At 41.7% G+C, this 144,179-nt stretch overlaps 6 protein-coding genes and 1 pseudogene across 6 annotated transcripts; 6 read left to right on the top strand and 1 right to left on the bottom strand.

Annotated features, from left to right (window-relative positions):
- Positions 1 to 47,568: 47,568 nt before the first annotated feature.
- On the bottom strand, positions 47,569 to 88,137 carry LOC120019707 (protein broad-minded-like). Its single transcript, XM_038963109.1, has 34 exons — positions 88,113 to 88,137; positions 87,507 to 87,703; positions 87,244 to 87,405; positions 86,853 to 87,030; positions 86,327 to 86,398; positions 86,077 to 86,202; positions 85,513 to 85,591; positions 85,312 to 85,415; positions 85,158 to 85,219; positions 84,922 to 85,072; positions 84,750 to 84,809; positions 84,273 to 84,375; positions 81,426 to 81,563; positions 81,183 to 81,272; positions 77,933 to 78,075; positions 76,960 to 77,087; positions 76,526 to 76,727; positions 72,896 to 72,975; positions 72,594 to 72,732; positions 70,405 to 70,492; positions 70,205 to 70,323; positions 69,260 to 69,379; positions 68,541 to 68,629; positions 65,604 to 65,726; positions 65,187 to 65,295; positions 64,532 to 64,625; positions 63,971 to 64,096; positions 61,464 to 61,547; positions 55,709 to 55,778; positions 55,196 to 55,311; positions 54,483 to 54,637; positions 53,329 to 53,469; positions 50,831 to 51,019; positions 47,569 to 48,601 (listed from the first exon to the last, which is right to left on the bottom strand). The coding sequence occupies exons 2-34, from the start codon at positions 87,659 to 87,661 to the stop codon at positions 48,482 to 48,484; spliced, it is 3,915 nt and encodes a 1,304-aa protein (XP_038819037.1). The 5' UTR covers positions 87,662 to 87,703; positions 88,113 to 88,137; the 3' UTR covers positions 47,569 to 48,481.
- A 293-nt stretch (positions 88,138 to 88,430) lies between these two features.
- Positions 88,431 to 90,580, top strand: LOC120019435 (inactive hydroxysteroid dehydrogenase-like protein 1). The gene is made up of 4 exons (XM_038962724.1): positions 88,431 to 88,885; positions 88,989 to 89,434; positions 89,628 to 89,837; positions 89,961 to 90,580. Exons 1-4 carry the CDS (start codon positions 88,666 to 88,668, stop codon positions 90,030 to 90,032), a joined length of 948 nt encoding a protein of 315 aa, XP_038818652.1. The 5' UTR covers positions 88,431 to 88,665; the 3' UTR covers positions 90,033 to 90,580.
- Positions 90,581 to 92,108: 1,528 nt separating this feature from the next.
- LOC120019522 (gap junction Cx32.7 protein-like) lies at positions 92,109 to 93,008 on the top strand. Its single transcript, XM_038962817.1, has one exon. It carries the CDS (start codon positions 92,109 to 92,111, stop codon positions 93,003 to 93,005), a length of 897 nt encoding a protein of 298 aa, XP_038818745.1. The 3' UTR covers positions 93,006 to 93,008.
- A 590-nt stretch (positions 93,009 to 93,598) lies between these two features.
- On the top strand, positions 93,599 to 95,802 carry LOC120019706 (gap junction Cx32.2 protein-like). The gene is made up of 2 exons (XM_038963108.1): positions 93,599 to 93,703; positions 94,272 to 95,802. The coding sequence occupies exon 2, from the start codon at positions 94,295 to 94,297 to the stop codon at positions 95,168 to 95,170; it is 876 nt and encodes a 291-aa protein (XP_038819036.1). The 5' UTR covers positions 93,599 to 93,703; positions 94,272 to 94,294; the 3' UTR covers positions 95,171 to 95,802.
- Positions 95,803 to 96,724: 922 nt separating this feature from the next.
- LOC120019705 (gap junction Cx32.2 protein-like) lies at positions 96,725 to 99,598 on the top strand. Its single transcript, XM_038963107.1, has 2 exons — positions 96,725 to 96,867; positions 98,344 to 99,598. Exon 2 carries the CDS (start codon positions 98,362 to 98,364, stop codon positions 99,103 to 99,105), a length of 744 nt encoding a protein of 247 aa, XP_038819035.1. The 5' UTR covers positions 96,725 to 96,867; positions 98,344 to 98,361; the 3' UTR covers positions 99,106 to 99,598.
- A 5,659-nt stretch (positions 99,599 to 105,257) lies between these two features.
- LOC120019283 lies at positions 105,258 to 106,069 on the top strand (annotated as a pseudogene).
- A 1,106-nt stretch (positions 106,070 to 107,175) lies between these two features.
- LOC120019704 (gap junction alpha-1 protein-like) lies at positions 107,176 to 112,446 on the top strand. The gene is made up of 2 exons (XM_038963106.1): positions 107,176 to 107,301; positions 109,627 to 112,446. The coding sequence occupies exon 2, from the start codon at positions 109,640 to 109,642 to the stop codon at positions 110,789 to 110,791; it is 1,152 nt and encodes a 383-aa protein (XP_038819034.1). The 5' UTR covers positions 107,176 to 107,301; positions 109,627 to 109,639; the 3' UTR covers positions 110,792 to 112,446.
- Positions 112,447 to 144,179: the final 31,733 nt, after the last annotated feature.

Genomic DNA, 144,179 nt, shown 5'->3' with positions numbered 1-144,179 from the left:
ACTATTTGATGAGCTCCCATCAGAATCTTGGGCAAGGTGTCCTTTGTCCAAAAGAATCGTTGCTCGGTTGTAGATTGTCCTCTTCAACGTTCGAATTAGCAGTAAACATTAGCCATGTGGGCGAGACGTGCCCAAGTCCCTAGAAGGCAGCACAAATAAATATCCGAAAATCGCAATAAACTGATATAAACTGATATAACTCGGTTTAATATAACAACATTATGATGTCTTAAATACCTATATTGAATAAAAACAGAGCCGGATATATCTAAGGGCTATAACGGGAGCATTCTAGAACGACAGCCAGAGCTCCTTTCTGCGTCAGAGCGAAGAGGACAAAGGACGGACCCCACGTTGCCAGCCCATTTATAAGCTCTCAGATCTGCCTAGAAACATCATTTCAATTCTCACTATTCGCTGACATCCAGGGGAAGGCGTATGCAGTGCATCTCAACCAATAGAAGACAGGCAGATTTATAAACGGATCTCAGAACAGCCAGCAGAATTCAGCATTCTCACATCCTCATAGGAAAATTGCTCTAGCTCCAGTTCTGTTTTACTCACAGATATAATTCAAACGGTTTTAGAAACTAGAGAGTGTTTTCTATCTAATAGTAATAATAATATGCATATTGTACGAGCAAGAATTGAGTACGAGGCAGTTTAATTTGGGAACGAAATTATTACAAAGTGCCAACAGCACCCCCTATTGAGAAAAGGTTTTAACTTGGGTCAAACGTTTCAGGTAGCCTTTCACAAGCTTCCCACAATAATTTGGTGAATTTTGGCACATTCCTCCTGACAGAGCTGGTGTAACTGAGTCAGGTTTGTAGTTCTTAGTTTGATAAATAGAAGAATGGATTCAAATCACGCTGCGCCTTGGTCACCTCCTTTAAACGGCCGAGACAGAACTACCCACCAAAAAAGGACCAAGCAGCGTGGGAAGCAGGAGCAGTGCAATCTGGACTCATGGACATGGGAGGAGATTCTAGACGGAGAAGGACCCTGGACACAGGCTGGGGAATATCGCCGCCCCCGGGAAGAGCTGGAGGCAGCCAAAGCCGAGAGGCGGTGGTATGAGGAGGCAGCACGGCAGCACGGCTGGGACGAGAGGCAGCCCCAAAAATGTCTTGGGGGGGTACACGGGGAGTGTGGCTAAGTCAGGTGGGAGACCTGAGCCAACTCCCCGTGCTTACCGTGGAGAGAGGTGGACCGGGCAGGCACCGTGTTATGCCGTGAGGCGCACTGTGTCCCCGGTGTGCAGGCAGAGTGGGCATCGAGTCAGGTGCTATGAAGCCGGCTCAGCGCATCTGGTCTCCAGTGCGTCTCCTCAGCCCGGGGTATATGGCACCAGCCCTATGCACGGTGTCCCCGGTTCGCCAGCACAGCCCAGCGCGGTCTGTTCCACCTCGCCGCACTGGCCGGGCTACGGGGAGTATCCAGCCAGGAAAGGTTGTGCAGGCTCGGTGCTCGAGACCTCCAGTGCGCCTCCACGGTCTGGTCTATCCGGTGCCTCCTCCACGTACCAGGCCTCCGGTGGCAGCCCCACGCACCAGGCTGTCTCTTCATCTCCTCCCTCCAGGTTCGCCCGTCTGTCCGGAGCTGCCAGAGTCTCCCTCCTGTCCGGAGCTGCCAGAGTCTCCCTCCTGTCCAGAGCTGCCAGAGTCGCCCTCCTGTCCGGGGTCGGTGGCGAGGGTCCCCGCTCCAGAGGTGCTACCTAAGTGGGCCAAGCCTAAGGTGGAGCGGGGTCCACGTCCCACACCAGAGCCCCACCCAGACCCTCCCATATAGGTTTAGATTTGCGGCCCGGGAGTCCGCACCTTTGGGGGGGGTACTGTCACGCCCTGACTTTAGTTATATTTGCTTTCTTTATTATTTGGTTAGGTCAGGGTGTGACAAGGGGTGGTTTGTTTAGTTTTGTCTTGTCTAGGGTTTTTTGTTATCTATGGGGATTTTGTATTGTCTAGGGGTATGTAGGTTGATGGTGGCCTGGATGGGTTCCCAATCAGAGACAGCTGTTTATCGTTGTCTCTGATTGGGGAGCCTATTCAGGTTGCCATTTTCCAGGTTGGTTTTGTTGGTACTTGTCCTTGTTTAGTTGCCTGTGAGCACTACGTTGGCTTCACGTTGCGTTTTGTTGTTTTTGTGAGTTTGTTAAGTGTTCTTCGTTTAATAAATAGAAGAATGGATTCAAATCACGTTGCGCCTTGGTCACCTCCTTTAAACGGCCGTGACATGGAGCTGATTTCCTGCTTTTTTTAACAGTATTTTATGTCCCCCCCTGCATAAATTATGTAATATGCAAGGCAGATATGTATACTGTAGCTATGAAAGTAATACTAAGTGTATGTTGTTAGTAGCCCATAAGCTGTTAGTAGCCCATGTGCCTCACCCTAATAATTTGGTGCTGTTTCCCCTCCTAATTCCCCTTCTAATTTCACGTACTGTTCTGACTTGATGGTGCACATGTAGCCAATAGCCTGTTAGAGAAATGTAATCATTGAATATTGTAGGAGCTTTCATTGTCTGCTCATATACCCCCTTTATTTATCCTATGGTTCTGACTTGGTGTACAGGGAGAATACTGTGAGACCGGCCCATGTCTTGAAATCTGTCGCTCTACATTTCAAAAGTGCTGAACAAATAGTTATATTGACTTCGTCCATCCTAGCTCGCTCATTGTCTTAATCGAAATTATGTATTGCCTCTTATCCTCTCATTGTCCCCTTGTGCCATAGTTTGTACACCTCAATTGTCAGTAGAAACCACATTTTGTTTAAGCAAGTCAGTCATTTCAGCTATGTTTATTTTAAAAGGTAGTAAATGAGGCTGAATTAACTGTTTCGCTGTCAGGTGTAGCCAGGTGTAGCAGTGGTAAGGTGTTGGGACTGCTGTTGGGACTATGTTATGTAGGCACAAACAGTGTGTGGGCACCGTTTGTCACCGTTATAGTGCAATTAATGTATTATTTAGTGTTGTGTTATATAGTGGGTTTGCTGGCACGCCCCACCAAGATTTACATGTTAAAATCGCCACTGAGAAAGAGAGAGGAGAAAGAGTTAAAATTATTCTATGTATGTCTTTGAGAGACAATCCACCTATTTGTGACTCCGAATGTAAAATCGGATTTCTTTACTGCAGTAAGGGTCAAGAGCTACAGTGTTTCCATTTGGGTTACTGTCACCATGGTATTCCATAGCTTTAGTTGTGCTGTTGAGGGATTCTGGTAGAGAGCACAGGGGGAGGGAGAGGACTAATAACAGTCATGTTACAGGACCTGATAGGCTGTTATTAGCTGCTAGAGACCTTTTAATGCTTTTAACAGATTTCAATAATTATCTCACCAAAGCCAAAAGTTTCCCTCCCATCCAAATGTCATTGACTTTAATCACTTATGCCTTTTACTGATTTATAGTTGTCCTGGCCACACACAGGGGGCCTAAGAGCATCAATTTATGAGCTCATGAGGAGAGAAATCTATGGAAAGTTTTTGGATGGCTGAACTGCATTGTATGATTATGAAATCATTCTTATAAACAGGAATATTCATTATAATATTTCCCTAGTGACTAGTTCAACAACTCAGACCTATTTTTCTTTAAATATAGTTTAATAATAATATGTCCTCCTCCCCTTCTAGGTGAGAGGGTATCAGTTCCCCATAGATTAAGGTGAACCAATACCAGTCTGACCATAGTGAACCTTATGTTGGATTAGGCCTTGGAAATAGTTAATTTTATTTTTATGCAACTCAATTGTAAATGTTGATTAATATAGCAAAGAAGAGCTGTGGCCTTGCCGTGTCTGTGTATCTGAATTCAATAAAGAGACTGCTAATTTCCCTCTGGAAACAAACACTGCTCAAAGGCTAGAAAATGAAATAACTGTTCTCCATTGTAATTTGCATCTCTTCAAAACTACCAAATTTGGACTTGTCTTAGTTTCACCCCTCTCTTCTCTTCTCCTTTAGCTCTCCCCAAAGACAGATGCAAAGGAATAGAAAACAGAAAAATAAACATGTGGTCAGAGACACTAGCATGTTATTCGCTATGGCTATGAGTAATAACAGATACTAAGCATTGTCATCTATGCCAGGTGTGGTTTGATAAATTGTTGAACTTTGAAAGCCAAAGGCTTGATTGACTGAGTTATTCATAAATTAATACATGTGCACCACTGCTCTCTGCATTAGTGTTTAGCGCCTCCCAGAAATGCAATGGATGCACAAGCACATACATCAATCTCCCACCAATCATATACGTTGGCCCGGGAGGTGTCAATCAAACAAGAAGCAAACACCTGCACATTGCAGAGGCTGTAAATGAGCATGCGAGAGCTGGGGAGTAAATCTCAATGAAAAAAATATCATATCCTGAGTGTAAAGCAAGAGTGGCCAAGGTCAGCCTGACAGCTAATGTAGAGGAAGCACTCTGCTTCCAATCTCCACCTCTGATTTAGATCTGAAGATGGGAACGTGTCTCCATTTTAAATTTCATTTCAGCCGGCATCTTCTCTTCCTGCCTCAATCACGACCACTGTAATTCACACGCTGATGGCTTCTGAAGCCGACCGACGTCTCTCTGTTCGTATGTGAAGAGACCGTTTCTGTGGAAAATTGGAGGGAAGAGACTTGTTTTTTTTACAAAAAAATATCTGAAATACGGTTTATCTCAGTTCAACACATTTGAGTTTAAGTAGAAATAAAAATCAAGTATGAGGGATCAAGGGATGATATGTTTGTAATGTAATATTTTTGCCATAGCCCAGGCTGATTTTGTGTTTCAGTCCTGTTCACAGTAGAATAGGCTGGCTATGTGATTATTGATTACAATTTCTTGAAGTTTCAATATTAAAAGGGCCATACTATACTGTATATAACGTACACCTCAGAGTGAGAGGAATTCTGTAACAGAGTGGAGTCATAACCCCAAACAACTCTCTGAACTGGAAAGAGGGTATGTTTAATCACAAGATTTATACCATGCACTTATACTTAGAGGACTTTGGGTAGAAAACTGGCAGCCACAACAGAGTATAAATCTAGATCTAATGAATAGCTTTCAAAAAGGAGTACTTCATGAAATATTTTCCTCCAGAGATCTGCACAAGGGAAGGTATATTTCGTTTTCCAGCTGACGGATTTCGAAATAACTCTTCATTCAGTGAGGAGACAGACGCTGAAAGATAAAGATACATAAGACTGAAAGAAATGTGAATCTATATGTTACACCCCCTTGAGTATTGACACTGATATCAGTCCAGTGTCTCCCATACAAGAGGATATAAAAGGCCTTATCTGCTCGGCCCTGTAATAGATAGAAACATTATTAACATAGCTCCCTCAATTAGGATAAGTGCTGGGGGCTCCAATGGTGTGTTTAGTAATGCACCGCTTAGCAGAGATAGAAAACAATGTTCATTTGCTTCACCACTGGCCTCTAGGATCCTCAGCGGAGATGCTGTTGTAAATTTATATGAAAACGTAATCCTCTTCTCTGCCATACAGGTTTGGAGCCCCACTGAGACCTATGCTGAGTGAGCCATAATTGCTATGGCTGAGATGATGCATCATTTTTGCTGCTACAGAGAGGCACCAAATACAGCGGAACAGAGATACAAGAAATGATGAGACTGCAGGTTTCCGAGAGATGTCAACACAGTAAGTGTTTGACTAATAATGAGTATGTGTGCTCTGCACTGTCCCGTAACCTTTCAAAGACCTGAAAACTTCCTTTTGTTTATCCCCCAAAAAGTATCCATCATGAATGTGTATGAGAGAGGGGGCAGAGTGAGCCTTTTGGCCAATTAGGAGTACGTAAAGCAGCTCAATTGAAATGCATGGTTCTCTTATAACTGCCGGAGCCAGTTAAGTGTGACTGGATTTAAGCAGAGCTTGCAACTCTATCCCAGAGCAACCCCAGTTCTATTAAAACCATTTTCGATACCAAATAGGTCTAAATTTGCAGCTTTTGCCCGTTTCTGCGCCGTAATCGCAGATTTGAATTAAAAACTGAGAATGTGCATCAACGAACACAATCTGCAGTTGAAAAGCTATTTACAAAATCCTAATGGAATTCATTATTTACTTCATTTGCAAATTCATCGCACAAGAGCTGAGCAACTTAGCATGAACAGTTCATCACTTTCTGGGTCTGACAGCTGGCTTCTGTGAGCTGATGCACAAACAGTCTGCGTTGCCAATAACACAGACAGCCCCGCTCCCAAAGTTTTATTTCCCCAGAAATGGGATGGAAGAAGGAAAATATCCCAATTATAATACAGGAGTCATCTCTGGGGAATGCATGGAACTGAGTTACTGTGATTATGTCATGCTGTAAAAGAAGGCTTAATGTCAGGGGGTTTACATTTTTTTATGACCCCCTCCATCACTCACATGACCCCCTATCTCACTCCACACAGTATACCATGGGAGTATCTTTGCTCTACATGCTAATGCACACACATTTGGGAGCATCTGTATTTGTGAGAGGACAGGGGAAGTGCACAGGAAATTGCACTTTACATAAAGGCAAACCTCTCCAATTAGGATATGGCTTTCGAAACGGTAAGTGCACCAGAGAACACAGCAAAGAGCATCCTAGATCTCCAAAACACTGTGACTGACTCACCAATGGACTTACCATTATGTTTCATTTGGGCCTGTCCAGAATGCTTTCATCCTTAGCACATGGACAGCTTTTGTTATGCCGAGATTGTATCTGTCTGACAACAAGAGAGGAGGCTGAGAGGATGCAGAAGAACGCGTCAGTGACTCCAGCACTCCGATAAGGCACTCTAAGATGTTTGAACCATTCACACAAATTGCACGCCATTCTCCAAACCTCTCACCACATTTAGTGGCCCCAGGTTATGGGTGCAGTCAAAGGTGACTGCAAAAACATTGTCAACCTGAGGGATAGTCACTGGGAGACGAGATTACTGTTTACTCAAAATAGATCAGGACGACGTGGTTGTGTAGATTACACTGTTAAGAACCTCTTGAACATGGACTGTGAAGGATGCCTTGGCATGATGAGTACTTAGGAATTACTGTGATTAGTCGACACTGAAATATTTGACTTGGCATCTAGTTGCCTGCTCTCGCTGGTAAATAGTGGGAACTGACTTCCTCTTGCTCTTTAATAGGCCGACTTTGAGTTGAACAATGTGAACTTTCAATTGAATTGTTTACCAAGTGTACATACCCACTGGGCACACCAGGTCATTTCGGCGTGGATAATTGGGTAATATTTGGTTGAGTTGTTGATCAATGAGATCACAACCTATATTCACCCACTCAAAAAGACAGCCAAAACTTATCACTATGCTTTAACCCTCCAAAACCTTCAAATAATGCAGTATTGTAATTTTGGGGGAGAATGTCTGACTAATACGTCCCTCGTGTGGCAACATTATCGAAAGGGTATTAGATATGATGGTGATGAATACTTTGGGCTAGAGCCGGGCTTCCATTACGGCACTGAGGCATAGGAGTACACGGCCCGGGCCTTTTAGCAGACTTCAATTCATCGCACTCAGCCACCTTCATTTAATTGTTCCAACTGTAGCCAATAATCCATCTAATGACCCATAAGGCGTTCTTCCTCTCCTTCCTTTAACATCTGTTTTGGAGTCATTATTACATTATTATTAAAAAGCACAACCAAATTCCAATGGAAAAACAATGTCGGATTTTTGTTGAGTTTAGTTTAATGTCCATCACTGTGCTTTCAACCATTTAAAAGCACACTAAAGTTCAAATGGGAATAAAATGTCAGATATTTTGTTTATTTATACAATAGATAAATGTGTTATTGCTGTGCTTCATCTAATAGCAGAACCAAATGGCCTAGATTGCAGTTAAGATTACATTAAAAGAACATGGCCTAGATTGCAGTTAAGATTACATTAAAAGAACATGGTGATCAATGCCGTTTCGAGATTCTGCGCAGTTTATTACAGCAATTGTGAAGATCTCCACAGACCTGTGATGACCTATGCATGCTATCTTGAACGTGCATGCTTAATATGATTACCGTTGACTTTTTCCACATTTTGTTGTGTTACAGCTTGAATTTTAAATGGATAAAATGTAGATTTTGTGTGTCTAGTCTACACACAATACCCCATAATGTCAAAGTGGAATTACAAATTAATAAAAAATGAAAATCTGAAATGTCTCGAGTCAATAAGTATTCAACCCCTTTGTCATGGCAAATCTAAATAAATTCAGTAGTTAAAAATTTGGTTAACAAGTCACATAATAAATTGCATGCAATAATAGTGTTTAACATGATTTTTGAATGACTACCTCATCTCTGTACCCCACACATGCAATTATCTGTAAGGTCCCTCAGTCGAGCAGGGAATTTCAAACACATATTCAACCACAAAGACCACAGAGGTTGTCCAATACCTCGCAGAGAAGGGTACCTATTGGTAGATCGGTAAAAAAAGCAGACATTGAATATCCCTTTGAGCATGGCAAAGTTATTAATTACACTTTGGATGGTGTATCAATACACCCAGTCACTACAAAGATACAGGCATCCTTCCTAACTCAGTTGCCGGAGCAGAAGGAAACTGCTCAGGACTTTCACCATGAGGCTAATATGGACTTTAATTAAAACAGTTACAGAGTTTAATGGTTGTGATAGGAGAAAACTGAGGACAGATCAACAACATTGTAGTTACTCCACAATACTAACCTAATTGTCAGATTGAAAAGAAGGACAAATGAACAGAATATTCCAAAACATGCATCCTGTGCAATAAGGCACTAAAGTAAAACTGCAAAAGATGTAACAAAGAAATGAACTGTATATCCTGAATACAAAGGATTATGTTTGGGGCAAATCCAAAACAACACATCACTGAGTACCACTCTTCATATTTTCACGCGTGGTGGTGGCTGCATCATGTTATGGGTATGCTTGTCATCAGCAAGGACTAGGGAGTTTTTTGGGGGGGATAAAATAAACTGAACAGAGTTAAGCACAGGCAAAATCCTAGAGCGAAAACCTAGTTCAGTCTGCTTTCCAACAGACACTGGGAGACCTTTTCACCTTTCAGCAGGACAATGCCCTAAAACACAAGGCCAAATATACACTGGAGTTGCTTACCAAGATGACATTGAATGTTCCTGAGTAGCATAGTTTTGACTTAAATCAGCTTGAAAATATATGGCAAGAATTTAAAATAGTTGTCTAGCAATGATCAACAACCAACTTGACAGAGCTGGAAGAATATAAAAAATAATAATTTGGAAATATTGTTCAATCCAGGTGAGCAAAGGTCTTAGAGGCTTACCCAGAAAGACTCACAGCTGTAATCAGCTCAGCATTCAACACCATAGTGCCCTCAAAGCTCATCAATAAGCTAAGGACCCTGGGACTAAACACCTCCCTCTGCAACTGGATCCTGGACTTCCTGACGGGCCGCCCCCAGGTGGTAAGGGTAGGTAATAACACATCCGCCACGCTGATCCCCAACACAGGGGCCCCTCAGGGGTACGTGCTCAGCCCCCTCCTGTACTCCCTGTTCACTCATGACTGCACGGCCAGGCACGACTCCAACACCATCATTAAATTTGCAGATGACACAACAGAGGTAGGTAGGCCTGATCACCGACAACAACGAGACAGCCTATAGGGAGGAGGTCAGAGACCTGGCCGTGTGGTGCCAGGACAACAACCTCTCCCTCAATGTGATCAAGACAAAGGAGATGATTGTGGACTACAGGAAAAAGAGGACCGAGCACGCCCCCATTCTCATTGACAGGGATGTAGTGGAGCAGGATGAGGGCTTCAAGTTCCTTGGTCTCCACATCACCAACAAACTAACATGGTCCAAGCACACCATGACAGTTGTGAAGCGGGCACGACAAAACCTATTCCCCCTCAGGAGACTGTAAAGATTTGGCATGTGTCCTCAGATCCTCAAAAGGTTCTACAGCTGCACCATCGAGAGCATCCTGACTGGTTGCATCACAGCCTGGTATGGCAACTGCTCGGCCTCCGACCACAAGGCACTACAGAGGGTAGTGCGTACGGCTCAGTACATCACTGGGGCCAAGCTTCCTGCCATCCAGGACCTCTATACCAGGCGGTGTCATAGGAAGGCCCTAAAAATCGTCCGATTCCAGCCACCCTAGTCATAGACTGTTCTCTCTGCTTGATTATGTACCGCGTATTCGGAAAGTATTCAGAACCCTTGACTTTTTCCACATTTTGTTAAGTTACAGCCTTATTCTAAAATGTATTAAATTGTTTTTCCCCCTCATCAACTACACACAGGTAAAAAAATATATTAAAAAAAATTAAATATAACATTTACATAAGTATTCAGACCATTTACTCAGTACTTTGTTGACGTGCCTTTGGCAGCGATTACAGTCTTGAGTCTTCTTGGGTATGACGCTACAAGCTTGGCACACCTGTATTTGCGGAGTTTCTCCCATTCTTCTCTGCGGATCCTCTCAAGCTCTGTAAGGTTGGATTGGGAGCGTCGCTGCACAGCTATTTACAGGTCTCTCCAGAGATGTTCGATCGGGTTCATGTCCGGGCTCTGGCTGGGCCACTCAATGACATTCAGAGATTTGTCCCCAAGCTACTCCTGCATTGTCTTGGCTGTGTGCTTAGGGTCATTGTCCTTTTGGAAGGTGAACCTTCACCCCAGTCTGATGTCCTGAGTGCTCTGGAGCAGGTTTTCATCAAAGATCTCTCTTTACTTTGTTCGTTCATCTTTCCCTCAAGCCTGAGTAGTCTCCCAGTCCCTGCAGCTGAAAACCACCCCCTCAGCATGATCCTGCCACCACCATGCTTCACCGTAGGGATGGTGCCTAGTTTCCTCCAGACGTGACGCTTGGCATTCAGGCCAAAAGACCAGAGAATCTTGTTTCTCATGGTCTGAGAGTCCTTTAGGTGCCTTTTGGCAAACTCCAAGCAGGCTGTCATGTGCCTTTTACTGAGGAGTGGCTTCCATCTGGCCACTCTACCATAAAGGCCTGATTGGTGGAGTGCTGCAGAGATGGTTGTCCTTCTGGAAGGTTCTCCCATCTCCACAGAGTAACTCTGTCAGAGTGACCATCGTGTTCTTGGTCAACTCACTGACCAAAGGCCCTTCTCCCCCGATTGCTCAGTTTGGCCGGGCGGCCAGGTCTTGGTGGTTCCAAACTTCTTCAATTTAAGAATGATTGAGGCCACTGTGTTCTTGGGGACCTTCAATGCTGCAGAAATGTTTTGGTAGCCTTCCCCAGATCTGTGCTTCGACACAATCCTGTCTCAGTGCTCTACGGACAATTACTTTCGACCTCATGGCTTGGTTTTTGCTTTGATATGCACTGTCAAATGTGGGGCCTTATATAGACAGGTGTGTGCCTTTCCAAATCATCTACAATCAATTGAATTTACCACAGGTGGACTCCAATCAAGTTGTAGAAACATCTCAAGGATGATCAATGGGAACAGGATGCACCTGAGCTCAATTTTGAGTCTCATAGCAAAGGGTCTGAATACATATGAGATATTTCTGTTTTTTATTTTTAACACATTTGCAAACATTTCTAAAAGCCTGTTTTCACTTTGTCATTATGGGGTATTGTGTGTTTTTTAAAAAGTTAATCAATTTTAGATAAGGCTGTAACGTAACAAAATATGGAAAAGGGAAGGGGTCCGAATGCACTTTCCGAATGCACCATCAGTGCATTTACCTGAAATGTGTATTCTCAGTGGGCACAGCTATGACTGAAGTCATGCATGGAGAACAATCCACAAATTGTTCATGGTAAAACAGCATTCTCAATAATTTGTGCGTTACTTCCCAGAGGCAGTGTGGCTACTCTTCTCGTCTATCCATGTAACACAAGAACGTCTACTGTACCCCTGCACTGTGTACTGGCCTCTCCCAGTTGTTCTGTTCACTCACTACGAGAGAGAGACAGAGAGAGAGAGAGAGAGAGAGAGAGAGAGAGAGAGAGAGACAGAGAGACAGAGAGACAGAGAGACAGAGAGAGAGAGAGAGAGAGACAGAGAGAGAGAGAGAGAGAGAGAGGGAGAGGGAGAGAGAGAGAACCTCGAAATAGATGCACATCCTTTCTCTAATGTCAGCAAATCTATTGTAACCAATACCACCAAATTGATAACACAGTGAGATTAATCTGTTAATTTCAAAGCGGTATGATTAATTTAACTACTTTCCAGTCCTACAGTAGCTTTCTCTCTCTGTCTTTTGACTGTTTCCGCTGAGTACTGCAAAGGCTTTGTCTGTTTTTTTTGGCCAAGGCTGAATGACATTTACCGGGAATGCTTTATCTTCTGCTGTAATTATAGAACAATGTCGTTTTTGTGTAGCATTTGTAAAAGCAGCCTTTTCCAAGCAAGTTGTTGAGACAAAGGAGGTTTTGGACGGCCGGTTCGGAGCTACTCTGTGAGATAGGCAGGCAGGCAGGCAGGCAGGCAGGCAGGCAGGCAGGCAGGCAGGCAGGCAGGCAGGCAGGCAGGCAGGCAGGCAGGCAGGCAGGCAGGCAGGCAGGCAGGCAGGCAGGCAGGCAGGCAGGCAGGCAGGCAGGCAGGCAGGCAGGCAGGCAGACCAAAGGGGTTTGATGTTATTAGTCTGTGTGCTTAGAGAGAGGAAGTCTGATTCTCAGGCATAGACAGTTATCTGTCTGCTCAGTGGACCCTCTGGCTCCATCCAAACTTCAGGCCGATCAATACAGCTGGCCACAGAGACACTAACTCCATAACACCCTGCAGCTACTAGCCACGACTTTGCAACGGAAAACAAGAAGGAAAGAGTTTTTGTGTGCTGTGCTGGCTGCAACAAAGAAATCAAAATTGGTTTTCTAGAACATTACTGTGTACCTCTAGATGTCCACCATCAGTGGCCAGGGTATATAGGATCTTAATCACGTGTAAAGCTTAGTGCCTCTCCCATAGCTCAAAGCAGAATGGAGTGATGAAGGAGCCCATGGAGAATGGCTGCAAATTTTTTTTTAATACAGGGGCCTATTTAAAGCTGAGGTTCCAGGAATTCATCTGGGTTCTGTCAGCAACATGCTGTTCCTCCACATCAGTAGGACCTCAGGGAGACACGGAGGAGCCACACTGGGAGAATGATGCAGGCCTGTCAGGGAGGAACACACTCTGTACCCAGCTTTAAAAATGCTGCAGTTTGTCAGCCAATGCTGTGCGTGTGCGTGTGCATGTGCGTGTGTGTATGTGTGTGTGTGTGTGGGTGTGTGTGTGTGTATGCTGAGGGGAGAAAACACATTTCTCTAAGCTATATCATGTCATTGCTGGTTTTTCATCAAGCAGTCCTATCTAAATGATCTTAGCATGACCTTTAATGCTCATCCACTATAGCCCTGTCCCCCTGTCTTGGAAATTCATCCAAGATGATCGCTACAACTATTAACAAAGACCTACACTAGGACATTTAGGTCTAGGTTCAACATCGTGTTTCATATATTATTTATATCGATGTCCTCTACACCTTTGTGGTGAGCGGAGTGTATGAAATAGGCACCTGGCATGTGCTATTTTTAATCTCACTTAAGTGTCCTTATCGGATATTTTATATGTAGCCCTATGTATGGTCAACTCGTTTATGATAAATTGCACTGCATGAAAGTATGAAACATCTCATGGTAGATGAATTTACTGCATGGCAAACGTGTGTATCTGTGTCTTCTGAATAAGGCATCCCATGTTGTACACTCAGAGCAGATATTCCTCCTTCGTTTTCCTCCCACATCCATGCTGCAGTATTCAGCCCTTCAGTACATAAAGCCACTTCAGTGTGATCATGTGTATTGTTTTGATTGGATCAAACTTTCAAAAGGTACCAATCAAGTGCTATAAACTGGGTGGTTCAATACCACGTGGTATATCACGGGTATGACAAAACGTGTATTTTTACTCGTCTAATTACGTTGGTAACCAGTTTAAAGTAGCAATAAGGCACCTAAGGGGGCTGTGATATATGGGCAATTTTCCGCAACCCCCCCCACCCCCGGGCCTTTTTTGCTTCAGTCATCCTTCATTCATCCCTGAAGTGCAACCTTTTCACATGATCTCTGTCCAGACCCTACTTCAGCCCTGAGCACGGGCTGGAAATAAAAGGTTTATTATGTCTTAATAGGGACATGCACCGGTGGCAGGAGAATGAGACTGGTGGAGTGTTCACATGCATATCATCAGCCTCATATTGATCGAAGCATTGCTAAGGATCTGAGCAGATTAAGTCATTTAATCACGGTGAGATACACGTTTATGTTATTTTAGAGCTCCGAAAACAGCTTACGGTGCTCATAACTTCAATAAATGTAGAGTCCATCAAAGCAGTGCTGCAAAAATGATTTGCTCAATACGGTACTGTACTTCCTCAATATTCTACAGGGGAAAGCAGAAAAGAGTTGTCAGACAATTCTCTGACTTATTCATGTTAATGTTGATTCATTTGCTGACCAGTGGGTCTACTTGACTGTTAGTTCCTTCATACAAGATCTCTTAATCAAGGCTAGAGTAAGAGAACAGTGAAAATACCAGTGGTGTAAAGTACTTAAGTAAAAAGACTTGAAAGTACTACTTAAATCGTTTTTTTTGGTATCTGTACTTTACTTTAGTATTTATATTTTGGACCATTTTTACTTCACTACATTCCTCGAGAAAAGTATGTACTTTTTACTCCATACATTTTCCCCGACACCCAAAAGTACCCGTTAGATTTTGAATGCTTAGCAGGACAGGAAAATGGTCTAATTCACACACGTATCAAGAGAACATCTCTGGTCATCCCTACTGCCTCTGATCTGGCGGACTCACTAAACACATGCTTTGTTTGTAAATTATGTCTGAGTGTTGAAGCATGCCCCTTGCTATCCGTAAATTTAAAAAACAAGAAAAAGGTGCTGTATGGTTTGCTTAATATGAGTAATTTGAAATGATGTATACTTGAACTTCTACTTCGATACTTAAGTACATTTGAGCAATTACATTTACTTTTGATACTTAAGTATATTCCAATCAAATACTTTTGGGACTTTTACTCAAGTAGAATTGTACTGGGATACTTCCACTTTTACTTGAGTCATTTTCTATTAAGGTATCTTTACTTTTACTCAAGTATGACAAATTGGGTACTTTTTCCACCACTGGAAAATACCTAATACTCAAAATGAATCAGGGGAGATAACAACACCTTTACAAACACCCCAGACCAATTATTCCTCTCTCTAATGAACATCAGACTTTCTGTGGCCGGTAGCTGTATTAGCCGTGGATTAATGGACTAAGGATTGGACTGGAGAGGCTCTGGTGTGAGAGTGGGTTGAATTGTTCAGGAACAGATGGCACTTAGTTTGTGGTAGTGAGTGTGGTAGTGTTTTGTGAGATTGGGTTGGGAGGTGTAGTGCTAATGAGGAAGTGAGTGGGGTGTTGGGGACCTGTGGACCCTGTAGCGTTTCTCCTCAGTGTTGTGGCTGCCTGCAGTAATTACTTCTGACTGATCCGTGTAGCGACTCCCATGACACCGCATCCCCCGCCCTACGCCCGGCGTTGGCTCATACGGTTGACAATTATTTCACCGCTCTGAGCACTGCCTGCCTTCCCTCGTCAGTCATCACCCAATGAAAGAAAATAAGTTATGAAGTAGAGGAGAGTGAAAACAACTCTGATTGAACATGAGGCTGAATACATTTGACTTATCTAAAAACTGAAGGAGTCTATTTAAAGTTTGTAAAACGTGTGGCTCAAGGTCTAGCTAGAGTTGTGCAAGCACCTGTTGAGAGTAGCGCACATCACTCTGAAGGAGACTGACTGTTTCACAGTGTCTGTAAGATGTAAAAAGCTTGTTACACAGGCCTTGCCAGTAACAAAACAATAATCCTAGCCTGGTTCTAATTTCGATGCGGTAGCACAGAATTGCTCGTAAATTCCCCAAAGAAGCAGGCAAACATTCAATAAATCTGTCTCCTTATCGGCCTGCAGGCTGTAAAGCAGGCGAGCAGCAGTAGCCAGAAGCACAGTCTGATTTACAGCACACAAAATCAGGAACCTTGAGGATAAATCACCAGGAGATGCATTCCTATTGTGATGATTACAAGCACGTAAAACACTTTTCCGCCTAATTTTGCACACGGGCACATTGTGATTTCGCGTTAAGTATGTTCACTGAGTGATTCACAGGAGGTTGACCTCAATTGATGAGGACTACAGTATCTGTTCTCACTTGGCTGGCTGCACTGAAGTTCTTCTACTTCTTCTTCTCTCCTTGCTGAGTGTCTTTTCCCAAGTTGCTTCAGCGTTGGTACTGAGCTGAAGTCTGACTCCCCCTGCCTTTTGAGCTTTTAGCTTTTTTGTAGCTGCAAGGAAAACCAGTGTTTCAGAGATTAGTGAGCATACTAATGACTTCTGCCTGGTACATCAAACCGTTCCCTGTTTTGGTTTACTGCATGGAAAATATGCTCCTCCGTCCCATTTATAATTAATCACTTTATGCAAGCTGGTTGGCTAGCACCTCATACATCATATTAGATGTGCTAGGACTTGCTGTGGTCATGTGTGACTATGGAAACTCAGCGTTCTGATGTTGATTACCCTAGCTATTGAAGGGGATTAAGTAAAGTTTGTTTTGAGCTATACTCATTAATAAGTAAAACTTGTTCGGTACTTACTGTACATTTATCCTTCATAAACAGATGTAACATAGGGGTATGTACGGTTGAATGCTAGGAGGAAAGAGTAGAAATAACAATAAGTACAACTCGACGACAAGATTATGTAACGGCAATGGCTTGAATAAAGTCACTAAAGGTATCTCAGGAAAGTATTTAAATATTTGTATCGACAGGCTTGCCAATCATTCTCTCTTCAACATCAACGATACTGTCATTAAATATGTAATCACTTCTCCCAGGAGACAGCTTGTTTTCCCTCATTTTCATCACCTCTCACTTCTAATTAACAACAAATCTTAATGGCAAGTAAAGTCTGTGACTTCACCATTCAGAGCTGGTACAAAAAAACAAGTACAACTAACAGCAAAACTGCTACAATTTATCAGCAGTCTCCAATATAATTTTTTGAACATACTTATTATTTGTGGAGAATGAAAATAAATGTTGGCCTGTAATACTGAATGCAAGACATGATGACAGGACAACCTGTATACATTTTTTCTAAACTATGGATTTTAATTTGTCTATAATTTTGGACTATACAAAACTATAGATTTCAGATGTAAACATCAGTACATAATCAAACGTCTAGCCAGGAGTGATGATTGCCAGTCTGTCGTTATTCTATCTCCAACATGTATACAGAGATGGGTTGCTGTGCAGGTTAACTTTCATGATGGGTTGCAGAGTGGCTAGCTAGCTAGGTGAACAACACATCCTGATTGACAAACCGGTCTCCTCTCTCTCTCTCTCTTTCATTGAGGGGTACTGTAACTAATCCACCCCCCACGACTGTGATTTCACGCAGCAGCTCCACGCAGATTTAGAGTATTAACGGCAATGGGATTTTATGGAGATGCACACTGCGACTCCTCCTTGAGTTCTCCCCAACTAATGAGAAATGAAAATAAAACTTGATGAAGTAGGAGAGGGTGTACGGGCTGATTTCTCCTTTGAATGTAGATGCATTAATACAATTAGTCGCTACTTTCATCTTGAGAGCAAGAGATGCTGTCCCGTAGAATACTAGACAAACTACTGGGGATACTAGACTAACTACTGGGGATACTAGACTAACTACTGGGGATACTAGACTGACTACTGGGGATACTATACTAACTCCTGGGGATACTAGACTAACTACTGGGGATACTAGACTAAGTACTGGGGATACTAGACTAACTACTAGGGATACTAGACTAACTACTGGTGATACTAGACTAACTACTAGGGATACTAGACTGACTACTGGGGATACTAGACTGACTACTGGGGATACTAGACGAAGTACTGGGGATACTAGACTAACTACTGGGGATACTAGACTGACTACTGGGGATACTAGACTGACTACTGGGGATACTAGACGAAGTATTGGGGATACTAGACTAACTACTAGGGATACTATCCTAACTACTGGGGATACTAGACGAAGTACTGGGGATACTAGACTGACTACTGGGGATACTAAACTAACTACTGGGGATACTAGACTGACTACTGGGGATACTAGACTAAGTACTGGGGATACTAGACTGACTACTGGGGATACTAGACTAACTACTAGGGATACTAGACTAACTACTGGGGATACTAGACTGACTACTGGGGATACTATACTAACTCCTGGGGATACTAGACTAACTACTGGGGATACTAGACTAACTACTGGGGATACTAGACGAAGTACTGGGGATACTAGACTGACTACTGGGGATACTAGACTAACTACTGGGGATACTAGACTGACTACTGGGGATACTAGACTAAGTACTGGGGATACTAGACTAACTACTGGGGATACTAGACTGACTACTGGGGATACTAGACTAACTACTGGGGATACTAGACTAACTACTGGGGATACTAGACTAACTACTGGGGATACTAGACTGACTACTGGGGATACTATACTAACTCCTGGGGATACTAGACTAACTACTGGGGATACTAGACTGACTACTGGGGATACTATACTAACTACTGGGGATACTAGACTAACTACTGGGGATACTAGACTAACTACTGGGGATACTACACTAACTCCTGGGGATACTAGACTAACTACTGGGGATACTAGACTAACTACTGGGGATACTAGACTAACTACTGGGGATACTATACTAACTACTGGGGATACTAGACTGACTACTGGGGATACTATACTAACTACTGGGGATACTAGACTAACTACTGGGGATACTAGACTAACTACTGGGGATACTAGACTAACTACTGGGGATACTATACTAACTACTGGGGATACTAGACTGACTACTGGGGATACTAGACTAACTACCGGGGATACTAGACTAACTACTGGGGATACTATACTAACTACTGGGGATACTATACTAACTACTGGGGATACTAGACTAACTACTGGGGATACTAGACTAACTACTGGGGATACTAGACTAACTACTGGGGATACTAGACTAACTACTGGGGATACTAGACTAACTACTGGGGATACTAGACTAACTACTGGGGATACTATACGAACTACTGGGGATACTAGACTAACTACTGGGGATACTATACTAACTACTGGGGATACTAGACTGACTACTGGGGATACTAGACTAAGTACTGGGGATACTAGACTAACTACTGGGGATACTAGACTGACTACTGGGGATACTAGACTGACTACCGGGGATACTAGACTAACTACTGGGGATACTAGACGAAGTACTGGGGATACTAGACTAACTACTGGGGATACTAGACTAACTACTAGGGATACTATCCTAACTACTGGGGATACTAGACAAAGTACTGGGGATACTAGACTGACTACTGGGGATACTAGACTAACTACTGGGGATACTAGACTGACTACTGGGGATACTAGACTAACTACTGGGGATACTAGACTGACTACTGGGGATACTAGACTAAGTACTGGGGATACTAGACTAACTACTGGGGATACTAGACTGACTACTGGGGATACTAGACTAACTACTGGGGATACTAGACTAACAACTGGGGATACTAGACTGACTACTGGGGATACTATACTAACTCCTGGGGATACTAGACTAACTACTGGGGATACTACACTAACTCCTGGGGATACTAGACTAACTACTGGGGATACTAGACTAACTACTGGGGATACTAGACTGACTACTGGGGATACTATACTAACTCCTGGGGATACTAGACTAACTACTGGGGATACTAGACTAACTACTGGGGATACTAGACTGACTACTGGGGATACTATACTAACTCCTGGGGATACTAGACTAACTACTGGGGATACTAGACTGACTACTGGGGATACTATACTAACTACTGGGGATACTATACTAACTCCTGGGGATACTAGACTAACTACTGGGGATACTAGACTAATTACTGGGGATACTATACTAACTACTGGGGATACTAGACTGACTACTGGGGATACTATACTAACTACTGGGGATACTAGACTAACTACTGGGGATACTATACTAACTACTGGGGATACTAGACTAACTACTGGGGATACTAGACTAACTACTGGGGATACTAGACTGACTACTGGGGATACTATACTAACTCCTGGGGATACTAGACTAACTACTGGGGATACTAGACTAACTACTGGGGATACTAGACTGACTACTGGGGATACTATACTAACTCCTGGGGATACTAGACTAACTACTGGGGATACTAGACTGACTACTGGGGATACTATACTAACTACTGGGGATACTATACTAACTCCTGGGGATACTAGACTAACTACTGGGGATACTAGACTAATTACTGGGGATACTATACTAACTACTGGGGATACTAGACTGACTACTGGGGATACTATACTAACTACTGGGGATACTAGACTAACTACTGGGGATACTAGACTAAGTACTGGGGATACTAGACTAACTACTGGGGATACTAGACTGACTACTGGGGATACTAGACTGACTACTGGGGATACTAGACTAACTACTGGGGATACTAGACGAAGTACTGGGGATACTAGACTAACTACTGGGGATACCAGACTAACTACTGGGGATACTATCCTAACTACTGGGGATACTAGACAAAGTACTGGGGATACTAGACTGACTACTGGGGATACTAGACTAACTACTGGAGATACTAGACTAACTACTAGGGATACTAGACTGACTACAGTTGTCCTGGAAGTACCCTTTCAATCAATCAGCAATTAAAATTGGCCTTTGGTTGCATTACATATTCATTTTGTACATACACTGAGTGTTATGAACCACTATTCTTTCCATGACACAGACTGACCAGGTGAATCCAGGTGAAAGATATGATCCCTTATTGATGTCACCTGATATATCCACTTCAATCAGTGTAGATGAAGGAGAGGAGACAGGTTAAAGAAGGATTTTTAAACCTTGAGACAATTGAGACATGGATTGTGTATGTGTGCCATTCAGAGGGTGAATTGGCAAGACAACATATTTAAGTGCCTTTTAACGGGGAATGGTAGTAGGTGCCAGGAGCACCGGTTTGTGACAAGAACTGCAACGCTGCTTGGTTTGTCACGCTCAACAGTTTCCCGTGTGTATCAAGAATGGTCCACCAAAGGAGATCCAGCCAACTTGACACAACTGTGGGAAGCATTGGAGTCAACATGGACCAGCATCCCTGTGGGACACTTTCGGAACATGTAGAGTCCATGGCCTGATGAATTAAGGCTGTTCTGAGGGCAAAAGGGGGTGCAACTCAATTTTAGGCAGGTGTTCTTAATGTTTTGTACATTCAGTGTATATTAGTATCTAAATATACTGCAAATCAGGACACATTTGAAAAATGTCACCAGGTTCAGTCACTGGCTGTTTTGGGGAATAGGCTAGCTGCTTAAATACTTACTGAACAAAGGGAAAGGGCGGGTCAACCACTATAGCACATGGATTTGTCGGAGACATACAGTGTACAGCAACAGAAGTGAGCACACCCTGTTTGAAATTCTGAGTGCGGCACATATAGCTAGAATCTCCGTGACCTGTATTGTCAGTGTCAATGTTTATCCTGGTTAACTATGTAACCAGGGCAGACGGATCCACACTGTTTCCACATAAGAGACCTCTTATGAGTCATGAACCTGAAAAATATTTATCTATGTGATGAGAGTCGGGGGGGGGGGGGCTGAGACATATCAGCATGTGCTCTCCTTTCCCCAGGAGAATAAAAGTGGGTCCCCTCTCTCTACCATTCAGCCATTCTGGCAGCCATGTACTGATGAATAGCTACATGATGGGAATTCTCAGATCTGAAAGGTGCTTGCAAATGGAACAGTCGGAGTGTGACTTCCTCTCCTGTCTCTGGATACCAGTGGTACCCTGAGGGATGCTGTAACACGGCCACCTTATAATCACTGGCAGATGAACGCTGTATAGAACTGGGGCTCTGATACCGGTCTTTCACCTGCTGATTTCAGACCTTAAAATGTCCAGATCATCATATCTGTAATGCTAATGTCCTCACTGTCATTTTACATTACTTCTACCATAGCAGGCTACTCCACTGGGCACACACTGTATGAATCAACCTTGTTTTCACGTCATTTCAATTAAATTAACTTGAACCAATGTGGAATAGACATAGAATGGACGTCTGTGCACAGTGGGACATATTTCACCATAGTCACATTTCAGAACAGAGCAGAGAATTATGTTAGAAATTATGAAGCCTTTCAGCAGTTACCTTGGAGATGATGTTGCCTTACAGTTACCTGGCTACCCAAACTCCTTGGCCGGCCAAACGATGCGCCACGCCCAAGGATGTTCGTTTCTTCTCCGAGTCTGAGTCTGGATCTGAGTACCTCTTAGACGATTTCTAGAACGGAAAAAGATTCTAGCCTTTCTGATTGGTCCCAGAAACCGATGGGTTGAGCTAGATCCAGAACACGCGTGGGTAAAGCGGCGGTTAGAAAATGTGTCATTGGCTTTGATACTCTGATTGGTTAGAGATGATCCAATCGCTGATGACTTTGTTTTGTACAACACCCCTCATTTTGACATTTACTCAAATGACTTCAATGATGGCAATCTCAGACTGAAGTATGTAGCGAACAATAAAGCAGCGGAAAAATTCAGTTTGAGTCGTCAGGCAAGCCTTATGGTGGATATTCCTTTATTTGTCAACAGTAAACGGATGCAACAATGAAAATAACAGACAGTGGGCATATGACTGACAGCTTTTGGCCCTCAGATTCTTTCAGACACTGCACAGTGTGTATATCAAGCATGTCTGGGAACCCTAAGCAGATCCTGAATCCCTTGCAAATCTACCTGTGGCCATGCTGCTTTGCTGAGCCTTTTTCAAATGATGCAGCCCGGTGGGGAGAGAGATCTTAGACAGGCCCACCCCGATGAGAGGCTGCTCGGATATGGCCCATGGCTTACATCCGGCTCAGAGGAAGCGTGACAGATTCCCTGGACTTACTGATAGAAGGCAGCAGACACCAGTGCACACAGCGACATGGAGCCTAAATGAAAACCATTCAATTATAAAATTAATTCAGATAACTGCACATCCCCAGTGCATGGCTGATTATTGCAATGACTCCATCAGTGGGTTGAAATCATCAGTCTCACCACGTCAAACGCTGAATTATTAATTGATGATATAATGAGGAAAATGGAATACATAAATTCAAGGACTGAAAGATTTGCTTTCCCTCTCTGATTTATTTCTGTAGAATCGCTATAAATAATGTGCCTGAATGACAGAATCAGTGATTTTTCACACAGATCACTGAATATGCCTTTCAATCCCAGAAGCTTTGGTATATGTTACATGTATCCAGAGATACACACATTTAATAAGATACATTTTGTGTCATTCAGATGCAGTACTACAAGGTCTGCCACATTTGAATGTATCTCAGGGCTAATAGAGTAGGTTATGCTTGTAACAATTACCATGTTTTTCTTACTATATTTTTAAATGTTCAAGTCTTCAAATCCCTGCAGTAAACAATGTCTTTCTCTCTGTTGTCTTTGAAATAAAATGTAACTCTTACAGTGATGTTAAATTTGTGCATTTACTTTTTACACAACTGTTGATTCAAATGTACTTTAATCAAGTGACGTGGAATGTCGTTCTTTAATCATCAGCGCTATGCTTCCTGTTTGTACACGGCCATTACTATAGCTCTCCAGGAGCGTGTAGTGGTATTCTATTGTTCTGGTCAGCTTTTGTGATAAATATTATTTGAAAAAAGAAACACACCTCATTAGCTTTGAAGGATACAGACTTGTAAAACCGTAATGCAGTGTCAAAAATGAGCCCCTCTCCCCCATGTATGCCAGGGTATTGACCCCCTCTCCCCCATGTATGCCAGGATTGAGGCCCATGTTTACTGTAAGTAATTAGTGATCGGGGATGCAGGTCCAATACACAAGAAGTGGGTCTGAGTTAAGTGGGAGCAGAGCAGGAGACTGGACCTGAATACCCAATGAGCTGGGTTATCTCTCTGAGGGGTAGCCTCAGTAATGAAGGAGAACTATCTGGCTGACATGGACCTGTTCTTTCACCTGACGACAGCAATGTGTATGCTCCTCACATAATTCTGCTGCAGGCAGAATGATGCTACAGGCAACAGACAGGTTTTGAAAGCATGCTGTGCTGTATGATTTGCTGAAGTTGATTTTAGTAAATTGAAGTATGAACACATTTCATAGAGATTGCATCATTTATATGAATATTATGTTCGAACTAAAAAATCATAAAAAAATCATGATTGACCGCTGCGGTGGAATACTTTTTCCCGGAGGTGCATGTAATTACCTTGAAAAATTGGTAATTAAATGAAGTGGAGCCCATTTAACAAGCAGCAGCTCAGTTCATTCAGATGCAGCCTGACACCACGATGACTCTGTGATCATGATGCACAACAGGGCTGTATAGCTACCTGTCAATCTCTTCAGCCACGTTAAAACACACATACTGGCTGGCCAATTAGCAGTAGACTCAAACAGAAAGAAAGAAATCTCCATTTATAACAACTAAGACAAACCTAAAGTATCTTTCACATCAAAATAATATTGGGAAACTATTAGTATTTAGTTGGGGTTTTAATGTTTCTGAAGATTTGTTATTTGTTCAGTTTAGGATGGGAATGAGTGATCCCACATACTGCATATAAACAAGGGACTTAACAAATAAGGGTTTATGTTTAAATATCACTATGTGGGGAGGTTGTTAAAAAATCTAAGACTAATTTAACACACCTGAATCAAAAATACGTTTATTCTACCCTAGTAGAGCTATTATAGGGGGAAATAAACAGAATAAATAATTTAAAAAAAACACTACTGCCCCATCTCCTCCTCCTCCTATGCTATTAATGGCAAATGATGAGTTGCATCACTCACTTTTTGCTACCACCAGGCATAGGCGGCGTGTCCAATAGGCTAAACTACACTTCCTCTAAAGTAAATTAAAATACATTTACCAAAATTATATAATTACCCCAGTCTATACATAAATAAATATTATTCTAAATACTACACCAGAGAGCATGACTTAGCCACAGAGGATCATTTGCTTCTTTTAAAAATAGCTGTGGACTGTTTCAAATCTCAAGCACATATAGTCTACAGTTGGGAAGGCCGCAACTTGGGCAGGGAGCACGTCGATAGGCCTAGCTGATTAGATTGCCTATAGTCCAATGCAGAAGGTCCTGCCCGAAGCTGTTGCTAGTGAACTTGCAACTTAATATAAAGTGAGTCAGTCCCGAAGCTGTGGCTAGCGAACTTGCAACATTGTATCAATTCTATTCTGGGCCCTCAGAGTTTTCCATGCCAGTGAGCTCGGGACAGACACAGCTGTATTTGTAAGGGAATCTGCAAGAATTGGTGGGGGACAGCTGAGAGTATTCTGGAGAGACACACCTACTGTACATGTTTGCCACACACCTCTCTCCTTCTTCTTGTCTCAACATTTTTTATTATACTCAAGACACGTTATCTTCAGGCATATTTCAGATGCTTTTCACTGACAGCCACAACTCAATAATCAGCTCGGCCTATTGACGTCAGGACCTTGTTGATTGATTTGATACAATGTTGCACATTCACCAGCGATAGCTCAAGTCAACACAGACAGAAAGGGAGGCAGACAGGCGGAATGGAGAGATGAATGTGATTGAAAGAATCTGAACCAACTGCCATGCGTAGTCAATGTGATTTATAGAGGATATGTTTTCATCAGGATATTTTGGAATGTTTTTATTTGTCGGCTTTATGTATTTTTACTTAGTTGACAATGGAAGTTATAGGCATGCTGCATTGGACTATAGGCAATCTCTGAGTTCCATAAACTAATTTCTTAAGCCGACAATGGCTCACGGTGTATCAATGTGTCCATATGGCACAGGCTGTTGCTCTCGCATTAGTTCATTTTAACTTTTTGATTTTTTATCATTTCAATTCTGATTTATATAATTAACCACCTGATCATGATTTTGAGAAACAAATTATTAAAATGAAACCATTCCACAAGAATGTGCATATGAAAATCACTGATCGGTAAGCTTACCAAAACTCACGCACAACCTATGCCACCAGGTGCCCATGATTGAGAAGATATATATGGTTGATAGTACTGCTCAGTGGGAGCTGTGAGTTGTTTTCTTCCCAACAAGGTTATTCAGTGGAGGCATGTTAAAGATGTACTTCAGCCTGCAGATTAAAGTGAATTCATGTGTTTTATTATTATTATTCCTGCATGTGAACTGCTTTTCCAAGTTGTGTGCCACAGCCTGGAGTTATAAATCCATCTACTACACCTTCATGTCCCATCAGCCCCCTGTTGTGTGATTCAGATGGAGATGCTATATAAACCCACTACAAGATCACTCCCATAGGGAGACACACAGCACTAATAATGAAGCTGGCTAGCACTTACTTACTGGAATGAGTAGATATCAAAGACAGTAGCTTCTCTGATATTTACATGATATCCCCACTTGTAAGACACACCAGAGGAGGTGTTTTCTACTTCACACAACCAGGGTGTTAAAAGAGGCTCTCAGCACCAGTTCTTGTTTCCCTGCCCACCTGCAGATACTGTCACTCAGCTCTCTCTTGTTCTCATTAAATTCGAAAAGGCTGATGCATCATATGGATGTTCAAGGATATTCTTCCAACCACTGCCTTAGGCTTAAATGGCTGGGGGTTATTGACACTGTAAAATTGGATGGGAAAGATGAAATCAGAAAGAAAAATACAGTGTTCCGCATTGAAAATGTAAAGCAGCTCGTCCAAATGAGTATGTCTGTAGTTAAAATAGAGAGGGTGACTAGAGGGGACGGCAGCATCTTAAACAGTAAAGAGTAAAGCTGTGAAAAGCAATAGTCCTCACAGGGGGCACCAGTTATGTAGAGTACCTTCTTTTCAATTGTTAATTTAGATTGGTGCATCCGTTGTGAGGATGCTCTTTACAGCAGTATATACAGAACTATCCCCACGTCAGGCACTGGAATGGTGGGAACAAAGTGTACAGACTGCTTTGTGGATGTTTTTTAACCGAAATGTGTTTCAGAAATGAAATATAGTGAGTTCCACAAGTATTGGGACAGTGACACGTTTGGTGTTGTTTTGGCTCTGTACTCCAGCACTTTGGATTTGAAATGATACAATGACAATGAGGTTAAAGTGCAGACTGTCAGATTTAATTTGAGGGTATTTTCAATCATATTGGGTGAACCGTTTAAAAATTATAGCACTTTTTGTACATAGTCCCCCCATTTTAGTGAAGCAAAAGTATTGGGACAAATTCATTTATACGTGTATTAATGTAGTAAAAAGTTACATCAAGCTTGTGACTTTACAAACTTGTTGGATGCATTTGCTGTTTGTTTCTAAACACTTTTACATTCAACGTGGATGCTACCATGATTACGGATACTCCTGAATGAATCGTGAATAATGACGAGTGAGAAAGTGAGATGCACAAATATCATAAGACATGCTAACCTCTGACCATTACAATAACAGGGCAGGTTAGCATTTTTTGGGGGGTATGATATTTATGCCTTTAACTTTCTCACTCATCATTATTCACGCTTCATTCAGGATTATCCGTAATCATGGTAGCATCCACATTAATGTAGAAGTGTTTAGAAACATACACTATATATACAAAAGTATGTGGACAACCCTTCAAATTAGTAGATTCAGCTATTTCAGCCACACCCGTTGCTGACAGGTGTATAAAATCGAGCACAAAGCCATGCAATCTCCATAGACAACCATTGCCAGTAGAATGGCCCGTGCTGAAGAGCTCAGTGACTTTCAACGTGGCACTGTCATAGAATGCCACCTTTCCAACAAGCCAGTTCGTCAAATTTCTGCCCTGCTAGAGCTGCCCCGGTCAACTGTAAGTGCTGTTATTGTGAAGTGGAATCGTCTAAAGCAACAACAGCATAAAAATCGTCTGTCCTTGGTTGCAGCACTCACTATCGAGTTCCAAACTGCCTCTGGAAGCAACGTCAGCACAATAACTTTTCGTTGGGAGCTTCATGAAATAGATTTCCACAAGCCTAAGATCACCATGCACAATGCCAAGCATCAGCTGGAGTGGTGTAAAGCTCGCCACCATTGGACTCTGGAGCAGTGGAAACACAGTCTCTGGGGTGATGAATTAAGCTTCAATCAATCAATCAAATGTATTTTTAAAGCTCTTTTTACATCAGCCGATGTCACAAAGTGCTGTACAGAAACCCAGCCTAAATCCCCAAACAGCAAGCAATGCAGATGTAGAAGCATGGTGGCTAGGAAAAACTCCCTAGAAAGACCGGAACCTAGGAAGAAATCTAGTAGGAACCAGGCTCTGAGGGGTGGCCAGTCCTCTTCTGGCTGTGCCGGGTGGAGATTATAACAGTACATGGCCAAGATGTTCGAACATTCATAGATGACCAGCAGGGTCAGATAATAATAATCACAGTGGTTGTAGAGGGTGTAACAGGTCAGCACCTCAGGAGTAAATGTCGGTTAGCTTTTCATAGCCGATCATTCAGAGTTAGAGACAGCAGGTGCGGTAGAGAGAGAGTCCAAAACAACAGGTCCGGGACAAGGTAGCACGTCCAGTGAACAGGTCAGGGTTCCATAGCCGCGGGCAGAACAGTTGAAACTGGAGCAGCAGCATGACCAGGTGGACTGGGGACAGCAAGGAGTCATCAGGCCAGGTAGTCCTGAGGCATGGTCCTAGGGCTCAGGTCCTCCGAGAGAAGAGAAATAGAAAGAAAGCGAGAGAATTAGAGGAAGCATACTTAAATTCACACAGGACACCGGATAAGACAGGAGAAATACTCCAGATATAACAGACTGACCCTAGCCCCCTGACACATAAACTATTGCAGCAAAAATACTGGAGGCTGAGATAGAAGGGGTCGGGAGACACTGTGGCCCTTTCCGACAATACCCCCAGGACAGGGCCAAACATGCAGGATATAACCCCACCCACTTTGCCAAAGCACAGCCCCCACACCACTAGAGGGATATCTTCAACCACCAACCTACTACCCTGAGACAAGACCGAATATACGTAGCCCACGAAGATCTCCCCCACAGCACGAACCCGAGGGGGCGCCAACCCGGACAGGAAGATCACGTCAGTGACTCAACCCACTCAAGTGACGCACCACTCCTAGGGACGGCATGGAAGAGCACCAGTAAGCCAGTGACTCAGCCCCCGTAATAGGGTTAGAGGCAGAGAATCCCAGTGGAGAGAGGGGAACCGACCAGGCAGAGACAGCAAGGGCTGTTCGTCGCTCCAGTGCTTTTCCGTTCACCTTCACACCCCTGGGCCAGACTACACTCAACCATAGGACCTACTGAAGAGATGAGTCTTCAATAAATACATAAAAGTCGAGATCGAGTCTGCGTCTCTCACATGGATAGGCAGACCATTCCATAAAAATTGATCTCTATAGGAAACCTTAACAGAAAGCCAGTGTAGAGAGGCTAGCACTGGAGTAATATGATACATTTTGGGGTTCTAGTCAAGATTCTAGCAGCCGTGTTTAGCACTAACTGAAGTTTATTTAGTGCTTTATCTGGGTAGCCGGAAAGTAGGGCATTGCAGAAGTCTAATCTAGAAGTGACAGAAGCATGGATACATTTTTCTGCATAATTTTTGGACAGAAAGTTTTTGAATTTCACAATGTTACAAAGATGGAAAAAAGTTGTCCTTGAAGTATTCTTGATATGTTCATCAAAAGAGAGTACAGGGTCCAGAGTAACACTGGGGTCCTTCATAGTTTTATGATGACTGTATAACCATCAAGATCAATTGTCAAATCCAACAGAAGTTCTCTTTGTTTCTTGGGACCTAGAACTAGCATCTCTGTTTGTCTGAGTTTAAAAGTAAAACATTTGCCGCCATCCACTTCCTTATGTCTGAAACACAGGCTTCCAGGGAGGGCAATTTTGGGGCTTCACCATGTTTCATCGAAATGTACAGCTGTGTATCGTCCGCATAGCAGTGAAAGTTAACATTATGTTTCCAAATGGCATCACCTAGAGGTAAAATATATCGTGAAAACAATAGTGGTCCTAAAACGGAACCTTGAGGAACACCAAAATGTACAGTTGATTTGTCAGAAGACAAACCATCCACAGAGACAAACTGATATCTTTCCGACTGATAAGATCTAAAACCAGGCCAGAAGTTGTCCGTGTAGACCAATTTGGGTTTCCAATCTCTCCAAAAGAATGTGGTGATCGATGGTATCAAATGCATCACTAAGGTCTAGGAGGTGATGGACGAATCTGGGTCTGGCGGATGCCAGGAGAACGCTACCTGCCAAAATGGATGGTGCCAACTGTAAATTTTAGTGGAGAAGGAATAATGGCCTGGGGCTGTTTTTCATGGTTCGGGCTAGGCCCCTTAGTTCCAGTGAAGGGAAATCTTATCGCTACAGCATACAATGACATTCTAGACAATTCTTAAGCGAGGTCCACAGAAATGGTTTGTCGAGATCGGTGTGGAAGAATTTGACTGGCCTGCACAGAGCCCTGACCTCAACCCCATTGAACACCTTTGGTATGAATTGCGAGTTTATTTCCTTCTTAATGCGTTTGAGCCAATCAGTTGTGTTGTGACAAGGTAGGGGTGGTATACAGACGATAGCCCTATTTGGTAAAAGACCAAGTCCATATTATGGCAAGAACAGCTCAAATAAGCAGAGAAATACCAGTCCATCGTTACTTTAAGACATGAAAGTCAGTCAATGTGGAAAATTTCAAGAACTTTGAAGATTTCTTCAAGTGCAGTCGCAAAAACCATCAAGCGCTTTGATGAAACTGGCTCTTATGAGGACCGCCACAAGAGAGGAAGACGCAGAGTTATCGCTGCTACAGAGGATAAGTTCGTTAGAGTTACCAGCCTCAGAAATTGCAGCCCAAATAAATGCTTCATAGAGTTCAAGTAACAGACACATCTCAACATCAACTGTTCAGAGGAGACTGCGTAAATCAGGACTTCATGGTTGAATTGATGCAAAGAAACCACTACTAAATGACACCAATAAGAAGAAAAGACTTGGGCCAATAAATACGAGCAATGGACGTTAGACCGGTGGAAATCTGTCCTTTGGTCTGATGAGTCCAAATTTGAGATTTTTGGTTCCAACCGCCGTGTCTTTGTAAGATGCAGAGTAGGTGAACGGATGATCTCCGCATGTGTGGTTCCCACCGTAAAGCATGGAGGAGGAGGTGTGATGATGTGGGGTTTCTTTGCTGGTGACACTATCTCTGATTGATTTAGAATTCAAGGCACACTCAACCAGCATGTCTACCACAGCATTCTGCAACGATACGCCATCCAAACTGGTGTGCACTAAGTGGGACTATCGTTTGTTTTTCAACAGGACAATGACCCAACACACCTCCAGGCTGTGTGAGGGCTATTTGACCAAGAAGGAGAGTGATGGAGTGCTGCTTCAGATAACCTGGCCTCCACAATCACCCTACCTCAACGCAATTCAGATGGTTTGGGATGAGTTGGACCACAGAATGAAGGAAAAGCAGCCAGCAGATGCTCATGTGGGATGTCCTTCAAGCCTGTTGGAAAAGCATTCCAGGTGAAGCTAGTTGAGAGAATGCCAAGAATGTGTAAAGCTGTCATCAAGGCAAAGGATGGCTACTTTGAAGAATCTAAAATCTAAAATATATTTTGAATTGTTTAACAGTTTTTTGGTTACTACATGATCCCATATGTTTTATTTAATTGTTTTGATGTCTTCACTATTATTCTACAATGTAGAAAATAGTAAAAATTAAGAAAAACCCTTGAATGAGTCAGTGTGTCCAAACTTTTGACTGGTACTATAGGTGAATTTGTCCCAATACTTTTTGTCCCCTAAAATGGGGGTACTATTTACAAAAAGTGCTGTAATTTCAAAACGGTTCCCCAGATACAGATAAGAATACCCTCAAGTTATAGCTGACAGTCTGCACTTTCACTTCATAGTCATTGTATCATTTCAAATCCAAAGTGCTGGAGTACAGAGCCAAAACAACAGAAAATGTGTCACTGTCCCAATATTGTGAAAATGTGTCACTGTCCCTTTTGGAGCTCACTGTAGATAGAGGGTTCCACTTTTTTCCTTGAGTGCATATATTTGAGAAACCTTTAAAACTCTGACCATTATTCTGTCTTTCATAACTGTTTTGTCCCCTACTGACTATATAACACAGTTTTATTGGGGCATATATTTTCCAGAATGATTGACTGAAGTTGAGAGCTGCTCACAGTGCTGAGATGGAAATATAATAGAAATCATCACCATTTTCCATCTCAATAAAGATGAATAATCAAGAAGTTGACAGCTTATTTTGTATGCATTTCCCTCGACTATCAGTTCATGTTTACAAGAAATATGAATACGCTGTTGCTCTTGGCAACAGATCACATCCGGCGTTCCACTTGAGAATATATTGAAATTACTTCAACCATCTTGGATTAATATTTCATTTGTGAGCAGATGCTTCAAAGGGTAAAAACAGATTAAACTGCGTACCCCTGGGAGGACTTTCAAAGGAATCCCATAATGTATCTGCTCCAACAGGGCGCCCTTCTCCACTGATCTGGGATCAGAACCTTCCACTTTTAGGGTGCTGGTATAATCTCCGGGGATCACAGCAGGGTTACTCTGGATCAGTGTGGTAGAGATCATAGGTAGAACCCTGTTGCTGGGTGAAACTCCCTATCCATGTTTTATGCTATGTTCTTCATCTCTTTCGTATTGCTTTTCTTGTGGTTATTTTCTCCAATGACCAAAGCAAAATTACTATATTCTGTACAGTATTTGTCTTCACTGCTTCCAAAAGTCCATAATCCACAAAGATCTTGGATCTGACGCTTGTAGGAGTGAGCAAACTGTGGGTCTTGGGCCTTTTCATTCTTAGCTGTAGTCCATATCGCTGTCACTGACAGTAAGGTCTCCATTGTCTCCGAGAGTTTTGAAACTGAGTAAGTGACTGGATGAGGGTGAGTAAGTGCACTCAGGAGTGTAGTGTTGGAGTGGATGAGGCTCTTCTTCTATGGCTGTGGTTTTGCCTTAATCTGGCCTGACGTTTGTCTCTTCTTACCCTTCCCGGGAGAGCTCTCCTTAAATCAGACACACCGTTGTGAAAATGATCCAAGGGAACCCAGGGAAGGGGAACAGACGGCCACATCTTCACTAATAGATACTGTGCCCTGCATCCTCTGACTGCAGAACAATACAGTACTGGATCTATGAGATGCACTATTTGACATTCCTTGCATATTTTGTTGCAGGTGATGAGTGTCATGGTTATTTCACTTACTTGCTACCGGAATATGAATTCAAATGAGTTGGGAATCTTTTGATATATAATTTTTATTGACAAACACAGTAACCAATTTTTTTATATTTTCAGATGAATTGATGGAGCTTGGAAAACATAAACGTGTCAATGAACCAAAGCACAGAACATATATATATTTTTTATCTACTGAGATGTGGGTGAATACACAGGAGATGCAAAAAAATCTAATGTGCTGTAGAGCAATTAATACTGCATTACATGAATTTACTGAGGATTAATGACTCAAGGTCACACAAGGTACCTAGAATGAATACGCTTTGGCACTACCTGTGTATGATTCTAAAATCAAAATCATTGCAGGATATCACAAACGGATTGTTATAAAGGCATTGGGATATTACATTCATTGACAATATAATATTGACAACAATCTTACCCAGCATACACATCTGTATCATAAGGCATTCATCATTTATATTTTATTTCAACAATTCCCACAGCTTCATATATAAAACTTGACATTAAAGCCTGTTGGGCTGCAATGATTTTTTTAAAATATTTTTTTATCTCTGGTACTTTTGTATACTTTTTAGCCAGTAGTTCTGAAAGTAGTGCTCAAGAGCCGAAAGTGGTCCCTGAAAATTGTGTACTACGTCACATATGTGCAGATATGGGCACCACTTCACTGCTCTCTCTCTCTCTCTCGCTCCGCTGTGTGTGCATCTTGCTAACTGTCACTCAAATGGCAAGGGGCTCAAGCTCATTGGCTGAAATTGCTAGGGGGCTAGCAATGTGGGGAAAATGGCACTGTACACCTTCCAGAAAACAGTCGCTTTTAAACTAGGGGATTGCGTGGCTAATTGAGGTAAAACAGCAATTCTGCTCATAGATTATGCATGTATGAACTACACATTGACACATCCAGCCCAAAGCGGGAGGTTTAAAAACTACTTAGTAGTCGTTAAAGTTCCGGAGCATGTCTTTAATACAGTCCCTTTGATGCCTACATAAGCAGCTATTGGGAAAAATGCTCCTTTGAAGTTGTTTCCCAAGTATTGGTCGTCTTAGAGATCCCGGGAGAATTGTCTTACTTTCTAGAGAGTCTGTTACAAGAAATCCATTTCTGTATGCAGATAAAAAAATTGGGTCGGTGTCTTTGAGCAAGTTGGTTAGATTGGGGTCAGCATGAAGTATAGATAAAGATTGACATACCGTATGTAGCTAGCTATATGTATTCTACATGATTTTTTATTGCATACCTCTGCAGTTTTATACTATGCAGAGGATGGGATTTCCCCATGGAGAGCAAAGAGTCAGAGAGGCTGACTTCAGTGAAACTCTCTCCCTCTTTGCTCCCCCCCTCTCTCCCTCTCTCTCTCCGTCCCTGCAGGATATGGCTCACTGAGATTTACATGTTTGAGATGGAGGTCTCAGAGTGTGTATGCTTTGTGATGCGTTCAGGCCAAGAAGCTCCTCTGTCTCATCTCAATTCTGCTCTCAAACACTCCCTATGCTTTGTGCTCACTAAGGTTTCTTTATAAGCATGTTGCTATGGCCTCACCACAAACTACTGCATTCCTTAGTAGTTACCCTCCAGTGTTTACTACTTTTGGATTGTGATATCACACCGGACATGAGTATTACAAAATATTGCAGTATTAGTGGTAATTCCCTGATTTATCTAGCATAGTCTTTTTAAAATACATTTTCATACTAGTTCAGTATAGACATACTGTAAAAGCTGTATGCTTCAAGAGGCAATTCAAAAGCCTAAAAAAACTGACTTTCAGTACTGCTTGATAAACTTGTCACACCAGCAAATGTGCACTCCACTGCTAATCTAGAACTTTATTGTGAAAGTATTGACTAAGACGGTTCTCTACTGTGAGAGTAGAACGATCTCTTTATTCAAAAACAATGTTCTCCAAAAACGTAGCTTCTCAAAGTTTCTGAAGATGGGATTTCTAAAATGTCCTCCCCTTCTCCTTTATGAGCAGGATTATTTGACAGATTCCAGCACTTAATTGCAAGTCACAATCCTGCTGTTTAACTGCCGGTTATTAAACACGTGGTTATCACTTCATTGATGCTGTCTGCTTCCTCTCCTCTAGTCCTAATCTTTGTCTTTTGAGTGAAAATGCTTAAAAAACAATCACAGCGTTTCTAGCAAATCAGTGAAAGCAGCAATCCCTCTGCTGTCTGTTGTTGATATTTTCTATGGCATGGCGTTCTGAGGTGCCAGAATTTCATCTTGTTTAGTGAGGAGTGGATATATGTTGCATGCGTCCCTAAGCTGAACGAGTAGCGGGCACCGGCCGATCGGACTGTTTGAAGGAATCCATTAAAACAGGACAGACATCCCCTCCTGGGAGTGTATTGTTTCAACAACCTTCCACCATCATTCTCCCCCTCTGACATAGAGAAATGAAAGAGACAACAGCAAAAACAAAACTGGAACACGTTTTTCAAATGGCCTCTTGTCGCTGGAAAGTTCTGATTTATTTAGAACCGTTATCATTTATCAGTCAAATATGACCATTGTATAATAAATGGAGTGTCAGTTTTCATGCTGAATATGGTTTGCGGGAACACTGGCTATGTGTGAGTGACATCGGGATATGAACAAGAGGGGAGAGGAGAACTGAACAACAGTAACCAACAGTTAGTTTACTGTCACATTTCTCTGTTAATTCTTGATTGAGTGAATGAAATGTTAACCTTTTACATCGCTGATCAGTGAATTAACCCTATCACTCCCGAGACCACAGCAAAAAAATCTGCTTTTCATTTATCTGACTTTAATTTATCTGCATGACCTGCCCTTATATTTAGCCTCACAATGAAGTGTTTTTACCATTTTATTTTCAAGACAACCTGGGCTACAAGTAGAACACAAATTAATTTGACATAAACAGTTGCATTCATGAGTTTTATTGACAAATGTCCAGAAATAAAAGGTCAGCCAAAGCTGTAAAAATGTATAGAAAAGTACAGAAATAGGTTGCTCAGTGAGAAATTAATATTCAACTTGTCAGTGACAACTGTGTGGAGTTTGGAGTTTGTGACAGCAACTATGTGAGCTTATTACAGTACTATAGACACTATGTCCTTGGATTTCCTATGATCTATGTAGAAGAACCCCTTACCTTCTAACGACTCGTGTGGCTTGTGAGCATCATAGAGCAAAACATGTCTCAGCTTTTCATAGATAGCGTTTAATGGTTTGTAGCTCAAACCATTCAGACTCTACAGGCATTTTTGTAAAAAGACCCGGCCCCTTTGGGATCCTTCCTTGTTTCACAAGCACGCTTGAGCTCAGCCCCTGTTAATTATTATTAATATTTGTCTTTTTTAAAATAATTTAGCAGACGTTCTTATACGGAGCGATTTACTGGACTCATTGGGCAAATCCACTCACTGACTGTTTATGTTGAAAAAAACACTGAAGTATTTTGTGAAGGTGTTAGTCAGAAAATAATATTTCTCTGAAAATAACAAGGCAGAGATTGCTTCCATCTGATAATTTGACATGACATTTCTATGAATGATGAATCCAATTGAGCCCACAAATCCCCTCCTTATGTTTTCTGCTTTACCTGGCGAGCAACAAGAGAACAGAAGAATACTTAACTGCTCAAGACAGGAAGGTTGAATAGCAAACACCCGGCCTCTCATTATTACATTTTGTCTCCAATTCTGTTTGACAGCTAAAAAACAAAGCATAAGCCATGTCTAGACATGATGACTAATTGTTCTACTTGTACATTTTCAAAATTCGCCTTATTATCTGTAATTTATGCCTTACAATTTAAATTTGTGAGAGTAGGCACCTTTTCATGCCACACCATACACAGCGCCTAATATGAAGACCCTTTTGTGTTTGAGCAAGGCGGCATTTTGATGTCTAGACTGCCATCCTTAGCTGACAAATCCACAACCTATTCATTTGAATACACAGATCACTGCTCTGAGCTTTCATTTTTGCATTTCAGAGAAGACTGCGCAAAACGTCTCGCACCAATGGAAATAATGGCATCTGTTATGCTTCCTGTGGATACTGAAATAGCTCTTGTGTTTGTGATTATTGCTCTGTATTTTAGAACGGTGAAGTGACAAGTTCAAGCGGGGCCGTCTGCATCACAGAAAAGCTGTCGGAATTACGCCAGTGCAAATGCCTCAAACGCGCACACACCTCCCCTCTCAAAGTACCAGACTCAAATCATATTAGGCTACGTCAGAGGAGACAGAGTGGGGCTGCTAGGGGCCCGAGGTCCTCCACTGACTATTTTAGCCTGGGCTGGCTGGGACCTTGTCTTTTGCCTGTCACTGGACTCTGGTCTTAGGCACTTGTATTGGTCCATTACTGTCAACCAGAAATATGGCAGTAATGGAGGTATTCTACTCTGCCACAATAACCAGGAAATAGGGGACACTGTGCCCCCATAACTGTCACTAGGGATATACAGTATTTTCTATTCCGCCCAGATACACCATCACTGGGAAAGGGCAAAACTTTCCAAACAGTGGTTTGAGTGTCACTCACAACAGCTATGTCAGAAACAAAATGTATTTGACTCCTGCTCTAACCCTATAAAATGACACCCTTTCAAATGACAACCATTGTTCAGATATAAAAACAGGTGTTAAAGAACACTTCCACCCAAGTCCAATACTGGGCCTGCTCATCAGATATGACTGTTTTACTGCTGAGCAGGAAGACCCTGGGCACAGTAGGCTAAATCAGAGCCTCCAAGGTGATATAAATGTGCCCGTCAGCCACATACAAACCACTCATTTAATCCGAATGGACAGGCATGACTACCCAAGCCCCCTCTTCATCTATGAAGACGAAGACCACTGTCAGAGCAGGTGATGAGGTGATCTCTCTCCTACAGAACCTCCAAATAAGAAAGATAGAGAGACAGGAGAGAGAGAGAGAATATCATCTGCGGTGTTGATAACGACACCACGTGATGGAGTCAAGGCAGATCAATTTGTGGGTGTGTAAAAAAAACAATCACCTCCTTAACTGTCCCCATCAACCACAGACATAAACCACGGTCCTTTCTCAGGACGATGATAATGTCATCATGAGCATTGCACTGTGTGCCCAGCCACCATGGAGACCATCTGTGCCTGTCCGCTTTTTATACATTTCAATTCAAGGCTTTCTGAAGTGCCATTAGGAAGATTTCCATCCAACCTTTTCAATGCGGATGAATTACCTGACACATAAAAAGAAAGTCACTACAGTGCTGATGGAAACCCGGAAATGTCGGTTCAAATTCATAGATGTCGACTGACAATTTGTTCGTTCGACATGGCAAAATGTATTATGAGAGAAATTGCCGTGGAAATGCCTTTATTCGCAAATATTGCTCAAATAACCATAATATCAACAACAACAAAAATGTGGAGTCACGCAATGATATGTTAAGTTGTAGGCCTACCTCCATGAGGTGGAAAGGCATGAAGAGTTTCAAGGCAGACTAAACATGTTATGATGAAAGAACAGTTGCTTTGTGATCATGCTCATTTCCAAAAGGCTAAATAGCGAGGGTAGGCAATTTTTTTAATGCTGGTGACATGATGATCGGTGCTTGGCTGCCATAAAATAATCTTGCTCTTATCCACATCTCATCATATAAGCTGTCCACTTTATCAACAAACAGTTGTCTAGAGAGCAGAGTGAGCACATTTTTATTAATCCCAACAGTTTTTGTGACAACCATCGGTAAAGTTGAAAATGTTTTTATGCAGTATTTGCATTCAAATCTGTCCCCAAATGGATGGAAACCTAGCTAATGACAGTTCAAGAAGACGATGGGTTGATGAAAAGGTAAATGAGATAAATAGACACGGTATCCTTGACTACTGCTTACAACATTATTAATGTTAACCATAAACAGACATCTACCATGACTCAGGGTAATTCACTAGCTAGGTGTGCTTGGACATAACCTCTGCTCTTGTATATTCTAAAGAGCAACACTGTAGGTCTATGAATGTGCTGAAAGGAGGCTGGGATGGAAGTGATAATTCCTCCCTCTCCGACTGTGTGTCTCATTCAGTGTGAGAAAGGCTGAAATTATTACCGACTTGCCTCGCTAGCTCTCTCTTTAATTACTGATATTGTGCAGATGCAAATTTTGGATGATGGAATGTGTAATTTAAATCAGATGAACTGCAAAGTTCTCGACAGGATGCTTGTTAGTAAGATGAGGAATTCTCTTAAGGCGCTCCCTTTGTCTGGGAGGAAAATGTGTTGCAATCAATCCATAGTATGGAGACAAGCCCTCTTGAAAGCCTAGGCAACTTTTTATTATTTTCTTCTCCAGTATCTATTTACTGTGATATAGTATGTCTGGAAGGTGGGAATCATATTCTAATTGTAGTGGCTATGGTTATGAAAATTCGTAATCTACAAAAAGCTCAGGTGGTAGGATCTTTAAAATCGTTGATGAGTTTGTTTGATTTGCCCTCACTAATGAGCACTCATCCAAATGTATATGGGGGTAATGAGGGCATACTATGTGTGTGTGCATACAGGGTGTGTGTGTGTGTGCGTGCTCTGTCGATTGATATGTGAGCTCATTGCCACTCTGATCACTGGTTGACGAGGCTCCAGGGCCACATCATTAATTAGAGCTGGTATAATCTGTGCCCCATGCTGAACTTTGCAGGGATTTCAGGGCTAGTGCAGCTGCCACCAAATTAATGTCAATGTATTTGGATGTAAATGAGCGTCTCCTATTTTTGTACTGCCCTCACAGACATCAGTGGCTCTAATGCTCATTTCACTGCCATTCAAGAAGTGAAGCTACACTGATTGCATAATCACTGACACAACTGTTTTTGGTAAATACATAAGTAGAAACTGTATACAAAACATTGATTTAGCATGATACGAATATGGTTAAGGTTATTGATTGGCACAAGGACAGACTTTGACCATGACAACAAATGGTTTACAAGTCTACCTACTGCTAATGAATCCATCCAGATAATGTAGCTTGACGGTAGCTCTCGATGTGAGGGCCACCCCTCCCCTTCTCCTCTCCTCTCCTCTCCTCTGCTGGTCATGCCAGTGGGATCAATAGCAGCATGACGAATGTGAACATTCCAGGGTTAATGAAACTGGAGGAATATTTCAAATGGTAATACGAGGAAAGGGACAGGCTGCATTTACCATGCATGTCAGCGTCCCCACTGAATAATCACTCTCCATCTCCTCTTCTCTATTTCTTCCCTCACTCACTCCATCCTGACCGGGACACCTCTGCACACAACAGCATTGGACGTTTTAGTTATGTCATATTATTGTATTTAAATATTAGTTCAAATGCATTGCCTGCAGTATGGTGCTAGGGGGTGATTCCAGGACTTGCTTTTACAGGTGCAGTGTGATCTGTTTTTGTTATCTCTTTTTTTTTAATCAGCAGATGAGATGCTGTTGGCCGTCCGTCGCTGGTGAAAAAATATAGATGACAGAGGTCATGTTTATTGCATGGCTGAGCTCACCGGCCCATCTGATCTGATTACTCAGCCCATCTCGCTTACTGACCTTTCATCTCCTCTGTACAGGGAGAACTCCTGCACCTCATCAGGCCAAACTCATTTACTGTTGCACTTTTATCACACCCTCTCTCTCAAACTGCCAAACTGCTCCGCTGCTCATATCCAAAGGGGAATATCAAGACAGCCAACAAGACGCCATGGGAAAACGCCCCCGGTTAGTCATCGTAGCTATTAATATTAATACATTATTATTAGCTTTTGTTTAGCTTTATAGATTTCCTGGCTAAGAGCTAAATTCAGACTTTTAGTGAGTCTGCAAAGCCTTGTCATTATCAATCTAATCTCTTTGCATGACTTGCAGAGTGGACCACTTTTCCATGACTGGGAGCTTGTAGAGTGCACTCATACTCTGTGACATTATGATTAATATTTGACTGGAACTGTCCCTGGACTCTTGTCTCTCCTTCCCCCTGAGGGGCCTGTATTGATGCATGAAGAGCACGAAGTTCAGCTTGTTTGATCTGCCCAGTCAAGGCTATACAATAGAGAACAGTTGCATCCCAATTCATCGGTCTCATCTATCTTTCGCCCGATGTTGTTTGTCACATCCCCAGCAAAGCAGTCCAGTGATAATTTTTACTGCCTTATGTCACTGTAATAAATCATGGTGATCAGTAAGAAAAAGTGTCTCTGTAATCACATTGCTTTTGTATGGACACCTTTATACGGGTATCACTATGGACAGTATACACAAACTGTATTCATGTCAATAAATAAAGCACCTTATCACTGGCATCGCCAACCCTGGATAAAATATGTTTTAAGCATGTTAGAGTGGTACACTCAACAAATAATGTCACTTTTAGACCGACAGGTTTCTTTCTCTACGTACACTACTAAACCCCTGTAAAAAATGAGTGACATTCAGCTCTGACCTTTAAAGGGAGCCATTGTTACCGTAAAGTTTAGCATCAGCTGTTGACCGGGCGTGCTCCGCTCCAAACAATGTCTCTGGAGTTGTGACATTCAACAGTACAGAGCAGCTAACGCAGCTATGAACACTCTGACACTAGCCTGACATTTCCTCACACCAATACAAGCTGTCAGAAATAGCCCTCGTCTGCACACTAATGCCCATGGACAGCATTTGAACTCAAAACGCTTGAGCCGCAGGTGCATAATACTATGACAGAGAGTTAAACGCATGCATTGTGAAGAGTTAAAGATATTAACTACCTGTAAGGCCTACACTAATCCATCACGACTGGACTACCGACGTAATCTGTTCGAGGGTTCTTTTTCCAACAGGACCCTTCGTCGCAACGTCCCCTGAATGCCCATCTGCTAGCCTGTTTGCCACGGCCCGCTAGCTGTCTAGAGCATATCGGACTGTTAGCTGAATAGGTCCATCGGCCAATTTCTTGGGCCACTATACATATTTTGCCAATTGGACTGGGCACCTTTACTACAAGGAACCCTACTAATCCATCAAGGCTGGTCTGCGAGGAGGCTTCAACAAACTTCTTCCGTCACGACGTCCCTCAAAGGCCCTTCTGCTAGCTTGCTAGCCCCGGCCCGCTAGCTGTCTGAATTGCCGTGTCTCCAGCCAGCTTAACATCCTGTGGCGTACTGCGTTAGCATCAAATAGCCCCCGTGTTATGCAACTTTTCAGGGAAGTTAAAAACCAATATACACAAGCAGTTAGGAAAGCTAAGGCTAGCTTTTTCAAACAGAAATTTGTATCCTGTAGCACAAACTTCAAAAAGTTCTGGGACACTGGAAAGTCCATGGAGAAGAAGAGCACCTCCTCCCAGCTGCCCACTGCACTGAGGCTAGGAAACACTGTCACCACCAATAAATCCACGATAATTGAACATTTCAATAAGCATTTTTCTACGGCTGGCCATGCTTTCCACCTGGCTACCCCTACCCCGGGCAACTGCCCTGCACCCCCCACAGCAACTCGCCCAAGCCTACCCCATTTCTCCTTCACCCATATCCAGATAGCTGATGTTCTGAAAGAGCTGCAAAATCTGGACCCCTACAAATCAGCCGGACCCCCCTAATCTGGACCCTCTCTTTCTAAAATGATCTGCCGAAATTGCTGCAACCCCTATTACTAGCCTATTCAACCTCTCTTTCATATCATCTGAGATCCCCAAAGATTGGAAAGCTGCCGTGGTCATTCCCCTCTTCAAAAAGGGAGACACTCAAGACCCAAACTGCTACAGACCTATATCTATCCTACCCTGCCTTTCTAAGGTCTTCGAAAGCCAAGTTAACAAACAGATCACCGACCATTTCGAATCCCACCGTACCTTCTCCGCTATACAATCTGGCTTCCGAGCTGGTCATGGATGCACCTCAGCCACGCACAAGGTCCTAAATGATATCATAACTGCCATCGATAAGAGACAATACTGTGCAGCCGTATTCATCGACCTGGCCAAGGCTTTCGACTCTGTCAATCACCACATTCTTATCGGCAGACTCAACAGCCTTGGTTTCTCAAATGACTAACTCGCCTGGTTCACCAACTACTTCTCTGATAGAGTTCAGTGTGTCAAATCGGAGGGCCTGTTGTCCGGACCTCTGGCAGTCTCTATGGGGGTGCTACAGGGTTAAATTCTCGGGCCGACTCTCTTCTCTGTATACATCAATGATGTCGCTCTTGCTGCTGGTGATTCTCTGATCCACCTCTACGCAGACGACACCATTCTGTATACTCTGGCCTTTCTTTGGACACTGTGCTAACTAACCTCCAGACGAGCTTCAATGCCATACAACTCTCCTTCCGTGGCCTCCAACTGCTCTTAAATGCAAGTAAAACTGAATGCATGCTCTTCAACCGATCGCTGCCCACACCTGCCCGCCCGTCCAGCATCACTACTCTGGACGGTTCTGACTTAGAATATGTGGACAACTACAAATACCTAGGTGTCTGGTTAGACTGTAAACTCTCCTTCCAGACCCACATTAAGCATCTCAAATCTAAATCTAGAATCGGCTTCCTATTTCGCAACAAAGCATCCTTCACTCATGCTGCCAAACATACCCTCGTAAAACTGACTATTCTACCGATCCTCGACTTCGGCGATGTCATTTACAAAATAACACTCTACTCAACAAATTGGATGCAGTCTATCACAGTGCCATCCTTTTTGTCACCAAAGCCCCATATACTACCCTCCACTGCAACCTGTACGCTCTCGTTGGCTGGCCCTCGCTTCATACTCATCGCCAAACCCACTGGCTCCAGGTCATCTACAAGTCTTTGCTAGGTAAAGCTCTGCCTTATCTCAATTCACTGGTCACCATAGCAGCACCCACCCGTCACATGCGCTCCAGCAGGTATATTTCACTGGTCACCCCCAAAGCCAATTCCTCCTTTGGCCGCCTTTCCTTCCAGTTCTCTGCTGCCAATGACTGGAACGAACTGCAAAAATCGCTGAAACTGGAGACTCTTATCTCTCTCACTAACTTCAAGCACCAGCTGTCAGAGCAGCTCACAGATCATTGCACCTGTACATAGCCCATCTGTAAATAGCTCATCCAACTACCTCATCCCCATACTGTATTTATTTATTTATTTTGCTCCTTTGCACCCCAGTATCTCTACTTGCACAGTCATCTTCTGCACATCTTTCACTCCCGTGTTTAATTGCTATATCGTAATTACCTCGCCACTATGGCCTATTTTATTGCCTCTCCTCCCTTATCTTACCTCATTTGCACACACTATATATATACTTTTTTTCTACTGTATTATTGACTGTATGTTTGTTTATTCCATGTGTAACTCTGTGTTGTTGTATGTGTCGAACTGCTTTGCTTTATCTTGGCCAGGTCGCAGTTGTAAATGAGAACTTGTTCTCAACTAGCCTACCTGGTTAAATTAAGGTGAAATAAACAAATAAAAAAACACTATACGTTTTTGTCTGACATGCTGCTTTGTTGCTAGTACGGAGCATGGTCCCAAAACATGACTGTTATTGGTTAGCCATAATCATCTGTCATTCATTACAGCCTGCGCAACGTGTGAATCCCAATGAAGCACAGCTGAGACGAATACAACACAACACGACTAAATCATGTTTCAATGCTGACCATTACGAGGGCTGAGGTGATGAGAGCACTTGAGTCAGAATGAGAGGATCTATCCATTAGTTGCGTAGCGGTCAGGCCCTTCTAATGATGTCTCCAGCTAGTGACCTTTCTCCGCGGGTGTCTGAGACGTGAGGAAGTGTCCCTGCTATCATGTTGCTGTGATGTATGGTGAGGAGCTGCTCTGACTTATTGCCCTTCACGCGCGTTACACAGTGCCTATTCAGGTACTGCCCCTTCATTTAACGGATGTATCCGAGTGACACTGGTACAATCCGGGCTCTCTAGCATCTCTTATTCTGCAACTGCCAGCCTATTAATTATGACTGGTTTGCAGCTTGATTTCCAGTTTCATTGTTTTGGATGGATAGGTGCTACTTGAGTGTTGGTTGGAAACCTAATGTTTGCGGGTGAGTGTGTGTGTTTATGTGTGCGTGCAGGAGAGGTGAGAGTGTGTGCGCTGTTATCAGTTTGTGTTCCTCTCTGTATTGCAGTTCAGGTCTGGGTTTCTTTGCCATTTCTCATTTATTTTCTTTCAGGGCTCTTGTTCAGTATTCTAACAGGACACATGGACCAGTGCATGTTGTGTGTTCTTTGGAAAGATGTCCTTCAACTGCAGAAGTTGAAGCAGACGTTGAAAACCATATATTTTGTATAAATAGAAAGCAAAAGAGACCAGAGTTTTGACTAATTAAATGAGTGTTAACCTTTATCACTCACCTCTCAGTTGTACACCACCAAACATGTCTTGTTGGAAGCTCTTCATTACTACACTTCTGCCTGTGTCACCAAGCCCTGACAGATACAGACAGACCATCTGGAATATTTTGTAAAGAGGTAAAGAATATGAGGGTGCTGTGGCAGAGTGTTATTTGTGTGAAAGGGGAGTAATAAGAGCAAGTTGACCAGGGTGATTAATGCGCTATCGATCCACTCACCTCTCCTCTCTAAAGCGAGGAGTCTCCAAGCAATCTACAGGTCAATTTACAGTTCTCCTTCACAAGGTCTCCCAAAGGGTCAGAGTGCAACGGCTTGGATGACACAGAATGAAAACATACAAAGCTGATTTCTTTGCCAGCCAGGTGCCACAGTCGCGCCTCTGCACCTTTCTAGTCCAGTCCTTCTCCACTGACCTGGGACCAGTGAGTGGAATAAACACTTGGGGAGTGTGGCCAATTCAGCGATTACAACTGATAGACACTTAGAGGGAGTTTGTACGGCCGGGTTATCATTTACAGTTCACTCATTGCCTTTGGTTCTCAAACCATTCTACTCTCTCATGGGCTCTATACAAATCTCTGTACAAACGCCTACAACTGCTTTTCAAACGGCAACAAACAATAATGCGGATCAATGATGAAGTCGAAGTGTGACTGTGGACTAATACAATTATAAAATGTTAGATCATGGAGGCATTAGATTAGATGTGGAGAAATGGATAGGGCATATATAGCCACCCACTTAGCCACTATGTTGGGGACAGCAAAGCCATTACAATCTTAAAAGACCAAGCAAAATGTTGCCTCGTGAATATCTACCAATTCAGAACCTGTGCCCATGACAAAGAATCTTTCTTCAAGAGTTGTTTCAAGTTTCCTGATTGGTCTCCCTATTATCTTGTCCTTTCCATCCAATTCCTTCTTCCACCTCTATCCAACGAAGAGAACGGAATGTATTATTGTCTCTCCGTCGTTCTGTTCTCTCTCAGACGGGACAAACTGTCAATCTAGGGGTAGACGTAAGCAGGGTTTAGGCAGAGGGACTATGAGAGTCTACCTCTTGCATTTTAATCAACACCAGCCCATTTCAAATTAAAGGGGAGGCAGCAATGGAATGGAGACTCCAGTTATGGAGTTTCTACCGCTGTTTAATGCACTTTTGGATCAATAAACAATTGCAAATTGTTATAGTCAGCAAAGACGTGGTTGTAAAATACTAAGTTCAGATGGCATCCAATGACCTATACTATTCTGTGAGTTGGTTGCCCATCAATATGTCTGGTGTGAGGTATTGAGTTGTTATTCCCAAACCACCCTGCTCCACACGCATGCAAGGTGAACAGTATACCGCACCAACATAGGCATTAGTAACCACTGAAATGCTAGTAAAAAATAAATAAATAAATAAATAATAATATCGGGAATCTGCTAAGAAAAGGCTTGTAGTGTCGCACAGCAGCTGAGGGTGTGCCTTAATTACCACAATCAGTGTAATGATAACTAATTAGCCAATTCAAATTAGTTCCTGTAATTTAAAGTCTATCATTGAGATGAACTATTAGAGTCATCATTACTGTAAAGGTTGCTGTTGTCATTTCTAAAATGTAATCTAAGCGCCATCTCCAGCAGATGCAGCAGTGTTGGCCGATGAGATTTTTCACATAATTTAAATAAACAGCTCATTACACTGAAATTAATTGATTTAGCACAACGGAATTATGGGACGTACAAACAGGGGACAAAGGACACTGACAGACAATCAAACCTAGACTGAATGTTCAATTTTATTTAACACATGGGAGATCAAAGATAAAGAAATAAAAGTCAAACTCATTTTAAACCTCACTTCAAGTGCTTATCGGGTAAACATTTTGTGGCACTGGTTTCTATCTCTTCTATCGACCTCTGCCCTACGTAGATGGTAAACAGTATATAATATTTAACAGTTGTGTTGGAGTAACCAAGGGCTTTAATGATCTCATTCATTATTCAGAGGCGCTCGTATCAGATGGTTCAGCCTGAAGAGAGAGATGGGCTGTTTACTAAGACTTGTAACAACAACACGCTGCCTCTCCACGGTCACCATCAAGCCTCTCAATGAGGAGAATGGACCCACAACATAGATACACTTGGTAAGCTACACTTGTGGCACGTACACAGCTCATACACCTCCCATTACGGTTAGGAGCTTACGATCTGTAATGCATTGACGAGTAGAAGTAGAATTAAAAGGTGGGAAACAAACAGTCGTCATATTGTCTAGTGGAGGTATTCGTAGTGGCTGTATCGGATAGGAGAGGTCAGTAGGTTTACAGGTAAATATCATTATGCCCTTAAGGTTGGATTAATATAGAGAATGATCATAACATTTCAAGACGATCCATGAAGACGTAAATAGACAAGAAAGTACATCAAGCAAGAAGTTAATTACCATGTATTTCATAACATTATCTCAATCCGTTAAATAATATGGCATACATACATTATATGCCACTGTACATCTTTAAATATGGCGAGAAATATTGACAGATCTTAGAGGTAAAAAAAAACATTTTTTTTACAGAGAGCATACGCAATATCAAATGTTAAACCCGTCTTGAGAATCCTTTACCTTGTTACAACCAGTCCCAGTGCAGCCTGGTGAGTGGAGACTATTGTGTGTCGTAGCACTGCTAGCTGACTCTCTGGGAGATATTGTTCATGTCTGTCAGTACCATTGTTCTGTAACTGCGCTCCAGACCCTCCATGTACTCAAGGTAATTACTCACTCTGAAGCCAAGGATGGGTTCCTCCTGATGGGAATCAAGGGGAGAGAAGAGAACACAACAACTCTGGTTAGGCTCCTAGTCCAGAGCTTTATGGGCTGTGTGTGTGTGTGTGTGTGTGTGTGTGTGTGTGTGTGTGTGTGTGTGTGTGTGTGTGTGTGTGCGTGCGGTAAGGGGGGTGGCATAGCAATATACAACCAACAACAACGTGGACTTAACAACCTGTAATAGTGCAGCCAGTATGTGGTATGACCTAATTTGCAAGGACAACTTATCAACCCCAATTGGATCAAGACAAAATGCTAGGGATAAGAAGATAACATTTAATTTGGTCATTTGTACTGTCAGCAATTTACTTTAAGGTATTATAATTACTCTCAGTGACACATCTTTTATGGTGATTCTCAAGTTCACAGACAATGAAAATGAAAAACACTCAGTGTGCAGTGCAAGTGTATTCTGTTTGCTACCTACAGAACACAGCACCCAAAGGGCAGGTTGGCATTTATTGTCATGAATCTTGCCCTGGAGGTAGCTATGCAGAGTGGTCACTAGCTAGCACAGTCACAAAATCATAAAATCTGATTTAAACTGAACCTTAACCATACTGCTAAGCCTAATCTGAATGCCTAACCCTAACCTTCAATTAAGATCAAAAAGCACATTTCATTTTCATGACTTTTTTATGAACAACCCTGATCAAACAAGTGCAAAGCTAATTTCACATCCTTAAATTCACGCTTTAAATGATGTAGAGAGGTACAGGTACGAGGTCTTTGTGTCTGAGTACATTGCCAGACATAAGGTAGACCTGTTATCTACAGTATGTTCAGGAGTACATTCACTTAATCACCCTGTCAAAACATGAGAGTGCCGTCATGATAAATGTGAGATTAGCATGAAGAACATCCTACATCCTGTTTCTTTCTCTGTAGACGCCAATCTTTGTATGAAAATCCATCAAAATGACCAATGCAATTTCCCTTTATCACTTGTCACCCAGAAAAGAGCTGTAAACACCGTCAAACAAGTGGAAATAGTGAACAGATAAGAATTCATACAGCAAGAAGGTATACCAACTGTACTGCAGCCTCGATCTTATTGTTACCGTGAGAGAGAAGTAAGTAAGGGAAGAAGTGGACATGTTGGAAGGCACTTTAGAAAATGTTTCGGAGCACTTCTTTGGGTGATAAAACCTATGGCAGCATTGTGTAATGACAGACATTTCCTTTAGAATTTTCACAAAGAAAGGATTTATTTTCAGTTTTTCATGTAACATCTGAGTCACTGACGATGCTTTTTCACTTTGTGTCTTCCACCGCATCAAGCTGCAGACTGACATCAAGAACAATTGTACCGGGGGCCTCCCGGGTGGCGCAGTGGTCTAGGGCACTGCATCGCAGTGCTAACTGCGCCACCAGAGTCTCTGGGTTCGCCCCCAGGCTCTGTCGCAGCCGGCCGCGACCGGGAGGTCCGTGGGGCGACGCACAATTGGGCTAGCGTCGTCCGGGTTAGGGAGGGTTTGGCCGGTAGGGATTCCCTTGTCTCATCGCGCTCCAGCGACTCCTGTGGCGGGCTGGGCGCAGTGCGCGCTAACCAAGGGGGCCAGGTGCACGGTGTTTCCTCCGACACATTGGTGCGGCTGGCTTCCGGGTTGGAGGCGCGCTGTGTTAAAGAAGCAGTGCGGCTTGGTTGGGTTGTGCCTCGGAGGACGCATGGCTTTCGACCTTCGTCTCTCCCGAGCCCGTACGGGAGTTGTAGCGATGAGACAAGATAGTAATTACTAGCGATTGGATACCACGAAAATTGGGGAGAAAAGGGGATAAAATTTAAAAAAAAAATAAAAAAAAAAAAAGAACAATTGTACCAAGTCATTTCCATTTCAATGTTTTATTTACATGAAATATAGACTCAAGAAGGTGTAGATATGTAAAAACCCAACAAACCCATCCGAAGTCCGGCTTAAACCCTTCTCATATTATTCAAAGTGTGAACCTCAATGAGCATATACAAGATGGCATGTTTCAAACTTTCCAAGTTGAACCGAGGACAGTGAAGAGGCTGCTTAAGTGTGTTTCTGTCAAGCTGTATTTGCTACAAAAATGCATGCTACAATTCATCACAAGAATATCTCCAGATACAGCCATAACATGATCTTTTATTCAAACTACTGTCAGAGTCTGTTGATGGAGCGTGGACTCTGCTGTTATCTGCTGAAGACCGATTCACTAACTCCAGGTAGACAAACAGACTCACCTTGAGGAAGACCTGCAGGTCCTGGGTCTGTGTGTGCTGCAGGATGTCCTGCTGCAGGTGTTTCAGCACAGCCACACACATGTACACCTGGTAGTCCGGCCCCATCACCACACAGGTGGACACGTAGTGGCAGATCTCAGACCAGTCCAGGTAGTTCCAGAAACACTGGCCTAGCCACTGCACACACATCTGGAAAAACACCCGCCCACACATTTAATAAATTATATAAAGAATGTAAACCATAAAATTAGATGGTTGAAGTGATGAAAATAAAGGGTTATGCTTTTTATTTATTTTTTATCTAATGACTTGGAGAAAAGACTATTAAGACTTTGAGGCAGTAGCTTTATGGAGTATGCAGAGTGGTTGTAAGTCTACCATGTGCTTTAATAACTGGGGTTACATGAAAAATAACTGGACAGCCTGACTGACCATAATAGACTTAACACTCTACCTAGGATACTGAAGCACACAGAGGACAATAGGTAAAAAAAAAAAAAAAAAGTCCCTTTTTTAGGACCCTGTCTTTCAAAGATAATTCGTAAAAATCCAAATAACTTCACAGGTCTTCATTGTAAAGGGCTTAAACACTGTTTCCCATGCTTGTTCAATGAACCATAACCAATTAATGAACATGCACCTGTGGAACAGTCGTTAAGACACTAACAGCTTACAGACGGTAGGCAATTAAGGTCACAGTTATGAAAACTTGGGACACTAAAGAGGCCTTTCTACTGACTCTGAAAAACACCAAAAGAAAGATGTCCCTGCTCATCTGTGTGAACGTGCCTTAGGCATGCTGCAAGGAGGCATGAGGACTGCAGATGTGGCCAGGGCAATAAATTGCAATGTCCGTACTGTGAGACGCCCAAGACAGCGCTGGAGGTTCTGTCATGGTCTGGGGCTGTCATGGTCTGGAACTACCTGGACTGGCTCATCCTGACATGACCCTCCAGCATGACAATGCCACCAGCCATACTGCTCGTTCTGTGCGTGATTTCCTACAAGACAGGAATGTCAGTGTTCTGCCATGGCCAGCGAAGAGCCCGGATCTCAATCCCATTGAGCACATCTGGGACCTGTTGGATCGGAGGGTGAGGGATAGGGCCAATCCCCTCAGAAATGTCCGGGAACTTGCAGGTGCCTTGGTGGAAGAGTGGGGTAACATCTCACAGCAAGAACTGGCAAATCTGGTGCAGTCCATGAGGAGGAGATGATCTGCAGTACTTATTGCAGCTGGTGGCTAAACCAGATACTGACTGTTACTTTTGATTTTCACCCCCCCTTTGTTCAGGGACACATTATTCCATTTCTGTTAGTCACATGTCTGTGGAACTTGTTCAGATTATGTTTCAGTTGTTGAATCTTATGTTCATACAAATATTTACACATGTTAAGTTTACTGAAAATAAACGCAGTTGACAGTGAGAGGACGTTTTGTTTTTTGCTGAGTTTATTTTCAATGCATAATGGATTACTATCAAGTTCATATAATGCAGCAATAAAAACAATGACAAATCCTAATTGGTTTTCCTGTCAGAATCACCAGTGCACTGAACACCCTTTACAGTTCTTTCTAACTGGGCCTCCAAGAGCATGTTGAGAATGCATTGTATTTTCAAGTTATTTTCAATTACAGTATTTTGAAGGGAAAGAAGTGAATTCAACTTGAACTATTCAGTCAGACAGAGCTAACCCAAGTCCCAGCCTGTTCTGCTAGGCCCTCCACCTCTGCCCACCAACTCCACACTGCAATTTACTCTGTATGTTTACGTTCTCTGAATATCTTTCCTAGCAACTCCAAAGGATGTGGCGTAGCTGCAGCTGGAATTTCAACGAGGCACCCAGGAGCACAATAATATCTTGCCATTCCTGATGGAGGAATGAATCTGACCTTCATCCGATGGTCAGATTCATGACGTGATTCCTGATTTGTCATGTTTTCAAAACTCAACTTATTAGGGTATATTTTCATTTATGGCAAAGAATATACTGGATTTCTATATAGAGCTGTGATTGGGAAACTGGGAGGAAGTGCATTCAATAGTTTGCACCCAATGACTTTGACTTAAAAGCTATATTATAAACTTTTTTTATTGTGAGAGACTCTTTGGCTTATAGTCCCTGTTGACACACATTACGTCTGAGATGACAGTCCGCCTGAAACACTGAGCCAAAAGGAGATGAGATCAAAAGGAAGATTTTTCAAGGTGAACTTTTTGTTTGAGGATGAAAGTTTACGTCAAGGGAATCAACTGTGGCAAGCCGAACAACAGAGGGATTCCGCAGCCTCAGTTCTGAACTTTTATATGGAGAATAAGTACTACTGTCACCTTGAGGGAAACGTATTATGCCGGTTCATGAAAACTAATTTTCTATCCCATTTTAATGGTCATAAGCATGGTCAAAATAGTCCCTTAGCGTGTCCATTTCATTATAATACCATCCTGATGAGTGAAACATTTGGACAAGTGAAAGGACGAAGGGTGATATTATACCTGGGAGGGGGTAAAACCGGACATCCTGAAGGCAGAGAAAACTAGAGGCACTTCAGTCTTCAGCAGCATCTCTACATAGTGTGTTGTGCATGAGTAGACCGGATGGATGCTAGACTGAGCTATCTCCATGGGTAGGTGAACCTAAAAGGTGAAGAGAAGTTCAGATTTACAAAGCATAGTAACTAACTACAAAAGCCAAGCTCTGTAGGTTAATAGCTAAACTTGCCAAATATGAACGCCAAATGCCAAACAGACAGCTGATTGGTCTGATTTTCACTCCTCAATTTCCTCCAAACAGAATTGTCAGAGCCCAATGCTTTCGGAGAACGCAGTGTGTGTGCGTGCGTGTATGTGTTTCACTGGGTACACTGTGTGAATTTGCTACTATCACTTAATCACTTGTCCCTCTGTTCTTCTAGGTATTGACAGCATCGACCGCATAAAATTTACAGAGGATTGTGCCGCCACTGTTTAGTAATTCTCCCTCATCTGCGACATGGTGTGCTTACTCCCATCTGCCTGCATACATCCTGATTTGCATGCACTGCTGTTTGGATGGCAGAGCCATGAAGATTTGTAATCAGTTGTGCAAGCGCTTCCACCATTTCCAAGACATATTCTTACTGCTGAAACGCTATTAACGGCTGAGTATTCAACGTCATCAGCAGCCAGAGATGGCTGTTTCCAAATGTAAGTGGGGACATTGATAATGACTATTCCAGCATAATCGTATCATATTCACCAAGAAAACACGCAGTATTAAGAATCCCTAGTCTACACAGATACAAACGATAACATAACTCAAACGTGTATGATTTGGCTTGTGGTGCATAAATTGGGTGAGAATATTTAGCATTAAAATGCAACTCATCTTTCCAATGTATGGCCATACAAATGACAGTATTTCATAAGAATCCAATTTTGCAGGAGGATTCATTACACGCTCCCACCAAATGAAAGACGTGTTTATCTCCTTACATACTTTTAACCGTCTTCTTCCTTGACTACTTCCAAAGCTGCATGAAAATAGAAGGCAGGGAGAAACAGAGGGAGAGAGCAGGGGGAGAAAAGAGCTACGCTCTATCTGTCAGACTGGAGGCAACTTAGTATTCAGTCCCTTCCTGGAAGAACGAGGGGTGGGCTGCTGGACTCACCGATCCGTGGAGCCTGGCGGGCCAGAGGAAGGCTGATGTGAGCAGGGTGGAAAGGTGGAGGAGGAGGCGGAGGGCTCTCTCCATGTCTCCAGCCATGATGAGGAACACGGTGGAGGCGAACCAGTCATGACCTGGGTAGGCTCCCTGCAGAGTGTCTGGTGGAGGGGAGTTATGGAGAGGCTTTGACAGAGTGCAACATCTGGGCCTGTCTGACTGGACATCACCATGGCCCCCCAGCAGAACAACCAGACCAGGGGTAATGTCAGGGCCACTATAAAAAACCCACCCAGAGCACCACAGGCCAGTCTCAGCAGGCAGGAGAGGGGTTAAAGATTGAGGGGACTGAGGCTGGATGCAGTGGGCCTCCTCAATTTGATTGACAGACACATACTGTAGGGGAGTGGACGATGATGATAAACATAGACGTATGAATCTGAATTTAAAATAGAGCATAGTCATGAGAGGCTCTTATCAGGTAATAAAGAGAGGAATCTCAGCAGAACTTCAAGTATCATTCAATTGAGAAAAATGTAAGTTTCTGAAAGCCTCTTGAGGGTTCATGTTGCGTCCTTGAAAAAAGCAGGTGTAAAATATATTTTCTTCCTCTGAGAGAAAATAATAGATATCACTTTACTGACTCTGGAATAGTCAGCAGATGCTTAGTCAGTCCCATTGTGATTCGTATGGTTGTCAAACATAGCTGATAAGGATACAAAGCTCCGACGTGAGTTTGGCTCTCTGTTGAGATAGGAGCTCTTGGCAATGCTTCATCAAAAGACAGAGGTCCTGCTCAGAGTTATCCCTCAGTAAGTTCAGATGTCTCCCATACCTACAAACAAACAGACACAAATTCAAACATTCAGGATTCTACTGTAGATCACACTTTGACTCATCTATTTAACAAATTATGTGGTGTTCAATCAGAACAATTAGGGTTAATAGAAGGATATAATTAGCCTAAATGAGCCTTGTCTTAATGCTCATCTCTCATTAGCATATCGCCCAAAGAGTACGCAATATCTTATTTGAGTTCATAGAAAGTTTACCTATTGTTCTAGAATGTCTCTGCAATAGTGCTGATCACTATATCATTCTGTAATAATCATTTTTTTGTTATCTTTATTGGCCGTTGAGTACCTGCTCTCTCTGAGAAAATGGCTGGTGCTTACTGGGGGGATTGGAACAAAGCTGGGAGGTTCAGACTTTGAGGATGCAGACGGCGTTACCTGAGAGAGGCCTGAATCCCCAGCTGGTCCACAGACGACAGGCTGCCAGTCTTTATGCCGCTCCCCGACGCTATAAAACACGCAATAAAGGAACTGGAAATTACCAGGGGTTTACTCACTAGCGCTCCCCAGCCATCAATAAAAATGTTAATTCAATGACTGTGGCAAAGCAAAGCGACTGTGCCTTTGGCAATGCTCGCTCATTTGGCGAAATGACTCAAACCCTAATCTCGCATCAAGTGATACACTGCAGAGATGATCAGACGAGCGTTCTGTATTCATCATAGAAACCAATGCATGCTTTAATTGAGAAAATGGCCTTGATGAGAGTGAAGTAAACCTGCAGCTCTGTGGAAACTACTCTTCCCTCCTTATTAATATCAGTGCCACTCCCTGATTGAAATGACTATCTAATGGAGATGAATGGCTTCTCTCTCCCGTCTGCCATTGTTTCTTCTTGATAGATGAGCCCCTGAGAAAGGCCTGGGAGTGAGGTGAAGGAACTCCAGCAAATGACTCTCCACCACATAATGGCAGCCCCTCGACATGAGCAAATCTGTGAGCCTGTTGTTAATGTCAATCACAAGCCATGACAGGAGAGGGGAAGAGAGCTAAACCACACAGGCTATGACAACTGCTCCCCTGATGGACCATTTGGTGAAAGGAATAACTTCACGGAGGAAAGGACAAAAGGGGAAAACAGGGCATGGGAGTGTGTGTGTGCATGTATGTCTGAGGGGGAGATGGGAGAGTGTGAGAGAGAAATGGTTTTCTTGACTTTTCAAGTTTCTTTAGACTTTTTCTACAATTCTCCCTCCTTTGTGAGCTACAGTACAGCCCAAGAGTACAGCTCAGCTCTAATGAGCATGTCTCGCACAAAGAGACTCCAGTGTTTGTTTGAGTTAAGCAAGCGAAGCGAAGAAAGAACACTTCAAATCAAAATCAAATGTAATTTGTCACATGCTCCAAATACAACACGAGTAGACTTTACAGTGAAATGCTTACTTTGCAGTGTAGAGTTAAAAAGTAAGACACATATTTGCTGAATAAAAAAGGAAATAGTAACACAATAAAAACAATAACGAGGCTATATACAAGAAGTACCAGTACCGAGTTAATGTGCAGGGGTACGAGGTAGTTGAGGTAATACAGTATGTACATTTGGGTAGGGGTAAAAGTGACTAGGCAATCAGGACATATCATAAACAGAGTAGCAGCAGAGTGTGTGAAAGTGTCAATCTGTGAGTGTGTGTGTATGGAGTCAATATGCATGTGTGTATGTGTGTTTTGTGTGTGTGAGCGTATGTAGTGTGAGTGTGTGGGTAGAGTCTAGTGAGTGTGCATACAGCCAGTGCAAGGGAGTCAGTGCAAAACAACTAAGATAAATAAATAATAATAAAGGGTCAATGTAAATAGTCCTGGTAGCCATGTGATTAACTGTTCATCAGTCTTATGGCTAGAAGCTGTTCAGGTGCCTTTTGGTCACAGACTTGGCGCTCTGGTACCACTTGCCATGTGGAAGCAGAGAGAAGAGTCTATGACTTGGGTGGCTGGAGTATTTTTAGGGCCTTCCTCTGACACCGCCTGGTATAAAAGTCCTGAATAGCAGGGAGTTTGGCCCCAAACTGGGCTGTACTCACTACCTTCTGTAGCCCCTTGCGGTCGGATGCCGAGCAGTTGCCATACCAAGCGGTGATGCAGCCAGTCAAGATGCTCTCAGTGGTGCAGCTGTAGAACTTTCTGAGGATCTGTGGGCCCATGCCAAATCTTTTCAGCCTCCTGAGGGGGGGGGGGGGGGGGGGGGATGTCGTGCCCTCTTCACGATTGTGTTGGTGTGTTTGGACCATGATAGGTCCTTAGTGATGTGGACACTGAAGAACTTGAAGGTCTCGACCCGCTCTACTACTGCCCCGTCGACGTGAATGGGGGTGTATCGGCACTCCGTTTCCTGTAGTCCACGATAAGCTCCTTTATCTTGCTGACGTTGAGGGAGAGGTTGTTGTCCTGGCACTACACTGCCAAGTCTCTGACCTCGTCCCTATAGGCTGTCTCATTGTCGTCGGTGATCAAGCCTATCACCGTCGCGTTGTCGGCAAACTTAATGATGGTGTTGGAGTCGTGTGCGGCCACGCAGTCCTGGGTGAACAGGGATTACAGGAGGGGACTGACCCATGAGGGGCCCCTGTGTTGAGGGTCAGCGTGGCAGATGTGTTGTTGCCTACCCTAACCATCTGGTGGCGGCCCGTCAGGAAGTCCAGGATCCAGTTGCAGAGGGAGGTGTTCAGTCCCAGGTTCCTGAGCTTAGTGATGAGCTTGGAGGGCACTATGGTGTTAAACGCTGAGCTGTAGTCAATGAACAGCATTCTCACATAGGTATTTCTTTTGTCCAGGTGGGAAAGGGCAGTGTGGAGTGCAATAGAGATTGTGTCATCTGTGGATCTGTTGGGGCAGTATGCGAATTGGAGTGGGTCTGCAATGATGGTGTTGATGTGAGCCATGACCAGCCTTTCAAAGCATTTCATGGCTACAGATGTGAGTGCTATGAGATGGTAGTCATTTAGACAGGTTACCTTGGCATTCTTAGGCACAGGGACTATGGTGGTTTGCTTTCCTACTGTCCTGTAGGTTATCAGTCCAACCCTCTTCCTGGAGATCTACTGTCCTGTAGGTTTTCAGTCCAACCCTCTTCCTGGAGATCTACTGTCCTGTAGGTTTTCAGTCCAACCCTCTTCCTGGAGATCTACTGTCCTGTAGGTTTTCAGTCCAACCCTCTTCCTGGAGATCTACTGTCCTGTAGGTTTTCAGTCCAACCCTCTTCCTGGAGATCTACTGTCCTGTAGGTTTTCAGTCCAACCCTCTTCCTGGAGATCTCCTGTCCTGTAGGTTTTCAGTCCAACCCTAATTTAGCATATCTGTTACAGCTAGTTAAGGTCCTGTTGAGCAGCTAATTAGTAGAATCCGGTGTGTTAATTTAGGGTTGGACTGAAAACCCACAGGACGGTAGATCTCCAGGAAGAGGGTTGGGCAGCCCTGATGTAGGTATTACAGACTGGGTCAGAGAGATGTTGAAAATGTCAGTGAAGACACTTTCCAGCAGGTCAGCGCATGCTTTGAGTACTCGCCCTGGTAATCCCTCTGGGCCTGCGGCCTTGTGAATGTTAACCTGTTGAAAGCACTTAAAATTCTCTCACATCGGCGGAGAGTGTGATCATACAGTCGTCAGGGGACAGCATGGTTCAGTGTTGCTTGCCTTGAAGCGAGCATAGAAGGAATTTAGCTTATCTGGTAGGCTCACATCACTGGGCATCTCTCAGCTCGGTTTCCCTTTGTAATCTGTGATAGTTTGCAAGCCCTGCCACATTCATGGTATTGATCAGGACTAAAGCACATAGAGGGCTCAATGAGAAACACTGACGCACCTCTGCATGTTACCAAGTCAACCATATACGATTAGACATTTATTAACAGAATTCTACAGGAACACATGACGGAACATATATAAAGGAAGGGGTCTCAAACAGTGATAAAGGTATATTAGCCTAGGTTTGAGGAAACACTAAAACTAAGCTCCAAGAAAACATGAAAATAAAGATTCAAATCAGCACCAATGCTTTAGAAATGACAGACTGGTCTAAAGTTACTAGCTAGCTCCCGTTAATAGATAATGGGCAGTGAGGTCTCATTGGACCCTGAAAACGTTGATGTGTGTTGATAGCATAATGAGGCTAAAAGAACACCAAAGCACTGAGGATCCTTTGAACTTCAAGGGAAAGTTAGTTAAATAACTACTGATGAGATGGAGAGAATGTTCTCACTGAACAGTAAATAACCTGCCTTTGGATTTCTGGACAAAGAGCCAGATGTCATGATGGAGCACATTGTACGAGATAAATAATACATGGAAAATGATTGTAACACTAGGGAAAAAAACTATATTTGAGTTGGATTTAAAATGTTCTATTCTATATGAGTGGCGGATGGATGCTGATTTGTCCTGACATTAGATATCCACATACAGTTGAAGTCGGAAGTTTACATACACCTTAGCCAAATACATTTAAACTCAGTTTTTCACAATTCCTGACATTTAATCCTAATAAGAATTCCCTGTTTTAGGTCAGTTAGGATCACCACTTTATTTTAAGAATGTGAAATGTCAGAATAATAGTAGAGAGAATGATTTATTTCAGCTTTTATTTCTTTCATCACATTCCCAGTGGGTCAGAAGTTTACATACACTCAATTAGTATTTGGTAGCATTGCCTTTAAATTGTTTAACTTGGGTCAAATGTTTCGGGTAGCCTTCCACAAGCTTCCCACAATAAGTTTGGTGAATTTTGGCCCATTTCTCCTGACAGAGCTGGTGGAACTGAGTCAGGTTTGTAGGCCTCCTTGCTCGCACACGCCTTTTCAGTTCTTTCCACAAATGTTCTATGGGATTGAGGTCAGGACTTTGTGATGGCCACTCCAATACTTTGACTTTGTTGTCCTTAAGCTATTTTGCCACAACTTTGGAAGTATGCTTGGGGTCATTGTCCATTTGGAAGACCCATTTGCGACCAAGCTTTAACTTCCTGACTGATATCTTGAGATGTTGCTTCAATATATCCACATAATTTTCCTACCTCATGATGCCATCTATTTTGTGAAGTGCACCAGTCCCTCCTGCAGCAATGCACCCCCACAACATGATGCTGCCACCCCCGTGCTTCACGGTTGCGATGGTGTTCTTCGGCTTGCAAGCCTCCCCCTTTTTCCTCCAAACATAACGATGGTCATTATGGTCAAACAGTTCTATTTTTGTTTCATCAGACCAGAGGACATGTCTCCAAAAAGTACGATATTTGTCCCCATGTGCAGTTGCAAACCGTAGTCTGGCTTTTTTATGGCAGTTTTGGAGCAGTGGCCTCTTCCTTGCTGAGAGTCCTTTCAGGTTATGTCGATATAGAACTCGTTTTACCATGGATATAGATACTTTTGTACCTGTTTCCTCCCGCATCTTCACAAGGTCCTTTGCTGTTGTTCTGGGATTGATTTTCACTTTTCGCACCAAAGTACGTTCATCTCTAGGAGACAGAACGCGTCCCCTTCCTGAGCGGTATGACGGCTGCGTGGTCCCATGGTGTTTATACTTGCGTACTATTGTTTGTACAGATGAACGTGGTATCTTCAGGCATTTGGAAATTGCTCCCAAGGATGAACCCTGTGTGGAGGTCTACATTTGTTTTTCTGAGGTCTTAGCTGATTTTTTTTGATTTTCCCATGATGTCAAGCAAAGAGGCACTGAGTTTGAAGGTAGGCCTTGAAATACATCCACAGGTACACCTCCAATTGACTAAAATTATGTCAATTAGCCTATCAGAAGCTTCTAAAGCCATTACATCATTTTCTGGAATTTTCCAAGCTGTTTAAAGGCACAGTCAACTTAGTGTGTCATGCACAAAGTAGATGTCCTAACCGACTTGGCAAAACCATAGTTTGTTAACAAGACATTTGTGGAGTGGTTGAAAAACGAGTTTTAATGACTCCAACCTAAGTGTATGTAAACATCCGACTTCAACTGTAGATGAGAGACTCATCACTAATTAAAACAGTTCATTATAGATTAAAAAAAAACTGTGAATGTGACACCGATGGCAGCATTTTATCCTTTGCTCTTTATTTTTGATTGATAAATGTGTCACCACTGGGAAAGCTTCAAGCCAAAATCCACAAAAATGCAAGATGAATCACTCACTCACTAGGCCACACTGACCTATGTAGTCCGCAGGTGGGAAGAAACGTTCTGACGGCAAAGCAGAAAGGTGCGACACAGCCTTCTCCAGTAGATCAGCCAGGACTGTGGGCGGATACAGGAAACACATAGTGGGTTTTAGGAACATCACAGATGCCTTTGAAAAGCCATCTCTCTTCAATGATACATCATGCAAGTACAAATTGAGCTGCTTTTACTGTACACACAGCCGGGAAAATAGGAAGGTAATCAAGCATCTTGTTTATCTAATATATGAAGAAAGGAAGCTCTGTGTAGACAATTTTTATAATTTAAGCTACATCAAAGGCCCTCGTCCTGGGCGCTTCTTTGTCTCTGAATTAAATAAGAAATCAAGAAGTCTCTTACTCTGCACTCCGTGATCCCTTCACAAGCAATAATTCAAAATGTAACTATTTTAGATTGACATTCAGAGGAAGCAATTGAACACACAATGAATCATGACGGTTTCGATGATTAGCAACCAATAAATTACATGAACACCCTCAGAGACCGCAACAGCTGACACATGACAAGTATAGTCAATTACAAGTAAAGTAAATTAAAATCTTACGTGGGAAAGATAGTAATCTTAACAAATTGGTCATTGATACACTTGCAGTTACAGTGGGGCAAAAAAGCATTTAGTCAGCCACCAATTGTGCAAGTTCTCCCACTTAAAAAGATGAGAGAGGCCTGTAATTTTCATCATAGGTACACTTCAACTATGACAGACAAAATGAGAAAAAAAAATCCAGAAAATCACATTGTAGGATTTTAATTTATTTATTTGCAAATTATGGTGGAAAATAAGTATTTGGTCACCTACAAACAAGCAAGATTTCTGGCTCTCACAGACCTGTTGCTGGGCAACACGGACTTTCAACTCCCTCCAAAGATTTTCTATGGGGGTGAGATCTGGAGACTGGCTAGGCCACTCCAGGACCTTGAAATGCTTCTTACGCAGCCACTCCTTCGTTGCCCGGGCGGTGTGTTTGGGATCATTGTCATGCTGAAAGACCCAGCCACGTTTCATCTTCAATGCCCTTGCTGATGGAAGGAGGTTTTCACTCAAAATCTCACGATACATGGCCCCATTCATTCTGTCCTTTACACGGATCAGTCGTCCTGGTCCCTTTGCAGAAAAACAGCCCCAAAGCATGATGTTTCCACCCCCATGCTTCACAGTAGGTATGGTGTTCTTTGGATGCAACTCAGCATTCTTTGTCCTCCAAACACGACGAGTTGAGTTTTTACCAAAAAAGTTCTATTTTGGTTTCATCTGACCATATGACATTCTCCCAATCTTCTTCTGGATTATCCAAATGCTCTCTAGCAAACTTCAGACGGGCCTGGACATGTACTGGCTTAAGCAGGGGGACACGTCTGGCACTGCAGGATTTGAGTCCCTGGCGGCGTAGTGTGTTACTGATGGTAGGCTTTGTTACTTTGGTCCCAGCTCTCTGCAGGTCATTCACTATGTGAGATCTTGCGTGGAGCCCCAGATCGAGGGAGATTATCAGTGGTCTTGTATGTCTTCCATTTCCTAATAATTGCTCCCACAGTTGATTTCTTCAAACCAAGCTGCTTACCTATTGCAGATTCAGTCTTCCCAGCCTGGTGCAGGTCTACAATTTTGTTTCTGGTGTCCTTTGACAGCTCTTTGGTCTTGGCCATAGTGGAGTTTGGAGTGTGACTGTTTGAGGTTGTGGACAGGTGTCTTTTAAACTGATAACAAGTTCAAACAGGTGCCATTAATACAGGTAACGAGTGGAGGACAGAGGAGCCTCTTAAAGAAGAAGTTACAGGTCTGTGAGAGCCAGAAATCTTGCTTGTTTGTAGGTGACCAAATACTTATTTTCCACCATAATTTGCAAATAAATTCATTAAAAATCCTACAATGTGATTTTCTGGATTTTTTTTCTCATTTTGTCTGTCATAGTTGAAGTGTACCTATGATGAAAATTACAGGCCTCTCTCATCTTTTTAAGTGGGAGAACTTGCACAATTGGTGGCTGACTAAATACTTCTTTGCCCCACTGTATATGCAGAGAGCTATTGGTTCTTCATTATCTAGTACTCAGGACACTCAATATGGGTCTATCATTTCATCCACTGACAAATTGATCATCCACTGACAAATTGATCGTCCATTTATTCGTGGGAACTTAACGGACTATCAAATGTTAACATACTGTGTCCTCCGTCTGTGGTTTGAATATAAAACAGATGAGTTATAACCCAACAGAACTATTGTTCTCAAATACAGTGTGTAACGTATTGATTGTAGTATATCATGTAATGGCAAGAACTTTGAAATGTTGATTCAGGGTTTTTATTGATAAACTATTCAAGGTCAGAAGTCTAGGTCTGGGTTTTTCCCTTCTGACCATGTGACCTGACCAGGAATATCTCTGTATCGTATCTAGGACCCAGAGTTGTTCCTGGTTAGACCATGTGGTCTAGAAAAACGTATTGCCCTACACATAACATCATTGTATATCACCCACCGTTCCCTGAGACAATGTTGGACTTGGTGGTCATGGCTTTGCAGTACTGTCTCCTACAGGTATCCATCCAGCTCCCATCCTTCTCTGTGTTCTTGGTGGAGGCCAGGAAGGCACTTATCTCACAGTCTACAGACAAAACAAAAATACATTGTTCACTCCGACTACCAAATGCATTTATTCACATTCTCATCAACTTCCAGTAGAGTCTTTTGCCTCCATTATGCAATCAGAGATATCTTTTCTTTCGTGACCCTGACCTTTTAAACAACATTGACATACAGTTGAAGTCAGAAGTTTACATACACCTTAGCCAAATACATTTAAACTCAGTTTTTCACAATTCCTGATAATGTATAAGGTAATATTTGCCCTATTTTCCCTGGGTTATCTTTGGTAGATTCAGTATGTAATGCTTACCCTGCTTACCCCAGGTAGTCTTTGGAAGATTCAGTATGTAATGCTTACCCTGTTTACCCCGGGTTGTCTTTGGAAGATGCAGTATGTAATTCTTACCCTGTTTACCCCGGGTTGTCTTTGGAAGATTCAGTATGTAACACTTACCCTGTTTACCTCGGGTTGTCTTTGGAAGATTCAGTATATAATACTTGGGCAGAGGGTATGATGAAAACATCGGCCATGGATAAGGGTCAGTGCCCTAAAAAAGATTAATAATCATTATGTTAAAATATATGTGATCTCTGTTTACAAACTCCTACAAGCGTACGTATCTCATATTATTGACACACCTAATAAAAATATGGTGTATTACTGATTGTCTGTAGATGCTGTGTAATAAGTGAAATCTGAGCTATTCCACATGTAAATATTTAGAATATAAATCACATATTTATATTGTGATTTACTTTATTTATTTATTTATTTATTTATATGATTTATTGTGGTTTACTTTTCAGATTCAGAGTACTCTAAATGTCAATGGAGTTTCTTTTGCTAATCCTTATCATCTTGTCTGTGCTATTTACATTCATTGAAGACATGGTGTTATTGAAAGCATGTCTTTCCAGGTCACTAGTTTCTGTGTCACGGAAGCCACGGAATATCACAGCATCCCTGGAACAGGTTACCATGATGAACCTTTTGTATGCAGATGATAGCATTTAAATGTAACACACAGTTCTGGAAAACAATTCCTTCAGTCATCAGGACTTCCTCGACTTGATGTAAGGCCAAGGGGTGTGAGTAGAAAGGCACTGACCTTCTGGAGGACCCTAAGGGGAAGTCTCCTCTCCGATGGTCCTCCAATCACACTCATACGCACCAGGATGTGGTTCCTCTCCACAGATAGACCATCAATGATGAAATCTCTGAGAGAGGAGAGGGGGGAAGGAAAGATGGGAGGAGAAATCTCCACTTCACAAATAAAACTAGCGTGCATGCAGATATATTTATTTTGTGACCGGACAATATGGAGCATTTCAATTCATGAACAGTTGCAATATCCATTAAGGAGGCATTCAAAACACCCTTTTGGAAATTGCCTTTTGTTTACGCTTTATTTCCATGACAAGGCAAATGATCCATTTCTTATTTTGTTGTGATTAACCTCTAACGGTGGAACCAAAGCCTGCCATAGCATTATGAGGCACAGGAAATCAAAACCCTTTTCAAATACCCTTCACCGGACGATGGATCGGTGATGTTGTCCTTCTGACATTGCAGCAACATGTCGGAAATGTTGTACTGTGACTCCAGAAGAAGGAGGGAGTCTAGGTTGCAGCACATCACACTAAGTAATCTGAAAGTACACCAAAATACATAGATAAACACATTTTTACTTCTCAAGAACATAGAATTACAGATCGTACAGACGTAATCGTTATAAAATGACTCAGCCACTTGATTTCGAGTGCTTGCTCTGACAACCCATTGGGTCTAGCTGCCTACTGCTTACACACCTACAACAGACAGCATGTTGTCTTTTTCCCAGGTCTTATGAAAGCTATCATTTGTTTCTGCTAGCCTGCCTTATTGCCTTGTGTATTAACAGACTCCACAGAGGACCAAGCCAGAGTGCTTTGCATAATAGGGAGAAAGAATCCCTAACTAAGTTGTGGAAATAGATTTCAACATTAATGGAGCAGTTGTGAGAGTAATAAACCCTGAAAGCGGATGCAGGAGCGATGTGACGGAGACATTGTGTATTTTTGGAGAACATAGCTGCGACATAAAACAGGCAGGTGGAAGTGAGCAGTAAAATATGACAACCTTGGGTTATATTGTTAAGTGACAGAGATGTCCCTCTCTAATGGCTATAATGAAGGGATTTCCTACCGAGCAGTCAGTTCATATCAGCCTGGTCCTTTTACAGTGACAGTGACACAAGCCTACTAAACAGGATTTGGGCAGCAACACAACATACTGTACTGAAGCTGTACTCAACCAAAATGGTTATTCCATTGCAGCCTGCTCTTTAACTCAAGACCAAAACAATCTTGGGACCCTTGGAGCAATTCTAGACATAATTGTTTCGACACAGACACCAAACTGCAGGAATGCAAGTTCTTGTAAACAGGAAAAAAGATCCAGTCCTTGAGCAGAAATAATCCCACCAGTCAAATCATTAACTACAAGTGAAAGATTGTGTAGAAGCCAGCCAGGAGGCAGTAAACATTATAAATGCTTGTTCTGCATTCAGGGAGTAAGGAGCTCCATCTTTGTTCATACCATTACAGGCTCTGATAAGGAGTGCAGCGTGAGGGCAATTCATTATCATTATTTTAAGCATGAAAAATGGGAGCCAACGTGCTGCTGAGACACTTGTGAAATGAACACTGAATAAAACCGTTCAAGCAAATTACACAGCCACAGCGTTTTGTCAACAGGAAGCCTTCCTCTTCAAAAACAAGAGTCTCCTAATTGATTCATTTTGCATATTTGGTGGAGCTGAGTGGGGCCCTCCTAAGAGAATGTAGCTCAGGCTCTTTCATCTGCAGTTTCCGCCACGCTCCCTGAAACACCAACACTGACTTGCCCTCCTTCTGACTGGGGCGGCCATCGCTAAGGATTCACTTTGACTTCAAAACCAGTGTGTCCCTCTGGCAGAGAAGTACAGAACATTCAAAACAGCAGAGAGAAAATAGTCTAAAGTAGTGAAAAATTCAGGGGCAATGTGTTAAAAAACAATAGGGTGTCTGTAAGAGAACAATCTAGAGACAGCCCTTTGCGATGCGGTACACAGAGATGTGATCTGGTTAAGCAAGGAGAGGTGTGAGTTGTTGCTGTGATGGAGCATTCTGTCAAAGCAAGATGATTCATTTCTGTGATGCTGTCAACTGTCATCACGCCCTCAGTGTGATGGGCACCTTCAGTCATTCAGTTTGACGTCCATTGGAAGACAGAATGGCTTTGTGAGTTCTGAAGGCTGTCCGTTTCCCAACTCATCCTTCATTATTTAACATGCAGGTCAACATCTAACCTATATCTACAGTTCTTTTTCAAGATGTAGATGTTGTGTTCAGTTCCAAGGACAATTAGCGTGGAGAAACCCTAACAAACAGTGAGTGAGCTAACACCCAGTCAAGCCTGAGTAAGGCAGCTTGGAAGTGGAACAAAAAATACTTTCCTCATTTCCAAGAGCTACTTCCATGCCAGAGAAGAAATACAGCCCCCCAGCATTGAGAAATGGTTACCAGGTGGTCCGTACTCACAGTGCTGTGCATTATTTATCCACTCTTCCTCCACTAGGAAACTGGTTTACTCACCCATAAACACACAGCAGCTGCTACATCTACACTGTGCTGTGCTGTCAGAGACTAGACATGTCTAGACTGTCCTATGGACACCGTACACGTCACTCTGATAGGTCCTCCCTGTGATATCATGCCAGCCAGTCCAGCGACACACAGACGGCTGTGACAGTTGTTGGGTGAAATTAGGACGTGAGGAGGGACAGTGGCTCAGTAATGATGACCTCTCCCCAGAGAGACAGAGAGTGAGGCAGAGGTCATCCAGTGACAAGTCTATAACCACTACAAGTGTGTAAAAGTGAAAGAACCAGCCAGCCGTGTTAACACTGAGGCAGCCTGGTGTTTGTTTGAAGTCGATGTGGAATACATTGCCCTTTCCAATCCATATACATCACTAGGTTGATGGAAGATTATTTTCCGGAGAGTTCACAAAAGATGTGAGCGATATAAACAAAACAAAACACTCACATCAAATCATGTTTAGAATGAAAAAAATGACTTATCAAAAATAAGAATATCCTTTGTGGTAGCTTTAACAGTCGTGGGGTCTAATCTGTAGCAAATTATTTAGTGTTATATTAATTTGCTTTCTCTGTGTCTAAAATAGTGACTCAGTAACACAGCCTTAATTCAACTAAGAAAACATAAGAGTCAATTCTGAGAAAAGCTCTTTTTATACAGTGGAATTATTCAGACAGTCGATGTCGCATAAAAATAGCATAAAGCAAAGAGTCAATCTCATATTGATCAGGCTAATCAGGCCAATCAGATGATAAACCACACAATGCATGCACTGCTGTGCCTTTGTGCTCCCGCCCCCCATTCATTATGAAAGAAAGATCGGAGAACAGTATTGATCTTACCTCAGGCCAAACGTGTGAGATTGCTCGTAGTTGAACAGTGAATGAATTTTCACATTTGAGTTCACAGCAATCAGCCTATCAATCAAATCCTGTGGCAAAGAGGTACAACACAGAGTGAAAATGCTGAAAAGATTGTGATGATGTGAAAGGTAGATAATTACATTTCTACCTACATCCTGATCGTGTGCAGTAGTTATTGATTAGGCTATGTCTGTAGAAGTACACATGTAGGACCATGTTACAATAGCCACGTTTGCACACAACCAATGTAAGTGTGGCCTCCTATGGCAAAACCTGGAACTGCAACCACATTAAAAAGTACTACCAGAGACAGAAGATGAAGCGACACACCCCACTCCCTCATTTTTTTCTGGTTACATTACATTCAATAAACTAAGCAGACCAGACCCAGCTGCTATTGCATTGGTGTCTATGAGAGAACCACCCCGTTAAGCAGACCGGAACTGACCATTGTTTTCCAATGGTAAATGGCCCGAGTGAACTATCTTAATTTATTCACCTTTTGGTACTACCTTATCTTTGACATTGTCTGCATAATCTTATATTTCACATTTTCACATATCTGAAGCAATACATTTTATTTATGGGTAGCATAATCCGAACAAACTGATGTTAAAACCATATCCAACATAGGAAACAGATACAAGTGTATGTCAAGTCCAGCATTCTCCTGGTAGGGTGTGAGGGTCGGGACTGACTGTAATGGATGTGGGCATCTCCCTTAGGTTGTACTCAGCCTTGTTGGGCAGAGGCTGCTGTCCCAGGAGCTCCCACACAGCATGGGGGGAGGACAGCAGGTTGACCAAGGACAGGAACGACTGGGGGGAAGGGGAGGGGTGGGGTCAAAACAGTCATACATCAAACAGTCATACATAATTTGGTTGTTCTGAAAAGCTAAGGTCAAGATGAAATGAGTTTGGGTTTATGACAAGGTTGGGGTGCAGCAATTTTTTTTGTTTCTTTCCTACATTCTATTTATTCAAAGAGCTTTTTTTTTTGCTGAAAAAGGAACGTTATAGGTCTAATGATCTATACTGCATTTCAATAAAAAAGGATCAAAGGGATGACAATTACATTCACATGTGCTCCAGACAGTGTGTATTGCTGAGGCGTATCAGAGGACTGACATATTGCTAGATCATCTTAAACTGATGAACACCAACTCTGAATACCTGAGTAGATTACTTCCTGTAGATTGGTGAATATAAAAGACCGTATTGAAATAAAACATCCGAAAACAAGAGCTAGGCTATTATCTGTTAGATACCGTTATTTAATTTAGGGGATAAATGGCAGCAAAACAAAAACATTATTGTCATTCTTGTCATTCCGGTTCCTATCCTGTCTGAATATGGTATAGACCTACCACTCAACCTTTGACCCACCCACCATGAATAGCTAACAGAACAGGGCCCACAGTCATAACACCAATGTCAATCAGAGCACTGCTCACTGAAATAAACCATCCATCCCGTTCATGAGCACTTTCTGTAGTAAGTCCTCTCTCTGACCTGATGACCAAGAAAGGCTGACTGTGAATACCAAGGCTGAGTTGTCCTGCTGATTATCCTCAGGAGGCTGCATGAGAAAACCATGGACGTTGAAGCACACGGCACTGTAAAGATCTGAGCAAAATAATTTACCTTCAGACAGCTCCTGTCAATGGGGTCCATGGGGGTGGACTTGGGGTAAACGACCCTCACATCCTCTCTCCCACACTCCAGGACCGACCATATCTCCACCACTAAGGCCTGCACAAAACCTGCCAGGACATACTGAGGGGTAACTCATGTGTTAACACTGTATAACAATATGCTCTGTTTTACTAGTAGTATTACTGTACCAGAACTGTGTAAAGCCACCACACCGGGGGCTGTTGCTGCTACCTGTGTTACCATCACACCGTAGCCAAACTTCTCACATCGGCTGACCTGGAGGAAAGCGTTTTCACAGATTTGAAAATAGCCCATAATTGCTATTAGCCAAAAACTATTTACTATCTTGCATAATCAAAAAGTGTATGTGTGTGCATGTCTTTGTGTGAAGAATATTTGTTTATTCTGAAAATGGGAACACATTAGTTAGGCCAGAGGCAATGTTCTATCCTCTGGGTTATCGAAATGGCACTCAGATGTATAAATACACCGTATTTCTGTTAATTGATTTGATGTAAATCACTAGCTCAAACAATTGATCAAAAATAAAGATGAAAGTAAAACAACAAGTGGAAAATGCAAGAAAGACCTACAGAATTTAAGCCTATTAAGCCTCAGATTCCAAGCACATTTTCACCAATATTGTGGATGAATCAAAGTAATGAGCATTAACTACAGATAGGACTAAAATCTGAAATGCAAGATTTAAAACATTTATAAATGTAAATACAAAGTGATTTCATGCGTAAAGATTCTTAACTAATTACAAAACAATGGCGCAAATTAAAAATAGATTCGCTTAATTACAATCTGGAGCAAAATGTACGCAAAACAAGGAAGGTAATTAAATCAGCAGGGAATTGTGCCCACGTTTGCAGTACATGATGTATACATTGGGCAGTAAGGCTACATAAAGAGACATTAATACATCAAATTCAGTGTAGCGGTACCAGCATATGTACAGTTGAAGTCGGAAGTTTACATACACTTAGGTTGGAGTCATTAAAACTCGTTTTTCAACCACTCCAAAAATTTCTTGTTAACAAACTAGTTTTGGCAAGTCGGTTAGGACATCTACTTTGTGCATGACACAAGTAATTTTTCCAACAATTGTTTACAGACAGATTATTTCACTTATAATTCACTGTATCACAATTCCAGTAGGTCAGAAGTTTACATACAGTAAGTTGACTATGCCTTTAAACAGCTTGGAAAATTCCAGAAAATGATGTCATGGCTTTAGAAGCTTCTGATAGGCTAATTGACATAATTTGAGTCAATTGGAGATGTACCAGTGGATGTATTTCAAGGCCTACCTTCAAACTCAGTGCCTCTTTGCTTGACATGGAAAAATCAAAAGAAATCAGCCAAGACCGCCACAAATCTGGTTCATCCTTGGGAGCAATTTACAAACGCCTGAAGGTACCACGTTCATCTGTACAAACAGTAGTACGCAAGTATAACCTCCATGGGACCACGCAGCCGTCATACCGCTCAGGAAGGAGACGCGTTCTGTCTCCTAGAGATGAACGCGCTTTGGTGCGAAAAGTGCAAATCAACCCCAGAACAACAGCAAAGGACCTTGTGAAGATGCTGGAGGAAACAGGTACAAAAGTATCTATATCCACAGTAAAACGAGTCCTATATCGACATAACCTGAAAGGTCGCTCAGCAAGGAAGAAGCCACTGCTCCAAAATCGCCATAAAAAAGCCAAACTACGGTTTGCAACTGCACATGACGACAAAGATTGTACTTTTTGGAGAAATGTCCTCTGGTCTGATGAAACAAAAATAGAACTGTTTGGCGATAATGACCATCGTTATGTTTGGAGGAAAAAGGGGGAGGCTTGCAAGCCGCAGAACACCATCCCAACCGTGAAGCACGGGGGTGGCAGCATCATGTTGTGGGGGTGCATTGCTGCAGGAGGGACTGGTTCACTTCACAAAATAGATGGCATCATGAGGCAGGAAAATTACCCAACTTATTGTGGGAAGTTTGTGGAAGGCTACCTGAAATGTTTGACCTAAGTTAAACAATTTAAAGGCAATGCTACCAAATACTAATTGAGTGTATGTACACTTCTGACCCACTGTGAATGTGATGAAAGAAATAAAAGCTGAAATAAATCATTCTCTCTACTCTTATTCTGACATTTCACATTCTTAAAATAAAGTGGTCATCCTAACTGACCTAAGACAGGGAATTTTTACTTGGATTAAATGTCAGGAATTGTGAAAAACTGAGTTTAAATATATTTGGTGTATGTAAACTTCCGACTTCAACTGTATACTGTATATAGCTGGGCGTTATAAATACTAAGTAGGGTAGTGGACTCAATTTTGCCTATTCATCCCTACCATGGTGTTCTCTCCATACCTGTAGTTTCTTGGTAAACCTGGAGAACATGTAGGTGACACACTCATTGATGGCTCCAGTCTGCTGGAGGAGCAGCAGGCCTTTCGGTGTGGCAGCGAAGTTCAGCAGGTTGTCCAGCAAAGTCTCCTCCCAAACCACTCTGTGTGAACAGACAGCAGAAGGAAAGATTGATGGGAAGACTCATTATTTTCCATCTTATTTATCCTTCCTAACAACATGCTAGAGGGGTGACTGAAAATAAAATCACAACATAATTATAATAGATGCTGTTTGCCTGCAGGGGGAGACACAAAGAAACGTACACATTCTGCAGCTCCTGAGAGGACGTGCCGGGGATGGCTCCGGGAACCGGGGTGGGAACTCTTTCTGACAGGGAGCTTGTCTGTGAGAGAGAAAAGAAACCTTCAGCTTGAGCCTTTGTTTTTGTCCCCTGAACCTGTACACTGAACTTCAATAATGAGGAGTTCAGCAGTCATGTTAGAGGCTCTGCATCTCATTTCTCCAGTCTTTCTACCTTCCTCCATAGAGGCACAGGGCTCACAGGGATTAATTATTAGCAGTGTAGAAAGTTCTCTGTCTCCTGTAGCTGCCTGCCTGATACGCAACACCCATCACAAAACAATGGCCTTAGACAATATGGTTTTGTTTAAACTTTCATGATATTTGGCTTGTGGAGGTGCTATTGTGAAGGCAAAGTTTTGTTCTGGGGTTTGTGAGGGTAGTTGCGAAGCTCTAATTGAGAATTGGTTAACTCTCGCAAGGCCGCCAGACGGAACACCAGGACGCGTTCTCAAAGCATGCACAGACCAGCTGGCAAGTGTCTTCACAGACATTTTCAATCTCTGCTTGTCCCAGTGTGTAATCCCAACATGTTTCAAGCTGACCACCATTGTCTCTGTTCCCAAGAATTCCAAGGTAACCTGCCTAAATGACTATCGCCCCGTAGCACTCACAGCTGTCATTATGAAATACTTTGAAAGGCTGGTCATGAGACACATCACACCATCATCCCAGACACCCTGGACCCACTCCAATTAGCATACCGCCCAGCAGATCCACAGATGACACAATCTCAGTTGCACTTCACACTGCCCTCTCCCACCTGGACGAAAGGGGAAATAACTATTTGAAAATTCTGTTCATAGACTACAGCTCAGCGTTCAACATCATTGTCCATCACCAAGCTGTGGACCCTGGGACTGAACACCCCCCTCTGTAACTGTTCGGTGGTGAGGGTAGGCAACAACACCTCCGCCACGCTGACCCTCAACACGGGGGACCCTCAAGGGTGTTTGCTTAGTCCCCTCCTGTACTCCCTGTTCACCCGTGACTGTGTAGCCACCCACGACTCCAACACCATCATCAAGTTTGCTGACGACACTCCGGTGGTAGGCCTGATCACCGACGACGATGAGACAGCCTACAGGGAGGGGTCAGATATGTCATGGGTCCAAGGATCCTCAAAAAGTTGCACCATGGAGAGCATCTTGACTGGCTGCATCACCGCTTGGTATGGCAAATGCACCACCCTCGACCGCAAAGTGCTACAGAGGGTGGTGCAGACAGCTGCCATTCAGGACGTGTCAGAGGAAGGCCATAAAAATTGCTGAAGTCTCCAGCCACAGACTGTTCACTCAGCTACTGTCCGGCAAACGGTACTGCAGCATCAGCTCTCGGACCAACAGCCTCCGAGACCGTTTCTACCCCCAAGTCACAAGACAGCTAAATAGTTACGTAATGGTTACCTGGACTATATGCACTGACCCTCTCTTGCACTGACTCTATGCGCACTCACAAGACTATACACACACACACAACTACACTGATACACTCACAGAAAACCCACACATATACACTACATAGGCACACACACGCTTACCTTCAACATACATACACACACGCATATGGAGACAACATCAACACACATTCACACACACTTTTACTCTCATCATATACTGCTGCTACTCTGTTCTTTATTTTACTCTTATTATTATCTATCCTGATGCCAAGTCTCTTTATCTCTCTGCACATTGATCTGGTAATTGTACTCCCTGTATATTGCTCCATTCTTGTGTATTTTATTCGTCTTGTATTACTATTTTTCTTTTTATAATAATTTATTTAAACTCTGCATCATTGGAAGGGCTCGTAAGCAAGCATTTCATGGTTAAGCCTACATGTGACAAATACAATTTTATTCGATTTTTAAGACACCACGGATGCTGGAGGTTTGCGATCAACAAAATACAGCTTGTCCATCATAAAGTATGGTTTTCGGTAACCTCCAGCATCGATGGTCATTTAATGACTCTCAAATATTTTATAGGGCTGCAGGAACTTTTACTTTCTGACATTTGACTCAACAGGTAAAATATTATTTTTCTGATGTCTTCCCCCTACCAAGTACAATAGTTAATACTGTATTTCACATGATATGTTTATGAGAACATTTTAGGAGGGTGGAGTTTGGTATCTGAATGTGGGATAAGGATTACTTAGAATTACTATTGATAAAGGCGTAGACAATGGCTCATAAAAGCCAACAGCATATCATACATGCTAGCTGGGAAATGAGTAATCAAACTAGTAAAACTGCTGATACACTGGGAGTGTCTTAGGATAAGTTTAAAATCTTGCTTATGTAACCTTATATATATACAGTATATATATATATATATATATATATATATATAGTATACACTGAGTGTACAAAACATCAGGAACAACTTCCTAATATTGAGTTGCACCCGCTTTTTCCCTCAACAGCCTCAATTCGTCGGGGTCATGCACTCTACAATGTGTTGAAAGCGTTCCACAGGGAGGCTGGCCCATGTTGACTACAATGCGCTCCACAGTGATGCTGGCCCATGTTGACTACAATGCTTCCCACCATTGTGTCAAGTTGGCTGGATGTCTTTCGGGTGGTGGACCATTCTTGAAACACACGGGACACTTTTGAGTGTGAAAAACCCAGCAGTGTGGCAGTTCTTGACTCACTCAAATGGTGCGCCAGGCACCTACTACCATAACCCATTCTAAGGCACTTAAATATTTAGTCTTGTCAATTCACCCTCTGAATGACACATATACACAATCCATGTCTCAATTGTCTCATGCCTTAAAAATCCTTATTTAACCCGCCTTCTCCCCTTCATATACACTGATTGGAGTGGATTTAACATGTGACATCAATAAAGGATCATAGCTTTCACCTGAATTCACCTGGTCAGTCTATGGCATGGAAAGAGCAGGTGTCCTTAATGTTTTGTACACTCAGTGTTTAATGGCTCAACACAAGTTGAGTCTCAGTGATGTTCCATCTCAGTGGAAGTATTTTTGTCCCAATACTTTTGGTCCCCTAAAACGGGGGAACTACAGTGGTTCTTCCTTTCAAAGTTTTGAGCTTATGCCGCGACCATTTGTGGTAGATGGTGGTAAATTGCATCATTCTGGCAACAATGGCTGACATTTAAATAACGTGACATAGAATTCTGCGGCACCCCGCAAGCTGTGCTGCAGTACGCCGCAACTTTTAAAGGAAGAACCACTGTATGTACAAAAAGTGCTGTAACTAAAGCTGACAGTCTGCACTTTAACCTCACAGTCATTGTATAATTTGAAATCCAAAGTGCTGGAGTACAGATAGATACAGTACTTATAGAATGCATTTGGATTACTGTTAAAGTGCTATTTGGGTTGTTAATTGGATTCGTTCAATTATTTCTAGATTTATTGTTCTTTCTATTTTTTTAGTTTTTTTAATTGATTATTTGTGTACCTGTTTGACATTTTACTGCATTGTTAGGAGCTAGTAACATAAGCATTTCGCTGCACCCACTATAACATCTGCTAAACGGTGTACTCGACCAATAAATTTAGAATTGATTAGTATGATGGAAAATTGCTTCCTTTTCGGTAGAGTTAAAACATACCTTTTTCCAAGCTGCAGCGATGCACTCATGCAGGCCATAGGGCCTGAGCACCTGCAGTCCTTCACATGTGTTGTACATCTGCCGACACACGAAGATGAAGGCCCCGCTCACGCCATAGGATGTCTCTGCATTCCGTAACAATGGCAGCTCTTTAGCCAGGAGTCTCTGGGTGAACTGAACGATTACATGGGCAGCTGAAATACTAGACCACAAATAAAATACCGTGATCGATTACATGAGCCGTCACTCATACTGGTATACCATTCAATTGTTTGATGTACAAGGATTAACAATCCAACATAAATTGTTGTGCTCTGTAAGTACACGAGAAAAAACGTCATACTTTTGTAGTATACTTAAGATGCTGAAAGTGCAATATTCATAATAATAAACAATGAATAAGTACCCTGTGTATAAAATACGTTTTTACTTACCCTTCCCCCTCACCAGAAACTAGATTTCTTTCATATAAGAAAAGTGATAATCCTCGCTCAGTGGTGGCAATTCTTGCGAGAGTGTCTGCTATATGAATCAATGTAGTTTCTGGGGAGTTTAATTTAGCCTGTGACACAAAACACAATTGAAATGGCTTTGGGCACATTGCGGAATTAATACAAAATAACACAGACAACTCATACAGTGCAAATGTAACTAATTTACCACATAACATCAACACATTTCTACAATACTAATAAACATCATGCTGGGGATGTTGGTTCATTCATTTGTATATAGAACTGAACTGACATATTGTATATATTATGTCCAAATAAACACTTGGATTTACCCCAGCTTACACTGCATTACATATATTGAATAAATACAGGTTTATAACCATTAGAGCTGAGAGATTGTACTTTTTTAAGTGTAGTTATTTCGTGATATTGTACCAGGTAACCTAAAATGCAACAGATGCTTTATGCTGACCTGCTTTATATTGACCTGCTTCATGCTGACCTGCTTTATACTGACCTGTTTTATGCTGACCTGCTTTATACTGACCTGCTTTATGTTGACCTGCTTCATGCTGACCTGCTTTATACTGACCTGTTTTATACTGACCTGCTTTATGCTGACTTGTTTTATACTGACCTGTTTTATGCTGACCTGTTTTATGCTGACCTGCTTTATACTGACCTGTTTTATGCTGACCTGCTTTATACTGACCTGTTTTATGCTGACTTGTTTTATACTGACCTGTTTTATGCTGACCTGCTTTATGTTAACCTGTTTTATGCTGACCTGCTTTATACTGACCTGTTTTATACTGACCTGCTTTATGCTGACCTGTTTTATATTGACCTACTTTATGCTGACCTGCTTTATACTGACCTGCTTTATACAGACCTGTTTCATGCTGACCTGCTTTATACTGACCTGCTTTATGCTGACCTGTTTTATGCTGACCTGTTTTCCTTTGAGCAGGGTGATGATGGGTGCCAGCAGTGTCTCTATGACAGGGGTTTGGTAAAGGCACTCCACTGCACACTCTGTGCGGTCACCCAGGGTCCTCAGCAACTCCATTACAAGAGTGGTGGGAGAGAGAGTGTCTAGAAACACAATTGCAACGACACACATGAAGACATGCACATACACCCACGCACACAAACACACGGGACAGTTCAGTTTAAGATTTTTTGAAACTGCCACGAAAATTCCTAAGTATCAGTAATCATTATTTGAACAAGGACCATGAAATATACGTTTATTTTAAGCTATAGTTTGTGGCTTTAGCTGTGGAATACTGGCAAAGGACATGCTGTTAGACAGGGAAGGTACATTACTATTGATCATTTGACTGGGGTAAAGGTATTGTAGTGTTGCTCATGAAAGTGAAGGGGCAATAAAATGGGTGTTGGTGTCACCAACAGATAATATACACTGAGTGTACAAAACATTAAGGACACCTTCCTAATATTGAGTTGTGCCTGGCACCTACTACCATACCCTGTTCAAAGGCACTTAAATATTTTGTCTTGCCCATTCACCCTCTGAATGGCACTCATACACAATCCATGTCTCAATTGTCTCAATGCTTAAAAATGATTCTATATCCTGTCTCCTCCGCTTCATCTACACTGATTGTAGTGGATTTAACAGGTGACACCAATAAGGGATCATAGCTTTCACCTGGATTCACCTGGTCAGTCTGTATCATAGAAAAAGCAGTAGTACACTCAGCGTATAATGGCTCAACACAAGTTGAGTCTCAGTGATGTTCTAAAGTGGGTGTACTCTAGAACACACTTATCAAGATAAAGGGCTGTCATAAAAACTAATCCACATACTGGAGTATCTGAGTTGTTCCACCAATTGGGTGCCTTTGAGTAGTGTAACTTGGGCAAAAACAAACTTAGATTTCACGTAATTTTTACATTCTGTCATAAAGAACTAAATAAATAAAGCACTATTTCGCATCTCACGAGGTTAAATAAAAAAATGACTATGGTAAGTGCCTATAAAGTGCCAAAATGTAATCTTAAAACAGCCATAAATCCCCTTATGAAAGGGGAATTGGAAGTTTGCTGTGGGTAACAGGGAGAAGCAATTGAAAGAAAGCTTCACAAAAATGGCTTTATTGTTAAAACATTTCTAGCTTATCTATCTATGGATAGCAGGGTTGACAAGTTATGTTTGACCCTCTCACTTTTCAACCACAAAATACCAGAACACAGCCCAAAAAATCGTAGAACCAGCTCAGCTGCTTTTACACTATGGTTTCAGGACTAGATGTTCAATGTTAATTTTAAAATATATATTTAAAAATCAATAGTTTCACCACATTAAAACAAGAGTTCAGTTCACGTAGCAGGTTGACCTTAAGTTATGGACAGGGGGCAGTGTTTCCACTTTGAACGAATTGCGTACCCAAACGGAATTTCCTCCTACTCTGCCCCAGAAGGTAATACATGCATATTATTATTACTATTGTATAGAAAACACTCTGAAGTTTCTAAAACTGTTTGAATTATGTCTGTAAGTAGAACAGAACTCATTTGGCAGACAAAAACCTGAGAAGACTTCCAAACAGGAAGTGAGAACTCGATTTTCAAAACAGTGCCAAATGATACCCCATATAGTTATGGATAAGCAAACACTTCCTAGGGCTTCCACTAGATGTCACCGTCTTTAGATTTTGGTTATATGATTCTACTATAAAGGAGGGGCTCATATGAGCTATTTTACTGAGTGGTCTTCAGAAATTCTCATTTTGCGCGCGAGCGAGAGAGAGTGCTCTCGTTCCAATGCTCTTTCTTCAGACAATGAAATTCTCTGGTTGGATCCTTATTGATGATTAATGTTAAACACATCCTAAATATGGATTGCATACATCATTTGACTTGTTTCTACGACCTGTAACGGAACTTTTTGAGTTTTTGTCTGGAGGGATTGCTCGTGCGTCATGAAAATGGAATCGTGGGCTGAACATGCTAACAACAAGTGGCTAAATGATGGGCTTTATGGAACTTTTCAGTCATTTATTGTCGAACTGGGAATCCAGGGAGTGCCTTCTGATGAAGTTATTCGAAGGTAAGTGCATATTTATAGTGATTTTGTAGCTTCTGTTGACGCCAAAATGGCGACTATTTCTTTGGCTGGATTGTGCTCTGAGCGCCGTTCTCAGATTATTCTTTTTCAGTAAAGTTTATTTTGAAATCTGACACAGCGGTTGCATAGAGGATAAGTTTATCTTTAATTTTGTGAATAACACTTGCATCTTTTATCAATGTTTATTATGAGTATTTCTGCAAAATCACCGGATGTTTTGGAATCAAAACATTACTGCACGTAACGCGCCAATGTAAACTGAGATTTTTTTAATGTATATATATGCACATTATCGAACAAAACATAAATGTATTGTGTAACATGATGTCATATGACTCATCTGATGAAGATGTTCAAAGGTTAGTGATTAATTTTATCTCTATTTGTGGGTTTTGTGAAAGCTATATTTGCTGTGAAAAAATGTCTGTGCTTTTTTGGATTTGGTGGTGAGATAACATAAATATATGTTGTGTTTTCGCTGTAAAACATTTTTAAAAATCGGACACGTTGGCTGGATTCACAAGATGTTTATCTTTCATTTGCTGTATTGGACTTGTTAATGTGTGAAAGTTAAATATTTCTACAAAAAAAAATGAATTTCGCGCGCTGCCTTTTCAGCGGAATGTTGTGGGTGTTCCGCTAGCGGAACCCCTGGGCGAGAAAGGTTAAAATGAGGGACAGACAGACGTGAACGACAAAATAAATAATACTATTCAGAAATGACTTTGTCAAAGCAACAAAAGAACTAGGGCCAACGAAGGTGAAAAAAAATCTTCCTAGATGTCAAAAAGGGTGCACCGAGGGACATATCAAAATGCTCCATTTTGGGACTTTAACAAGACTTCAGTCATTATAAAAATCTGATGTATTGAATTCTCCATGTGGTCTATATTAAAGTGCACTTCCATTAATATAACTTGCTTTTAAATGCAATATTTCTACTTAAAATATCAAAGGGATGCAAAAGGCACTCATTTCGTGGAACAACTCATCTGTTGTTGCACCTTCTTGCATAGTTAATTCATCATCTTAATGAGAGGGTGGGAAGCATGTGTAAAAGAAGGCTTGATAGTGAGTCAAGGGATGGGAGAGGCAACGTGAACCACACCTGCATGTGATGAGTCACTGTGAGGAGGCTTGGGGTGTTGGTACATGATGCTAATCAGAATGACAACCAAGTCTGTCAGACTGACTGGATCTGTAAGAAAATTACACATGTATCAGACAGTTAGGGTGGCAACCTAGAGAAATGCAACAGCTCTTCCTCCAGGATGGGGTCTACATATCTTCTGTGAAATAACTGTCAAACTATGTTTTTTCCATTTAAAAAAGTATTCATTTCTGTTCATACCTTTGCGTTTCCACACTGTGATGGGAAAGAGCTTTCTCCCATTAGTGTACATGAGAAGCCTTCCAAGCACACATAATGAGTGAACGAAATACATATATTCCAGCTCCTTGGTAGTGTAGAGAGTCCTTTGAGCAGTGCCTGGACAGAAACAAGATTATGCTTCAACAGTGGGAACAAAAGAGATAACATGCTGTCTAAACTCCTATAACATTTATTCAGCTGAAACTCCATTCACGACATGTAACAAATAGCATGCTGATGTAATTTCATATGAAACAAAATACAATTTCTTCACCAACCTACCTTTTAGCATATGCTGAAACAATAAAACACTACGGGCAGTGCTGATAATACAGGTTCAAACAAGGGACAAAAAAAGCCTTTTGCACAATCACTGACAACGGGATCAGTTTATCTGTGTTCATCCAATGCAAGGTCAAGAACGCAGCCTCACTCTAAGGCAGAGCTGCCCCACAGAAGACAACACGAGGCACGCTCTGTTTTAAGGAGAACTATAAGGGATAGAGACATTACGCATCTTTTTTATTAGGCCTTCCATACTATACATGAGGTTGTAGGAAATATCAAAGGTACGGTATTCAGGAGAAACAGCGTATGGGAAAGAAATAATGGGCCATTCTTAGGTCTCAGTGGATATAGCATTGGGAGAGAAGGGAGAGAAGCTAGTCTGAATTAGAATACAGGCTTAGGAAAAGTTTTTTTCAAAAAGCCTAAGGGATGCCTAAATCATTTCTGCACTTCCATAACCCCAGTCTCCCTTACCTAATTACCTCCTACATAGCTTACAATTAGTTGTTTAGCACAATCATGGTGATGTCACGCCTACACCCGCTCCCCATCTCCAGGGCTTGACGTCGCCGGTCTACTAACCACCGGTCCTGGCAACCATCATTACCCACACCCGCTCCCCATCATTACCCACACGCGCTCCCCATCATTACCCACACCCGCTCCCCAATATTACCCACACCCGCTCGCCATCATTACTCACACCCGCTCCCCATCATTACCCACACCCGCTCCCCAATATTACCCACACCCGCTCCCCATCATTACACACCCGCTCCCCATCCTTACCCACACCCGCTCCCCATCCTTACCCACACCCGTTCCCCATCCTTACCCACACCCGCTCCCCATCATTACCCACACCTGCTCCCCATCATTACCCACACCTGCACCCCATCATTACCCACACCTGCTCCCCATCACTACCCACACCTGCACCCCATCATTACCCACACCTGCTCCCCATCATTACACACACCCATTCCCCATCATTACCCACACCTGCTCCCCATCATTACCCACACCTGCTCCCCATCATTACCCACACCTGCTCCTCATCATTACACACACCTACCCCCCATCATTACACACACCTGCTCCCCATCATTACCCACACCTGCTCCCGATCATTACCCCCACTTGCTCCCCATCATTACCCACACCTGGACTTCATCATCAACTTGATTACCTTCCCTTTATTTAGCTCTCAGTAGCCTCAGTCATCAGGCAGAATTGGTTTGTTTTCACGTTCAGTACACTACTCCTGTTTTGTTCATCTGCCTTGTCTTATTATTAAACTCTCTTTCTGCACCTGCTTCCTGACTCACTGCATAATCATTACATGTGAGCTCTAGTTCACACAAGTCATTATTTGTATCATGGACCAAATTATGAATACATATTACATGGCCATACATAATCTGGGCTTCTCAAGACTCAAAAGACCAGACTTGAATATACTCTGGCTGATATTATAGACATTTTGCTATTCTACTCCCTGAGCTTGGCCAGTCAGTGATTTCCTCCAACCCCACCATCCCTAACAGTATTTCATTATGCAGCTCCTCTGCTCTTCCCCAGACTACACAGTATACACAGTGGTAATCTCTTTCAAAGCATGGGAGCCCTCCTCGGCCCTGGCGATAGATAGATAGCAGCAGAGCCATCGGGCCTGGAGAGGAGGACAGACTGTAAGACCACAGACAGAGGAAAACAAACCACCGAGTGTCTGATAACTGCAGATACGGGCCGCCTCAAAAAGACTTGACTTATTCAGCATCTAAACACCCCACACTCAGTGGGATAAGGAGGCGTGTGAACCAGGTGAATAGGGAGAGGTGGAGGCGAGCTGGGAGGGAGGGCCTGGCGCCTGCATTGAGTTCTCAAGGGATGTACAGCATGTCACGCCCTGGCCTTAGTATTCTTTGTTTTCTTTATGTTTTTTAGTTAGGTCAGGGTGTGACAAGGGGAATGTATATTGTTTTGTAGTGTCTAGGGGTGTTGTATGTTTATGGGGCAGAGTAGAGTGGAGTTGTCTAGTTATGTCTATGGCTGCCTAGATTGGTTCTCAATCAGAGACAGCTGTCATTCATTGTCTCTGATTGGGAGCCATATTTAAGGCAGCCATAGGCAGTAGGCTTTTGTGGGTAGTTGTCTATGTTGTACGTTTGTAGCTTGTGGTTGCACTTACGTATTTAGCTTCACGATTGTTTGTTGTTTTGTTTTCGTTTTTGTAATAGTGTTCGTTGCATGTTTTTTCGCTCTTCCAAAATAAAGAAGATGTATTTTGCACACGCTGCGCCTTGGTCCACTCTCTCTCACGAAGACGATCGTGACACAGCAGGTGAAAAGCCACAGAAAAAGCTATTAGCCTCTACTGATTAAAATGTCCTGTGTAATAATTAGAAATGTTCTCCAACAACCAAATACAAAATAGGTCTGCATGTTGATTATTGGTGTTGTGCTACAGTAGATCTTGGTTACAATATCATTTGAATAGAATGGAGAAATACCAGTGTAGATGAAAGTTCAATTTACCGATGTGCTGGTGCTCCATAGAGTGGATGACCTCAGCCGTCTCATCTCTGACTGGGTCACAGGAGTCATAATAATGAATGCACTGCTGAAGAGCTGCCACAATCTGGGATAGAACAACGCTCATTACAATCATCAAAGGAATGTTGAAAACACTGAAAAAATACAACTGAAGACCTGTAAAGTAAATCATTTGTTTGATGGTAATACATTTTCCAGCACTCTACCTGCGAATAAAATATAACTAGATATATAGAAAGTTTAATGTCTTCAACATCCAACAACTGTATACTGCAAGACAAAACTGAAATGTATGGCAAGGTTTTAATAGCTATAAAGGCAATCTAAAATTTAATCTTAATAAAACTGGAAACAAACGTATCATCACGAAGGAGGACAATCAGAGACAATCATCAGCTCGTCATCAATCCACTACCCTCACTGTCACAGAACCATAAAGATGAGTCATCACTCACTCACCAGAGACTTGTACTTCCTCTCCAGGAGCCTAAAGACCACGGTCCTGCTGTAGTAACCATGCTGGAAGAGACAGGATTGACATCATATTCACTCAGTACTGACAATTGGTTTGACTACTTATGGGGAGGATTGTTTTTTTGTGGTGTTTAGAGAAGGTTAATATTGTGCTCACCATCCACTTCTTAAACCAGGTGGCTTTGATATCCAGTAAAGCAATGAGGTGCATGGGCTTCAAGGCTTTCTCTGACCCTTGTGTCTCTAACCCATGTTCAGGGAAGAAGGACAGGAGAGAGAAAGTACTCTCTATTATCTCCTCCATGTACCTAGTGACAGAAATAAGATACTAAATCTAATTCTAGATTAAACTATTAATTTGGATCACTTAATAAAATAGAACAAACATCTCACTTCTCTGGGTGCCGAATCCAAAAGGTTGTTACTTCCTTCTGAAAATCATTCATTAACCGCATCTGACAAAAAAACAAAAAAAAAGTATAATAATGACATCATTTTCATATAGGTATAACTGCCATGAAAGTATCCCATTAGAGAGGGTGCATACTTGTTTTAGGAGACGGGTAATGTCCTGTCTGTTTACATCAATCCCCGCTGATCCAGTAGGGAGGCTCAGTTTATGGTACAGGAAGTCAGACTCCAGACTTTTAGCTATTTATCAGAAGGCAAAATATGCATTATCCACATCAGACTTTGATTTTTTTACTATACATTTCAGAAACATATATGGGAAAAACAAATGAATTACCTAAACTGGTGTAGATCTCCCTTGTTACATTCAGTGGCGAACAGGAGAATGTTTTTGCAAAAAAGCGCAGGACCTTATCCTGAGTAGAGAGTAAACAAAATAATACTGAGAAATCTGAGGAGAGAAACAGACAACCTTTGGGAAATAGGACTCATACAGATGTGAATTGTTGCAATTTCACTGTGACAAATGTTCATCAGACTGAAAACAACTAAAGTTGACCACAAGTTCCCTAGGGGGTGAATTCCCATATCAGAGTATCCTTTTCTATTTAAGGACCTTGTATTCATCTGAGGTTTCAAATGTCTACTCTAAGTATACCGACAATGTGCAACTATATGTGAAGATGGCTTACTTTACTTTGAGTTAATATATTAGAAATCATCAGTTGCCAAACTAAGCTGGCCAGCTCTTTTCCTTGTATAAGCAAAACAAGGATGACAGTATTCATTCTTCTTTGTTGGCTCTTTAATATGATTTTCAAAATGTCATAAGACAGGCATCTCTCTGAGAACATGTTATCATAGGAGCCAACTTTTCTGTGAGCATTATTCAGTGACTTACACTGAGGTCAGGGTCTGGGTCAGCCAAGGCAGCAGAGAGGTTCCTGCGCAGGCCACTCCAACTCTCACAGCTTAGCACATCCGAGGGCGGGGCACAGCACAGAGCCTGCAGGGCCTCCCAGCGCACCTGCAAAACACATCACTTTCATTCTCAGGGACCACACAACATTGGCTCCAATCAATTAAATCTCTGCCGCTAGTAATAACCTAGCAAATTATACAGGATAGAAATCATATTGAAATCCTTTTACCTCTTTAGGCTTACTAGGGTCAAGCTTTTCAGCAAGAACCTGCAGCTGTTCTTGTTTGATAAATGCATAACTCTGTATGGAAACATGGAAGCATTTGCAACTGTAGTTAATGTGTAATTACTGTACATTCCCTTTTTTTTGAGCTGGGTAAGCTATAATTAGACAGCATAAATTACACTGATTACCAACGCAACTCAAAGGCAACACAAACAAATGTGGCCTATAACGTAATGATTTGCACGTTTAATAGTATTACTTATCCAAACCAAAATAAATATGTTAATAAGGTATAATGATACTGCTCTGATAGTGTATAAAAAGCCATTCAGTGGATTGTTGGGTGGATCCTCACTTTGTCCCGGCCTAGATTAATCCCCCTATAAATCAATATGAACTCTGCCAGCAAAAACGAAAACACATCATGCGTTTATATAGCAATGCTGAGTAGCAGACTACGGAGTTGCAGACCAAATTCAATTAGGGCATCAAGAGTGACTTGTAGGCTATTTATTGTACATGCTATTACCTGATTGAAGGATGAATCACTGTCGGAGCAGTTGTCTGTGTAATGGCTGTTTGACTGCTGATGTTGGCTCTCCCTGTGCATCTCCTCCTTTCTCAGTTGGTCCTCTTCAAATTTATTAATCAATGATTCAACGACTACCATCATCGTGTTCTTCAATGTCTGCATCATTTGCTTGTATCTACAAATGAGAAAGTAAATGTGATGGGTGAATGCAATGCCAGATCTAGTCTACACTCCTGCTTCAAGATTGTATTAATTGTGAAGCATACAAGCACATACAGACTCCCCCCTGTAAGCAGTGGAATATTCTGTGAAATAAGTGGCGAGTCATGTTAGTCATCTCGTCTTCACTGGGAATGCTTTATGGACACTGGAGAGACACCATACATACTCTCCAGATTCTCTAGTCTTCCTTGTAACAGCATGGACCAAGGTGTCCTGAACAGACCCAACAGCATATCCCTCTCCTCGGGCACAGCTCTCTGTCTCCTCCTCGATGACTGCTCCCAGAGAGCTTTCCACATACTGCCGCAGGTACTTAACAAATTCATAACTAAAAAAGAGACCAATAATAAACAAGAATTATATGAAAATGGATACAAATTACTATAGATGTGATTGTAACAATCGAGAAAGCAATTCATTTCTGAATACTTATGGAAGTTCTTGTCTGTCTCCTCCAGATGAAGCAAGATTTCCTCTGCACATTCAATGGATGGTGCACCAGAGATTCTGTCTTTGATGCTTTTTAGAAGTTGCCTCAACAGAGACTGAAGTTCAGCCTCAGCCTCAGCTGAGAACTGAGACATGGTCTTGATGTGGATTCACTCTTCTCTGCAGAAATACAGTATCTGCAGAATTCAGATTAGAATGTGTCAACCTAGTTATCTAGCTAGCTACTACAGTGCTTCTCCAATGCGATAACTAGCTAGTTAGACAAGCGATGTAATTGTATTAAAAACCTGTACACGCATTGTCTTGCTATGTGGCTAGTTAATGTTGTGTTTGTTGACATTTCTGCAATTACGGCGCTAACATAGTTTGCTAACGACGGTTGCTAACGTTAGCTTGCTAGCAATGAAGGAAATTAGATAAAGTCCTTTGCATGACCTAACTTCGTTCAACATTTCCCCAAATCATTTAAAATGTATCACATTGTAATAAACGGTGTAAGACTTACTAGCTACATATGGTACAGCTTATTTAGTCAATATAGCTAGCTAACGTTAGCTAGTTGAATAGTTTGTAAACATTTCGAACCTGCTGCGGCTTGGCTCGACCACTGTCTCTATGGAAACGGGTAGCTAGCTCACACTCGTGCATTGTGGGATATTCAAAGCAGATGAAGGTCACAGGCAAAGATGATGCTGAGAAAAGGGTTGCAAACAAACACCAATGGTGGAGGATGTTTAAGGATGTTTGAATATTTATAAAGTTAATATTGACAATGATGATATGCAATAAATTACAGCTACTACTTGTAAAAGGTTTTCTGACGTTATGCTTGTTACTGTGCCTTTAAATCCCGTCCCTGTGTTAGGTGTCACATGGTCCCCATGTTTACAATCACTTCCGGGAAAGGAGCATCTATCAAAAGCCAAACTAGCTCAAGATTGCACCTGTCAGAACTGCTATTTATCTAGATGGCATAATACGATACAAAATTTAACTAAGTATCAAGTAAAATATATAATCAGAAAAGCGTTAGCTAGCTTATTGAAGTACATAAGTAGTACAGATTGGCTAGGATTGGAAACCATTGTTTATAGTTTTTTGTTTTGTTTAGCTAGCTAAATACCAACCCGTGACTGCTATGGCTGCTGTTGACAGTTTTGAGCTTTTGTACAGAGAAATTGCTCGGTCATGCAATTCATGTGTGGAAACCCTAGCCGTTGTGGGTGCTCTGTATACAGCCAGCAAAGCTGTCATCCTCGTGCGGGACTGCTACAGCTTTGTCAGGTTGCATTTCCTTCCTCGACTGATGCCAAGCACGCGCCTTGGCCAACGTTTTGGTGAATGGGCTGTCATTTATGGTAAGGTAAATGCAATAGAATAGACGGCGAATAATTCCATAGTTCACATAAAGGGTTTTTATGTTGTGGTTCTCATCATGTATTCCCTGCCCATGTATTGCAGGTGCTTCAGAGGCCATAGGGAAAGCCTATGCAGAGGAGCTTGCCAGGCAGGGCATCTGCATCATCCTGATAAGCCAAGAGGGCGCCAGTGTCAGTGACACAGCCAAGGCCATATCTGAGACTCACAGAGTGGATACAATGGTGCTTGTGGCAGACTTCAGTCAGGGCCACGCAGCTTGCAAGCCTGTCAAAGACGCCTTGCGGGACAAAGATATAGGCTTTCTAGTTAACTGTGTGGATGACTCCCTTCGCAACTCGCCAAACTTTACTGGCCTGTCTGAAGACCTGTTATGGGACGTAATCAACAGAAATATTGCTGCCACCACACTGATGACGCGCCTGGTTCTACCTGGCATGGTAGAGAGGAGACGTGGAGCAGTAGTGAACATCTCTTCTGGGGCATGTTATAGACCCTCTCCAAGCAAAGCTGCTCTCTCTGCGTCTACGGTCAGATTCTACGCACACACATACACCCTATTAGGTGTGTGTGTGTGTGTGTGTGTGTGTGTGTGTGTGTGCGTGTGCGTGTGTGTATGTGTGTGACCCTAATGACGTTCATGTTTTTAAATGTGTTGTGGTCTTATCAGCCTACTGTTTTGTTGTACTGAAATGGCTGTGATTCTTCTCTTTTTTTTCTCAGGCTTACCTTGACAACTTTTCCCGTGCTCTGCACCATGAATATGGTCGTCAGGGAATCTTTGTGCAAAGTCTGGTACCTTTCCAAGTGGCGCCCCATGGCTCATCAGCAGGCGGGTGGCTAATACCGCAGTCAGATGTGTATGCCCGTCATGCCATCTCCACTCTGGGCATCTCACACAGGACCACAGGCTATTGGGCCCATACACTGCAGGTACACAGATCAGTGCTGATTAAAATGGGTCTTGGTAGAGTTGAGGGATAGATATTTAGTAGCCATAGTCCATTTTAAACTATAGACTAACCATGACTCTCTTGTTGGTGTTATCTTTTCCAGTTTCGACTTGTGCAGTCAATGCCAGAATGGATTTGGGTCTTGGGGTCACGTATGCTCACAAGCTCATGCTGAAAGGTCTCCAGAAACGGAACTCCAGCCACTGAACTCATGACAACAAAGTTATGCCTAGCTGGTAGTCATACTGTCATCATACAGATGATATTACACTAGTGAGTGAATTAGTGTGTGTAATGATTGTATCTTGAATTGCATAAAAAATGATATTTATTCATAGTTTATAATAATACTAAAGAATCTCCAGGAGTGTAGTGCCCAAATTATGTTGATAACGTCTGTGAAATTTACAGATATGGGAGGTGATGGAGATATTTTTTGCAGTGATTTGAGGTTTATTTGACCAACTGTGATCATTGAGGTGTTTAACTGGCATTCCTATGTAAAGAGTTGTTTTGAAACAACGGACAGTATACTTGAGAATAGATTTTGAAATGGGTTATTTTTTATTTAGTGATGTGCTGTGATTATAATTATTGGTGATATGATTGCAGAAACAACTTGTGTGCTTGTGAATGACTTTTCTTGTAGTCTATACTTGGTGAATATGCATATGTTATGCACAGCATAATAAAAAATGTATCTCAATAAAGATGATCCTTACTAGATAACTATTTGTTGATGTACTTGATTAGGGTTTCTTTTTTGAACATAAAATATCTATGTTTTTAACAACAAAGACAAGATAGTTTTGTAAATCATTTATATTTAGAAAGACCAACCATCTTGACATATAGAATATTCTTTAGAAAAGATGTGGTCAGTCATTGTCTGTAATCCTCACAAGGACATGTGAAGCAAAGTCTGCTGTTAAAAACAAAACAATTGATGGAACAATTGGAAAGTAACAACTGACAAAGAAATGGCAAAATGTCTAATTATTAGACACATAAAATGCATATTGTGTATGAATATCAATATTTGATCTGTAGTCAATTCAATCTTGTTGCAGGTTGGCAGTGTCTCACTTTTGTTTTTTAAGCTTAATTTCTTGGATATTGGCATACCCTGCCTCTGTTTGGTATAGCCATACAGTAGATATCATATGAACCTAAATGATCATTTTATGGTTTCACCTTGGGCAACAACACTACCACAGGTCATTGAATGGTGTCATGACTAAGAGGTGGGATATGTAGTCTTTGTTGTGGTTTGGATGGTGCCTCCATAAAAGGGGAAGGTTGAGAAGATTCTCGGCTTCACTCTGACATCAGCCTCCTGAGAGACTGAGCGCTCCAAACTTTCTTCAAGTCTTGTCCGTTGGTAAGTTGAAAAAGCAAGCAATTCACTTATGATAATTACATAATCAAATACCAGGTTTGTGCAAATTGCATTCATGACATTAGAAAGTGAGATGTAATGGTCTCTTCTTTTATTACGAAAATGCAACCTCTTAAAATAGTTAAGTGCATTGCCTCTGATTAGTTGTTGGTAATACTATACTAGACAGTCATAATGCATAGACAGTGAGGTTAATCAATTGAAATTTACATTAAAGGGATATTTTGTAAGGGTGCATGAGATTTGCTGACCATGACTAAAAAGTAATAACATAGCCTATAATTATATTATTTATAACATGTGAACATACCTGTTTAACAATACTTAGACTACGCGTACATCTTTGATGAAAAACTATCTGCAGTGAGAGGTTTTTCCTCAGAAAACGTTGATAGGCAAAGATTCAATTTTGAGTATGCGTTCAATAAATGACCCTGAATTAAATTGTGGCACAGGAAACTGTAATGGAAAGGCAGGAAATAATTGTAATGTCTTCTTGTGCCTTCTGAATAAAGCAATCAATGTTTGGGGGTTTAACAAGGTCAGGTCCTTGGTTCTCACCAGATTGGAAAGGTCTGTTATTGTAATGGCTCCTGATATCTGGGCCTCATGGGTCTTCACTTATCAATGTACTCAATGGTTCAAACTAACCGATAAAGAAGGTCCTTGATTGACGACTCATTGGTACATTTGAATTAGTACAGTTTAATTCATGCTGTTATGAGATCAATTCATTCTCTAAAACATTGCTTAAAACATTAAATACATTTTACAGTTGTAGTCGTAACAGTAATCCAACATGTGATAAATCAATTATATGTTTTCCCACAGCAAACTGTCTAACTGATCGAAATGGGTGAATGGGACTTGCTGGGCCGGCTGCTGGACAAAGTGCAGTCCCACTCCACAGTCATAGGGAAGATCTGGCTAACTGTCCTGTTTGTCTTCAGGATCCTGGTCCTTGGGGCCGGGGCAGAGAAGGTGTGGGGGGACGAGCAGTCAGACTTCGTCTGTAACACAGACCAGCCGGGATGTGAGAACGTCTGTTATGACCACGCTTTCCCCATCTCACACGTCCGTTTCTGGGTGCTTCAGATCATCTCCGTTTCCACCCCAACCCTGGTGTACCTGGGCCATGTCCTCCACATCATCCACGTAGAGAAGAAAGTCAGGGAGAAGATGAAGAAGCAAGCACAGGATGAGCAGGCCAATGACTTCCTGAAGAAAGGCTACAAAGTCCCCAAGTACAGCAACGACAATGGAAAGATTAACCTGCGTGGCCGTCTGTTACGCAGTTACGTGCTGCACGTACTGGTGAAGATCCTTCTAGAGGTGGGGTTCATCGTGGGACAGTACTACCTGTATGGCTTCACCCTCCAGGCCCGCTTTATCTGCGTTCGCTTCCCCTGCCCTCACAAGGTGGACTGCTTCCTGTCCAGACCCACAGAGAAAACTGTCTTCATCTGGTTTATGCTGGTGGTAGCCTGTGTGTCTCTACTCCTCAACCTCATTGAGCTCTTTTACCTGTTTGTCAAATCGGTCAAAGAGTGTCTGGACAGAAGGCAGGAATACACGGTGACCCCGGTCACCCCTGTCCTGGAGAGGAAGGCCTTTGAGAACAAAGACCAGATGATCCAGAACTGGGTCAATCTGGAGTTGGAGCTGCAGGGGAGGAAGCTGGGCAGTGGGGTGGCGAAAAGTGTGGCTTCTGAGGAAAACACTGCTAACATGGGGGAAGTCCACATCTAAGGTGTCAGCTTTTGTACACATTCTTTTTCACAAAACCTGCTCGTATGTTGACTCAATGATTCGCATGCCAGTCTACAGCCATACATATTTCTCCTAAACATTAAATAACATATTCATCATGTTTTTATGTGATAAAGGATTCATGTTTGAGCTTGTACCACAGACAAATATTGTCTAATATAAATATGTTCCTTTATTATTAGATGCATTTCTTAATTTTCTAAATATTTCTTGGAGATTTGTATTATTGGTTGTGACATTGCATGTATAAGTAGATGTCATTCATATAACACTATAATCTTGATTTAATAAATGATTATTTTATAAGGAAATTATTCTGGCTGGTATTGTGTTTGGTTTGAATGTTTCGGACACCATGATGCCTATTTTAGGAACAACTCTGGGCTCTGTGTTATCAATTCATTACAAGACAAAATTATTTATTTAGATGTGTTCCTGTTAAGTCTGTTGAGTGCATGCTTCTTATTGTTGTGGGTATGTATCATTCTGTCAGTCATTATATATGGCCCTTCCTGTCAGTCCTGTACAGGTTAACTTTTAAAATTGAATTTGATGATTATGACAACGTGACAGGGAACCTGACGCAATCCTTACCACCATCCTCCAAAACTCAAGGTTCAACTCATGTTAGCGATCAGTTGGTCTTAGAGGTATATTCGCCATAGAGTCAGGACCAGGTAGGAGGCACCTTTTTTCTCCTCGTTTCACATTTTCCTATCCTTTGAGTCATTTAGTAGTAGTTTGTTCTGTAATTCTTTTAGATCTAATGAATTTTTATTGAAGTCATTATAAGAGTAGATTGTTCAGTACGTAAGGTGTTTGGGGTGTACTGATTACCATGCAATATCATAAAATATGAACATATTATTAATAGTAAATAAGGCATACATCAACTTTTCCTCATAATCAATACATACTAGACATGAACTATAATCTAGCCTGTCATGTGCTTTTTGTTGCTCTTCATTATGTGACCAACTGCTTACATTTTAAGTTTGTTTTTGAACGAGGGTTGTCTTTCAATATAGAAGGGTTATTACATACAATATATAAATATTGTCTTGATGATAGAGGGATATCAGTTTTAGGAACTTGGTCTAGATGCCGTTGTGTGCGTGCCCCAAAAATCAAATGAATGATTAAGGGTAAAAAGAGAAGTGGAAAATGTTTGACAACCTGACTTATTGATAAGATGGGCCTTCTACTGTCAAATTAATTAACTGGTTATTTTTTTCTCTTCTTTAGAAAGCCATTGAACATCAGCAAACATGGGAGACTGGAGTTTTCTTTCCACGTTACTGGACAAGGTGCAGTCCCACTCAACGGTCATTGGAAAGATATGGATGAGTGTCCTGTTCCTGTTCAGGATCATGGTTCTGGGTGCTGGAGCGGAGAGCGTGTGGGGCGATGAACAATCTGGTTTCTTATGCAATACGCAACAACCTGGTTGTGAAAATGTCTGCTACGACTGGATCTTCCCCATATCACACATCCGTTTCTGGGTAATGCAGATCATCTTCATCTCCACTCCAACTCTTCTGTACCTGGGCCATGCCATGCATGTCATCAGCCAGGAGAACAAGCTAAGAGTCATACTGCACAGCCAAGAAGATAATGGCATGTTGAAGAAGCCCAAATACACAGATGAAGCAGGGAAGGTCAGAATTAGAGGAGATTTGTTGGGCAGTTACATGACCCAGCTATTCTTTAAGATCATTCTAGAGATCGCTTTTATTGTTGGCCAGTACTACCTGTATGGGTTTGTCATGGTCCCCATGTTCCCTTGCTCCAAATCTCCCTGTCCCTTTACTGTAGAATGCTACATGTCTCGTCCCACAGAGAAGACCATATTCATCATCTTCATGCTGGTGGTGGCCTGTGTGTCTCTGGCTCTGAATGTGATTGAGGTTTTCTATCTGCTTTACACAAGAGTGAGATGTGGCGGCTCCAAGGGGCGCAGGTATCACACTACCTCAGCAGCGAACCCCGCCACCCTCTCCTCCTCTGGGTGGTCTGGTCGCGTGGATACTGAGATGGACACACTGAGACAGAACAAGATGAACCTGGAGTTTGAGAGTGGCCAGAGTTTAGGGGGTAGTCTGGATGGAGCTAAACAAGAGGAAAGGTTGCTAGGTCACCACTAAAACACGTGAAAGTTAATTAGCCATGATTGTATCTTGATCTTTTGTATTGTTGAAAATCTGAATTAATAAACTACCTGTTTTGCTTTCTTATGTTTATTGATTTAAACGCAGTGTACTAGTAGTTAGTGTATTTTATGTATTGATGTTGAATGTTTACTGTTCAATTGTGGACTACTACAAAATGAAATGTTACCCCTAAATGCCAATAAACCTTGATATCTGTGAAGTAGAAATGTCATTCAGTTATAATATCCCAATGGTATGTTCTATGTAACATTTTCTGTCATAGGAAGCTTTGGGATTTTGGAAATCTATTTCCCCAGTCAGATGAATTTGTGGATACCATTTCTATGTCTCCGTGTCCAGTATGAAGGAAGTTAGAGGTAGTTTAGTGAGCCCATGTTAACTAGCGTTAGCACAATTACTGGAAGTCTATGGGTATCTGCTAGCATGGAGAAGTTGATAAAGGGCTTCTGCCAAAATCCCTACCACCTGGGGTCTTGAAATTATTTGTATATTGCCTGATGAATGTTAACAACCGAGATATTGTCTATCCTACAATACAATCTAGATATGCAGTGTTTATTTTTTTGAAGGAATAAATAAAATATATTGTAAAAAAAAATGTTTTAAATGTTTGTATTAATGGTGGTTGCATGAACCTTAGAGACTGAAAACTCATCAAACAATCACTGAAACATGTTACAATAACACACATGAAGGAATAGTTGATTCTCTTAGGACAGTATTTATGGAAATATGGCTTTTAAATGAACATCACTGAAGAATAAGATCTTAATTTGATCACTATTTTCTTGCAGTAGTGTATTTAAGGTTTATCAACCCCTACAAAAAAATCCATTAATTATAATCCACCTAATAATTCACATTTCCTGTTGCTGCAGGATTATTTTCCTGCTGTAGCAAACTGGCTCAAATTAAGATCCTACATCTATCTGTATGTCTCCCAACCCTCAAAATAAAGTGGCTTATTATTATACCAGAACTTTGTCAAAATACCAATCCAGACAAATGTTCTAGGAGTGCAAGACTGTGTACACTGCATATGAAAATATTGCTATAGGCATAATTTGAAAATAAGGAATGGCACATCCGCCAACCCTCACAATAAAGGGGCTTATAGCTATAGTATAATAAAGTAAGTATCCTCATTTTTTGCCAGAACTCTATTAATGTCAATTATGGCACATATTCTGAGAGAGCATTGTCAACAACAAAAATACAATTTCATACAGTATACTCTGAAAACTATCCAAAGAAATCCCCCCCAAAAACATTGATTTAAGATTTCATGAACTTATATTACCCTTTGCCTACCTAGACCTAGACCACCCACATTTTCAATGAGAAATCATTAGCAAAGGCTAGGCCTTAGATTACAATGCTATTTCATGGTTATTACTGACTCATTTGGAAATACAAAATGACTCAATGTTAAAATGTACCTTATCACTGTTTTGCCAATTATTAACTTGTACAATCATTCCCAGGAACACATAATTCTAAACAGCAGATTTGTCATTTCCATGCACAACGTGTCAGCTCGCATGACAAGACAATTGTGTAATTCTACAAAACTAAAGTTCAAGGTAAACTAGTAGCAGTACGTAGCATTTGAGCATTTGTCACTACAACTGGTGGATGTTGTGTTCTGCCCAGAAGGTGTCTGTTTAAAGGTAAGACATATTTAATGAACTATTTTGTTGTTTTCACTTTACATGAAAACACATAAGAATGCAAATCTAATATCACCAAAACCAAAATGATTTATGGATAAGCTTGAACCATTGTACGATGGACAACCTAGGCTTAAACATATCTTTAACATAGAAACAAAAGTTTGAGGTTTTATTTAAATATTGATTTTGTGGTATTTGGGACATTTTACACTTACATACTTTGGGCATATCATAAAAATAAATCTAAATAATTTGTTTAAAAAATGATACTCAAAACAGAATGTACAGTCAGGCCCATAATTATTGGCACCCTTGATAAAGATTAGCAATAAAGGGAGTATAAAATACTGAGCTATATTGTATGCTCAAACAAATATAGAAATTATTTTATACTATTACAATTGCTCAGAGAAAGAGATATACAGTAGTTTAGAGATATAGATTAGAGATCACATTGGGAGGTATCTTAGACCATTACAGCATACAGAATCCAGATCCTTGATATCCTTCGTCTGTGCTTTTGGAATCCCCTCTTCAGTTCAAACCACAGGTTATCAACGGGGTTCAAGTCCGGAGGCTGAGATGATTTTGTTGTCAATTAACCATTTCTTTGTGGATTTTGATGTTTGCTTGAGGTTATTGTCTTGCTGGAAGATGCACCTTTGTCCGTTTTAGCCTCCTTGCAGAGGCAACCAGGTCTAAAATGTCCTGGTACTGGGTAAAGTTCATGATGCGTATGACCTTAACAATGGCCTCAGGACCAGTGGAAGCGAAATAGCCCCATAACATCAAATATGTTGGTGGTGGATCTCTGATGTAATGGGGCTATTTGTCCTTCCACTGGTCCTTGGGCCCTTTACCAAGTACCAGGACATGTTTAGTGCCATTATCCTCGCAAGGTGAGGTATTGAAAGCTATTGAAAACAGGGTTGCCAGTCATTTTGACCGGTATCTTTTTTAGATTTTTTAAATTACTTGTTAAACAAAATCTCTGAGCAATTATATTAGTATAAAATAATATTACAATATACTGTGGCTTAGCATTTGTATTATTTCTTTTATAGAGTGTGCATTTATCAAGGGTGCCAATAATGTTGGGTCTGACTGTAATGTACTGCATATATAAAAAACGTTATATATTTTGCTATTGAAAAACTGAATTATAATGTCTGATGCTAAAATATTATACATCAGATTTTGACTCAGAATACACTTAATCTCTTGATAACAGACAGCATGTGGAATCTCTCCATTTAGGCAATGTGTTTTATAGCTTACTTTACTCAAAGAAATAGCCTTACTATCCCATAAACAACTTGTGTTCTTCTCTCCATAACACAGACTGTTCTCTGTTCATCTACTGTGATTTTTTTAACCTATTTAATCCTTTTTCATTCATTCTCATCATAGATTTCCAATCATTTGTCAGAATGTTGCCAATAGTGTAACTCAACCTTTTGCTTTGTTTTATAGCCAGAGCTATCAGCAAAAATGGGAGAGTGGGGATTCCTGTCATCACTGCTGGACAAGGTGCAGTCGCACTTCACGGTCATTGGAAAGGTTTGGATGACCGTCCTGTTTATCTTCAGGATCATGGTCCTCGGAGCAGGGGCGGAGAAGGTGTGGGGCGATGAGCAGTCCAATATGATTTGCAATACTAAACAGCCCGGCTGTAAGAACGTGTGCTACGACCACGCCTTCCCCATCTCCCACATCCGCTTCTGGGTCCTTCAGATCATCTTCGTCTCCACCCCAACGTTGGTGTACCTGGGACATGTTATGCACGTCATCCACAAGGAGAACAAACTGAGGCAATGGCTGAGTCAGGCAGGCAATGAGATGGGGAAAATCCCTAAGTATTCTGATGAGAAGGGTCATGTCAAAATCAAAGGTGAATTGCTGGCTAGTTACACAGCCAATATATTCTTCAGGATTCTGCTTGAGATAGCATTTATAGTGGGTCAGTATTACTTATATGGGTTTATTCTGGACCCCAAGATTGAATGCAGCAGAGCTCCCTGTCCGTTCACTGTAGAATGCTTCATGTCACGACCAACAGAGAAGACCATATTCATCATCTTCATGCTGGTGGTGGCCTGTGTTTCTCTGCTGCTGAATGTGGTGGAGATATTATATCTGATCTGCTCTAAGTGTGGCTCTGGCTCAAGAAGACGAGCCCAAGAAGTCCCAGCCATCGCAATGCACAGCTGTCTGGATGGAGGCAGCACTGCCTGAAATCATTGATCACCACTCAACTATTCAGTGGCAGAGAAAGGATGACACTGAAACTGTTGAGTCCTAAAATAATGCAGTGTCTAAAAAATATTGTTAGGCTTGGCTTGATTCTATAAGTATGGGTTAACACGATGCAGTACGTGTAACAGGACCGAAACTTTGAGCTTTGATTTATTGTCCTCTGGTAAACCAAGCCAACATGTTGTATTTGTTCATGGTGTGCACTAGAAGGAAATCAAATGCAATGCAACTTAATTTTCAGCAGTCTTGTCGCTCCTCAGTGAGATGGTCATCGAATTGGCTTTTTGTGATCATGTATGAATCTTAATATAATGCGATTCATCATACATTGTTTGGGTTATTGAAACCACACTGACCTAAAGTGACCAAAACAAAATCCAGAAAATATTTGTGGCTTTCAATATTTGTAAATATGTCAGTTTGATTTTTGTATTTATTTTATGTGGTTGTAAATAAAATGTAAAAAATGTGAGCTTGCCTGGAGTGTATTTTATGTTATAAGATGAGGAAAACATTTAAATAACTATAAACAGGCGACTGGTGTGATGTTTTATACCATAATATTTTCTCCTGTCAATATACTGTATGTACAGCATATAAAAAAGTCAATCGTGCAGCAAAACTGGACTATGATGTGTGTACTGTATCAGTGATTTGATTGACTCAGACCAAAATATAAGCTGTAAATATAGCATAGTCTTCTTCGGTCAAAAGGTGCAACAAAATCTTCATGGTAATAATGGACTATAGCAAATATGTGTGCAATGAGGCTGTAGACTACACGCTGTATGTATATCTGCAGGAATGTACAGTGTATTACAAGTCAATTATGGTTTCATTTTATAAGACGCAAGTATAAGTACCTCATTTGTTAGATTTTCAATACAAGTGAATCATCTACTGTCTGTACTATTCAGTGAAAGTTTGCTTGAGAGTCGGGAGATGATGTGGAAACCGGCCACTAGGGGCAACAGTGAGCGCTGTTACCTTCAAGTAGATTTCGGATTTGCTAGGGCATTGGGGATGGTTGATCGGCGTACACATCTGCCTCTGATTCCAAAGGTTGCAAGTTGAAATCCAGCGATAGAAAGATGTTTTTGAGATTTTTGTTTTAAGCCTATCCCAAACCTTAACCCTTACCGTAACCATTCGGAGTTAATGCCTAACCTTTAGGAAGTAATGCCTAAACTTAACCCCAACCTTAAAAATGTGGAGTTAATGCCTAAACTTAACATTAAACACTTGGAAATGTTACTACATTTTCAACAACTTCAATATTTTACATTTGAGAAACATGGACCAACGTTTAATTCTAACGTGAGACTGTGAGAGCTAGTTGCATAAAGCACAATGAACTCCAGATTAATCTTTGACACCTGATGTGTTGCATGGGTAAATCTACTCAAATTCTGAATTACACAATAATTCATAATTGTTAACAAAAAGAACTAGCGATACAAAGACAGGGCACATAGCGTTGAACTTGAGGGTGCTACTAGGATATAAGACTATGATGCAAATAAGCTACTGGGTCATACCATGATACAGGAATAGATCTCAATAAATACTGGGAATAAATTAAAACCGTGATAGGATCTGAGGCTCTGAATGCACACTTTAAATAACCCCGCCGGCCTGTACATGAGGCTGCCTCTCAACAAACCTGCTGCTCAAGCTCAGTAGCTTAATGTGAAGCACACAAATATGTATGGTCATATTGTTGATGTTTAATTTAGTTTGTTATTTTATTTTTTGCTCCTCTCTGTCGTGTACCTGGGCCCCTAGTCCCGTGTCGCAGGCATCCCAAAAAAAAGAAGCAGTTTTGTGTTTGTCTTTCTCTGCCACCTCCACCTGGTTGAAGCCACTCACCAGCTCCAGGGTGGGGAACTAGCAGGCGCCACTCAGTGCATCCAGGATTCTTCAATTCTTGGGAGTGGATAAGCATCTCGTCTCGCTGTAGCATTCAGTCTCCTGTAATCCATCCACATCTTTATTGAGCCATCCTTCTTCAGCAGTTTGATGTCAGCCTTGACCTTCTTCTACTGACTTGGTGGAAAACATCTGTACCTCTGACATACTGGAACATCATCTATGTGAGGAATCTCATGTTCTATCAGGTCAGTGTATCCTACATCTCCATCCCCTTTAGCAAAAACATCAGAGTACTTTACGCAGTAAACCCCTGACCTGTTCTTTCTGAGATGGACTCAATTTGTGAAACTGTAGATTGTTCACCTGTTGTGAAATGGATGGTTTATCTGGTTTTGAACACACCTGAATATGTTCTATGAATACAGTAGACCTACTCTCATCAGGAATATCTGTAAACATAACCTCTGTTTCTGAACTGCTAAACACGACCTCTGCTGACTGGGCGGAAGCTAAATGCATACCTGGTTCCAGATACTCATTCTCTACCCCCACATTCATAACTGGCATCATTAACTGGCCTGTTTCTTGAGCTATAAAGGCACTGGTGATTAAGATACCAGCTGGTAAGTCCCCTTCCTCTGGTGTCAAAGGTTCTAACAGTACTGGTGCCCCTGGACTGAGCCCAACCTGGCAGCCAGTGGCTGAGACCAACTTCATAGTGGGATTAAAAGGTGTGCAGGGGAGAGAAGATTTACAAACTTGTTGTCCTGTTTGTCCTAGGCTCAACATACCTCTAAGGCCTGCCTAAATATGGCTTCACACTGGTATCTGGCAGTATTGTGGACCATGATGCTGCTTGAGAATGCTGAAATAATTTTGAATTACATTCATTCCCACTAGTCCTGGAACCTCCCCTTTTCTCTCCCTGGTATCTGGGTCCATGGAGTCCTTGACCACTAGAACTCTATAAGGACCAACGCTGGAGTCTAGAAGCAGGTACGGGGAGTCAACATTTAATTAGGAACAGACATGAAACAAGACAGGAACAGCGTCAGCACACGGATATACAAAGACAGACGACAATCACTGCAGCAGCGGGGAACAGAGCTGGGGAACTGACAAATATAGGGTATTGAGTCCAGGTGAGTCCAATAAATCGCTGATCGCGTGACGAGGGACACAGGTGTGCGTAATGATGGTGGCAGGAGTGCGTAATGCTGGTGAGCCCTCGAGCGCCCGGGGGGGAAGAGCGGGAGCAGGCATGACAGAATTCCCTGTTTTGGCCTCCCGAGATGGGCAGCAGTCTAAGTATCGCAGTGCACTGTATCGCAGTGTTTGAGGCATCACTACAGACCCGGGTTCGATGTTGTAGCCGGCCACGACCGGGAGACCCATGAGGCGGAGCACAATTGGCCCAGCTTCGTCCGGTTTAGGGGAGGGTTTGGCCGCCTGGGATGTCCTTGTCCCATTGCGCTCTAGCGACTCCTTGTGGCAGGCCAGGCACATGTACGCTGACACGGTCGCCAGTTGTACAGTGTTTCTTCCGACACGTTGGTGCGGCTGGCTTCCGAGTTAAGTGAGCAGTGTGTCAAGAAGCAGTGCGGCTTGGCAGGGTCATGTTTCGGAGGACGCATGGCTCTCGACCTTCACCTCTCCAGAGTCCGTACGGGACAAGACTGTAACTACCAATTGGGGATATCACAAAATTGGGGAGAAAATATATAAAATATAAAATAAAATACATTTTGTTTTGAAAGGGTTTTACCCATTACCACTACATCCAACTCTAGGTTGCCTACATAAGGGATGTCTAGACCCTTTTCTGCTTCAGCACAAGCCAACCACAATCTGACAGCAGACCTAGACCGTCAGCTTCAAGGTGTAGGTTTCTTTAAAGAAACTCTCTGTGATCATGCACCCCGTGGAACCTGTATCAATCAAACAGTTTGTATCTAAAACCGTGTCGGCCGAGCTGGCATGGTTTGCCTCCTGCCCCCTTGCTAGGTTGGGGTTCACATTCTGGTTACAACACCTGGCTATGTGGCTAGGACATTAACATTTGAAACAAATTGGTAGGTTAGCCACTTCATCCACAAGTGTTTTATGTTGAGTTTGAACAGCTTCAAGTAGCTGTAGTAGTATTGGGTCTGTCTGATTCTTAACCGATGTGGCTTCACAATCAACTGGATCCTGCACCTCATGATGTGATTTAGATTTTCCCTGAAGTGAAGGGCTGTACATCTAGGAAAGATGGGTTAGGGCTTTGTCTAATCATTTTCTTTAAGTCTCTACATAATGCTTTATCTTTGACATTTTCAGGAAATACATTTCTGAGTGTATTATCCCCATCTTCAAAGGTCTTGGGATCACAGCCAGCTAACCTCCCCTCCAAGATACTCTCTGGGTTAGAACAACCACTAGAAGGTCTGTATTGTATCTCTTGTTTATTTAACTAGGCAAGTCAGTTAAGAACAAATTCTTATTTCACTGACTGGGTAGCTGTGATATAACACGAACGCATAGCACCTTTTACATCCTCAACCCACTCATGAGTAACATGTTTGGCTGCTGTATTCAGCAGGTTCTGTATCCTCAATTATGCTAAAGGATACAGAACCTGCTGAATACAACTGTTAAACCAAAGCAGCTTTCTTACCTCAGAGGTGAGCACCGTCTCTTCACACCAGTTATTTTCTACTGAACTCTCTTGATGTATTGGATTCTCTCCTCTTACAGTTTGACATCTGTTTGTATCACTATGATGTCAACACCGTCCACCCCCATACTCACTGACACCCTGCACGACTTTCATTCCTCTTTACAAATGTTTAAACCAAGGAAGGCGGAACTCATGTTCTTCCTCAGAAATGCTTTTTCAACTAAATATGTCATCATTGGTCAGTCAACACCCAATGTCTCATCCCTGTGAAGTAATCAAATGTCTGTAAATCCAAAAGGCCATGGTGGATTCATGGATGTTATCAAACATGATCCATGGTATTTGGTTCTTACCTACTGTAGAGAGTAGGCAACTGGTACTTTTCAAAGATGCCTAACACCAACAGATGCGTTTGCTCATGGAGGATCTCAGCTGTGTACAATCATTTCAAGTACTGACACAAACATTCAGATAAGACAAACATCCGGTAAGAATCACTAACTTTCTGCAGACAATACAGTCAGAGAGGGTTGAATGACTCCACAGAGTGTGTTTGGATCTCACATGTTTAGATCTTCTTTGTGCTGAAGTTAACATGAGGTGAGGGTGGAGTATCAAAAGGTCATCCACTTTTCAAGGAAGTGACCCATTGTTGCATGGGTCAAATTCATAAGTGAAGTCTGATTGGTGTAAAAGTGTATCACGGTGTGGGTGTAGCAGGTGCATTGGAAGTCAGGCGCAGGAGAGCAGAGATGAGTGGACAAGGCACTTTACTGAGGCAATATATTAATAGAACGCAACCGCGTCACAAAACCAAATGCCCTCAGAACAGGCGAGGCAGCACTAAGTACAAAAATAACAAGGTACAATGTACAGGCTGTCAAAAAGCACGGGTGTAAAATAGGCGCAAACCAGCCGGAAGAGTGCCAACCTGACAATAAACAATTACACACACAGACATGGGGGGAACAGAGGGTTCAATACACGACATGTAATGAGGGAATGAATACCAGGTGTGTGGAAAAACAAGACAAAACAAATGGAAAATGAAAGGTGGATCGGCGATGGCTAGAAGACCGGTGACGTCAACCGCCGAACGCCGCCCGAACAAGGAGAGGGACCGACTTCGGCGGAAGTCGAGACAAAGTGTGACAACAAGCATGCAGTGTGACAGTCAGGCTGACCAAACCCATCAGGTTTATAAGAATGGCCTACCCTTTCTGTCTTTCAATATCCTAATCCATGGGCACAAACATTATTCCTCGCCTCTGGCTTGTAGATGAAAATGTATTTCTGACCTGAGCAACAAAACTGGTGAGTAAATCAGTTTTGTACAAACTGAGGATAATACAGTATCTCATGTAAATGTAGATATCAATAGAAATATACAGTAAACTATCATAGATTTTGATTAGAAATTATTTAAACTTAATTTTAAAATAGTCCTGTGAAACAAATATACTTCTCCAGTCAGGTTGACAGCTCACTAGTCTACTATCAAAGTCAAAGTATGATTTCACTATTTCTCTATGAAGTGATTCCTGAATAAAATGTAATTAGACTACTCCTTTTCTTATTCCATAGATACTAATCAGCCGCAATGGGGGACTGGTCATATCTTTTAAATTACTGGACAAGGTGCAGTCCCACTCAACGGTGATTGGAAAGATATGGATGAGTGTCCTGTTCCTGTTCAGGATCATGGTTCTGGGTGCTGGAGCGGAGAGCGTGTGGGGCGATGAACAATCTGGTTTCTTATGCAATACGCAACAACCTGGTTGTGAAAATGTCTGCTATGACTGGATCTTCCCCATATCACACATCCGTTTCTGGGTAATGCAGATCATCTTCATCTCCACTCCAACTCTTCTGTACCTGGGCCATGCCATGCATGTCATCAGCCAGGAGAACAAGCTAAGAGTCATACTGCACAGCCAAGAAGATAATGGCATGTTGAAGAAGCCCAAATACACAGATGACCGGTGGAAAATCAAAATCAAGGGAATACTGCTGCGTAGCTACATGACCCTATTGCTCTTTAAGATAGCTTTAGAGCTCGCTTTTATTGTGGGACAGTACTACTTATATGGGTTTGTCATGAAATCCTTCTTCCAATGTCAACAAGAGCCCTGTTTTAAACTGGGTGCTGAATGCTTCATGTCCCGTCCTACAGAGAAGACCATTTTCATAATATTCATGCTTGTTGTGACCACTGTGTCTCTGCTTTTGAATGTGGTCGAGGTGTTTTATTTGATTTGCACCAGAGTAAAATGTGGAGCCAAGAAACAGTGCCCACTGCATATTAACTCATCTGAGAACACAGCCACCCTCTACAATCCAGCATCAGCATGGCACGGTAACATGGATGGACATAAAGATCACTCACTCATCACTTCACAGAGTCCAGAGTGAAGCTGAACTGTTGGAGGAAGAGAAAAACATTTGTTAGGCTTCCAATAGATTTCACTTGATGATATTCTGCTCTGTGAAGTGACATACTGTAATGGGTGGCCTACAAGTAATATAAAAAGTGTAAAGTTACATTCCAGTGAATTGAGTATGTGTTTGTTCATATTACAGTTAATTTCTATGCTGACAGTGTGATGCCAAACGTTTGGCAGGCTATGTATACTGTAAAAGGAAATTCGAAAAACACCACACAGCCACTCATTCCCAGAGCATACACTAGATGGCAGCATAAACTTGGTGATTGAGATCACGTGAACAGCACTGCTGATCTGCAGTATAGGATATATGTTATAGTCTTATCTATAGGTCTAGATCTATGTACATAAGCACACGCAACACAAGTTACCTTTCATGTCAAAGTTCCGTATTATAGTGCAACATAAAATCGTTAGGCTTCTTGATGAATTACTCTCATGAATTACTCACACTTATGGTCTGTCATTTTTATTGAACCTTTATTTAACGAGGCAAGTCAGTTAAGAACAAATTCTTATTTACAATGACGGCCTACCAAAAGGCAAAAGGCCTCCTGCCAGGATGGGGGGCTGGGATTAGAAATACATTAAATATAAATATAGGACAAAACACAAGAGAGACAACACAACACTACATAAAGGGAGACCTAGGACAACAACATAGCATGGCATAAGAAATTATGAAAAACAAGATTATCAAATATGTTTTGATCTACATGCGATTAATATGAATTATTTTAACCCATTAAACATAGCCTATTCCACAACTAGGCTATTAGTTTACAGGTTTGCCCACAGGACCTAATACAGAACGCTTTAGTATAGGCTGTAGACTTGATCTTGGTAAAGTTTTAAATTCATACTGGTCTGAAAAAGGTGCTATTAATCTTTGTTATAAAAAAAAATATTCTATTGCACAATTACATTTCAGTAGGAGAAAAGTACAGAAACCGAGCGTAAGGATGTCTAAGTCTTGACGTAGGGGTCAGGTGACTGACTCCAAACTTTTCTCTCCATCGTTTATTTTTTTTCTCTCCCCCAGCCCGTATGTGGACTGTTATAAGCAAGGAAAGTTTGACAAGTCAGTCTCAGATTCTCCGTGGTCCCGAACTTGGATTTCAAGAAAGCGGTGACTGTTTTCAAGAAGTGACGGAGAAGTCCTTTTAAGGGCTCTCTTCTGACTTCTCAGTAACTTTCCAGGTAAGCTTTGCGCTATTTCAACTGCCATTATTGACATGAAGAAGTAAAAATTCGTATCTATATATATTTTTGTCACTGTCAGAAGTTATGCGGAGAAACTAATTTGCGCTCAGAATCCAGACACACTGTGTCAATCCAGACGCATTGCATTTCTATAGGCTATCTGCTATAGTATGGTCCATAATATATCCTTTATAAAACATTCCATTTTTTCTGGGTTTAACAAGGAAAAGTTTAAATGATCCATCTGTTTCTTTTGCTGTTTTATTTTTCCAATTTCGTCTGTTGAGTGCTTTTAAGATAAACGAGTAACCTGAGGCAAATTACTCAAAGCAGCATGGAATGAATAATTATTACAAGCTTTATAGAGGACTTTAACTGAACAGCGTATAAATTGTAAACTGAGGATTGATTTGTTTTAAAACAAGCTACATCGTAACCAAGCATATTGACATGCTTCATTGATATTTTTCCTTGGCCTTATAGAAAATCTTCGTGAAATGGGATCAAGTTGGGCTACTCAGATTTTTAAAGGTCTTCCTTGCATCTCGAGAGCACAGTTTAAATCCTCTTCCAATGTCAGGACATCTTGAAGTTGAGCTGATGTGCTTACAACCTTACAAATTGCTTTATTCACCCAACTTCTCGTTTCAATTGCTGTAATAATATAATGTCAAGATCAGATATCTCAGGCGGATGATGGCATCAGTGGGTTTCTTACTGTAGATCAGCAATGTCTACATGGACGTGTTTCTTCTTCTTCAAGTTTCCAAATGGTACTGTGATATTAAATAGGCCTATAAATGACTCAGTGAAACATATATATATATAGATATTTTTATCATAGTACCATCATTGTTGAGTAGGAAGCAGTCCTTGGTTATTTTCCACTATACTGTAGGCAGTACAGTATTAGCTGTGAAGCCATGCTGTTGGTACACCCTCCAACAGATCGCTTTACTGATCTATGTTTGTTTATTGTGCAGTCATTCCAGGGACTTCATTTGTTTACTGGCATCACTCAGAATCTTCATTCAGATGGTATTCATGTTTTCAAACTTGATTCCCATCTGACATGCAGTGTCATTAGTATCTGTAAGAATTGGGTCTTTGTAGCGGAGCTAGGCAGGTCGCTAATATGCATACAATGAACTGGGGCCCTGTGCTCTAGACTCAGAGGCTCAGAGAGAGCGCGTTCCAGACACTCCCCAGCAGGAGAGCTGTTGGTCCCCAGTCTTAGGCTTGCACTGAGAGCAGAGAGCTACAGTATCGTGCCGTAGTACACTGTCCACTTCCTTCATAGGCTGTTATAGGTGGAGTTTCTTCCAGATTTTGGGAATGATATCTACTGAGGATGATAGTTAATGAGGATAAAAATGACACATTTACTATGAAGATCGGTTAGTTATTTTCTCCGCTGACTAGTAAATGCATGTGTTATGTGAGGAACAGTAACCGTGTCTAAAACTGCACGACATTTCTTTGAGACTGGGGGGTATTTGCATAGCAATCCTTAGATTACACAGTACGGCACAATTTAACATTGATAAATGCTTACATACACGCTATTTGACATCTTTTAATTTGGTCGGCGTCTCTTATTTCTACGTTGTTTCATGTTCATTACAGTTGTTAACAAACAATGGTTTGATGAGAAACAGGTTCCCGGCGCATGTTTTCATACCCTGCCGATGAAGGGGAAACAAATGTCTGCCCTTGTGTTTCACCAACCTGGGCCCTATCATCTACCATTACACTGTTCACTTACTCAGTATTTTAAGAAGTTCCATCAACACTGGTAGGACCACACAATGTGATTCTCCTCTCATTACTTCCAATAGGAAGACAATAGGCTTTAAAATGGCTCTCTGGATTGCATAGTGAAAGGTGGTCGTTGACATTGGTCTTGTTCAGGTCTTTTCCGGCAATTGGATTTGTTCTGTGTGTCACTACAGCCATCACAAGACTCCTAGTTGTTACACATTTTCCTCAAACATTGAGATGTGTTTGACACATTGACTCTGTACTGGTACCCCCATATATTGTTATTTACTGCTGCGTTTTAATTATTTGTTTTTCTTATTTCTTACTTTTTTTGGTCTTTTTTTTTTTATAGGTATTTTCTTAAAACTGCATCATTGGTTAAGGGCTTGTAAGCATTTCACTGTAAGGTTGTATTCGGCGCATGTGACAAATACAATTTGATTTGATTTGATCCGATTCACAAATGTAACTTGAGATTTAGTGCTATATAACCATGTTTACTGTATATAGGAATATGTTTGAATACTTACAATATGTTCATTATTTTCTGTCTAATTGCAGCTAAAACTCCATCATGGGTGACTGGAGTGCTTTGGGGAGGCTACTGGACAAGGTTCAGGCTTACTCCACGGCTGGAGGGAAGGTGTGGCTCTCTGTCCTCTTCATCTTCAGGATCCTGGTGCTGGGGACGGCTGTGGAGTCTGCCTGGGGGGACGAGCAATCCGCCTTCAAGTGCAACACCCAGCAACCTGGTTGTGAGAACGTGTGTTACGACAAATCCTTTCCTATATCACATGTACGGTTCTGGGTGCTACAGATTATCTTTGTCTCGACGCCGACTCTTCTCTACCTTGCCCATGTGTTCTACCTGTTGCGAATAGAGCAGAAGATTAACCGCAAAGAGGAAGGGCTGAAAACCATCCAGAACGACGGAGGCGACGTGGACGTACCTCTGAAGAAGATTGAGTTAAAAAAGCTCAAGCATGGGCTGGAGGAGCATGGGAAGGTTAAGATGAAGGGAGCCCTCTTGAGAACCTACATCGTCAGCATTTTCTTTAAGTCCATCTTTGAGGTGGGCTTCCTGGTCATACAGTGGTACATTTACGGCTTCAGCTTGGCTGCTGTCTACACCTGTGAGAGGTCCCCCTGCCCCCACAGAGTCGACTGTTTCCTCTCCCGACCCACTGAGAAAACCGTCTTCATCATCTTCATGCTGGTGGTCTCTCTGGTCTCCCTGGTTCTGAACGTCATTGAGCTCTTCTACGTGACGTTCAAGAGGATCAAAGACCGTGTGAAGGGGAAACAACCGCCCGTCCACTACCCTGGCACTGGGACATTAAGCCCCACTCCCAAGGATCTGTCCACCACTAAGTATGCCTACTATAATGGCTGTTCCTCTCCCACTGCCCCCCTGTCACCCATGTCACCCCCGGGGTACAAGCTGGCCACTGGGGAGAGAACCAACTCCGTTCGCAACTACAACAAGCAAGCCAACGAGCAAAACTGGGCCAACTACAGCACGGAGCAGAACCGCCTGGGCCATAATGGCAGCACCATCTCCAACTCCCATGCACAGGCCTTTGACTTCCCTGACGACACCCAGGAGAGTAAGAAACTGACCCCAGGGCACGAGCTGCAGCCGCTGGCCCTGATGGACCCCAGGCCCTGCAGTCGAGCCAGCAGTCGCATGAGCAGTCGGCCAAGGCCAGATGATCTAGATGTCTAGCCCCTCCCCAGCCCCCCCTGTCGGTGGCCTTGGTGCCAGAGAACAGAGAGTACAAGGGGGGCGGGGCGGGGCAGGGCGGGGCATAGCCCATTCACTGTCCTAACTAGAGAGTCAATAAAGAGACATTAAAATACTTACACTGTTGGAGGTACTATACATTTATTGATGACTTTGAAACTAGTGGAGCTAACAAGCTTTAACAACAAAAACATCTAGTGGGCGAAGAACATGTGATCCTGTTCCGATAACTATGCCCACGTTTCACTTTAGAAGAATATGCCTTGGCGATGTGTTAGTTATCATGTTTTTACCTGTAGGTTTCATTTTATAGCCTCACACAGTTACATTCCATTTAGAAAGATTGCACTTCAATATAATAGCAATGTGTCTTTTTCCATGCTTTGCAAGTAGTTTGAAAACATTTGGCTTGTATGTCTCCGTCACACTCATCTTCTGTATGACTTCCAAGTCTGTCTTGTGAAACAGGATTGTAAGAAGGATGCTCAGTTTCATGAATTCATATTTATTTATTAGTAAAAGTACATCCACCACTAGATAAAAATGTACTACTATCCAAGGTCATATCCATATAAATTATATAAAGTCACTACACCCAACTGCATATTTATTGATAATAATAAAAAATTATTAATACAATACAATTTTCTCAACAAATAAGAGGTTGGTTTTTATTATCGTGGACTGTCATTTCCTGATAAACTTTGAATTTATGTGGTGTCGGTTGTTTTATTTGATATTTGTTGTTTTGGGTTTTGTGGGTAAGAGGTTGCTTTCAGATTGTGGACTCAAGCTGCTGTAAGAGAAATACAGAGCAACAGTTTTCTATTGCTACATTTGGGTCTCGAAGCATCTTTGAAAGAAAGCCTTTATTTTTTCCTAATTTTAAAGTGTACGTCTGCTTTTTCTTTTCTTTCCTGTAGGATGGTAGAGGGCAGTAGAATAATTATTTGTCTTTTACCTTTGGAGTGACATGTTTTTTTTTGAACTCAATGTAATCATTGCTGCTTGAGAGATAGATTTTTAGTACTGTAATTCAAGCTAACTGTTTCACCAATGTGAGTTTTTAGAAGACTGCTTATAGAGCTAGACTAATATTTAGTCAAATATATTAAAAGGTATATGCCAATGTAGCTCCACAACTACCAAACATTTGTAGATGGGATTTCAATTGGACATTTTCATGTTTTCTGTGGGGGGGTTTTCTCTCCCAATTTTGCATCATGGTATTTCGGTACGTCAACAGAGAGTTTCATGGGTTATTCAGCTACAATGGTGTTTGCACTGAGATCTTGACTACGGTGTAATATGAGGCAAAAAAAGTGGCAAATGTTTTCTGATATGTAAGTTACTAATTCATGTTACTACACCAGGCAGAAATCAATACAGTACATACATTGACAGGGCTTTTTTTGTGACCGCTGGTTTCAATGATCTCAAAAGGCTAAAGCAAAGGGCCTCCATTCAGAATACAAGACACACTTCAGTGTACATTTGTTTAATTATGCGGTCAGATAATGTCATTCCATGGAAATCCACTGTTGTACAGTGTGTAAGTGCATGAGAGCAAGAAAAAAAACTCATTAATTATATCTGTGAAAGGCTATTTTAACCAATAAAGATTTTTTCTTTCTTTACAAGTCTGTCATCATATGCACCTCATTCTGCCTTTCCTCTTCTTGATTCAGTCTATGTGTCTATAGTCCAGACTCATTGGGCCACCAGAACCTAAGTGCCTTAAAAATAGGTATTAAATAGATATTATGGTCAAAAGATACATTTGTCATGTGTTGAGACTACAGTAGCCTTTCTTCTATCATAGGTAACAACCCCCCTCCCCCCAAATGATCATATATGATCCCCTGCTCGTGGATATTAAGAGAATGATAAGTACTATATAGTATATGTTGTGAAAATGCCTTGGAGACTTTGAAAACTTCATAATATGCAAAGACTCAGCACTTTTTTCTGTTATCCAAGTTTCCTATTTAACCTTTCCACAAAGCTAAATAAAACCACATGTTTGGATCCAGTCTGTAGACCACATGTGGCTGGAGCCGAATAGAAAAGCTCGACTTTGATCCGATGCTAATTAATCTACATTTTTAATTTAACAATGACTTTTTATCAGGACTTTTAAACAAGATGTCATTGTAAGACACAAAAACAGTTGAAACACACCATTTAAAAGAAAAATATTTATTACATAATGTATTTACATAACAGAAGATACCAATTAAGAACTGTTGCCAGAGTTTGAAAAGTAACAGAGCAGCAGTTTACTCAATTAAGATAAAGTTATCTTAAATGTGTTTCAACAATCTGTATTCTCTGTTTAAAAGCAAATGCATTACTGTTGAGTACTAAATGGCAGAAATAGTTCAAATGTAAAACAAAATTAGCAAAACTAAATCACAGCATTTTCACATTTCAAACAGTAGTCCTAGCACATTTGAAAGCATTCAGAAGGTGATGGAAAACTATAGTACTACAACTTCTGACTCTCTGGCGCAGATGCTAACCACATGCATACTTGATAAATGTCAAATAAAGTCCTGTGATTGTAACTGCACTTGGTGCAGTGGTCAGGTTAGAAAGACAACATTTTACTGTGTTTATGCATGTTTCATTGCTTCTTTTTAGACAACAAGGATTCAAATGAGAACAGCTTTACAGCGCTTTAAGCTTTATTTTCTTCACAGACTACTGTGAACCTCAATGTCTGAGTTACATTTCCACCGCCTGTTCAACCGTTCAGACCACAAGGCCAGGGCGGTGCTACCAATACATACTGTAGTAAAGCTAGTAGAAACAGCTGGTGCCTGGTGTAGACCTCACGTGATATTGTCACGCCCTGGCCATGGAGAGGTTTTTATTCTCTATTTTGGTTAGGCCAGGGTGTGACTAGGGTGGGCATTCTAGTTTCTTTATTTCTATGTTTTCTATTTCTTTGTGTTTGGCCGGGTGTGGTTCTCAATCAGAGGCAGCTGTCTATCGTTGTCTCTGATTGAGAACCATACTTAGGTAGCCCTTTTTTCCACCTGTCTTTGTGGGAAGGTTACTTTGTTTAGGGCACATAGCCTTTAGCTTCACGGTTTGTTTTTGTAGTGTTTATTGTTTTGTTCGCCGTCATTTTTATTAATAAAGGAAAATGTACGCTCACCACGCTGCACCTTGGTCCTCTTCTGTTAACGGCCGTGACAGATATTTCACGTCACAAAATAAGCTTTTAAAAGTTATTTATTCCTTTTATCATGTCAGTAGGGTGGAAATGAGTTTTATTAGGCATCTTTGACAGATTAGCCATTCCCTTGCCCTCTAAAGGAAAGACAGCTTGCAAAACTACAGATGAATGGGTAGCACAACACATCAGAAGTGAGATAAACTATCTACTGTACTGTATATGGTAGATATAGCCAGGTCCATAATTATTGGCAACCTTTGATAAAGATGAGCAAAAAAGACTGTATGAAATATATAATACAAATACTGAGCTATATTGCATATTGCAAGAAAAATATTCCCATAACGTCAAAGATCCACCACCATTTTTTACCGTGGGTATGAGGTACTTTCTGCATATGCTTATGTTTTTCTACGCCAAATCCACCACTTAGATCGGAACCGGTGCTATGATCAGATGAAATGAAAATAGAGCTCTTTGGCCACGCACACTAGTGGCGTTGAAAAACAGAAGCATATGTAGAAAAGTACCCCATACCTACAGTAAAATACGGTGATTAATTTTTGACGTTATGGGGATATTTTGCTTCCACTGGTTCTGGGGCTCTTGTTAAGGTCAAGGGCATCATGCACTCTACCCAGTGCTAGGACATTTTTTGCCAAAAACCTGGTTGCCTCTGCCTTAGTCTGTGTGATTAATGGGGGCACAACTAAAGCGGTGTTTGTGAGACAAGGACGTATCCCAAAGGGGCCTGTGGCAGGGTCTTTTTACAAAATCATCTGTAGAGTCTGAATGGTTTGAGCTACAAACTATTAAAAGCTCTTTATGAAAAGCTGAGAATCCCACGAATACCTGTACTGTATGTTTTCCTCTGTGATGCTCACAAGCTACACAAGACTCGTTAGAAGATAAAGGGTTCTTCTACATAGAAGATCTATAATACTGTATTAAGCTCACATAGTTGTTGTCACAAACTCCAAACTCCACACAGTTGTCATTGACTAGTTTGATATTAATTTCCCCACTGATCAAACCATTTCTGTAATTCCTTTTTTATCAGGTTTTTGCTTTGGCGGACATTATTTTATTGTTTATGTCAAGTTGTTTTTTATTCTACTTGTAGCCCTGGTTGTCCTGAAAATAAAATGGTAAAACGCTTATTTGTGAGGCTAAATAGAAGAGCTGGACATGCAGATAAATGAAAGTCAGATAAATGAAAATACCATTTTTGCTGGGGTCTCGGATTTGGAAAGATTCTGTATGGAGGAATGGTTGTAAGATCCCTTGCAACGCGTTCTCCAATCTCATAAAACATTTTAGAAAAAGGCAAAGAGAGGGTTCTGGAGTATAGAAAACGGGGTGCCAATAATTGTGACCCCTTTCTTTTTTAAGATTTTGCATTATTTGTTAAACAAAATCTCTTTCTCTGAGCAATTGTATTAGTATAAAATAATATATATTTTTTTAGCAGCTCATTATTTGTATAAATATTTTTGCTCATCTTTATCAATGGTGCCAATAATTATGGACCTGACTAGACAGTATAGCATTCATTTTTTAACTAACCTACGAGTTTTTATTTTTAACATGCCTTTCAGTTTCCCATCTCTTGTTAGGACAAAGCTGTGGACACAACACAGACTTGACCTTGTTTACTTTACAGTCACCATTATTGGGTCAGCTAACAAACTTCGACGTGCAGCTCTTTCAAAATCACAGCATGGAAATATCCCACCTGCTGCTAGCTGGCAGTTGCAGGGATTATAGGTGAAACAGAGCATCATGTTTCATCCCTTCAAGCAGGTCTTTCATCAGACTCAAACCGAGCACGGAGAGTATAAACCCAGGCTGGATAAACCTAACCATTCCACATGTATGTGAGAAAATGTAGGAGATCTCATAGTCACTGTTTGTGCTACCTGTGTACTGTAACCTCAGATCTTCTTTAATGGGTAGATCCACAGTGAGTGCGGATATCATGCTCAGTCATGTTTCCTGAGCTGTCTACAAACTCCTAACTGTTTATATAAGCATAAGGAAAGGAAAACAATAGGATGCTTCCAATTTTAAATGGCAAGAGTAGCAGATCTCAAATGGTCTCAGCTTTCTTTGTGGTTACAAATTGGATTCATACCCAATACATTTTCTTTGAATTTTTCCTCTGCCGGACGGAGGCCCCCAAACAGAGCACTGTGGTTTTATTAAACACGGGAAAGCTGCTCCAAACATGTCTCATGAACACGAGGACATGCACTGAGTCAAAGAAGATTTGTGCGAATGCACTTTTACTGTCAGTTAGACAAGCACACAACACCATGCCCAATCTATTAGGGATCTGCCCTGGAAGTGTCCACCATAAGTCGAGCCATAGCAGGATGTATGTGCTGAAATGTGGGGTCCCAGAGCATAGGAGCATGTGCCCCCAGCGTTTCCTCCCACGGAAAAGGACACAAAAAGTTAAACAGTTCTGTATCTGAACTATGTGTTTTTATTAGTTCATTTTTTATGAACTGACTTAAATAGAAGAGTTGAATAATTGTGGAAAAGTTACCAGACACTGAAAGCTAAAAGCATTCTTAGGGGTTCTTACCATAATATCAGCCATAAAACATCACTTCATTAAACTTAATGCATTCTTTTTTTATTACATTTTTCACACACACACACACACACACACACACACACACACACACACACACACACACACACACACACACACACACACACACACACACACAGAACAACACATTCATATTTTCATTATGCATTTATTTCAAGGCACATAAACCACAGATTGCAGAAAGCTGTGTCCCAGACATTTTTGCTTTTGAAGTCTATGAGCAGCATATGAGGCATATGGTTAATGAGCTTCCTTGTCCCACACAACTGGAGCCTAAGGCAGAGAGAGATGCAGAGAAGAAGCACTGAGCACAAAAACAGGGTCTCTCAGGTAGCTGGAATCAAATCAAAATCAAATCTAATCTAATTTTATTTGTCACATGTAAACAAGAAGTGTGGACTATCCGTGAAACGCTTACAGGCCCTTCCAAACAATGCATAGAGAAGAAAAGAAAAGTAATAACATGAGAAATAAATACACAATGAGTAACGATAACTTAGTTATATACACAGGGTACCAGTACCAAGTCGATGTGCAGAGGTACAAGGTAATTGAGATAGGCATGTACATATAAGTAGGGGTAAAATTACTAGACAACAGGATAGATAATAAACAGTAACAGCAGCTTATGTGATGAGTCAAAAGTGTCACGCCTGCTCCCGCTCCCCCTCTCTGGCGCTCGAGGGCGCCAGGAGGCCCATCATTACGCATACTTGTCACCATCGTTACGCGCTTCATGGGACTCACCTGGACTCTATTACTTTATTGATTGCCTCCCCTATATCTGTCACTTCCTCAGTTTCTTCCCGTGTCTGCATTAATGTTGTTTTGTTTCCCCTGTCCAGACACTGTCCGTGTTCTGTTTCATGTCCGCTGTTTATGAAATGTTCACTCCCTGTACTTGCTTCTCATCTCCTAGCTTCTGTCCTTACACAAAAGTGTGCAAAAAAGGGTCAATGCAGATAGTCCAGGTAGCTATTTGGTTAACTGTTTAGCAGTCTTATGGCTTGGGTGTAGAAGCTGGTCATGGTCCTGTTGGTTACAGACTTAGTGCATCGGTACCGCTCGCAGTACGGTAGCTGAGAGAACAGTCTATAACTTGGGTGGCTGTTGTCTTTGACAGTTTTTAAAGACTTCCTCTGACACTGCCTGGTATAGAGGTCCAGGATGGCAAGAAGCTCGGCTCCAGTGATGTACTGGGCCGTTCGCACTACCCTCTGTAGCGCCTTGCAGTCGGAGACCAAGCAGTTGCCATACCAAGTGGTGATGCAGCCAGCCAGGATGCTCTCAATGGTGCAGCTGTAGAACATTTTGACGATCTGAGGGCCCATGCCAAATCTGTTCAGCCTCCTGAGGGGGAAGCAACATTGTTGTGCATTCACGACTGTGTTGGTGTGTGTGGACCATGTTCATTCCTTAGTGATGTAGAACCCGAGGAACTTGAAGCTCTCTACCCACTCCACTGCAGCCCTGTTGATGTGGATGGGGCATGCTCCTCCATCCTGTTCCTGTAGTCCACCATCAGCTTTCTCTTGCTGACGTTGAGGGAGAGGCTGTTGTCCTGGCACCACGCTGCCTGGTCACTGACATCTTACCTTTAGTCTGTCACATCGTCGTCGGTGATCAGGTCTACCACCGTTGTGTCATCGGCAAACTTAACGATGGTGTTGAAGTCGTGCACGGCCACGCAGTCTTGGGTGAACAGGGAGTACAGGAGGGGACAAAGTGTTGAGGGTCAGTGTGGCAGATGTGTTGTTGCCTACCCTCACCACCTGGGGGTGGCCCGTCAGGAAGGGTGATAGCAAGCGTTGTATGAATTTCTGTGTGTGGAGTAATCTATGTGATCTTGAGTTCTGTTGCCTCTAGTTGCACAGGTGACATGCTGGTAAAAATGAAGTAAAACAAATTTCAGTTTCCCTGCATTAAAATCATTGATCACGAAAAGCGCCGCCTCTGGACGTGCATGTTCCTGTTTGCTTATGGCCCTATGCAGCTCATTGAGTGCAGTCTTAGTGCCAGCATCAGTTTGTGATAGACAGCTACGGAAAATATAGATGAAAAATCTCTTGGTAAATAGTATGGTCTGCATCGTATCATGAGGAATTCTAACTCAGGCAAGCAAAAACTTGAGACTTAACATTATAGATCGCGCACCAGCTGTTTTTAACATCTTACCAAAGGCTGCCGACCGGTAATGTTCACCTAAAACGTTTTCGGGCACTGAGAACATTTCAGGTTTGCTAAGCGCAAACTTCTGTGCAACTTCTAGCTTGCGTTATCATTTTTTATTTAGTGTTTTAACTGTGGCCAAGTAGACTACTGTGGCTATTTGATCATAATGTAGGCCTACCATGTGTGGTGTTCAATGTAAGCCTAATTACTTGAGATTTTTGAAAAAAACATGCAGGTCTTGACATTAACTTGTTTATCCACTTGTCCTTCTGACAATGAGGTGACTGAACATTTTGTTGTGTTGTTTGATGCAAGAAACCACTTCACAAAATACAATTAATTATTATTCCAATACCATTATTACAGAAAATCTGACAAATTATGCTACCCTCTGCCTATTTGCTACTTAGCTTATACAAGCCTGTCTCAAAATACACCACTGCCCTTTAAATAAAAAAATAATCTTTGCCTGACTCGCTTTAAAAAGATGGCTAGAAATGTATGTTTTGTGGTTTTGTAGGAAGCAATCACTCCCACTTTGCTGACTACAAATCTGCTATAACTGGGATAATAACTTACTAACTAGCAAAGGATATGAACAAATGTGCACATGTTGCTACATGTAGCTCTCCCTTTGATCTCAAAACAAATGCATCTAATCACAACCGGTCATGCTGTAAAACAGTCCAGTTCAAAGTGAATGGCACAAATCCATATATGGCAATTGGGGCGGCAGGGTAGCCTAGTGGTTAGAGCGTTGGGCGAGTAACCGAAAGGTTGCAAGTTTGAATCCCCGAGCTGACATGGTACAAATCTGTCGTTCTGCCCCTGAACAAGGCAGTTAACCCACTGTTCCTAGGCTGTAATTGAAAATAAGAATTTGTTCTTAACTGACTTGCCTAGTTAAATATAGGATAAATACATTTTAAAAATGGTCTATTTGCATATAGGCCTATTCTGGCTCTGATTGCCTATAGCGCACCGGTCTGTGTAGACTAAAGGCCTGAGTCGTGCCTGTCAATGCAATAGAATCCTATTCCAATGCTCTCGGCCTTCTACAAAATCTCTTGCATAGTTAGTTTGCATACTAAGTGTTGCAGAGTTTGTTTTGTTTCGGTATGATCCATTGAAAGTGGCTAATATTGTGTTGATTTGATCACAATTCCCACAGTAAAGGGAAATGTTGATAGTGTTAACTAAAGGGGAAAACTCTAGAAATTTGAGTGAAGTTCTATCTCGTGCTTCCCTGCACTGGCTTATATTTCTTCTGCATGGCAGTCCCGGGGGAGCTGTGCGCCCGTGTGCAGTTTAGAGGGAACATTGCCGACCGGTCTCGACGATGCATGGAAAAACCAGCAAGATGTATATTATCCATGTCCTTGTTCAGCCACGACTCTGAGAAACATAGAATGTTACAGTTCTTCAGGTCCCGTTGATAGGATAGTCTTGAACGGAGCTCGTCCAGTTTGTTCTCTAGTGACTGTACGTTTGCCAATAGAAGGGAGGGTAGAAGCGTCTTCTTTGCTCACCAACGTAGTCAAGTCAGGATGCCGGCTCATCTGCCTCTTTCGAAGTCCCGGGGATTAGGGCCTGGTCCAGAGTAAGCAGATCGTCCAGAGCTGACGACTTGTTGAAGTAGAAATTGTAATCCAAATTGAGGTTAGTGATAGCTGTTCTGATGTCCAGAAGCTGTTTTCGGTCATAGGAATTTATGGCGGAGACATTATGTACAATAAAAGTTAAGGTCAGCGTAAAAAAACACATGTAAAACATCTGCTATCCACCGCGGCGCCAGTACAGTGGCTAAGGGTAACATGAAAGGTATCCAAGTTAACCTAAGTATTAGAAGCCAGTTCAAGCCACTGCCCATGAATCAAGATACTGTATTTGGATTTAGATGGATGGGATATCGTAAAATTTGAACCATGACAGCTTTTTGTTCTTTGAAAGGTCATGATAAAGAAAGTACAGTATGTAGCATGCATACAAAGACCATAGCTAATTTTCCTGGCACACACAAGTATTTCCACATCTCACTAAACACTGTTCTGTATATTTTCTTAACACTTCCACATCAGCAGTCGCTAACAATGTAGCCTGGTTGGTGCATAGGCAATGCTGGTTAGTCTATATTTAGCCAGTTGGGTCCTGGTTTTCCATGGAAAGATCCAAATCTCGAAAATCCAGCCAGGAATGGCGAGTTCTACATTATATTTCACATACCTAATATGCTTGAGATTGAATCACTTTCACATTGAAGCACAAGATTCTTTTGGCAATGCTGTACATATTCGCCATAGCAATAATTTCACCGGGAGAGGTCTGTAAGCAGTTATACGCTTGCTCTCGCTGAGGGAACAGAGTGAAATAACCAGAGGTAATCTGTGATTAATGGCTTGGAGAGTCACTGGGTCAGGCCCAAAGTCAACCTCTCACTTGCGTAACAAAATAAAGACCCTACAGTACATACTGTATACCACCTGGCCTCTCATGCAAATGAAACGAAACAAGACCAGTTGGTAGTAACATATAATTCTTAATCCCAAAGCAAGTGAGATGGCTTTAGACAGTAGGAGGAGTACAGAGCAGAACAGACTGCCCAGTGGAAACTGTTACTCACTGTAAACTGATCCAAATCTCCTTTAGGGAAAAAAAAAACTTTCTGATTATCATTCTGTTATGATTGATAATCAGAACCAGTTAAATCCGGTGTTTAAGCTAAATCTGGATTTGCACTAACTCTTAGCAATAGCTAAAGCTTACCTTCACCCAAATGACTACAGTCCTTAGTTTGCCCAAGTATTCATCACCAGAGTAGCCTATATCACAAGATACAATTCATAAACACTTTGCAATCACACCAAGAATGCAAACCCTTAAACCCTCTGACATGTATATTTGTTTTCATTTTACTCTTTGGAGTTTTCCATAACATGGTAGATCAACCTGGCCTCAGGGCAAAGTAGGGAGGTCAGTTGGGGAGGATGGGTGGGCGTATACCGTGACAGTCTAGCAATCCAAATGTTGCGTGTTGGAGTCAGGTTGGAGACAACTGTAGTATTTTTTTACCTAATTCTCCTTTTTCATTTTAGTTCTCCCAACCACCAACCTAAATTGTGCCCCATTTTCTTCTTTGTTGTTATGATGCAACAAGCAACCTGGTCTCAGAGAAATATGTATAATAATATACATCCTCCATAGGATTTGGTCTGTAAATTTGCAACCTCCAGTTAGTAAGTAATACTGTATTATGTTACGTTAGGTTACATTATGAAGGTAATAGCGGTTATATAATATCATAATAATTAGAGGACGTATGGTATCATACGTCTTATCCGTTCGAGAATAGCATATGAATTGGATGAAGCGATTTATCATACATCTTGGAGGACGTATATTATTATACATATTTCTCTGAGACCAGGTTGCTTGTTGCATCATAACAACAAAGAAGAAAATGGGGGACAATTTAGGTTGGTGGTTGGGAGAACTAACAACAAAGGTTAGGATAACTTACGTAAAAGGTTAGGAGAACTAAAAGGAAAAAGGAGAATTAGGTAAAAAATACTACAGTTGTCTCCAACCTGACTCCAACACGCAACATTTGGATTGCTAGACTGTCACGGTATACGCCCATCCATCCTCCCCAACCGACCTCCCTACTAAATTAACTAGACCATTAGTACATTTCATACGTCTTGAAGGTACATGCAAATATATATAGTATGCTTCATATGGCTCTGAGGCCAGGCTGGTTAGTTGGCCTTTTACTGCAGTGGGCTAAATCAGGGCCACACAGTGATTATTGGTAGTCTTAAACAAATCTACTTTGAAACAAAAGTATACACCTCACACACATGGTTATGGGCTTTAAAAAACGAAGACACCTGTACAATGTCAGATATAGACTTGAAATGTATTATATTTTGAGTTTGCATCCCAATATTACACTTTATATACATAACTGAAGACTGAAATATAACAAAACTGTTTAACATAGAAACAATGGATTTTTGTAGAACATTTTTTTAAATTATGTATTTACTATGAAATTATGAAAAATATGAATAACATTCCACCAATGAGGCCAAATATATCACTTTTGGTCATTGACTGCAGGAAAGGGCTAACTAGATTCCGTAGATTAGTGAGGACTGTAGGCTACAAATGACTTTCAGAGGCCAATACCGCATGCTGAGTATAACATAGCACCACTTTAAAGCTGTGGATGCAATCAACAAACAAGTTGAAGAACACATCCACCAATGTCAAAACAGAACTCGTTTTCATTGGCAAGCTATTACGCAATATAAGGCTATGTACATGAGGCGTAGATTATGTTGAAGATGTAATGAAGATGAAATGTAAAGATGATAGGCTACTGTCTTGCCTCTCAAGCGATTGTAGTTGTAGTAGATTTACCGGGGCAGTGTCTTTGCTACTGATAATGAGTCACGCATTCTTAGAGCATACTGCTTTTCTATTAGCATACAAACCTGCACACTGGGGACGTGGCCATTTAGCTGGATGAAGCAGAATGAAAAGAGAGGAAAAGAGCGTAAGCAACTCATGTAGAAAAGGAGGAGACAGGCCACTGCGGAAATTGAACAGGAAGTGGAGGGTACGTGTGCTTTCCGACAATGGGGACTGGACAGGTTTTGCAAAGCAACATGAAAGAAGACTGAGGATGTTGATCCTGCTAGTTCCTGCATACCATCCAGACAGTTTTTGGGAACCCTCAACATCCTTTGTTCAATAAAAAGAGACTCTCAAAATGTTCACGCTGTGATAGAAAGGAGACAATCCCAAGTGTTTTTGGACAGAACACAAAGACCCAATGTGGAACAAACGATTATGTTCAAGAGGGAAGGAAGGAGGACGCAGCACAAATGAACAGGATTAAATGGCATTTAAAACAGAGGACAAAAAATATAAGATGCTAGTGCCACTACCTTGGGGCAGTAATTGTGATGAGATCTCCAAACATTAGAGATACTGCCATATTTCCTCTCCATCATCCTAGACAAATGGTAATTGTACTCAGGACTAATGTGATAATCCATTTGGTTTATGTTCTTAAATGAACTCATTGCTATTTTCCAAAACTCTGCACATACAATGACCCTATGGCATGGTTTGTGTACTAAAACATCAACAAATACCAAATGTTTCATTAAGGATTGTTAGACAATAATTTGTCATGTTTTCCACAGCATGTTGCAGTGGAATTACTAAATGGAAGTACAACAACAAAAAACTTCCCACATGGTACACACTGGTTGAATCAACGTTGTTTCCATGTAATATCAATGAAATTACATAGGACCAAAGTGGAATAGACGTTGAATTGACGTCTGTGCCAAGTGGGTTGGGTTGAGAGATATGGAAAGAGAGTTCTAGAAATCTATTAAGGTACTGTATGAACAAGAGCTAAACACTTACTGCACGATGAGAAGGCCAAGCAAGGCAAATGCCTTCAACAACCGAGCCAGGCACAAACAACAACAAAACAACAAACATGTTAAACCGGGAACCAACAAGACGCTAATTAGTAATCAACTCACAGAGAACTCTTTGAAGAGGCTTGGAAATGGCACAACCTCTTGCAGAATGGACTTTGCCACCCTATTACTACCCATGGTAGTCTGGTAGCCATATCCAAGACATAGCTTTCTCTTGGCCAGCCATCTTCCCAAATCTAATCTCAATCAGGTCAATCACACAGTGAAAATAATTGAGGATTTGTGTCCTGTCATAACAATAAAAGCAGTTTAGATACATTACCGGTCAAAAGATTTAGAACACCTACTCCTTCAAGGGTTTTTCTTTATTTTTACTATTTTCTACATCGTAGAATAATAATGAAGACATCAAAACTATGAAATAACACATATGGAATCATGTAGTAACCAAAAAAGTGTTAAACAAATCAAAATGTATTTTATATTTGAGATTCTTCAAAGTAGCCACCCTTTGCCTTGATGACAGCTTTGTACACGCGTGGCATTCTCTCAACCAGCTTCATGAGGTAGTCACCTGGAATGCATTTCAATTAACAGGTGTGCCTTCTTAAAAGTTAATTTGTGGATTTTTTTTCCATCTTAAAGTTTGAGCCAATCAGTTGTGTTGTGACAAGGTCGGGGGGTATACAGAAGGTAGCACCATTTTGGTAAAAGACCAAGTCCATATTATGACAAGAACACCTCAAATAAGCAAAGAGAAACAACAGTCCATCATTACTTTAAGACATGAAGGTCAGTCAATATGGAAAATTTTAAGAACTAAGAAAGTTTCTTCAAGTGCAGTCGCAATAACCATCGCTATGATGAAACTGGCTCTCATGAGGACTGCCACAGGAATGGAAGACCCAGAGTTACCTCTGCTGCAGAGGATAAGTTCATTTGAGTTACCAGCCTCAGAAATTGCAGCCCAAATAAATGCTTTACAGAGTTCAAGTAACAGACACATCTCAACGTCAACTGTTCAGAGGAGACTGTGTGAACCAGGCCTTCATGGTCAAATTACTTTTTTGGTTACTACATGATTCCATCTGTGTTATTTCATAGTTTTGCTGTCTTCGCTATTATTCTCCAATGTAGAAAATAGTAAAAATATAGAAAAACCCTTGAATGAGGAGGTGTTCTAAAACTTTTGACCGGTAGTGTAGGTCTAATCTGTTAATTATTCTGTTATTTTGAGGTGAAGCTAATGAGGTGTTACCTTGGCGACCCCCATTATCTCCAAGCACATGCACTGGATTAGACCTGGATGTAACGGCTAATATGCACAGGGATTGGGGACAGGGGAGTAGGTACCACTGCAAGCAATGCACCTAACTCCAGGATTCAGCAGAGACGTCAAATCCTTCACTTTGACTTGAGTACAGCCAGAGAGAGAGAGATCCTTCCTCACCCAAAGTATATTGGCAAATGTCTAACATTCCAACCCAATCCCACTGCCAGAACTAATCAGCTGAAAATGCTGATTCAAAATGATGCTGACAAATAAAACCAAGCCCTTACTCAAGGGAAGGCCCATTCAAAGTCTATTTACTAACAATGGAGCTGTGTACCCAGGCACACACTCAGGAATTATACTTCACGGACATGAGCTCTCATTGCCCTTGACAGTAGCATGTAAAGTGACAGACCTAAGGAATGCAAGTATTTAGTCTCAATGTGTTTGATGGAAAGACAAAATGGCGCACAACTGCAGACACCCTCCCACATGCGCAACTAAATGTGTTTTGCTTTTTGAAATTTTCCCCGCATGAGCACAAATCAGGAATTTTTTTCCTACGCAACCCCACCTCTGCTTCGCACGCCTCCGAATGCCTTGCTGTCAGTCTTTGGGATATTGGCAACAAAGAGTTGGACACATACTTAAATGCACTGCCAAGCTCTGTATGCTTTTATGAAGGTTTTAAAAGAAACACCTTTGAGTCCAAAAGTACTGTATGTATTTATACAGCAATTATCATTTCTATGGGTTGATTTAAAAAATGCACAGCAGAAGCAATGAGCTCATCTCATCTAGAGAAGTGGATATAAATTAGGGCATGACTACATCTTTATGCTTCAGTCATTGTTATGGTCAACAATTACTTCAGCTGTAGTACATACATGTATGTATACTTTGAAATAGTTTCTCAGACGGAAAATGATTTATGGTAGTAATGTGAGAGTAAGATTAAGTACCATTTAACTAAGCTAATGGACAGAAAGTGCACTCCAGGAGACTGGGTTCATCCCTCCACGTACTAGAGGTGAGTGCACTAAGCTCTTGATGTCTGCACGCCTTTGTACCAATATAGTCCACAGGCCATAGAAAAGTGTGAAGAACGGTAACCATAGCAAATCAGACAAGTGTTTCATTTGGCTCGCTGTCCCTTTCATCAAATGTTATATCCTTCCTTCCTGTATGTACAAACACTCTTCTCACAATGTTCTGATAGCCTTTAGTTCTAGTCTAGAGGAAAGACCTGCACATCTTTTCATGATTTATTTCAGATCATAGAAATAGTGTTTTCTCACTACGTGTGAAGAAAAAAGTGCGCAGAAGAGGAAAATGTGATATAGCATATACTTGTCAAATATACTTCCATTAGAAGCACTGTTCTTGGAGAGAGTGGTGAGAGCAGCAGCGAGAATCGCCACCGACCTGACACCCCCCACCCCCCCCAACCAGGAGTACCAGCTCCCATCATCATGGCGCCGATACAGAGTCCATCTTTGCACAACCACCGGAGCCCAGAAATCATTCATTCCCAACAGCACAAGTCATTTCAATAAATAACTGCTCAACCGCCCCCCCCCCCCCCCCCCCCCCCCCCGTCCTAGATTTTACAAACTGAATTACGTTGTCTGTGTTGTCTGTTGTAGATATTACTTGTGATTTATGTCTGTATTTATGACCCTGTTGGTGATGCAGTGCTGTTGTTTGTTGAGATGCAAGACAACTTTCCCAAAAGTGACACACAATAAATAATTATTATTATTGGAAGAGAGCATTATGATAATTAATTACAATAGCAATACAGCAAAAAGTAGTACATAGACTGATCTATACTTAATCAGAACAGAAACACTGTATCTGTGGAAAATAGGATTACACTACCAACCACGTACACTTCTCTCAAAGACCTGAAATTCAAATCCCACATGAAACCTTGAAATTTGCCGTTCTTTTGTTTTTCAAGAAGACTAAGCCCATTCTTTGGCCACAACATTAGTTTTTAATAAAATAATGTTATGTTCATGAACTTGAACCCAGACAAAGTTTACTCCATGATTATGAAATCGTATGTTATGCTGCCAACGCATCATGTGATTCTATGTATGGTTCGGGTTTGTTTTGCCTAAACATAATTATTGAGGAAATTATTATTTTCACCTTTTCAGTTTGAACGTTCCCACCATTATGTTCCCACGGTATTTCAGATGAAGTCAGTCAGGTGGGCTTGGCCAAGTCTCTTCCAAACAAATTCGTTCATGTTTTGGTGGGCAACAGTGTCACCCAGTCACAGTATCCTGGTTCAGTACCATTCATTATTGGTTTGGAAAACCTTATTGAACCTCTATCAATCTCCCACATTGGAACTGTATCAGACAGTCAGTTGAGTCAATATAGATGGAGGACAGCCATTCAGTAATTTACACACTAGGTATGTTTGTCCAACAATATTTTTTTTTTTGCTGGGCTCAGCAACAATTAATGAAAATTAAAGCAGTTGAACATTTATATGCTGTAATTACTGAACCGTTTGGCCTGGGTCTCTCAGACATAGACAGGGCTTAATAACCCTCTTCTTGGGTTTTACTGCCCACAAAACAGCTTCATAAACAGTAGCTACCAGTATCACCTGCTGGGTGTGCTTGGCCCGTGGACAGTGGGCCAGCCAGGGACAGTGTGGCTATGCCACAAGAGAATACCCTCCAGCCCCCCTGTCACCCTCACTACAGGCCCTAGCTGAGTTTCACATTTCAAGGTAGAGTACGGTAGAGTACACAATCCCTAACCTTTTCGCTTTCTCAAGTAAGTCAACATTTTAGGAGGGTGGAGTGGACATTTTAGCAGGGTGTAATGTGTAAAGCCATTTTCACCATACCAAAAAGGGCTCAGGCCCATCCAAAACATGACTGTATGATATACACTGAGTGTACAAAACACGAAGAACACCATGCCTAATATTTAGTTGCACCCCGTTTTGCGTTCAGAACAGTCTAAATTTGTCATGGAAAGAGCAGGTGCTCCTAATGTTTTGTACCCTCCGTATAGACCCAGCTGCTGTAGAAATGGTGATATAGTGCTGTGTTGGACTGGTTCACCTCCCGTCTGCTATCGAGGAGTGTGTAAGTGAGCTCAGTTTATTAAGTCTGGTGGAAAGTTTATGTGGCTTTAAATTAGTGGCCAGCCTATATGAAGGCATGTTTGCTCCTCGTCAATTGAGTTACCAAGTCTCCGTGAGAGGAAGAAAACCCAGCAAGAGTGTCTGAGATTGCATCATCCATCAACAGAAGAATAGAGTACTAAAGGTGTCTTAAAAGGGCCCCTGCATAGCGCTACCTACTGTAAGTAACAGCTCTTGCGCTGTTTGTATTCTTCATTGTGGGTATATTTTATACATTTTATATTGGAAAGAAATACGAAGTTGGTTCTCTGAAGGCATCATTTTCTATCGGTAGGTCTTTCTCTGAGACAGAAGAACACAAAGCATCTCAGAAAATGTCCTCGGAATCCTGAAAAAAAATACTCCTAGCTCAGAGTAGGTTTTAGGGAGATGTTAAAGGAACATTTCAGAATGTTTAATCTTCATATTTATCATCTCCAGCACCCCCCCAACATCAATATACACTATATATACAAAAGTATGTGGACAACTGTTCAAATTAGTGGATTCGGCTATTTTAGCCACACCCGTTGCTGACAGGTGTATAAAATGAAGAACACAGCCATGAAATCTCCATAGACAAACATTGGCAATAGAATGGCCTCACAGAAGAGCTCAATGACTTTCAACGTGGCACCGTCATAGGATGTCCCCTTTCCAACAAGTCAGTTCATCAAATTTCTGCCCTGGTAGAGCTCAACTGCAAGTGCTGTTATTGTGAAGTGGAAACATCTAGGAGTGCTGAAGCGCGTAACTCGTAAAAATCATCTGTCCTCGGTTGCAACACTCATTACCAAGTTCCAAACTGCCTCTGGAACCAAACTGCCTCTAATATAACCCTAAGTAGTGATAGACTGCCTCTTTTACCTCAGCTGGCAGCTCTTTCATGACACAAAGGGCATCCAAGGTTGTGAACATGTCTTGGCCCAGGTCGAGGTGCATCTGGACGCAGATTTCTGTCCTCTCTGCCTCCCTGTCCTCTCTTCTCCCCCTGAAGCCTCAGCGGAGGGCCTGGGCCTGCAGGCTGGGTGGTGTTAAGTTCTTAGTGAGTCACATGGATCCAAGCCCAGGCTCAATGTGCAGGCTTGGGGATTGGGGCTCCAGAGGACAGCTGTTGTGTTTAGCAGGGCTGAAGCTGAAGAGCAGCTAGGACTGTTGCAGCATCACACAGCAGAAAAAAGGTCTCTTCATTTCACTATGATGAAGGCTGTCAAACTGATGTGTCCTTGTCAGAAGATCACAGTGGGAAAATAAGATCTTTATGGAGTTTAGTAAAGGGCAATTGTATGGCTTTTACCAAACTGCAGTCGTGACAGCATTTGGTATCCATTTCATTTGATCTCCCACAGAATGGTGGAGATAGATGGTTGGTGATTAACTTGGAAAAAATGTAATATAATGGATCCCCATTAGGAAAGGAAAGGGATTGGAGATTCATTAGCCGAAGCCAATGGCAACAGCAAGTCTTACCGGAGTCTGACACAACGAAAAAGGCATTACAGGCCAAAGACTTTACAACTCACATACATTTAAGAACATGAACATGTAGTGTGCGTGTGTGTGTATCTATCAGTTACACATACATGTCAGTACATACACACAAAAAGTAGGTCACATGGGGAAAGGCGTTGTGAGGTGTTGCTATATTTGTTTTTTTAAACCAGGTTGCTGTTCACTAAACCAGGTTGCTGTTCACTAGTGAGATGGAAGGGAGTAACATGCAATCACGGCTCTGTAGAATACTGTACGTTTCCTTGAATTTGTTCTGGACCTGGGGACTGTGAAAAGACGTCTGGTGGCGTGTGTGTCAGTGCTGTGTGTAAATTGACTATGCAAACAAAACACATTATTGTTTCTTATTAAAAAAAGAAGCGATGCAGTCAGTCTTTCCTCAACTCTCAGCCAAGAGATCCTGGATTGTTAGCTTTGTTTGATGAAATCCTTTTTTAGGAACAGTTGTGACGGTAATCTGTTGAGAATAACTACTTTATGTCATTTACAGGACAATTTTCCCTGACTGAAAATATTTCAGCTATCAAGCAGCTGTTTCTATCATCAAATGCTTTTTTATCATGTAATCCCAACAGGAGGGTATTTGTTTCCACCTGTTCAAAAGTCTGGAGTGTTGTGTTTGTCGCTGTGTGCCGGTGAACGTCATTTTCTAGTCAAATTAATTTATTCCGAGCCAATGCCCCCGTGCACAAAGTGAGGTCCATACAGAAATGGTTTGTCGAGATCAGTGCGGAAGAACTTGAATGGCCTGCACAGAGCCCTGACCTCAACACCATCCAATACCTTTGAGATGAATTGGAACGCCGACTGCGAGCCAGGCCTAATCGGCCAACATCAGTGCCCAACCTCACTAATGTTCTTGTGGCTGAATGGAAGAACGTCTCAGCAATGTTCCAACATCTAGTGGAAAGCTGTAGTGTGTATGCTAGGAGTCTGGAAGCAAGTACAGGGAGTGAATTTAATAAATAACGGAACAAAACAAGAGACACGAGTAGCGTACAGACAAACACAGGAACTGAAACAGAATCAATTACGCCTGAGGAAAGAACCACAGGGAGTGACAGATTTAGGGGAGGTAATCAGGAAGGTGATGGAGTCCAGGTGAGTCTCATGAGGCGCAGGTGCACATAACGATGGTGATAGGTGTGCGTAATAATGAGAAAACTGGCGACAATGAGCGCCAGAGAGGGGGAGCGGGAGTAGGCGTGACAGTACCCCCTCCCTGACATGCGGCTCAAGCCGCAGGACGCCGACCAGAGGGATGGTCCTGGGGACCAGGAGCGGGCCGGTTGCTCTGCTGAGGCACGGGAACCTGTCGAGCCGGCTGAGGCTTGAGAACCTGACTAGTCGGCTGAGACATCCCTGGTAGCTTCACCAATGGAAGCCTGATGAGCCAACCGAGGCTTGAGAACCTGTCGAGCCAGCTGAGGCTTGAAAGCCTGACGAGCTAGCTGAAGCATCTCCGGTAGCTTTGGCAATGGAAGCCTGACGAGCCAAACCGAGGCTTGTGAACCTATCAAGCCAGCTGAGGCATGGAAGCCTGACGAGCCAGCTGAGGCATCCCCGGTTGCTTCCGCAGTGGCCCATGGACCCAACAACACCATAAAAAAAATCCTGGGTTGCTTCCCTTTGGTGAGGCGTTATTCCGTAACGTGTATGCTTGGAGTCGAGAAGCAAGTACAGGGAGTGAATTTAATAAATAACGGAACAGAGAAATGTCCTTGTTTTTGAAAGAAAAGCATATTTTTTGTTCGTTAAAGTAACATCAAATTGATCAGAAATACAGTGTAGGCATTGTTAATGTTGTAAATTACTATTGTAGCTGGAAACGGCAGATTTTTTATGGAATATCTACATAGGTGTACAGAGGCCCATTATCAGCAACCATTACTCCTGTGTTCCAATTGCACGTTGTGATAGCTAATCCAAGTTTATCATTTTAAAAGGCTAATTGATCATTTGAAAACCCTTTTGCAATTATGTTAGCACAGCTGAAAACTGTTGTCCTGATTAAAGAAGCAATAAAACTGGCCTTCTGAAGACTAGTTGAGTATCTAGAGCATCAGCACTTGTGGGTTCGATTACAGGCTCAAAATGGCCAGAAACAAAGCCCTTTCTTCTGAAACTCGTCAGTTTATTCTTGTTCTGAGAAATGAAGGTTATTTCATGCGAGAAATTGCCAAGAAACTGAAGATCTCGTACAGCGCTGTGTACTACGACCTTCACAGAGCAGCGCAAACTGGCTCTAACCAGAATAGAAAGAGGAGTGGGAGTCCCCGGTGCACAACTGAGCAAGAGGACAAGTACATTGGAGTGTCTAGTTTGAGAAACAGATGCTTCACAAGTCCTCAACTGGCAGCTTTATTAAATAGTACCCGCAAAACACCAGTCTCAATGTCAACAGTGAAGAGGCGACTCCGGGATGCTGGGAAAGTATTCAGACCCCTTCACTTTTTCCATATTTTGTTACTTTAAAGCCTTATTCTAAAATTGCTTAACATTTTTTTTTGCACATGTATGAAATAAAATAAAATGGAAATATTACATTTACATAAGTATTCAGACCCTTTACTCAGTACTTTATTGAAGCACCTTTGGCAGCGATTACAGCCTCTAGTCTTCTTGGGGATGACGCTACAAGCTTGTCACACCTGTATTTGGGGAGTTTCTCCCATTATTCTCTGCAGATTCTCTCAAAGTCTGTCAGGTTGGATGGGGAACGTCGCTGCACAGCTTCTTTCAGGTCTCTCCAGAGATGTTCGATCGGGTTCAAGTCCGGGCACTGGCTGGGCCACTCAAGACATTCATAGACTTGTCCCGAAGCCACTCCTGCGTTGTCAAGGCTGTGTGCTTAGGGTTGTTGTCCTGTTGGAAAGTGAACCTTCACCTCAGTCTGAGGTCCTGAGCACTTTGGAGCAGGTTTTCATCTTGGATCTCTCTGTACTTTGCTTTGTTCATCTTTCCCTGAATCCTGACAAGTCTCCCAGTTCCTGCCGCTGAAAAACATCCTCATAGCATGATAATGCCACCACCATGCTTTACCGTAGGGATGGTGCCAGATTTCTTCAGGCCGTGACGCTTAGCATTCAGGCTAAAGAGTTTAATCTTGGTTTCATCAGACCAGAGAATCAGGCCGTAACGTAACAAAATGTGAAAAAAGTGAAGCGGTCTGAATACTTTCTGAATGCACTGTATATATGTATATATGTAATATATATATACAGTACCAGTCTCAAGTTTGGACACACCTATTCATTCCAGGGTTTTTCTTTCTTTATTACTATTTTCTACATTGTAGAATAATAGTGAAGACATTAATACTGTGAAATAACACCTATGGAATCATGTAGTAACCAAAAAAGTGTTAAACAAATCAAAATATATTTGAGATTTGAGATTCTTCAAATAGACACCCTTGAATGAGTAGGTGTGTCCAAACTTTTAACTGGTACTGTATTTTTATTTATTTTTTACACGTATGTAACACCTTATTTTTGTTTGTCACAATATTACCTCCATACTTCTATTGGTTTGTATGGGCCAGCATATGTGAGCAAAGCAGAGCGAGGAGCTTAGCGTGCCCAATTTGACTGGAGCGTGGAGCTAGCTTCCCAAAGGCTGGAGCATCTGCCTTCTTGCCCGCTCCAATTTTGCTCCAGTAGCGCTCACTTCCCGAGTTCAGGGCATGCCCGGCCCAGCATGCATTTGTAGTCTACTTGTGTGCTGCTAATAGCCCCTTGCTTTAGCTACTGTCATGGAGTTCGCTAAATATTTTCATTAAGAAACTGATAATACACACAGGTGCAAAATCAAGGTAACTTACAAAGATGAGGACCAAGAGCAAGAGAGGGAGTGCGATGATGTGGTGTCCACCACTAAAGAATCATTGTGGAATCTGAAAAGACACACGTCCCAAAAGCATGATGGTGTACTTACTACACTAAACAAAAATATGAACACAACATGTAAAGTGTTGGTCCCATGTTTCATGAGACCCCATAAATTTTCCATACGCATTAAATGCTTATTTCTCTCGAAGTTTGTGCACAAATTTGTTAACATCCCTGTTAACTTCTTCTGGCTGCAAGCCCGAAGCCGGGCACAATATGACAACAGCCACTTCAAGTGCAGGGCGCGAAATTCAAAATATATTTTTTTGAAATATTTAACTTTCACACATTAACAAGTCCAATACAGCATTTGAAAGATAAACATCTTGTGAATCCAGCCAACATGTCCGATTTTTAAAATGTTTTACAGCGAAAACACCATGTATATTTATGTTAGCTCACCACCAAATACAAAAAAGGACAGACATTTTTCACAGCACAGGTAGCATGCACAAAACCAACCTAACTAACCAAGAACCAACCAAACTAACCAAGAAACAACTTCATCAGATGACAGTCTTATAACATGTTATTCAATAAATCTATGTTTTGTTCGAAAAATGTGCATATTTGAGCTATAAATCAGTTTTACATTGCAGCTACCATCACAGCTACCGTCAGAAATGGCACCGAAGCAGCCAGAGTAATTACAGACACCAACGTCAAATACCTAAATACTCATCATAAAACATTTCTGAAAAATACATGGTGTACAGCAAATGAAAGACAGGCATCTTGTGATTCCAGCCAATATTTCCGATTTCTTAAGTGTTTTACAGCGAAAACACAATATAGCATTATATTAGCTTACCACAATAGCCAGAAACACAAGCCATTCCCCAGCAGCAAAAGTTAGCGATCGTAACAAACCAGCAAAAGATATATAATTTTTGACTAACCTTGATAAGCTTCATCAGATGACAGTCCTATAACATCAGGTTATACATACACTTATGTTTTGTTCGAAAATGTGCATATTTAGAGCTGAAATCAGTGGTTATACATTGTGCTAACGTAGCATCTTTTTCCCACAACGTCCGGATATTTTTCTGATACTCACATATTCTGACCAAATAACTATTCATAAACATAACTAAAAAATACATGTTGTATAGGAAATGATAGATACACTAGTTCTTAATGCAATCGCCGTGTTAGAATTCTAAAAATAACTTCATTACGACATCCAGCTTAGGTATAGCGCAAACGACTATTTCACATGTTCGACAGATATATGAAATAGCATCATAAAATGGGTCCTACTTTTGATGATCTTTCATCAGAATGTTGTACAAGGGGTCCTTTGTCGGGAACAATCGTTGTTTGGATTTAGAATGTCCTCTTCTCCAGTCAATTAGCACGGAAAGCTAGCAAAGTAGCGCGAAGCTCTCCTTCCTGAACAAAGGCACACAACGCAACACGCCTAACGTCCCGAATAAATTTCAATAATCCAATAAAACTATATTGAAAAAACATACTTTACGATGATATTGTCACATGTATCAAATAAAATCAAAGCCGGAGATATTAGTCGTCTATAACGACAGCTTATCAGAAGGCAAAACCAGGTCCCTTCACGCGCTCTCCAGAAAACAGGAAACTGGTGACACGTCATGCCGAGAGCTTTTATTCGACCCCAGATCAAGTTATACACTCCATTTCTTCTCTCACTACCTGTCGACATCTAGTGGAAGACGTATGAAGTGCATGTATTCTAATAAATATCAAGGACATTTATAGGCAGGCCCTAGAACAGAGCATCGATTTCAGATTTTTCACTTCCTGTCAGGAAGTTTGCTGCAAAATGAGTTCTGTTTTACTCACAGATATAATTCAAACGGTTTTAGAAACTAGAGAGTGTTTTCTATCCAATAGTAATAATAATATGCATATTGTACGAGCAAGAATTGAGTACGAGGCCGTTTGAAATGGGCACCTTTTATCCGGCTACTCAATACTGCCCCTGCAGCCCAAACAGGTTAATGAGCATTTTTTCTTTGCCAAGATAACCCATCTACCTGACAGGTGTGGCATATCAAGAAGCTGATTAAACAGTATGATCATTACACAGGTGCACCTTGTAACAGGGATAATAAAAGGCCACTCTAAAATGTGCAGTTTTGTCACACACAATGCCACAGAGTGTGCAATTGGCATGCTGACTGCAATAATGTCCACCAGAGCTGTTACCAGAGAATTGAATGTTAATTTATGTACCAAAGCATTGTTTTTGAGAACTTGGCAGTAGGTACAACGGGGCTCACAATCTCAGACCACATGTAACCACGCCAGCCCAGGACCTCCACATCCAACTTCTTCACCTGCTGGATTGTCTGAAACCAACCACCTGGACAGCTGATGAAACTCTGGGTTGCACCACCAAATATTTTCTGCGCAAGCTGTCAGAAACCGTCTCAGGGAGGCTCATCTGCACGCTCATCGTCTTTACCAGGGTCTTGACCTGACTGCAGTTCGGCATCGTAACCGATTTCAGTGGGTAAATGCTCACCTTCGATGGCCACTGGCACGCTGAAGAAGTGTGTTCTTGACGGATGAATCCTGGTTTCAACTGTACCGGGCAGATGGCAGACAACGTGTATGCCATTGTGTGAGTGACATGTCTGCTGTATAACAGTGTGTTGCAGTTCCCGCCAATATCCAGCAACTTTTTTAAGGTATCTGTGACCAACAGATGCATATCTGTATTCCCAGTTATGTGAAATCCATAGATCAGGGCCTAATGAATGTATTTCAATTGACTGATTTCCTTATATGAACTGTAACTCAATAAAATCTTTGAAATTGTTGCATGTTGCGTTTATATTTTTGTTCAGTGTACATGCATATGCTAAAAGAAAGGAATGAGGTGGGTAGCTAATTAAGTGTGTCATTGTAGCAAGGTATTTATAAACAAAAAATCTGATCTCTTAAAAGTTTCCTTCATTTATGTTTTATTATCTTTACAATGATTGATTTTGGCCCAAAAGTCATGGCATATTCCAACATTCAAGGAGCTTTCCATTTTGATTGGGTTATTTTGTCTAAAAACCTTTCGGCCTGCCTACATATATAAAACCAAATACAACTCTGCATCCCTGCCCAGCCTGGCAAGAGTGGCCAAAAGGGTGTTCAGCATCCCCAGTGGCTCTGTGAGCTCAAAGGGGATATTCTCCACTGCTGGCCTGCTCTCCAGGCACCATCTCATGAGCCTTAAGCCACAGACTGGCCAAACTCGTGTTTCTAAAAATGAATTCAAAGGCACTATAGACTGAGCCTAAAAGGCATTTTTTGTTTAATTTTAATTGAATTCTAAGTAAGTCACAGCCTATATGCACATTTTATAGACTACAATAATTTAATACAACGACATGTTGTTTAAATGCTGAGCGTTTAATGCTCCTGACTCCCTACCAGCCTAGTGTGTCACATTTGCAAATGCTTCACAATGTCTTTCTTTGTAGACTATAGCCTTGAAATAATTTAAATAATACAGCCTAAATAATACATTTTTGTTTCTTCTTAGGCTCCCTGTCTGGCTCCTGACCTATTTAGAGTGTTTATATGCTGTTTAATATGACATGTAGCCTATTTGAAATGATGAGCACTTCTTATGTTCACCTTTTCATGTTTATTAAAATACTTTTCATTCAAATGATATAGTTTGGTTTCAATACTTCGAAACCAAACGGTAGGTCCAGGTAGTGACAAAAATAGATGGGTGTTGTGATTTTAATGAATGGAGTGAATTTGGAGCTGCAGTTTTTTTTTGTGAGCGAGGAGCGTTTTTTAGCAAGTGAGTAGCGCAGGAGCGGTGCGCAAGTACTCATCTTTGCTCACTTACTCTGGGATGGGCTACCTTTAGAAGAGTCCCATGACACTTGCTCAAACCGGTCGGATGCTAGAAACAGAAGTTGGCACGTCTGCGTTACTGACTTCAGGCGAGTCCCGTGACACTTGTGGGGGTTGTGGAGCAGAACGGAGAACACCATCGTGTTTGTGAGAGTCTCCCCTTCCCAAAGAGTGGTCATAATAGTTTGGATGCTACAGACAGTTTTGTGAGAAGACCTATTTTTGGGATGTTCTAACAAACACCGTAGCTCGGCCACCTTTCACCGCAGATGCGAAAGACCAACATAGACATACTGTATGTGGTGGATTGAGACTCAGCCCATGCAAAAAACAGATTATATCTAGCTTAAATCGACAGATTTTGATGGGGATTCTTTTACTATGTTACTTAGATTGACTGATGGGTGCATCAATAGACTCTTAAAGATTTTAACCAGGGGCCGTATCGAAAATTGGCCATAAGTCCTGAGAATAGAGACATTTTACACCTACTCTTATGTGAAAAATTAAAAGCTATGCATGAAGCCTCTTTACTCATAAGAGTCACACCTAGTCACCAGATATTTTGGACACCTCATGAGCTATCCTAACCAGTTAAGAGTTACCAGCAGGTGTCTTGCTAATAGAAAAATGCAGCGAGTCAGAGGATCCCTCATAATAGACAGGCAATTGCTTTTGAGTTGTTGAAAAAATATTTAGATATTTCTGTATGATTAATTCATAAATAATCTAGACCCACATGCAACAGTATCTTTTGCACTTTTGACAATTATTTTATGTGAAGGCTACTTTACATGATATGCCTAATTAAGTGATAATGCCCGAGAAGCCGGTGGAGGATATATTGGTACGGTTGTTGTTAGGCCCGAGACGAAGTCTCACTGTGCCAATATATACTCCAAACACCGGCTTTGAGGGCATTATCACTTTTATACAACGGGTTACCAACATATTGACATATTTTCATTAAAAACTTTATTTTGATGAATTTATTCATACTATTTCATCCTTCCACAAGATATAGTCCCAACACAAATCTAGGGTTGTTACCCAAACCGGCTGGTCGTTCGTTCTATTGGTTCGGTTGCCAGAGACGCGACCCAGTCGTTCAGTCTTTTTGTTCTGTATCTATGGACGCTCTTATCCCTTGCTTGCTAGCTAGCCAACTGTGGCTAACTTACAATCACGTCAAACAGTGCAGCCAGAATAACAACAGTAGCTGCATTTGTTTAAGCTGTTTTCTAGTGAGATTTATTTGGGCACATCCATAACAATGAGCTAATGAGGTGCGATTTTGCTTGGCATAGAACATGTGCTCTCTCGTCGGGACACTGTTGTTCAGAGTTGCTAGCTAACAGCACAGCTAACACAATCACCTCAAACTGAAGCTGGAAAGACTGCAACCTATATGCTCTTAGTTTCCTTTTAATTGACATTTCTTTGTATATATCCATAAAAATTATGCCAGCTGATTCATGATTTAGACTGGCTGAGAAACGCTGCCTGCCTGTCTGTCTTGTCCCGACTCCCAACACATTTATTACTAGGGGACAGCTGGAGATAGAATTTGAATATTGAAACAATATTGCAAATGTCGGAAAGACAGACAGCAATACGGTACCTCAAACTGTCGTGATTACCAGCTGAGATAAACATTTAGGAGTTGATTTTACTCCTGGCTCAGAGTTTGTCAGAGCAGTGACATCCTAAAACCTACTCTGAGCTGTTTTTTGTTGTTGTTGTTGTTGTCTTAAAACAAGTTTTATCAGGATTTCTAGGACCTTTTCTGAGACACTGTGGATACGGGCCCAGATGTCTGTTTCCAGTCACATTGTCTTTATTTAATCCATAGCACTTTGTGTGGCAGTGCATTTGGGCTGTGTTCCTCTGGTTTTCTGTTGCGGACAGAAAACCACAGCTTTATAATGTGACACTTTTAATTAGCTGGCTAGAGTTGAGAAACTGCATATCTCATACATTACTTCCACAAGCGATGGCTTAACCATTGTAAACTATTTGCTGACTGAATTCTGTAAAAATAAAAGGTGTTCGGGCCACATCACAAAAACACTACAGAGGTCTTAAATAACTCTGTAATTCAACCTTTATGCCTTGTGAGATATTTATCTTTTGTTCTTACATATAATTTGTCCGAGCCACTTATGCATCAGCTGATTTTGGGACTACTGCATCAGTTGAACATTGTTTAACACCACTATCATGAGAAAGCAGGCTTTTTGGTCAGCACATCAAACAGCACAGTAACTCTCATGAATGGCCAAAGCAATCAGGCCCTGATTGCCTAAGCCATCCAAGCTCTTATTATGTGTAATCTTTGGTAATGTTGCAGACAACCAATAGATCTGACGTCCTCATTTTGTCCTTTCCAACCTGGTATTAAGAAGGGTGAGGTAAAGACCCATTAATGCACACTAGAATACTGCCTCGCCAAGTAAAAAGTGGTCATACCATTTCTACACTAAACATATTCTTGTTATAAGTCGTCGGTTGTATTTGAGCTCATTTGAATACTTGAGTGTGGTGCTGGGCCTCTAAAAATGGGAACGCTTCTGAGAAATCAGACTCAGTCTGCCAACTGCATAGCTGTGAGAGAATAACACTTACCGTAGCAGTTTGTTCCTTTCACTGGGGTGATTCCTATCTCTGTCCCACAATACCTCATGCTCTCTGGTTATGTGAGGTACACATCTTCAGTCGCTCTTAAGAGTTCAGAATCATGGTTAAAATAGTTGTTTTTTGTTTCCACTGAGTGCAGTCAGCATGAAGCAGAGACAAAGAAATGATCCCTTTAGCACTAATTGCTCTTGGCTATTGTGTCCATGAAGCTCTCTCCCAATGTTACTGGTTTTCAAAGAGCTTCCTCTAAAGACATACAAGCTATCCATCAGTCTGTCAGATGGGTTTATTTCCACACGTAAAAAAGGACACCCATCTGAAGAGTGCTACATTAACAAAGTTGCTCTGCTCAGAATAGAGGGACATACAACTCTTTTGATGGGAAAACAAGTTTTGAAGACACTGTAAATGGATGCTCATTGCAATTTCTGATCAAGTTTGGCCAAGACAGATCTGTCTGATTTCAGATTCATGCAAATGATTAGCTAAGATGTAACCCTTCATTGTCATTCATGATGACTCAAATGAACATGCTGGAACGCCAGACTGTAATTGCAGCTAGGAAAAACACGTGGAGGCAATCTGTCAGATTTGTATTGTGGACTAATAAGAACAGATCATAAAATAATAACTGTTCTAAAGAGGAGAACACTGAAATATCTCCTGCATGGCACTAACATGTTCACCTTAGCCTGGAGGCTGGCCAGGTATGGCAAAGTATGGAACTTCCATCTCCCTTACTTGGTAGGTGCATACTGTACTGTGGAGCTCTACCACACCACCTGCATTCCTACTGAAAGCGATCTGTAATCTACCATTAAGTCCAAAAGTTTATTTTCAAGGATGACCTTGAGTGTTTTCCATTTTTAATAGTAATATTTAGACTGGCATCACACTTGCCAGTGCAAAGAGATATTTTATAAATAGTTAAAAGGTAATTTGGAAACAGACCACAGGCATTATGGAAACTTTCGTAATTGATGCTGGAAAGATTTTGAAAGCTGAAATACACAGAGAGCTCTTCTACGTGCAACAACACAACAGGTCCTATTTGGATAGTGTTCACTGAGAAGCACAGTAAAAAAAAAAAGCAGAAAAGAGGAATAAGGTCATTTTTTCAAGTCAGGAGCAGAGAGCCCACTCGACATAATTATGTCCCTGTATGGCTCCAAGAGAGCCCCACCTAGTACACTCTATCGCCCTTTGCCTCCCACAGACCTTAAACAAGTCGTCTCAGGGTCTTGTAAAATGTTATGTCGCAACCATTAAAAGAGCTTGAACCAGAAGGTGTTATCCTAATTATGTCAAATCTTCCTTGTGGAGGAAAAAAAGAGACTGAGGTTGAAGAAGAGGTAAATCAGGGAAGATAACTCATCCCTCCATCCCGCCAACTTGTAATTATAGCATGGAACTAGGCTTTCTCCACAGCTGACCACCTGACCACACTCCCATGCAATTTTAGCTAAGATAACATCAGACCTCTGTGACCCCTCAGAGAGAAAGTAAATGGTTTACATTGAAAATATGTTATTATCACCTACCTTTTGCGCTTACTGAGGATTTGTGTAGAATACGTTAACAGTAAACTAAATAATGCAATGGATTGATCTCAGAAAACATTTGTATATTTCTAAACATTATCTTATCTGCGGAAGTTGAGGGGAAACCCACATTGAAACGTGTAGCCAGCAGTGTAAAGTACTTAAGTAAAAATACTTTAAAGTACTACTCAAGCAGTTTCTTTTGGTATCTGTACTGTACTTTACTTTACTATTTATATTTTTGCCAACTATTACTTTTACTTCACTACATTCCTAAAGAAAATAATGTACTTTTTACTCTTTACTAAGTACTCGTTACATTTTGACAGGAAAATGGTCGAAATCACACACTTATCAAGAGAACGTCCCTGGTCATCCCTACTGCCTCTGATCTGGCGGACTCACTAAACACAAATGCTTCCTTTGTAAATGCCTGAGTGTTGGAGGGTGCCCCTGGCTATCCGTCAATAAAAAAAACAAGAAAATTGTCCCTTCTGGTTTGCTTTATATAAGGAATTTGAAATGGTTAATACTTTTACTTTTACTTTTGATACTTAAGTACATTTAAAACCAAATACTTTTAGACTTTTACTCAAGTAGTATTTTACTGGGTGACTTTCACTTTTACTAAAGTATGACAATTGAGTACTTTTTCCACCACTGCACGTAGCCTAGGTTATCATTCTGAAATTATATCGTCATTATTACTGACAATACCCCTTTAAGACTTTTATTGTGAAGCACTTAATTATTCCCAGAAGGCACCTGCGCCTGTCCAGGGGGAAAGAGAAAAGCTTTGATGTTGATGGGATTCCAACTTGGCTGCGTTCTTGTGATTCTGAGAATTAATACAAGATAAAGTACTTTACCTGTTGTAACCTTGAGTTATTTTATTCTAAGACCCACAAGTCCTCTGGAGGAGATTGAATGTAATATCCACAATCAAGAAATGAAGGTTACACATAGTATTACGTTTGGCTCTCTCTGGCTTCATTTTATATCAGGGCATTGTTTGGCCTAAATAAAGCCAGGAAAAAACAAAGTTATTGATGCTGGTTTAAAAGCCTTAAACAGAGGAAAGAAAAGGCAGAGACCACATCAGACAAAATAAACTATTCCTGCAACTTGTAATTATGTTTGAAATGTGGTAACTAGAAATTGAGATTTCCAATTACTTGCAAGGTCTTTTGAGATATAAGTCTGCTTCACATGGTTCCACTTTACAAGCTTGAGGAGTAACAAACAAATTGCACCTCATTTGGTTCACTGGGGTATTTTTAACTGCCTTCGGCTAGCGTGGCTGCAGGACAATCAATGACGTGTTGAGACAGAAACTGACACTGCAGAAAGCTTGATAGGGCGTACACAAAGCCGTTGTTTTACATGAGAAATATAGAGGCACAGTTTATGGAGGGCCTGGCTGGGCATTATAAACGTCATGCAGCTAATCCCTCCGGGAGAATGGAGAGACAACACAGGCTTACACTGACATGCCAAATGAAGATGTTGTCACCCATGACATAGAGGAAGGAATGATTCGTCTTTGAGATGATAAGAACAGCTATAGTTTAATCTCTCTGAGAGAACAAGTATAGCTCAAGAGGGTGCTGTTAATTGTTTTACTTCATAAGTGTCCTGCTGCAGCAGCTAAGGTGTTTTTCAACTCCACATGACGTTGTTCTCGTTTTGGCATGGACTTCAGAAGATGTGTAGGATTTCAGAAAGCAAAGCACCTTGTTCTTTTTATTGCTTAGAAGCGCCATCCAATAGTGCAGCTTTTATAACGCTACATAGTGGGGTGTTTGTTCGATTGCTCCTCACAAGCAGGGCCAAGCTGGCGGCCTGAAGAGAGGAACCCATAAAAGGCTGCTAGCCTGAGTACGGACAGCATGGTGTTAGCTCTCCTCTGTAATTGGTCACTTTAATAGGAGGCTCCGGTTCAAACCGAGAGATTTGGAGAGCTGCAGAGAACACGCTCACCACCCCTTTCTCTCTCTCTGCTGGGAGCTGAGAGGTGGATAGCACACACATGCACGCACCTGCAGTCATTGACTCACACAAACACACACACACTGG

The sequence above is a fragment of the Salvelinus namaycush genome, chromosome 24, assembly GCF_016432855.1.
Source record: "Salvelinus namaycush isolate Seneca chromosome 24, SaNama_1.0, whole genome shotgun sequence".
Taxonomy (NCBI): domain Eukaryota; kingdom Metazoa; phylum Chordata; class Actinopteri; order Salmoniformes; family Salmonidae; genus Salvelinus; species Salvelinus namaycush.
Note: the sequence above shows the minus strand (reverse complement) of the source record. Positions and strands in the feature narration are given on the sequence as shown.

Bases quoted from the DNA above. Each gene is read 5' to 3' on its own strand.
- LOC120019707 (XM_038963109.1), bottom strand. From the start codon at position 87,661: ATGTCTCAGTTCTCAGCTGAGGCTGAGGCTGAACTTCAGTCTCTGTTG. The intron at 81,564-84,272 runs GTAAATTGAACT...GTTTCTGTCCAG, and splicing joins TATGGAGCACCAGCACATCG to GCACTGCTCAAAGGACTCTC. The intron at 48,602-50,830 runs GTGAGTCTGTTT...GATTCCCATCAG, and splicing joins ACCTGCAGGTCTTCCTCAAG to GAGGAACCCATCCTTGGCTT.
- LOC120019435 (XM_038962724.1), top strand. From the start codon at position 88,666: ATGGCTGCTGTTGACAGTTTTGAGCTTTTGTACAGAGAAATTGCTCGG. The intron at 88,886-88,988 runs GTAAGGTAAATG...CATGTATTGCAG, and splicing joins TGAATGGGCTGTCATTTATG to GTGCTTCAGAGGCCATAGGG. The intron at 89,435-89,627 runs GTCAGATTCTAC...TTTTTTTCTCAG, and splicing joins CTGCTCTCTCTGCGTCTACG to GCTTACCTTGACAACTTTTC.
- LOC120019522 (XM_038962817.1), top strand. From the start codon at position 92,109: ATGGGTGAATGGGACTTGCTGGGCCGGCTGCTGGACAAAGTGCAGTCC.
- LOC120019706 (XM_038963108.1), top strand. From the start codon at position 94,295: ATGGGAGACTGGAGTTTTCTTTCCACGTTACTGGACAAGGTGCAGTCC.
- LOC120019705 (XM_038963107.1), top strand. From the start codon at position 98,362: ATGGGAGAGTGGGGATTCCTGTCATCACTGCTGGACAAGGTGCAGTCG.
- LOC120019704 (XM_038963106.1), top strand. From the start codon at position 109,640: ATGGGTGACTGGAGTGCTTTGGGGAGGCTACTGGACAAGGTTCAGGCT.